This window comes from Lygodium microphyllum, chromosome 12 (genome assembly GCF_053477565.2).
Source record: "Lygodium microphyllum isolate KBCC chromosome 12, Lygodium_microphyllum_v1.1.10, whole genome shotgun sequence".
Classification (NCBI taxonomy): domain Eukaryota; kingdom Viridiplantae; phylum Streptophyta; class Polypodiopsida; order Schizaeales; family Lygodiaceae; genus Lygodium; species Lygodium microphyllum.
Genome location: NC_141146.1, coordinates 79,260,085 through 79,404,263, shown reverse-complemented (window position 1 = coordinate 79,404,263; position 144,179 = coordinate 79,260,085). Strand labels below are relative to the sequence as shown.

The 144,179-nt window shown below is 42.2% G+C and overlaps 1 non-coding gene across 1 annotated transcript; it reads left to right on the top strand.

Moving 5' to 3' along the window:
• Positions 1 to 17,365: 17,365 nt before the first annotated feature.
• On the top strand, positions 17,366 to 17,433 carry LOC148027964 (small nucleolar RNA SNORD36). Its single transcript, XR_015692753.1, has one exon. It is a non-coding gene; the product is annotated as a small nucleolar RNA SNORD36 (small nucleolar RNA).
• The last annotated feature ends 126,746 nt before the right edge of the window (positions 17,434 to 144,179 follow it).

The window sequence follows — 144,179 nt, the reverse complement described above, 5'->3', positions numbered from 1 at the left end:
TCAAATTTTCATCTTATTACCATTCAACAACTCAAAAGGGAGTACAAGAGGCGCTCACAAATATTTGTTTCGCATTTGAATAAAGAGATGCAAGATCAGCCCAATAATTCAACAAACCATCCAGTTTTGACAACTCTTCTTGAGTATAGGGATTTGTTTGAGGTACCTACTTCATTGCCTCCCAAGAGATGTTGAGTGTTGAAATGACTTGTTTTTTGGTTGATTTTTGTTGTTTTTGAGAGCTGAATGGTTGATTTTATGGGATGATTGGTTGATTTGGAAGTGGTTTGAGAGTGTTTTGGATGATATTGATTGTGTTTTGGAAAATCATGATGTTTGTTGATGGTTTTGTGATGTTCTGATAGGTTCTGAATGGTTCTGTATACCTTCTGTTTTGTTCTGTTTTGGTCTGTTTTGTTCTGATTGTCTTCTGTAAGGAGGGATGGAGTATTGATTGATGAAGAATGAGATATTGTGAAAGTTTAGTGAATGGTTTGTGAGAGTTTGGAATGGTTTGAGAGTGAGTTATGAGGTTTTGATGACCTTCTGTAACCTTATGTAGGTCTTCTGTAGAGCTTCTGTTTCTGTTCTGTTTCTGTTCTGCTTCTGTACTGTCTCTGTTCTGGTACTGTTTTGTAGACTGTTCTGTAAGTGTTCTGTGGAATGTATGTGTGATTTTGGGAAAAGTTTTCTAGCCTTGGAAAGAGGTGAATACAAGTGCAAAAGAGCTGAAGGAAGTGGAAGAAGTAGCTGCTGAAGACTCAAGAGAAGACTAGAGTGAAGTGACAGTAGTGAGCTATGAAGAGACACTGTAGTGGCTCTGGTGACCTTTCATATCAGACATACCTCTTGGGAGGGGTATCCACGACCTAAGAGTGATTATTGAGAGTAATTTTTGAGAGATTGTAGTGAGGATATGATGTATTATTGATGGAGTGTGTGAGAGAGAGTCAGAGATAGCCAATTCTATTGAAACAGAGTGATTGTATATGAGAGATTGAGAGAGAAGACTATGAAGATATTGAAGATGAATACTATGTGATGTATTTCCATTCAAAGATGGTGTACTTCTTTGCTTTCTTTGTGATATTGATGGATTTTGTGAAGATATTGAAGAATATGGTTGATTCTATTAAAACCGTGGGAGATTTACATGATGCTGCATGAAGATTTGTTGTGCCTGGTGTTCTTTTCTTCATTGTGATCATATGAAACATGATAAACAAGCTTGTTGATGTTACAAGATAGATTTTCTTGCAAGAGAATTCCCTTTTCCTTGGTGTTCCTCTCGGGGCTCCATGTTTTTGGTGCGTAGCCGGGGAAACTTGCCATCAACAAGCACCAAAAGAGGTTGAAAATGAAGGAAATGGCATTGCCAAGAAGAGAAGAATTCAATGGATGTTTGTAAAGTTCCTTCTTCCACTGAAGAGTTGGAATTTCTCATAATCAAAGCAACTTTCCATAAGAAGTTCATCCCACAATGGCGGAAACACATCACCATCATGATGCATGCTCTATGTGGTGGACAGTTTCCTCTTCCTATTGAAGCAACAGAAACTTGCATCTTGGTGGCAAACTGTTTGGGAACAAACTGAAGAGCAGAAACAGAGAGAATGAACATCTATGGAAGATTTGGCATTCATTGAGAAGTTTCCAGACAACATCAAGTGGGAGATTGTGAAGAAGCTTCAGGAGTCTTGGTCTGTAGAGGTTCACAGGGACAAGAAGGAAAAGAGTTGGAATTTGTTCGTGGACGCTCAACAGCAAGATACATGGGATGCTTGGTGTACTGATAATCTTCTGTTTGTTCAATTAGCAACCCACTGGAAGTTGGTAGACAGAGTGTTTTTCACAACATACACTATTGAAACCATCAGAAGCTGGCATTACTATGATGATGGCACCACCACAATGCTCTGACGTATGCATTTTGACACCTTCAGAACCGAATACCTTCCCCTGTGTAGTGGCATGAAAGCAGAATTCAGGGACGTTGAGAGGAAAGAAGTAGAAGAAATGTTGGCAAGAGAGTCCTCCAGAGACTGAAGCCTTCTGTTAACCCTCTGTGGAGCACTAACAACATAGTGGAGTCAACCCCCTGATGAATGACGCAATAAAAAGGCAAGCGTTGGAACGAGTCCAGAGGTACGTGAGAAGAGAGAAAGCAAGAATCAGAGCCGAGAGCGAGCTCGCAGCAGAAGCCGCCTTGGACGCCCTTGCGGAACTCTTTACAGAAGTCCCAATGGCACATCAAGCCCTTCCTCCTCCTGCTGGAGGTCCACTTCCAAGCCAGATCCGTCCTGGAAATATTGATGACAGACCAGCGAATGTAGTCCCATTGCCAGTTTTTAAGGGAGAGTACAATGAAGACCCCGATCTTCATGTAGCAGAGTTTATGGTAGCGTGTGTGGCTAACAATGCCAGAACCCCTGAGCATTGGTTAGCAATATTCCCCGCCACTTTCAAGGGCGCGGCGTTTCAGTGGTATGAGAGACAAGCAGCAGGAACTTTTGGCACATGGGACGACCTGAAGTTGGCCTTCCTCACTAAATTCAGGCGTGAAGGTTTTGAAGAGCGGATGAGAGAGGAATTTATGAACCTAAGTCAGTCCTCTGGAGAAAGAGTAGAAGCATATGTCTCACGAATGGAATCCATCCTCAAGAGGTGGACTAACCATAATCTAGATGATGGCATTCAGAAGGGAGTGTTTCTCAGAGGATTACAACCAGAAGTCTGTAAGTTTGTGGAGCTGCAAAGACCGGCCACACTGCAAGTTGCAACAGAAGGTGCAAGACTGTACGATGAAGTGGAAGCTAGATTAGCAATGAATACAGGAAGAGGAGTCCTACCTCCTCTGTTGCCAGGAATGATGTACCCACCAAATGCAGTCCCAGGGACTGTTCCCTATCCATACCAACAGATGCCCCCGGTCTCACAATACAGTGCACCAAATCCACAGTGGCCACAATCCATGCCTCAAATGGTGGTTCCACCACAACAACCATGGTCTCAACCAATTTCCTCAATGCAAAATCAGCAGCAACAGTGGAACCCTACCAACTGGAGTCAACAGCCAACAGTTCAAACAGGAGCCCTGAATCAGAACCAGAACAGAGAACCCTCTGTACCAGCCCAACCTGTTTATGCAGTGATTACAGAGACTCCTCAAAACCCTCCTGCCAGTGCCTCAGGAGGAGAAAGCTTGAAGGATTATTTATCCAACTCAGTTGCAAACATCAAAAAGGAGTTGATGGATGTGATTACAGAACAACTACAGACGTTGAAAGTGAACATAACGAGCATATCCAACGTTGCAGGAGCAGGAAGAGATGTGATGCGGTCAAATACTTGGTGTGGTAAGTGTCATCAAGCAGGCCATTTAGCCACTGAATGTACACGAAAACCAACCATTCCTGGAGCTTTCTGTTCCTACTGTTTGCGGAAGAACCATACAGAGGACATTTGCTCTCTGAAGGAGATGCATGATAGGAGAAGGAAGGAAGAAGATGCACGATTCAACTTGCTAGAATCCAAAATGACAACACAAGATATTGGACCCAAGCCTAGAGAGTTTGGTCCTAATTTCGGACCTAGAAGATTTCCTTCTCAAAGTTACAGGGGAAGACAGTCTGGCGGTGGTCAGAGATCAGAAGTGGAATGTTACAGATGCGGAGAAAAGGGACACATTTCACCAAATTGTCCAAATCCCAGAAGGTCAGTGGATTATAAACCCTTATGCAGTCGATGCAAAGGAGAAGGCCACACTGCAAAAGACTGTCCAAGCCCAGCCCCAGTGAAAAACAGTGTTACTGATAGTCCGTCCAAGGCCCAAGAGCCTACCTCCAATTTGGTAGAATTGGAAGTTGCTGCCATCACGCGTGCAAAGCAGAAGGACCCACCTATCCAGAAAGAAAATAACCCTCCTACCAGAACAGTGAAGTTCAATCTTCCACCAGAAGCACAGAACAGAACAGAGCCTAACCGTGCCGTACAGAGCCCTACAGAGCCACATAGAGTTACAGAGACAGTTACAGAGACAGGACCAGAGGTCCAGGATACAGAAGAGGAGGAAGTGCCACAAGTGGCAGAAGAAGTTCCTGTAATTCCTCTGATGGAAGGAAGAGGAAAAATGAAAATAGGTGTTGCCCCATTCCCTAACCGATTAGAGAAGCCAGTGGATCCTATTAAGGAATACGATCTGGTCAGAGATCTAGATACCTTTAAACCAAACCTCACATTCCGACAATTATTGATGTTGTCCCCCAGTTGCCGGAAAAGGTTCAAAAGTATACTGACGAAAAGACGGGGTTTAAGGATTTCTCCCTCAACAGCAACAAAGTCCAACAAGGCTCCAGAGCCTGTAAAAGAAGTGGATGTGGCTAATGCTTTCCTAGATCCAGGTACCCCAGAGACTGGCGTGTGGATAGAAGGCTGCTTCATTGCAAATGCACTGATTGATGGAGGTTCATCAGTGAACATTATGACGGATGTGACGATGAAGGATCTAGGCCTACAAGGTGTGCAACCAACCCAATGGCTCATCAGATTGGCGGATCAGAGTAGAATCAAGCCTTTGGGCATTCTCCCATATGTGAAGACTACAGTGGCTGGAAAAGATTATTGGCTAACCTATTTGGTGGTGAAGCCAAACTCTTATGGTACATCCTATCCTCTGTTACTGGGCAGACCATGGCTTTTTGAAGCTAGAGCAAGGACGGATTGGTTCAAAGGAACCTTGACCTTGGGTAGAGGACCCAACAAAGTGGTGCTGAAACTGTATGGTTCTCAAAAAGGACATGGCTCCACCTCCTTGGAATTATCTTCTGATTCCCCTAACGAGGCTACGGATGGAACATCAACAGACGAAGATGCTGTCAAACAGATCCTTCCTAAGAAAACAGTGGCACATTCCTTAACAGTGGATACAGTAAGCCGACTTCCAAAAGATGCAAAGCCATTATCAATGGGTGAATACTTCCTGCCTGAACCAGGAATGACTTCTGAAATCACTTCTGATAGTGAGATAGAGGCATGGATGTACTGCTCTCCCTGTTACATGGCCACAACAGAAGCAGAAGCAGAAGCCGAGACAGAGGCAGGAGAGGAAACATAGAATCTGTTCTTCTGTTACAGAGCTCCTACAGAGACAGAAGCAGAAGCAGAAACAGAAGCAGAGACAGAAGCAGAAGCAGAAGCAGAAGCAGAAGCAGACGCAGAGACAGAGACAGTAGAGGATGAATATGATATGGACGAAGAGGATTATGCAAGTGAAATGGAAGAATCTATCCCACCTGAAGAGGATACAATTGAAGAAGAAGTTCCAGAAGCATCAGAAGCCGATGAGCTCATGCTATGGGACAGAATGGCAATGGTACCATTTGGTTTGGTAAATGTATCTTCTCATATGCAAAACCATTATAAGAAATGGATAAAGAAGAGCAAGCCGTCTTTTAAGTGTGGCTCCTGCCGTCCTAACCTATCCTCGCCAAGGAAAGATGATGATGATGCACCGTGCCAACCAGCACCAATCCAACTAACCCAACAGGCATCAGAGGGTCCCTGTTATGTGACGTTCCTGGATGTATCTTCAGAAGATGAGTCTTCAAGCCACGAGGTAATTAATTTTGAAACCAAACCCGAAACGGCTCTTATCCCATTTCAACGTCTTAAGGAGCAACCTAAGTCTACACCAAAAGAAGAAGTTGGTTCTAGTGGGACATCAGACGAGGACACCACTCCCTTGAAGGAGTCGGATCTGTATCCAGAAGCAGTCCGTGGAACCTTCATCCGTGAAGTAGAAGGTGAAAGGCAGTTAACCTTTGTGGATGCAGAAGGCACTGAACGCCACTTGAAGGTGGGTAGTAGTCTCCCAGAAGAGGAGTTGTCAACCTTGTACAACTTGTTGAAAGAAAATTTGGACGTGTTTGCATGGTCTTACAAAGACCTAAAGGGGATTGATCCCACAATATGTCAACATCATATTGACTTGGAGCCTGATGCCAAGCTAGTACGGCAACGACATAGGCGAATGAACCCGAATTATTCCACATTGGTGAAAGCGGAGCTGCTGAAGCTTCTGGAAGCCGAGTTCATTTATCCAGTGGCAAACAGTGAATGGGTTTCACCCATCGTGGTTGTACCCAAGAAGAATGGCAAATTGCGAATATGTGTGGATTTTCGAAAGCTTAATTCCAAGACAAAGAAGGATCACTTTCCTATCCCTTTCACAGACCAACTGTTGGACACAGTGGCAGGACATGAGCTTTATTCCCTTCTGGATGGGTTCAGTGGATACAACCAAGTCCAAATCGCAGAAGAAGACCAATCCAAAACAACCTTCACCACAGAATGGGGGACCTACGCTTACCGAGTGATGCCATTTGGGCTCTGCAATGCCCCTGCTACTTTCCAACGAGTCATGATGGCCGCATTTCAAAATCATCTGCACTACTTTATTGAGGTATATTTGGATGACTTCTGTGTCTATAGTTTGATCAGTGAACACTGGGGACACCTGGAGCAATGCTTTGACCGATGCCGGGAGTATGGGATTTCCCTTAACCCCGACAAATGCATCTTTGGGGTCTCTTCCGGAGTTCTGTTGGGCCACATTGTCTCTGCACAAGGGATATCAACAGACCCTGCAAAGATCGAAAAGATCTCAGCTCTGACAGCACCCACCAACCTCAAACAGTTGAGGGGATTCCTAGGCCATGTGGGTTACTACAGAAGGTTCATAGCCCATTTTGCAACAAAGGCAACCTCCTTGCACAAGCTCCTGAGGAAAGATGCAGAGTTTACTTGGACGGAAGAATGTGATAAAGCCTTCCACACTCTGAAGCAGTGTCTGATAGAGGCACCCATTCTGCAACCTCCTGATTGGACGAAAGAGTTCCATGTACACACTGATGCATCAATTGAAGGCTTAGGTGCTGTCCTCTGCCAAAAGGGCTCCTCGAAGTTGGATCAACCGATCTATTATGCAAGCCGAAAAGTCACTGATAGGGAACGAAACTATACAGTGACAGAGCTGGAGTGCTTGGCAATGGTGTTTGCCCTGGAGAAGTTTCGCCATTACCTCCTATCCACCCACTTTAAATTTTATGTGGATCATGAGGCCCTGTCCTTCTTGATGAACAAAGCAGATGTGAAAGGACGAATGATGAGATGGCTCCTTCTATTCCAGGAGTTCGACTTTGAGGTGGTTACTAAGCCTGGTCGTTCCCATGTTCTGGCTGATCATCTGTCGCGTATCCCACAAACTGCAAACGAGGAGCGGGATGATCCAGACCTCCCTGATGCTTCCCTATTCTTGGTGGAAACTGTAACTCCCTGGTATGCAGACATTGCCAATCTGCTGGCAACCCAACAGTACCCTCCTGGTATTTCTAGTCGGGAAAGGAAGAAGCTCATGCTAGAATCAGCCCCATACACCCTGCTAGGCGGTGCACTGTACAAGAAGGGCAAAGATGAAGTGCTCCGAAGATGTGTTGCAGGAGATGAGATTGGGATTGTTTTGAAGGCTTGCCACAACGAGCCATGTGGAGGTCACTTTGCAGGAGAAGCTACAGCCAGGAAGGCTCTGCTAGCAGGATATTGGTGGCCTACCATCCATAAGGATTCCTATGATTACTGTAAAAGATGTGATGCTTGTCAAAGAATGGGGAAACCCACCAAGACAAGTGCCATGCCGTTGCAACCTATCCTTCCGTTGAAGCCGTTTGAGAAGTGGGGCATTGACTTCGTAGGTCCAATCGATCCTCCTACCAGAAGGAAACAGAACCGATACATCCTCGTATGTACGGATTATGTCACAAAGTGGTGTGAAGCTAAAGCCCTCAAGCGAGACGATGGTAACAGCGTGGCCCTGTTCATGTACGAGAATATCATCACCCGTTTTGGTAGTCCCTTAGAGCTGGTAAGTGACAGAGGTACGCATTTCCTTAACAAAGTCATGGAAGAGTTGACAGAGTTGTATAAGATCCGCCATCGCAAGTCCACTCCTTATTACCCCAAAGCCAACGGCCAAGTCGAAGTCACCAATCGCATCCTCTGCTCGATTCTGACAAGAACAATTGCCGCACATCGTCGTGATTGGGACGATCGACTTACAGAGGCCCTCTGGGCATACAGAACCTCCCATAAAGCAGCAACGGGACAAACACCTTTCCAGTTGGTGTATGGTACAGAAGCAGTTTTTCCTGTTGAACTAGAATTACCCTCGTTGAGAGTAGCGATCAAAGAGCGTTTGGGGGATGATGATTCACTGCAATGCCGTCTCTTGCACTTGGAATGTTTGGACGAAATTTGTCGGATGGCTCTACAGTGCATGGAAGCCACGCAAGCTCGACGCAAGGCTTACCATGACAGTTTCATCAAGCACAAAGAGTTCAAAGAAGGTGATTTGGTCCTAGCCTATGATTCACGCTTTGGCAAGTTTCCTGGCAAGCTCCAACAGCGGTGGATGGGCCCCTATAAGGTACTTGCCGTCAACCCTAATGGCTCTGTCCAAATACAGACCGTTGATGCCTCTGATGATCCCTTTCTGATCAACGGATATCGCCTGAAGAAGTACTTCCCTCCTTGGGGATCTTGACAATTACGGATACTTGATCCTTTCCCTCGTTGGCGCGGCGCTGTACTTCTTATGATGCTACTTCTGATAGCCGTTCTTCAATCACTTCTGATGAAGTGGACGCAACCCTCTATCTCCTTAAACCCCCCTTACAGCCTTGATCTCTTAACCTCTATTTTCCACCAGCGACAGTGGCGAGGTGGGTTCTGACAAATGGTAGTTCTGCCATTCCCTTGCTCAATATTGAAAAAAAAAAAGAAGAAAACAAAAAAAAAACAAAAAAAAAACAAAATATATCGGTCATGGGAGAAAAGGACTTAGGTCCCTGTCATGCCGACCTATTCTTCGAGAAAAGGTGGAAACACCCTCGGGAATAGGGGAAAATAAGAATAAGAAAAAGAAAAAGAAAAAACAGAAGAAAACAAAGAAGAAGAAAAAAAAAACAAATCTGTTATGAGAGAAAAGGAAGCAATTCCCTGTCATAGCAGGCCTCGTTCCAAGAAAAGGTGGTAAACACCCTTGGGCGGGAAGCTGGCTGTGGAAAAGGTGGTAACACCCAGCAGTCCAGAAAGCGGATTCATTGATTGATATCCCTCGGATCCAATTCCGAAGCTGCCTCCCTTGGTACGCTGTGTCATGGGTCTTTCTGCAAAGTGACTAACTGTCCTCTAGCAAACGACATATTCCTATCCAACACAACGTTCGAATTTGATGGCTACCTCCCTGGGTACGCCTCTTCAACAACTGATGACGTGATCTTCATCGACAAACAATCGAGTGATGTGAGCTTTCATCCTAACCGGATGGGGAAGTGAGTACGGTTGCCCTCTGTATCTATCAACAGAGAGTGAGACAGAGGGTGGGGTGAGAGACCAGTCTTTTCCCTTCCAATTAAATGAGAGGTGAGAAGTGTGAATGAAGTGTTGCACGCACGGGATGGGCCTCTCAATGCACAAAGCACAATTTGTTTCTGTACATTGCACCATAAGGCTCCCTTGCCTTCCTTCTCGCACCGTATGCCGGCACAGGGCGGGATGCACAGTTGCACCATCAAATGCGCACAAGGCATACAACCTTTGCACAAGTGATTGTGAGGATTACATCAATGGGTTTCAGGAAAAGGCTGCCCTCTTGTATCTATCAACAGAGAGTGAGACAGAGGGTGGGCTGAGTGTGACTGGAGTTTCTTCAATCAAATACCGAGAGGTGAGATTGAGGGACGTTACGACATTTGGAGTCATGTATGTTCCTGTTTCCCTATGCACCCACGGGATGGGTTTTTGCCGTCATCACAAGACACATCACCCTGTTCTGTACACGGCACTGTAAGGCTCCCTTGCCTTCCTCCTTGCACCTATGCCAGACGGGTTAGACACACTAATGCACCATCAATTGTGCACCCTGGCATACTCCTTCTGCACCATTCCCCCCTTGTCGATTCCTCAACCGGGTATGCGATATGGGTTTTAATCATTCTTCCTCAAGTGATATTAGTCATGGGGCGAGTGACTGTGAGTTGAGTGCAATACCCCTCATCATCGACAATGAATTTCCTGCGATTCCTTCCATCAGCTACCTCCCTGGGTGCTGCTGCGTGGTCCCTTCCATGACGAACGTGTGCCGAGAAGCTGCCTTGGTTCCTCCAGCGCCAACAACAACACTGGACGTGCCATCGACACTCAACCTTGATTCTTGACGAAATGGGCCAAGTTTTTCTAACCCTACAACTTCTGTTTCTTCGTGATGTTCATGCTTTAAGTGTGGGGAAGTTAGTGGATGGTCAATGGCATGGTCCTAGGTCCCTAATGTTCGGTTAACCCTATCCGTTAAGGTCTTAAGTGTGGGGACGCGTCCCTGCGCGTCTACAGTGCATACCTTTCTGCATATGCCTTACCCTGTTCATGCATGAATGCATTGCCTTGCTGTTACCCTGATGGGGTCCCTTCCCACCCGCTCGGTTATGTTCCACCCACCCTTGGGGCTGTTCCCTTGCAGTTTTCCTTCATTCCCTGATTTTGAGGTTTTGCCATGTGAATGCATCCTACGTTAACTAAAGTCCAAATCCAACCTTATATCCCTGTTCCTCCCTTTGAACTGATCATTTTTCCTTTTTACCTACCCCTGTTCCGGTGCACGGTTCTTGCGTTATTAATTTTTGAAGCATTTTACGTAATTCAGACGGTTTTCCATGTGAACGCGCTTTTCTTACTTCAAAACGGTAATCTGATGTCATAGCCCTGACCACAGCTTTTCCCCTGACATTTTTCCTTTTTATTCCACATCATTCCGATACACGGTTTGTCCGTTATTAATTTTCCGGTTTTTTAAGACTTTTTCGTGTGTATTTTTGACATTTTTCCATGTGAACTTGCCCTATTTGTATCGGAATTCCAATTTGATTTGACAGCCGTGTCCCCTGTGCCTTCCCCTCCCTTTTTCCTTTTTCCTCTACCCTTTTTCGACTTTTGGATTTTTATTTATTAATTTTTAAATGAGTTTTCGGGAGTATTTTTGGAGTTTTTCACATGTGAACCCCTCCTATTTCCGCCGGAACTGCAGTTTAACGTGATCACCCTGTGCCATTCCTTCCTGCGGACATTTTTTCTTCTTACTACATGTTATTCCGGTAAACGGTTTGTTCGATTTTAATTTCCGATCCCATTTTCGGGTTTGTTTTTTGGGTTTTTTCCATGTGAACGCATCTTACCTCAATCGGAATTATGTTTTGACATGATCGGATTGTCGGGCACATCTTTTTGTACAGCTTTCCTTTTTTTCGCACTTCATTCCGATGCACGGATCTTTCGATATTAATTTTTAAATTGCGTTTTTGGTTCGTTTTTTGTGTTTTTTGCACGTAACTACCCTTTACCCCTCCCGGAACCCCTGTCCCGTATTTTTCCTGTTTCCCCCCTGTCGTCTTGCCCACTTTTTGTTTTTACGATATTTCGTTTTGACATCCGGATTGTGAATTATTAATTTTTCTTTATTTTTCTGTTTTTTCTCGCGCTCGTTTTGCGCGTGAACGCGCCCTTTTTCGATTTAACACGTCTCCACGCTCCCCGGTCGTGTCCGCGTACCCCGTACCGTCATCCCCGCGTCGTTTCAATCCCGTCACGGCAAATTTTTTTACCCCGCCCCGCGCACGTGCGCGGGACGGGGATCCGTCCCCTCTTGACCCCGCCCATCCTCCCTTACCCCTGCCCACCTTTTATTTTTAAAAAAATAATAAATAATAATAATTAATTAATTAATTTAAAAAAAAACAAAAAGAAAAACCCACCCAACGGACACCCTTCCCTCCCCCCCGACTCTCAACCACCTTCTTTCTTGCTCTCTCTCTCTCTCTCTCTGTGCGTCTCTGCGCTTCCTCCATCTCCCTTCCCTCTCCTCCTTCTCCTCCCATTCTTCGCCCTCTCCATCCTCTTCCTCTCTCCTCTCCCTCTTCTCCCTCACCTCCACGACTTCCTCCTCCCCCTGTTTCTCCTGCCGCCTCCTCCTACTCCTCCTTCTCCTCTTCCTCTCTCCTCTCCCTCTTCTCCCTCCCCTCCACGACTTCCTCCTCCCCCTGTTTCTCCTGCCGCCTCCTCCTACTCCTCCTTCTCCTCTGCCTCCCGCCACGCTAGCCCTCGCTGCCCTCCCCCTGCAGACGCCGCCTCCTGGCTGCCACGGTCGCTCCTTCCTCGCTGCAGGCCGCCTTCTCCGCCGTCGCGCTGCCTCCTGGACGCCTCGTCGGCAGCCCCCTTCGCAGCTGACGCCGCCCCACCGTGCCACGATCGCGCCGCGCCTCCCCGCCGTCGTCGTCGCCGACCAGGCCGCCGCCGTTGCCCGGCTCGACTGGCCGCCGCGCCTACCAGCCGTCCGCCGCCGCGCTCGCGCCATCGCCGCCTCGCCAGAGCCGTCGCAGCGCCGTCGCAGTCCGGCCGCCCGCCGCCGGCTCGTCCATCTCCACCTCCCCTCACCTCCACCTCCAAACTCCACCTCCTCCTCAAGTCACTAACCTAACTCACTAAGTTAGAACCTGACCTAAACTAACTTAGTTAGACTTTAGACTTAACTAACTTAGTTAGACTTTAGACTTAACTAACTTAGTTAGACTTTAGACTTAACTAACTTAGGTAGACCTAACTTAACTAACCTAGGTTGACTTACCAGACTAACCTAGGTAGATTTACTTGACTAACATGACTAACCTGACTTAAGTGACTTGTGATTAATGTGATTAATGTGACTTAATTAATCACAACCTTCATTTTTCCCTAAAAAAATTTCTAAAAATTCCTTCTATCTTTTGCCAATTTTTGGACCATTGTCTGCTAGGAATTGCATTTCCTATAATTTTAGAAAAATCCATCTTTCCTAAAATTACCCATAAATTGCCAAAAAATATGGAAAAATCATTTAAAAAATTGTAAAAAATTCTCAAAAATTCTAAAAACATTCAAAAAAATTTCCCTTACCTCCCTTGCTCATTTTCCATTTATTCACCCATAAAAAATTACAACTAAAAATAAAATAAAATAAATAAAAATAAAAAACCAACATCAATCAAATTAACACATCTGCTAAGGTGTTCATTGTTGTTTCATCAGTGCTTTTTGCTTTTCCTTTACTGGGACTCTTCCGTGCACATTCCTGCATTTCATACACACCTTTCCAGGTATTTATTTTCTGTTATTTATTTATTTATTTATTTTTCCCCCTTAATCACAATTAATTGTTAAAATACACCCTTTAATTCACCCACCATGGCACGCGCATTCGCGCTAAACACACATTTTTTTTAATAAAATCAACCAGCCGTTCACTTCGCACGCGCTACGTGCGCTACAGAGGCACTCTAAAATTTTAATAAAATCAACCAGCCGTCACATGAGCACGCGCTGGCAAAAAAGCGCTCCACATCACCTTAATTTATAATCAATGAATTGCATTTAGAGACCCAGTCGGGAATCGAAGTCCGGGAATCGAATAAAAGCACCGGTTTAACCTAATAATTGATAAATAAATTTATAATAAGGAACCGCCGTTTTCTTATTAAGGTTTATCACCTAATAAAAATTCACCCATTTTTAATAATTGATTCAAATCAACCCTTCATTAAATAACTCCCCCCTCACTGCACTTAATCCCCTTTTCAATGAACCGTTTCGTGGGATGGGTATACGCCGTTTTTAATGTTATTTTCCATGGTCCAGTCTTGGTTCTATCATAGATGTCGTACAGATGATATATTGCTATGGTATGGTTTTGGTTTCCTGTTTTAGTTACGGTTACGGTTACGGGTACGGTATGCAGTTTTTTTATTTTTTTGCCTGATCCGGGGTTCAGGGTGTTTGTCTGATGCATCGCATGAAGCTTTCGGTCGCATTTGTCTCGAGGTCATGTCAAATTTTTTCTAGGATGTGGTTTGCCTGGGGTTAGTAGGTCGAGTCACGTTTGATTGGTTATTCTCATCCTTGGTTTTTTTTGTCTGTTGCTTTGCAGGCATTCACCTTGATTGTCTGTGTTTGTGGTGTGTGTGTAACCATCTGAATGGCGCCTTCTCATGCTCCTCCCCCTATCCAGTACGTCCCACTAGTTAGTAGGGATTACTCGTCCCTACTTACTTTTGAGCCCCTCACGAAGGCAGGACTTGCTGCTTTTGTGGCCACTCCTTTTCCATTACTTCCAGAGGATCCGTCCGTATGTGATGCGTTCCTGGCCTCTTACAGGAAGAAGACAGGAGTAGTCCAAGGCATGTCTATGACATTGACGTCTCGCGACTTAGGGAAGGCTCTGTCCTTACCCTCCAAAGGAGAACCTTTTGTGACCACTCGACAGCTCTTCTCTAATGAAGAGATTCTCAAACTGTTGCAGAAGCAGACAAGGGAAGTCCTTGATGTTAAGAAAGTGATAAACTCTTCAGGAGTTTCGTTTTCTATGATCACTGATCCCGTATGGAAGACGATGTGCCAGTTCCTTCAGGACAGGTTCATGCCTGCCAAAACGCCATCACACTATTTGTCCAAAGAGCTTTTCACAGCTTCCAGGATGGTGCTAAAAGGAGTTGCCATTGATTGGAGCACATACCTCCTTACTAAGATGGATCAGCATTTTGTTAAAGTCACGAGGGGTAATGTTACCAATGTTACCTACGGATCCTATTTGTCTGCCTTCTTGACCTATTCAGGTTTACAGAAGACTGTGCCTCCACCTCCAGCATCAGATCCAGTACCTCCTCCTCCACCTTCAGAAGAGTCCGCACCTATTGACATTGAGGATGATGATTCTCCGCCTCCCCTGGTCATCCAGCGCAAACGCTTGAAGAGGGTAGCGGACAAAGCCCCTGCTGTACTTCCCTCAGTGTCTATCCCTGCTACTTCTGGCAGTGAACTCCCTGGGTATCTCACTTGCAATAACCTGTTCAGAGCTCATAGAGAAGGATCCTTGGATATATCAGTTCCTTCCCTGAACAGTCTCGTTTCAGGAGATGCCATTCCTTTCCTCTGCAAGGATATTCAAAGTTCCATTGAGTTGTCAGTGACAGCCTGTGTTCAACAGCTGTACGCATCTTTCTATGAGGAGCTCATGCAGTCCAAAGACCAGTTGCATAAGGCAACCTCTGAGTTAGCTTCTGCTAAGGATACCCTAGCGGATCTATTTAAGCAAATGGAACAACAAACCCAACTGGTTGCCACTCAAAGCGATGAGATTTCTTCATTGAAAAACCAGTTATTCGAGGCTCAGTCGCAGGTTACTAGCCTTTCAGCAGAGAAGGAGAGGATGTCCAGTGAAGCGAAAGAATTCCAAGTTCTTTTAGATGACAAGCTTTCAGCTTTACAAATGGCTAATGACACAGTGGCCAACCAAGCCTCCCAAATCCAGCAGTTGCAAGATCAGCTTGCAAAGTCCCGCTCTGTTCCTCCAAGCCCTCCTGTTCCATTAATTCCTTCTCTTTCACAGCAGGACTTGGCTGCCCTACAGAGACAGGCTACTTTGTGCCCTCTATTCCAAGACAAAGTGGAAAGATTGCAGTCCAGAATGGACTTGTTATGGTCTACCTTTGAACAGTTTCAGGAATATGTCTTACCTGACCATTCTTTCTTTGTCCACTACCATTTACAGAAGCTAGTCTTCTATATGAAGCTTTCCACGATGGATTTACCTTTTCCAGAGGATGACTGGAGTGGGGCTTGGTCTGCTGAGTTGTTGACAGAGGTAGTCCGCATGCTCTTTGAAGATTTTGTCACGCCAGACACCATGCTGATGTCATACATGTATATCCGAGGAGATTTGTTAATTCCAGATGAGGTAGATATGGCATGGTATGTGGGGGATGTGGTCTTACAGGCTGTTCTATATGTCAATCATTTGGAGTTGCATATAGCTGATATGTTCCAGAGTTATTCCTCCAAAGTGGCTGATTGTCAGGATAATTTGTGGCATCCTATGATTGATTCAGTGGTCCTTAATCAAAGACAAAACACAGCTCCTACCTTTGTACAGAGTACTAACCAACTGAGGATGGATCTCTTAACCTATCTTTCCAAACATAATCCATTTGATGCTACTTTCTTTGATGCCTATCATAGACGATCTCTCTTGGGACCTTCTGTTCCTACCCTCCTTTATTACCAACAATTGGCTCACCTTTATGCTATATATTTTTCCCTTTGTCAATCTAATTCCACAGTAATTTTACCCCTTCTTTTCCAACCTTCCAATTTCCCTCAAATTCCTATTTTCACTTACTGTTCCTTTATTGAGGATAGGGTATTTTCCCCTTCTCCACCCTGTCCTTCACCCCTCATAAATGTACCCTCCACATTTCCTATTTATCAATTAACACCTTTCCTTAGTGATTCCTTACAAATTTCTGCCACTCCTTCTTTAACCTTTTCTTCCTTTTATGATTTTTCTTATCCTTCCCTACATCCACTTTCCCTTATTCCATTACCCTCTCCTAACACTTCCATATCTCAACCACCTCAGTTGGTTAGTGACTGTGCCGGTTTTGATACTCAGATTTCCAGACAAAGGGGATGGAGTTCGGATGATTGCCTTACAGGACCGCAGATTAATTGGCCAGTAATTCCAGGGGAATGGACAGTTTCAAGTCAAGCTTATCAAAACTATGTTCATTTTGCCCAACAATATTCACAGTCTGCAGATCCCTCAGTGAGATTAACTGCTCACTTTGCTTGGTACCTGGCGTATATGCATAGGCACTCTCATACTGATTCAAAGCCTATCCCAAAGTTGTGCATGAATGTCAATGTTAGCATTGATTCCCAACAGTTGGAGATATTGTATTTTCATGCCCTCTGTTTGCCTAGCAGATACTTGGTCCTATTGGAAAGGATGTGTTGTCTCCAATTTTTTCAAAATCCTCCTAAAAACTTTGTAGATGAATCCTTATCTATGGATCGATTCAGACAACATCAATCTTTTAAGAGGGATCATCTTCATTGATGCCTTTCCAATGTATGGTGCAAGCTTTTTAATGCCAAACTCTTCTTTTTGAAGAAGTCATTCAGATGGTTGTGTTGTGTATTAGTGTTTGTGTTGTGAGTTTATTTATGTCAAACGAACGTGGTGGTTTCCTATTGGATTTTGTGTACGAGCTCTGTTTTGGAGATTTGTGGAGATGGGGTCGTGGTTGGAGAGTTGAAGAAGATGATGCTGATGAAGAAGAAGCAAACTCTTATATCCTTTACAAATTTGTGATTTTTAGTTTGATAAGAGGTGTTAATTTCAACAGAGTTTTCCTTTCTTTGTATTTTTATATCAGAAACAGGTTATAAGTTGGGGTCGTGGTGGATGGATTCTTTTTGAAAAGATATTGAAGATCAAAGTTGAGCTTTTCAATGAACTTGTATTCCCTTTTTCCTGGGTCGCGAGGACGCTTCCTTATTAAGTGTGGGGATATGTTGAGTGTTGAAATGACTTGTTTTTTGGCTGATTTTTGTTGTTTTTGAGAGCTGAATGGTTGATTTTATGGGATGATTGGTTGATTTGGAAGTGGTTTGAGAGTGTTTTGGATGATATTGATTGTGTTTTGGAAAATCATGATGTTTGTTGATGGTTTTGTGATGTTCTGATAGGTTCTGAATGGTTCTGTATACCTTCTGTTTTGTTCTGTTTTGGTCTGTTTTGTTCTGATTGTCTTCTGTAAGGAGGGATGGAGTATTGATTGATGAAGAATGAGATATTGTGAAAGTTTAGTGAATGGTTTGTGAGAGTTTGGAATGGTTTGAGAGTGAGTTATGAGGTTTTGATGACCTTCTGTAACCTTCTGTAAGTCTTCTGTAGAGCTTCTGTTTCTGTTCTGTTTCTGTTCTGCTTCTGTACTGTCTCTGTTCTGGTACTGTTCTGTAGACTGTTCTGTAAGTGTTCTGTGGAATGTATGTGTGATTTTGGGAAAAGTTTTCTAGCCTTGGAAAGAGGTGAATACAAGTGCAAAAGAGCTGAAGGAAGTGGAAGAAGTAGCTGCTGAAGACTCAAGAGAAGACTAGAGTGAAGTGACAGTAGTGAGCTATGAAGAGACACTGTAGTGGCTCTGGTGACCTTTCATATCAGACATACCTCTTGGGAGGGGTATCCACGACCTAAGAGTGATTATTGAGAGTAATTTTTGAGAGATTGTAGTGAGGATATGATGTATTATTGATGGAGTGTGTGAGAGAGAGTCAGAGATAGCCAATTCTATTGAAACAGAGTGATTGTATATGAGAGATTGAGAGAGAAGACTATGAAGATATTGAAGATGAATACTATGTGATGTATTTCCATTCAAAGATGGTGTACTTCTTTGCTTTCTTTGTGATATTGATGGATTTTGTGAAGATATTGAAGAATATGGTTGATTCTATTAAAACCGTGGGAGATTTACATGATGCTGCATGAAGATTTGTTGTGCCTGGTGTTCTTTTCTTCATTGTGATCATATGAAACATGATAAACAAGCTTGTTGATGTTACAAGATAGATTTTCTTGCAAGAGAATTCCCTTTTCCTTGGTGTTCCTCTCGGGGCTCCAAGAGAGCAGTAGATCACCCCATTGATTCGGAGCCCAACTCAAAGACAATCAATAAGCCACCTTACAAATTATCAAAGTGTGAACGAGAGGAAGTAGCCAAGCAAATCAAGGAGATTCTTGAGATGGGATTCATTGAACCAAGTTCTTCACCTTATGCATCTCCAGTGCTGCTAGTCAAAAAGAAAGATGAATCTTTAAAAATGTGAATTGACTACAAGGATCTTAATAAGATCACAGTGAAGAACAAGTATCCATACCCAAGATTGATGATTTTCTTGCTCAAGGGGGCTCGATTCTTTACGAAGATTGATTTGAGGTCAAGGTATCATCAGATTCGCATGCGAGAGGGTGATGAAGTCAAGACTGCTTTCAGGATTGATCATTGTGGGCTTTATCATTTCTTAGTGATGCCATTTGGGCTTACAAATGCTCCAGCTACCTTCCAAAGCCTGATGAATAAGATTTTATAGACTTTCCTCTTTCAATTTTTCTTGGTGTTCTTTGATGACATTCTAATCTACAGTAAGACTTTACAGGATCACTTGGCACATATGAGGAGGGTTTTTGATGTATTGAGACATCACAGGCTTTTTGCTAAGGAGAAGAAGTGTTCTTTCATGCAGACTGAAGTGGAATACTTGGGACATATTGTTAGTGAAAAATGAATATAGGTTGATCCCAAGAAGGTGCAATGTATAAAAGATTGGCCAACACCTACTACTACTGCCTCTCTTAGAGGATTCCTTGGTTTATCTTCATTCTATCACTGATTCACTAAGCATTATGCAGCCATTGCAGTTCCTTTGACTGATAGGTTGAAGAAGGAGGCTTTCTTTTGGGATGCTCTTGCAGATAGTAGCTTCAACCAGTTAAAGGGACTCCTTATCTCTGCTCCTATCTTAGTATGCCCGGACTTTTCCAAAGAATTTACTATACAATGTGATGCTAGTGGCGGTGGCATTGGGGTTGTTTTGCTACAAGAGCATGGAATGATTGCCTTTGAGAGCCGTAAGCTTACAGATAAAGAAATGGCCATGAATGTTTATGACCAGGAGATGTTGGCTATCTTGCATGCAATTAAGAAGTGGCATCATTACTTGTATGGCATCCGATTCAGAGTACACAGTGATCACAGGGTACTTAAGTATTTCCTTACTCAGTCCAATCTTACTGCTAAGCAGCATTGTTGGGTAGCTACATTATAGAGTTATAATTTTGACATCACTCATACAAGGGGCAAAGATAATATAGTGGCTAATTCTCTTTCTCGTATGTGGGCTTGCAAAGTTTCAGCTATGACAGAATTGCATAATGATTGGATTGAAGAATTACAAGAGGCTTATCTTCTGGATGAAGAATTCAGCCATTATTTTCAAAAATTGCAGCAAGGTCTTATGGAAGAAAACTCACATTACCAGTTCAAAGATGGCCTTATTTGGTTGAAAGGTAAGATTGTTATTCCTTCTACCTCTTCTTTTACATGGAAAATTATGGAGGAACTACATTCTTTGCCTCTAGCTGGACATTTAGGAGTTTTCAAGACCTATGACAGGATCAACAAAAGTTTTTATTGGAAATGACTATGGAAAGATGTCAAGGACTTTGTTATGAAGTGTATGCCTTGTCATTGGAAGGACAACACCCATATGCCAGGAGGTTTGTTACAACCATTACCTATTCCTACAGGTAAATGGACTCATATTACTATGGATTTCATTACTCACCAAGGTAGCCCATTTTATTCCAACCAAGATTCAGTTTACTGCTTCTCAAGTGGCTAGTCAGTTTATGGAGTAGATTTTTTGACTACATGGATTACCGCAGGTGATTGTTCATGATAGAGACTCAAAGTTTATGAGTAACTTCTGGCAGGCAGTATTTACATCTATGGGCACTAAGTTGGCTCCCTCGACGGCCTATCATCCACAAATTGATGGACAGATAGAAAGATTCAATAAATGGTTGGAGACTTATCTTCGCCATTTCTACTATGATGTCCAAACTTCATGGGATTCTTGGTTACACTTGGCTGAGTTTGCTTATAACAATTCTACCCACGCTAGTATTGGCATTTTACCCTTTGAGGCTTTGTATGGTTACAAGGTGCCTTTACCCAGGGTCATCTTTAATGAAAGGATCAATCCTCATGGGAAGAAAGAGTTAGAAAGAATGCAGACCCTTCTTCAGCAATGCAAGATGAATCTTAGGAAAGCTCAAGACCAAATGAAGATGTATGCTAATAAGAAGAGGCGGTCTTTAGAGTTCCAAGAAGGAGAGTTGGTTTTACTGAAGGTGCCCAAGTCCAGGTACTCTACATTAAAAGATGGATCTAGTAATAAGCTTGCCTACAGGTTTTATGCCCTTACCGAATCGTTAAGAAAATTGGAGACTTGGCATACAGATTAGAGCTTCCCTCTTCCACAAAGATTCACAATGTCTTCCATGTTAGTCAGCTCAAGCCCTTTTATGGTGATCCAGTGGATATAGTTGATGAGCTGTCACCTATTGATGAAGAAGGTCTTATTCAGTACATCCTAGAGGCTGTTATAGGTCTTCATGAGAAGAAGCTTCGATCTCGTTCTATCATGGAATATATGATCAAATGGAGAGGTTTACCACTTGAGGAAGCTTCTTGGAGGCCTGATTCTATATTGGATGAGTTTCCTTTCTTAAGGAATACATTGGTGGCTGAAGCCTATTGATTATGGAGCTAGTGATGATGCAGACAGGATCAGGACAGCACCTTGTTTTAGAATAGTTTTTATCGTGCCTAATTTTCAGAATTAAGCCAACTTCATGGGCTTAAAGTACTCTTCAAGAGCTTCATTTTGATATATGGTACGCCTCATTTGGACACTTCTACTAGAAGTTAGGGCAGATTTGGTCTAGCAGGGTTTGTTTACACAGCAAAGCTGTCTACTTTATTTTGAGATTATTTGTTGAAGACTTTATGGCTCCATATACTTCCGAAGTACTCCAGATCATGTATATAGCTAAGGCTTACTCTCGTTCTTCAATTTTAGTCCATATGGTTGCTCATACTTCATTCATTTTCCCATTTATAAAGCAGTAAAGACAGAGTAGTACTCTGTTCTATCCATCCTTTTCTAGTCTTTCAGGTTTGTTTTTTAGGACAAAAACTTTTGGGAAAGGATGGATTATAAGAAGCTGGGAATAAGGTCTTAGTATAAATAATATTGATATTATGCCATGTCACACTGACATTGGTATAAAAGGAGAGGACATGTAAATTTTCATATCTTTTTGACACATTAATACAATTATTGTCCTTCTCTCCCATCTTGCTCACAGCTTCTATGGCTTCTCCCTCTTTCCTGTCTTTCTCTCTCCTCGTCACTCTTCTTCTCCCTCTTCCTGCAGTCTTTCTCTCTCTTCTGCAGTCTTCTCTCTCCTCTTTCTCTCTCCCTAGTTCACTCTCTAACATATCAAGTGCATAATGAGATTCATGTATCCTACTTATGTAAACAGCTTGAGATGGAGCACATTATTGAGGGTGATTAGGTGGATGCCTATATTATACATGTAAATGATATAATGAAGTAGCTTGGAAATATTGATGAGATTCTTACTGATCATTAGGGGAAATATGGACTCAAAAAGGCCTCGTAAGAAATTGATTACGAATTCTAAATCTTGGATTACTTCCTCTTCCATGGTCGTCATCACATACCTTTTTGTCCCTTGGCCCCTCTACATTCATAGGCTCCACCCTACTTTTTGTGGTGGTCCCACTTAGAAAGGAGGGCTTCTTCTCTTCTTTTCATCCTAGTAACAATTCATTTTCATCCTCCAAGATGGGATTCACAATTATTCCAAAAGTGCCATATTATCCCAAAAAATGAATTGTTGAAGTTTTTCATAGAAAAGGGATTTCCTTTTGCCCTAAAAAATAACTTGTTGAAAATTTTAATATAAAATGGATTTCTTTTTGCCAAAAGAGTACCCAATCATTAGCAAGTTGAAATACTCATTTTTTACACACTTTTGTGCATTAAATTGCCTCCAAATTACCCACATTTGTGGTGCATGGGACCTTGCAGAGGTAACTACATATATACTTTATACTGCGTTATTTCTCCTAAGTGCCACATCAGTAAGGTGGGAAAAATTTGACCCCACAAGTGACATTTTTCTCAAAAAATGGTATTTTTCATCCTAACCATATTTTATATTCATCTAAATACTTTTCATATTGTGGTTTTTCCTCTAATATTTCTAAATAAATATTATACCAAAAAAACCAATCTACACCATTTTCTCTCCTATCTCACATCTCCTAATGGATTACTTAGGGATGTAAGTACCCATTAGAGAAAAATGGATTTGTATATTTGTGTGGATGAAGAGTATTCTATTTTAAATGTTCCTTATAAAAAGCATGGCCTAGATGCAACAACTTCTTTCCAATATTGTTTAGAGGAAAAGAAAAATATTGATCTTTAGGTAGATGGTTCCTTGTATCATAATGACCCTATTGCTAGGCTAAATCCACCTTTTTTCTTCATTGCTCCCTTTCGTTGGGAATGGTAAACAAGGTCTATTATGTCATTATAAATATTATGTGGAAATATTCATATGCATCAATATTACCAATCAATATTATATAACACTCACATCAATCTTTGTTACAATCCCAAGGTTATTTAAATATGTTACAAAAGGTCTTGCGAGACTAAGAAAATAAAGTGCAAAAGCTTGAAGAAGAATTGAAGCATTTCAAAGACAAGGAACAAGAGATGGTAAAGAATGCCAAAGAAACTGGACATTGGAGGAGGAGAATGCTTCATTAATCACTTCTAGAGAAAATGGAGAAGGATAAGAACATGGTAGATGCAAACTTACAAAAATGCAAGCAAACTCCCATGGGTCACCCAAGGAAAGAAGTCGTCAACTACTACCAATGTTGTCACTATCCTTGAATGACAAAGCACAAAAAAGACATATGCAAGCATTGAGATTCATAATCTACTATAGCCCTTGATAATATGTCTCTTTTCTAAAGAAACTTTTTTAATGATATCAAAGGCCAAGGTGAGGATTAGCAATTGGAGTTTGTAAAGGCATTCTTAAAATGGAAGCATCTAGTTGCAATTTTGAGAGAATCTCGATACTCCATCTTGCTACTTTGAATGAGGTTCTTATGGAACTTCTTAATAGTTTATCAATGGAAAAAGTTCAAATTACGTGTGATACAACTAGGGTTAGTTGACATGGCTATGAGTCCATATGCAACATAATAGCAAATGCACTAGCTTGCAATAAGATAAAACCTACGGTCTTGCCTTGTCCATTTTGACTTATATCTATGCAATAAACATGAAATGTGTCAATTGGAGGGTCAATAGGACAATACTTTTTTATCAATGACCATATGGAAGTAGAAGGATGCAAACCTAGAACAACTATTACATATGACTATGATGAGTTTAATGCTTTTTTTTACTAAATAAATTATAGTGCACAATAGCTCATTTCTACAAGGTGCAATGCATAGAAGATATTAAATTATTATATCATAATGTTGATAATACAATACAATTATATTCTGATATGTTTATGGTTCAGTCTGTTTATCAAACCATTTATTCAACTTTAGTGCTCATTATGAAGCTTGATGAATGAGACCACTAATGAATTATGCAATGGCCTATGCCAAAGACAAAACATTCAATATGTTTATCAAACTATTGATTCAACTTTAGAGCTCGTTATGAAGCTTGATGAATGAGACCACTAATGAATGTATGCCAAAGACAAAACATTCATTCCTCCATTTTGTGTATGAACAAAAAAGGAAATTTGGTGGCTAGCAATAGCTAAGGTGCCTAAGGAGACGCATAATGTGCTATCATGGATCTTTCAATGAATTCCTTATCTTGACATAATGGCCAGGCAAGATGCTCTATATGAAAGAAGTTAGAGAATTTAATATCAATTGGCACTTAGTTGATAATCTCAAGAGACTTAAGTTTATGTTGTTTTGTGACACTAAGGCGCATTGTTGTCACTATCTTGTCCATATTGTATAAAAACAAACTATTATTACAAGTCCTTGGAACATGTCATGCATAATCAAAGAGCATTGGTATGCAAAAGAAAGATACCACCAATAGGTTTCGTATGGACAAGAATTTCCATATTTTTACATTTAAAAATATTCATTCTATGTATATAATGAAGCCTCCTTGTAGGTGCAAAGTGGTTATGGAGAAATTTGAGTTGTTGAATTCCATATCCATATGTGGCTAGGTTAAGATCTAAAAGTACTAAAAGATATCAAAGCTAACTCATGATGTAGTCCACAAGACATCTATGAATGACACAAAGGCCAAATATTCTTAAGTAACATGATCGGTAAGTCATCAAAGCCGAAGTGGGAACTTTGGAAAGATCTATGAAAATTTAGGATAGACTTGGAAAGAAATCCAAAAATTAAGAATTGTTATACCAAAGTTTGGCTTGAGAATATTGTATCCATAAAGTTGAAATACTCAATAAATCCTTTAACCAGATCTAAATTCAATCAAGTAGTTGAAGTTTTAACAAAATTAGCTATCAATGCATGGGGAGACAATGAATGGTATGGGTGGAAATAAACTTCACATATGACATTATACTATATTGACTTCACTTCCTCTACTTCATTTTGTGTGTGTAATTTAGTATTGCAATCTAATGCCAATATTTTATATTTTCATAGTGTATATTGTACATCCACCGATCATACTTGTAGAAATATAGATCCTTGAAAATGTGAACTACACAATGTATGGATGGAGAAGTCACCTTGCTCTTGATGCATATCTTGAGAGTACTTGCTATGGATGAGGTTATCAGAAAAGGAGCTACCTTGTTGAAATATTCAATTGGTTTTATAGATGCACCTTTGGTCATTCAATCATATTGAAAAATGCAAGGGCTATTGCTCTAGCAAAATTTATGAGAAATAAAATATGAGCTCACAATAGTGAAAGATGGTAGACTAATGTAGTAAATACACATGCTATATAATGTAGCAATAGATGAATCCAAGGCTTTAAATGGGCTTCTACCTAGACCCCATGAAATCCCCCTCTCACTTTTCTCCCTTCCCATACAAGCTTGCAGTAGTGAAAGATGGCAAACTAGTAATGTAGTAGATATACATGCCACATGTGTAGCAATAGAGGATGCTAAGGCTCAAAAATGATATTCCATATAAACCCCATGAAATCTTCCCCTCACTTTCTTTTTTATGCCCCCCCTCGGTGCACACATGACCCCTCCCCTCCCCTTTGTACTCACTTACCCTTTGACAATAAAGTACATGGCTCATTTTCATACTTCACTCTTGTTCATCTATAGGGCTTCATAGAAATGGCTTATCTAAAGCAAATTGTGTGCCCCCATCCTCTTCCTAGGACACATCCAAAGCTCCCACCATATCAAGGATAAAGTTTCCCAAATTTCTTATGCCATGTCTATTAGGCTCCCCTTCTTGTGTCTATTGTATGCTTAGGAGGCATTATCTAGTCTTATCACTTGTCATTTTCCTTCTTTGACATTGCTCTAAGGTTCACTACCAAATGGTTATAGGTCAAGGGGATTTTGCGTCTTGGCTTGTATTTATAGTGACTATACAAGAGGTTTACTATTAAAAACCCCACATATCACATGCACTATTCCACAAGAATTGTCAACTCCGAGAAATGCAAAAAATGAGGAGAGATACAAGGCTCATTGGTATGATTTATAGGATATTAGAAGTGTAGCTCACCATGTGAAGGTGATTACAAGGGTCCCATTGTAGAGACTTGTGCATGAGATTTATGGAACATTAATATTTGTATGTGTTAGATTACATTCATGCACATACTCCTATGCAAAGCCTATGAGAACTAATTGATTAAGTTTCTAAAGAACCATATTTCCTTGATTCTGTGCTTCCCATTTGACCATAATACATCACAACTTTGACACCTTTCACCATTTGTGACACAACATGATCCTATCTTCCAAACCATATCCTCAGATGAAGAACCTTCTCACATTGCCACTACTTCATTCACATGTCTGCAAGTGAAAATTTAAGTTCACAATCATAGGGAAATCATATGTAAGAACAAGTGCATCAAACAATTGCCCACATCACACCAAGAGGCTCAAGGTAGATCTAGAATTCATGAAAGGGGCACATGTAGAGAAAGAGGAATGTCATGCATGAATAAGTGAGGCTCACCAACATGCCTAGCCTACTACCCAAGAAGGTGAGGCTTCACAATATCCCTAGCCTATTGTCCAAGAATATTTCTAGCTTATTCCACAAAAAGATGGGTCTTTGCTACATCAGCCCAATGCCCAATAATCTCCCTAGTCTATTGCTCAAGAATGTGATGCTCTACCATCCCCGCAACTTGGTGCACAAAAAATCTCTCATATGAGAATAACATGGAACCCAACATGATGCCCATCAATTGCGATGTTTGATCATCAAGTCTCTTAGGAGGGATACCCAATTTGATGTGCAAGTTATTTGATAGCCTAGTGTAAATGTGAGCCAAGGGGGAAAAGAAGAAGCCTAGTTAGATGTGGCTAGTCCTTGTTACCATATTTCAGTAATTATGTTTGTGAAAAAACTTGGGACCATAGGGGCACTTCTTTCCCCTCCTTAGGAGTCCCACACCCCCAACCCCCAAAACCTTATATATATTCCTACTTACTTTATGGAATACTTAGTCCTTTAAATATTCCCTATTGATATCCCTCAATACTCTTGTATCATTTGATCTCAAGTTTCTTGTTCTCCAAGCTATATGAGTGCATTTCTACAACCCTAAAATGAACAATTGGTATTAGAGTAGGCCTTGACCTCTTGGGAAAAGTCCTCAAATGTGGAAAATTAGAGTTTGCAACAAGAAGAATGTGCACAAGAGGGAGATGAGAGCTCAAAGTACAAGAACAAAATCTTGCTTACTAAGTTGCTCAAAGTACAACTTGGGTACACTCTATGTCTCATGATAGTGACCCATAGGCTATTTATATAGCCTCTCCCAAGTGAGGCTTAGGGTTTCCCCTACCCCTTAAAGTCCATTCACATCCATCTTCCCTCATAGACCCTTGCTTAGGGTGAATTCCCATGCCTATACTATAACACCCCCCCTTAATTCCAGGGTAGTATTGCATCAAAAGACATGTTAAATCCCCCCCCCCCCCCCCCCCCCCCCCCCCAATCAAATGGGATGCCTTTATAAATCAGGCTACAAGGATAATCATAGGTAGAGGATGTTATAAGACTCAAAAGAGTCAGTCATCTATGGATTGGGAGGAAAATTCGGCCTCCAATTCCTTATATACTGGTGGAACACTGGGACACTTACTGGTGATATACCCGGTCTTTTTTGCACTTTTTGTACTTCATTTTGTCAGGGTATTTCTTCCAAAAATTCCTTACAATATGCCATTTTTTGTGACAGAAGGAGCACTTAGTAGAAGTGGTATGGACTAACACTTGCTCACGGGAAGTGACTGCTAAAGTTCCTTCAGTATGGTTTCTCTTCTCTTCATCTAGGCAAGAGTGGATGGTACTTGCCAAGGTTGGGTTCGGGATATTAGTTAAGGTAGTCACAAGGGTTGGAAAAACCTTCTTCACAAACTTGAGTAGGATGGAAATGGCATCTTCATCACGGATGGGTGCTTGAACGAAGGCAAGATGTGCCATAAGCCCCTTCATATGTAAAATAAACTTGCTTAGAACTTCTCTCTGTTTGTATTCCAAGCTAAAAAACTCAACCTTGAGAAATATCTTGGAGTTCTTCCCAGTAGCACCATAGAGCCTTTCAAGCTCATCCCACTTTTCCTTGGTAGTGGAGAGTTGGTCAATATGATGAATTAAAGATTCATCTAAATGAAGCATGATGATGGCCTAAGCCTGTTCATCTTCTTCTACATCAAGGGGATTGTTTGTGTTCCTCCCACTGATGTGCCTTTTCTTCCATGTCTTTCTTACCTCTCTCCATCTCCTATAACAACATCATTACCACCTATTGCGGCTCGCTCTAGATTTCCATCATCTGGATCTTCTCCTTATCCTGGAGGTTTAGCTACTCCTCAACAATCCTCCAACCTTGCTCAGCCACAAAGTACTATTGGTAGGCTTTTGCAAACCGCTCTGATAGATCTTCAGTAGTTTGCGCACAACTTTCAAGCTTTGCCTAGTGCAGCTTTCTTTTGGTCATGGCCATGCCCATTAGTGCCTCCACCTCCTCCCACGCATTCTTAGGTCGTCTTTAGGCTTCCTATGGCTTTGTCGATGGCCTCGTCCCTCATTTCTGACACAGCTTCTATTTCTCTCTCCAGCCTTTCTTGCTCTTCCATTGCCATCCATAGCTAGAATACCAGGGCATCCTCCTGTTCCTGGCGCTGTTCTTTTGGTACCTGGTCTCCTTCTTGCAAGCTTCCCTATAGTTTTGCATGCATAGCTTCCACCTGTGCCATTCACTATTGGAGCTCAGCATATTGCTAGATGAGCCACTTGTGGTCCCGCTGCTCTGCCACCAAGTCTTCGACTTCATCCTCTAGTCTTTGCCTTAGGCGATCTTCATTTTCTTGAGCATTCTTTTCTTGGGCATTGAGTTTCTCTTTCAAGCTCTGAATTTCTTTTTGATGCTCAAAGGCTTGCCATGTCATCTCTATTCGTAGGGCTTCCACAACCTCTCTTTCGGTCTGCAGCTCCATAGCAACGGCCTTCTTCTCTTCCTTGGCCCTCTCTAGTTGGGCTAGGAATTCAGCCACATAGGTGTCATAGTCCATGGCTGAGGCATTGTTGGCAGTCTTGTGGTGGACGCTTCTAGCTTTTGCCACTTTGGGTCTTGCTTGGACTCGACGTCTGCCGCCACAGACAACCTTTTATCCCTAGTGCCATCTCTCATACTTTTGTGACCAGGAACTGCATCATGGACATGAGCTGAGTGGTGTCCATGGCAGATGCTGGCTCCTGTGTGGTGGAGGTGGTGGTGGTGGTTTGAGGCATGAGAGTGAAAGGGAGGGGGTGCAATGAGGCCTTGCCCTTTCCCACGATGATTGGGGCTACTTCAGTGCTGCCGCTTGGTTTGCCTTCATGCCATGGGCTCAAGATGGCCATTCCTCTAGAACCGTAGGCCTCCTCCATAGACCTGTGCATGGCCTCCACCATGGCTTCATCCTCCTTTCTTTTTAGCTCTTTTGCCTCTTCTCTTTCTCTCATCTTTGGCCCTCTTGGACTCTTTTTGGGCCTTCCTCAACTCAGCCCATTCCTCCCTTGTCATCATTTCTTTTGTCTCCTTCTGTAGGTTTGATGGGGCTCCCTTCGTTTGTGCCTTTGGCTCTCCTTGGCCAGACTGTGTCTCCTACTCTTCCTTATCATTTATAGTCATTTCACTTGACTGCACCTGTTCATGTTGAGACAGTCAATCAGGGGTTTCCCTTACTCCCTCTCCACCTTCCTCTATGTCCTTCAAGGCCTCTTGGATGATGGTTGTAGGATCCCACTAAACCTGATGGTTGATGCTTTGGAGGAGGACTTCTTTTGAGCTAATCTTGCTATGGAGGTTGGGGATGCTCCTCTTGCTACCATTCTACCAATGGTCAAAGCTTTTGCTAAGCTTTCAATAGTTTTGCACACGAAGGTGTTCCAATCTATTTTGTTTGGGGATCCTGTTGCAATGCTCTCCAACAATAGCACCCCGATTTTGTTCATAAGGGCATTGTAGCTTTGACTGGAGAAGAGAGTGTGGACCATTTTTGCATGTAGCAACTTGATCTTAAGATTTAGGATATTCACTAAACTTATCCCATCCACTGTGCCTACGACAGCCTTGTTCATCCCTAGCATGCTGTACACATTCCTTTTTGGGTGTCGCTCGGTCCTGCTAGTTAAGCATAGGGCCTTCTCCACCACCTCATGGCTCAATTCCACCTCTAATTGGTGGGCTTCTTCCCCTTTCCTAATTGTCACTATGACACAGTTCCTTTTGGCATTGAAGCTCCTTAGAAACTCTATGCATTTTTCATAGTTGACCCCTTGCCCAACCTTTTCTACATACTTCTGCAGGCTGCACTGGTCCACGAGTCATTTTATGGGTGGCTCTTCCATGATGATGTCCTCTAGGTTCAGGGCATGCTTGAATGTGAATTGGCTGTAGCCCCTCGTTTCTATCGTCAAGCCATACTTAGCTTGCTCTTCCTCCGTGAATGGAAGCTTGCTGCCTTTATCTTGCCTTGCCATTGTAAGTTCCTATTATATATCATGGTTCACCATTAGTATTCCTAAGACATTTTCTTGCTGGAAAATAAATAGGAATTGATCATGCTTTTATGGCAAGAAGAACCTGTCTTAAGCAACAAAAAAGAATTTCCCCTTGAGTAGTTCTATTCATTTCCAAGATCTTATGACACTTTTCCTTGATTTCACCTTTCTTCACCTTTACCTCCTCCCCCCTTGGGAATGAGAAGAACCCTTCCGTGGATTGGACATGGGAGAGGCAAGACATTTGAGCACCGTAGGGTGCTATTTACTTGGTCATCGGCCAATTATAGAAATCAAGGTTTTATTCCAATTGGGCATGATGATCGAGATTATGAGGGCTAATGCATACTTGGGTAATGTAAGTCAAGACATCAATTAGAAAGTCACCCGAGTTGATGCAGCTAGCCACATGTAGCTCTTCTTCCGTAAGGATACGATCAATGTAAGGATGGGCCAAGACATGGTTGTCTAGGTGTTTGGATCGAGTGGTGGTGAAGATCCTAAACGAGGTTGGTGCTATGTAAGTCGGGTCATGCTCACTTGTCTTGATGGCATGTCACTGCTCACTATTAGTCATTATTTGGCAACCCCGTTTCTCCCATTGGAGACGTAGGTTGCCCCATTTTTGTGGGAATGAGGAGTTAGAGTCAACGACGTAAGTAAGTTCCTCAATCTTCACGGTTGATGCAGGCCTTTGGGGCTTGCTGTAGGATGTTATTAATCGTCTTATGAATGCGTGCTCTTTTGAGATTTCACCATTATCGATCAACTCCTTTGAGACTTTGGGGGATGTTATGGTTATAAACTCGTATTCTTCCCGAGTGCAAGATAAGGAATGAACCTCGGCCGTAAGGGGTTCATCAAGCAAGCCAAGGTCAAGTCTTTTGTAGTTCCTAGCAAATGTGGTGAAGGTGGTATCTAAGAGCTTGATACAAGTTACCAAGTCATCTCCCGTATTCTCGGCAAGATCCTTGGTGATTGATAGAAATGAACGTCGCTCATAGGAAGGATTAAGCCAGTAGCTGTTGGTGGTTGAGGTGGAAGGAAGCCAGCAAACTGTTGGTGGTTGAGGTGGTTGAGGTGGAAGGGAGCTAGACACGAATGGTTCGAGGGGGAATGACGTGACAGTGGTATGTCTATAGGTAGTTCCTTAGCTTGGTTGGTGGGACCAATGCTGCTTTGGGGTACAGAGGGTGGCGTCAGGGGCATGGATGCTGCTTTGCCCACCTCATGTGTAGCCACTAGGGAACCAACCTCTCCAACCTTAGATGATTCCGGGACGTCACGCGCCTGTGTGGTTTGATAGGTTGGTTGGGGTTTTTTGACCGTAGCCATCGCGGGTTCTATAGTCTTGGCCGCTCGGGTTTTCTAGTTGTTCACTGCATTAGCAGGATCATGGCTTCTTGGAGATGGGGGGCGCATGATGGGCATGGTTGGACTGTGCTTCTAGCATGTTTCTTCTTGGGCACCCATATCTAGGTGTTGCCTTTGTAGTATCCTTGAGCTTGCAACGGATCTTTGGGGATCCATCATGGCTTGACTCTGTGCCTATGTCAATAGCATCGGGTCGGTTGTTTAGGGTTTGAATGATGGTTGTGAGTTTTGTGGGGCTATGGGTGATGGCTATGGGGAAGTCATTTTTGGTGCTTTGGCACCCATTTAAGCGTGGGCTCTGGGACTAGGGGGGATGGCCTTAGTTGGCAGCAGTTTTGTAGTCTGGGTGGGTTGTGGTGGCACTGCGCCTCTTTCTTAAAGGTGCATCCTAATAACGATTCTTTACCTACACCCTTTGTATTTGGCAATACATAGAAGATGACGGATAGGCTCTCAGACTTGATAGAGATTGCAATATTGCATTTCCCTAGGAGTGCATATGACTTGCCCCCAAATGGGCTAAGTTTAGAGTTGGTGGCTTGTAACTGTGGCTAACTAATGAGGATCCAATGTGCATGAGTCAAGACGTTACATTCTACTCCCTCTTCAATCAAGACATCAAAAGTATGCATGCGTCGAGCGGTAGCCGTGATGCATAGGTATGCTGGTGCTACTACCTCTTCATCCTCGTCCTCTAGTTTGGTGATGGTGGCTACATGGACATTGACAGGGGCTTCTAGCATGGGGGGCTCATGCAATGGGTGTGCATGAGGGTAGCACTTCTTTATACGACTGCCATTAAAGAAGCATATGCCCTCACCTTCAAGGGTTTCAAGCTCCACATTGCCCGTCCTACTAATGGTGCACACTCAAAAGGGTTCCAATCCTCGAAATTCCTTTTTTCGCTTGTGGGCTTTTATCGAGTAGAGCAAAAAAAGGTCTCCCTGCTCAAAGTCGCATTGTTTGGCATGCTTGTCGAACCACATCTTTTGTCGTGCTTTCTCACAAATTAGGGTGTGGGTAGCTAGGATCTACCCACACCCTAATTAGGGTGTGGGTAGCTAGGAGCTAAGTCTCAGTGAGTCATTCCAATTCCATGAGGCGGTTGGTCCAAGATTTCCTCCCCTCCCATCTCTCGCTACTAGAGTAGCAGTCCTCATACTCATCATCAGAATCAGCTCCTCCTGTCCGATCGTCATCCTCTAGAGTCTCGTCTCTACCCTGTCCTCCTTTGTCAGTATAACTAAGGCCCAATTGTACATTAATTTCGGGTTGTGCACCTTAGTCCATCTCCACTTAGGAGCGTTCATGAGGTCTCTGAGGGGCTAGAGATTAGCAATAGGATTGCTAGTCAATCTACCCGCCAAATACTCGAGGGTCTCGTGCAGCTCTAGCTTGTTGCTAGGACATGGGAGGGGATAGGTCTAGGTCAGTTGCTTGAGCTCCTGGCCATCATACAGAGTGGCACCATGGGCTCCCTCCTTGAGACACTTGGGGTTTTTGTAGCCTATTTGTACGTCTCCTTCTCGTCTGAGAATGGGAGATCGATGGTTGCGAGTATGTGCATCCAATCTCACTCTTTGTTAGGACAAGGGATGTATTTGGTCAAGGGTCCATGAGACTTCCTTATTGGTGTGTCACCCTTAAGCATGGTAGAGATGGCATCCAGGTCAATAGGGGTTGTCTTCCAAGTTTCCATCTCAATCTTTACCGCTTCTATTCAGCTCCCTTGGAACATTAGACCATCGCCCCAATCTTCAATAACTCGAGAGTTCCTCATCTAGGGTTGTCCTAGCAGAATGTCGTAGTCCACTCCCTTCATAACAATGAAGTTCACATAGAACTAGACACCTGCAATCTTCACTAGCCAATTTTTTAAGACTCCAAATGGCTTACTTTCATTCCGTTAGCTAGAGTGACATCGAAGGTTTCCCCAAGCTTGGAGCACAGTATGGCTCAACACACTCACTCCCGCCTCGATATCGACGATTCCTTTCCAAGTGACATCTTCTAGGGCTAGGATAGGCAAGACTGTGTGTGTTTCAGTGCCTTCCCAAAAGGCATTAACGTGTAGTGACTTTGGCATTGAGTCCAATGTCAAGCTTCTGCGTGACTGCATCATGATCCTGCAAGTCATTAGCAACAGGCTCCATTCGTTCTTCCACCACCCAATGTTTCAACTCCTACCATAGCATGGGGTGTTGTCTAAGGAGGTCTTCCAAACTCAAGGTCAGTGGGGTAGTCACTAATATCGTGAGGAGGTTGTTGGTTGCTTGCCTCTCTCCTAGGTTTGTGTACCTTGGCCACAGGTCTTGACTGACCGGCCAGCCCATGGCATTCAAACTTGCTTAGGTGGTGCCGCTTGTGGGATGGGTGCTTCTCTCAACCTTGGTTGTGCAAGTGAGACTGGTGTGCTTACACTAGAGAGGTCCTCGATCTCGTTATCCAAGATAGGTTCAGCATCCTTAAGGTGCTCCTGGGCTTCTTTTACCCACTCCTTGACTTTGGCTATTGCCTCGAGGATGGGGATACTCCCCTACCTTGGCAGTCCCTTTCTCTGCCATCTTTGGAGCAATAGCTTCTACCTCTGCATCCGTGACCTTCTGGCCAGTCACTAGCATTGTCGCACCCTCAATTTTAAGAGTGATTCTTACATTAGTATTTTTCCTCCTTCTCCGTCAGCTCTTTTTTCCTATTGAGGCTGCATCTACATTGCTGGGCCCTTGCAATGATATTCCCACCTACTTTGTTTGTGCTCTAGTCATGACACACAGTGGGATGGGTGTGTCCTCACTATCAAATGTCTCGACTCTGAATAGCCCCAAGGGCACTGAGGGCACATTCGCTAGTTAGGGGATGGCTTCTATCTAGGGCAATCAGCAAAGAGGTGAGTGATGCCGCACTTGACACATCTGAGGTTAACTTTTTCCTTATTAAGTTTTTCTCTCTTAGGACAGCATGATGATATGTGGCCCGGGTGACCGCAAGTCCAACACGAGATCAAATCTTGGGTCTTGGGTCAACCCTGTGAATCCCTTTCCCCTACCTCTGCCTAATGCCATCACCGATATACTGGTCGATATTCCATTAGGACTGGATTTCCCTCTTTGTCATACGAGACGTAAGGGTTTATATAGGCTTTGTCTACATTAGGCTCCTCCATGTAATGGATTGAAGCATCACTCGATGGGTGGGTCACATAGGGTCTTGGTGGTTGGGGTATGCCTGTCAGGTTGATCTCTATCTTAGGGATGATGGGCTCTGCATCATTTGGTGTTGGAAGTGCTAGCTGGGCTCCTCTTCCAAGGAAATTTGGGAGCCTATTCCCTAGGTACGCTGGGTTGTATTGCTGGACATAGGGGAATCTCCTAGGCAACCTACAATGCATGGTATCATGGCCAAATCTACCAAATTTGTGCAAGGCCTAAACCTAGGATCCTAGCACTTTGTCAGGAGCTGGTTGCCTCCACAATGCATGCATTGGACGTGTGGTTGTGTTGGTTTCCTCACCAATTCCTGCAGTTGTGGTAACTCCATCTTCACCTCAGCTAGCTCCTGGTCTTGGTCTTTGTACCCTTCCCCCTGTCCTGCATGCTAGGAGTTGATTCCTTGCTGGAGGCGGTGGTCCCCTCTAAGGTCCTCTGATTGGAGTTATCACGGTTTGAATTTTGAGAGCTCCTCTCTCTCAACTAGTCATCCATCCTAATTGCTTCATCGAATACCTTTGCCAATGCATCCCACTACTACAAGCTAGAGTTACTTGCCAAAGCCTTGTACAACTCCTCACTACGAATTTCATTCATGAACATGGTGGAGACTACTCTTTTGTTTGGCTGCTCATTCGTGGGTATTCTCTTGAAGAGGCTGTGCACATGAGTGACGTAGTCTCTTATGGCCTCCTTGTCCCTTTGACTGACATTCATTAGTCATACTATGAGGTTATCAGAGTATCTCGCTTCCAAGAATCTCTTAATGAAGAGATATTTTAGTCGAGCAAAGTTTGCCCCCTCTACCATGTCTAAGTTGGTGTACCATGTCCTACCTTTATCGCTTAAGCAGAGTCCAAATTCTTGGGATCATTGTGAGAGGTCCATGAGATCGTTGGTCTCACAAACTTGCTCAAACTACTCAACAAAATTGTACGGGTCACTTGTCCACTTGCTTAGCTATCGCAAGGATTTTTGATTGGCTCTTTGCCCCCTAAGTAATTCCTAGGCCTGAGAGTAGCAAGGTTGCTAATGCTACCGTACTCTATTTAGCAGTCGTGTTGTCGATAAGGCGCTTGATCACAAGCTCCCTCAGTGTGAGGTCTGCCTCTAGTGCTTTCTCTTTCTCTACTGTTGGTCCTTCCTTATTTTTGTCGACTAAGGCTAGCACGCGTCAAGCCTTGTGCACATCTATGTCTTGTTGCATCTTCCTAGTTCTCTGCTCACGATTGTAGGAAGCTATATGCCATGCAGTGCTCTCCTAATCGCTTTCCTCTCTTCCTCCAGGCTTGCCACTACCTCCTCTACTGGCCTACCATGGACTATTGTCCTAGTTAGCATGTCGTATTTGTTAACCATGTCTTGGACTGTGACTAGGAATTCACCCAAGTCTAATGGGTCCTCTCCCTAGTTTGTGTTTGTTCCTGACATCATTCCTGCTTCCTGCTCCACAAGGTTATCAATCAGTCTTAGCAGCTCTGGTAGCACTTTGCCCTCAATCTCGTTGTCCTTTTGGTCCCACTGCAATTTTCGAAGGTCTTATTGATGGTGCTCCAAAGCATCTGACTACGTTATGGGGTCTCCTCCTATTGGTGTGTTCCTTGAGTTATTAAGTCTAACTACATTCCTTGTTATTGAAAGAAATCCTCAACTTATGTACACTCAGTGTTGGATGTCCTGTTGTGCACAGTGCAAAATCAGGGTTTCTATCCTTTTCTAGTGCACTTTTGTGGAAGCATTTATTGTGTGGGGTGCATCAATGAAACGATCATGCAATTCTAGCTATCCCCCCTTTGTGTTTATGACCTAGTACAGTTCTACGCGCGGTCTTTGGTCTCTCTTGAGGGTAGTATGGGAATTATGATGCTCTCTCTACGCTCTATCAAGGTTGGGTCACAGTCAAGAGGTCAATCCTTGGGCTACAAGCCTAGTCAGCTATGCCACCAAGCTCCTAGAGTCTACCTCTAAGTGGCACAATCACGGTTTCCTCAAGTTCTTGGATTTGGCAAGCCAGGGTGGATTTCTTGAGGTGTTCGAGAATGTGTCCCAATAGTTCATGCCCTAGGGGTTGGTCCTACTCCTAGTTCTTTTGTCTTCTACCCAACTGGTCCGATTCCCAAAATCAGACGGGTCCATCCAACTCTCAGAGTTGGACCATCCGACTAGTCTGGTCTGACCTCGAATGGTGGTACCAACTGTTTGGTCCGATTGTAGTTTTTGGTTTGATCGGATCACATGGTCTGACTAAAGGGCTGTTGAGATATCGAGCTCCACTCGTGATATGCCAGGGTGACCATTGTGCATTTATATCACCGACTTGTTAGCTGCAGATGCGGTTGGTACACCGCCCATGAATAATAGCTAGATGACAGCTATGCTTATCTACTCTAGTTCGTGGCTCAGTTAGTATGCCACCTTAGTTAGTTGAGTTTGGTTTGAGACCCATATATAGGGTTCTTCTATTTCTTTGTACTAGAGTTCTTTTTTTCTTACACAACTAAGAAGAGGAAAATTGTTTTCAGCCTCCACCTGTGTGTGTATTCCCCCATTGTGCAAGCAAGAAAGCTACAAGTGAGACTCCTTCCTTCTCTCCCACAATCTTGACATGGTATTATGGTAAGGAGCTCAAGAAAGCAAACCAAGTTCGCGGTGTTCTGGTAAGAGGACTAGTGTTGCTTTCATTTTTTGAGTTTGGGAGCAAGTCTCTGCAGGTAGCATAGCCGGAAAATGCAAGAGTGCATTGTCTCAGATTGAGAGACCCTTCGAGGTGTTGCCCTATTTTTTTGATTTGAGGCCATTTCTGTGCCTGTTTTGGAGGCGGAAGTTTTCCGCACGCACTCAGGAAAAGGCCATTTTTTTGCTATGTGACCACTGTTCTACAGGTCGGTGAAAAGTTACTATAGAAATTGCATCGTATGCCTGTGCGCAGAGACATTGGGAGTTACAGAATCATCCTTCTTGCATGTTGATGCAAAATCGTCACTAGGAAGTGACTGTGTGGTCAAATACCACTTTCGTCAATTTTGCAGATTTGCCCTTGTGAGGCTGAAGCTGTGCTTTTTGCAATGACAGAATTTTTTGCAGTGTTCTGTAATGGCGTCTGATTCTCTTTCACAGATTGTCACTGAAAAGCTTGACAAGAACAACTTCCAAGCATGGAAGTTTAGAATGACGAATTTCCTTATGGGAAAAGGATATTGGGAATTTGTTGCAGGAAATGAAGAAGAACCAGTTCTTCCTGATGTTCCTAATCAACAGCAAATGCAAGCATTTAAAGGATGGCATGAGAGAGCCAGGAAAGTTATGTATTGGCTGTTTATCAGCATTTCAGACTCTATGATTGTGCATATTCAGGATGCAAGTACGCCAAAGGAGGCATGGGATACTTTGTCAAAAATGTATAGCACAAATACACAAGCCAGGAAAATGCAGCTCAAGCAAGAGTTGCACAATGTGCAAAGAGAACGTATGAGCATCAATGACTACCACATGAAGGTGAAGAAGATTGCAGATGCACTTGCTTCCATTGTGTCGCCAGTGGAAGATGATGATTTAGTTTTTGTGACCTTGAATGGTCTAGGAAAGGATTATGCATAGTTCCGAACATCGATTTCCGTCCATGAAAGATTTCCTGATTTTGAGGAGTTGATTGCTCTTCTAATTTCTGAGGAGCAAAGAAATGGTGGTGCATCTTCTTCAGGAGGAACTTCAAAAGAAGCTGTCTTCTACTCAAATGCTGGAAGAGGTAGAGGCAGAGGTAGAGGAGGCCGATCTGGAGGCCGTGATAGAAATCAAAATATGCAGCAAACTCAAGAAAACGAGTCCTATGGAGGAGGATGTGGTAACTCTAGAGGCAGGGGGAGCCAAAGAGGTCGTGGTGGATGGCAAAGAGACCAAAATGCAAACAACAATGTTGAATGCTACTACTATGGTAAAATGGGTCATATGGCTAAAGACTGCTATAAAAAGCAGAATGACATCATGAATGGAAAATTGCAACAAGGGAATTATGCATCTTCTAGTAGACAGGGTGATGACAGAAATGAGCATTTGTTTATGGTGCAGCACATGACCAATTCTGTCACAAGTGCAGAAGAAAGCAAGGATGTGTGGTATGTTGACTCAGGTGCATCAAACCACATGACAGGTCATACAGAATAGATGCAGGATGCAAGGAAAATGGAAAAACCACGATTTGTGGAGACTGGTGATGATACTGCACATCCTCCTTTGTCTATGCAGGATGGGAAAAAGAAATACCTGTCGGATGTATTTCATGTCCCGAATATCACCAAGAACCTGGTTTCTGTTGGTCAAATGGTTGAGCAGGGCTTGCAGGTCAGATTTAATTCTCATGGATGCTTTGTTGAGGATATGAAAAATAAAGGTCGCTTGATAGCAAAAGGAAAGAAGAAGGGCATAATGTTTACGTTGGATGCAGACATGCCTGAATTGAGTGCAGCAATGTTTGCACATGGGACGAGTGTAGTTGCAAATATTGATATCTGGCATAAACGCATTGGTCATGTTAATGTACAACGACTTAAATCAATGCAAGCCCAAAATATTGTTGCAGGATTGACTAAATTCAAGGTTGTAGAAATGCATAAGGTATGTGAAGCCTGTCAATTTGGAAAACATGCAAGGAAACCATTTCAAGAGAGTAAGAAGCCATTGGAATTAATCCACTCTAATGTGTAGACTACTAAAGCTGCATCTATTGGAGGCTGTCATTATTTTGTCACTTTTATTGATGACTATAGCAGAAAAGTTTGGGTGTATTTTATGAAAAAGAAAAGTGAAGTGTTTGGGCATTTCAAAACTCTTAAAGCTATGGTTGAAAAAGAAACAGGTCTGCAAATAAAATGCCTAAGGTCAGATGGAGGGGGAGAGTACCTCTCAAATGAGTTTGCAAGGTTCCTGCAGCAATGTTTGCACATGGGACCGGTGTAGTTGCAGATATTGATATCTGGCATAAACGCATTGGTCATGTTAATGTACATCGACTTAAATCAATGCAGGCCCAAAATATTGTTGCAGGATTGCCTAAATTCAAGGTTGCAGAAATGCATAAGGTATGTGAAGCCTGTCAGTTTGGAAAACAGGCAAGGAAACCATTTCCTAGACATGTTCAAGAGAGTAAGAAGCCATTGGAATTAATCCACTCTGATGTGTGGACTACTAAAGCTGCATCTCTTGGAGGCTGTCATTATTTTCACTTTTATTGATGACTATAGCAGAAAAGTTTGGGTGTATTTTATGAAAAAGAAAAGTGAAGTTTTTGGGCATTTCAAAACTCTTAAAGCTATGGTTGAAAAAGAAACAGGTCTGCAAATAAAATGCCTAAGGTCAGATGGAGGGGGAGAGTACCTCTCAAATGAGTTTGCAAGGTTCCTGCAGGAGCATGGTATAAAGCAGCAATATTCATGCAGTCATACCCCACAACAAAATGGAATTGCAGAAAGGAAAAACGGGCATATTGGAGAGGTATCTCGTGCTATACTCAACGAAAAAGACTTGCCAGATTTTTGCTGGGCTGAAGCAGTTGCTACAGTAGTCTACATAATTAACAGGACTCCCACTGCAGCAATACATGGGATGACTCTAGAGGAGAGATATACTGGTAGGAAACCATATATTTCTCATTTGAAGATTTTTGGTTGCATTGCCTATGTTCATGTGCCAGATGAGTTGAGATCCAAAAGCTGAGAAGTGCATCTTTATTGGTTATTCTCTGCAGCAAAAAGGGTATAGATACTATAACCCTTCTACTCGTAAGTTTACAGTGAGCAGAGATGTTGTTTTTGATGAGGTGAGTAGCTGGTACAAACCAGTAAATGTGATTGATAATGTAGATGCATAAAATGGTAATGCTGCACAGAATTCACAGCAGCAGTCACAAGATATTAGTGGACCTAGAGCGTCCTCTAGCAGTGGTTTACATTCTTCGCCATGGACAGGCAGATTGAGATCAGGAGAATCTTCTCAAAGCAATGCAGATAGTGGTATGGAGGTATCACGAAAAGGAAAAGAGAAGGTAGATCAGCCCATGTTTGATGTGAATGCAGGTCACTCTTATGTGGATGGTGAATCCAGTGGCTCAGAACAGAGCATTGATGATGAGTTGGGTATTCCTTCTATTGTTACATCGGGAGTAAGGAAGACCAGGGATGTTTTGAGAGCACCTGGGGGTGAACCTACTTTGCACAGGTCTACCAGAGCTAGGTATCCTGTGGATAGGCTGAAATATGATGGATTTACAGCCATTCACTATGCCTATATGGTCAAAGTGATACAGGAACCAGAACCTACTTCTTTTGAGCAAGCCATGGGAAAAGAAAAATGGGACAAAGCCATGGATGAAGAAATGGATGCCTTGGAAGCAAATGCTACATGGGAATTGGTACATTTTCCTAAAGATAAGAATGCAATTGGTTGTAAGTGGGTTTATAAGGTGAAACACGATACAGATGGTTTTGTGAATAGATACAAGGCAAGATTAGTAGTCAAGGGGTATGCACAAACATATGGAATTGATTATGAAGAAACATTCAGTCCGGTTGCAAGGATGGCAACCGTAAGAGCAGTCATTGCTATGGCTACATCAAAGGGATGGTCTTTACATCAGATGGATGTAAAGAATGCCTTCTTGCATGGTGATTTGCAAGAAGAGGTCTATATGGAGCAACCACCAACTTATGTGCATGCTATTCATCCTGAGTTTGTTTGCAGGTTGAAGAAAGCCTTGTATGGCTTGAAGCAAGCACCTAGAGCATGGTTTGACAAGATAGGACAGTATCTTGTCACTATTAGATTTCAGATTTCCAAGGCAGATTTCTCACTTTATGTGAGAAAAACAGAGAAAGGTATTATGCTACTTGTCATTTATGTTGATGATTTGATTATGACAGGTGACAGTGATGAAGATATCCTTCATGTGAAAATGCTATTGAAGCAGAAGTTTGAGATGAAGGATTTGGGATAGCTGCGTTATTTCTTGGGCATTGAGGTGATTAGATCATCAAGTGGGATACGGCTCTTGCAGAGGTAGTATGGATTGGACATGCTGTCCAAATATGGGATGACAAGCTGTAAGTTCCTTTGGAGCAAAATGTGAAGCTGAGCGCAGATGCAGGTGAGCTTCTGGAAGACCCTACTATGTATAGACGCATAGTAGGAAGTTTGATTTATATGACTATTACCAGGCCAGATTTGAGCTATGCTATTGGATTGGTAAGTCAATTTATGCAGGCTCCAAGGAAATCGCATTTGGATGCGGCTAGACGCATACTCAGGTATGTGAAGTCCACATTGCAGTATGGACTAATTTATGAGACTGGGGTCTAGATACAGTTGCATGGATACACTGATGCTGATTGGGCTGGTAGTATTTCTGATAGACGATCTACCAGTGGATATGTGTTCTCTTTTGGGAGTGTTGTAGTCACTTGGAGCAGCAAGAAATAGCCTACAGTTGCCTTGTCGAGCACAGAGGCTAAGTACAGGGGCGCAGCAATGGCTGCATGTGAGGTAGCTTGGTTGCATAAGCTACTTTATGATATGCATCAGCCTACAGATGGGCCAGTTGTCATTTATTATGATAACATGAGTAGTATACACTTGGCAAATAACCCAGTCTATCATGCTAGAACAAAGCACATTGAGGTGCATTATCACTATGTGCGGGAGAGGGTTTTGCCAGGTCTTATTGATCTAGTTTATGTCAGCACAGAGGATCAGGTAGCTGACATATTTACGAAGGCATTGGGCGCAGAGAGAGCTGCGCAAGTTCAGAGGCCTACTTGGTGTGTAGGAATTGGGATTGAGCTCGAGGGGGAGTGTTGAGATATCAAGCTCCACTCGTTATATGCCAGGGTGACTGTTGTGCATTTATGTCACCGACTTGTTAGCTGCAGATGCGGTTGGTACACCACCCATGAATAATAGCTAGATGACAGCTATCCTTATCTACTCTAGTTCATGGCTCAGTTAGTATGCCACCTTAGTTAGTTGAGTTTGGTTTGAGACCCATATATAGGGTTCTTCTATTTCTTTGTACTAGAGTTCTTTTTGGCTTACACAACTAAGAAGAGAAAAACTGTTTTCAGCCTCCACCTGTTTGTGTATTCTCCCATTGTGCAAGCAAGAAAGCTACAAGTGAGACTCCTTCCTTCTCTCCCACAATCTTGACAAGGGCTTGGTCCAACTGTCAAAGAGTATCCGATTGGATGGGTGTGTTAGATATGATCAATGCCCCACCCTCATTAGGTGCTACCAACGATCCATGGTGCTCAAAGTTGTAAGGCCCCCATTATGAGGAGAAGCCAAATGTGAGCCCGGACATTGGTTGAGTCTTGACTTGTATATCAGATGAGGTCTATGTGACCGGATGGCAAAAAGGTGACCATTGTGGGTCTAATCTTTGGGTTAGACGGAGTGGTTAAGTTGGTAGCAACTCGAGGCGCATTGCATCGAGTTGTGGTGTAAGGGAGTTAAAAGAGGCCCCTATTGTGGGGTCTGGGGGCCCCGGAAGCAGCCTCTGGCTTGGGGGATCCCAGGGGGGCCAGCGGCCCCCCTGGCGGGGGTCTGGGGGCAGCGCCCCCAGCTCGATGGTAAAGGGAATATTCCCTGGAATATTCCCTGTCCGACTAGTGGAGGCTCATATGGTAGGTCAGTCAGGCCGACCTAATAGCCTTCGCGGGCTATAAAAGCTAAACCCCTTCACAGCCGTCTATCACTCATCTTTCACCCAATCAGAGTTGTTGTTCCAGCTAGCCTTAAGCTCTTCACCTATCTTCTGTCTAGATTGCTATCTAAGCTTCACACAGTGGAAGCGCACTGGTGGACAGAGCCATCTTTGTATCAGTTGTTTGGAGTTAAAGAATTTACTGATTCTTCTCTTATCTGTTGTGTACTCTCTATCTCTTTCTTAGATTCTGTTTGTTGCACCGTGTAATATTTTACATGGTATCAGAGCGTAGGGGGCTCTAGACATCGAAGAGTGTGCAAGAGGCAAAGGCTTCAACAGCAAGGAGAAACTATGTCGACTTTCGGAAGCAGTTCTGGCGCATCAAGAAGTGGTACAGGAGGTGGTGCTACTATACCAACTATTCAAACACTGAGGATTTGTCCACCAACCTTCAGCAAAGGCAAGTTAGATGGTAAAAGTACACCTTGTGGAAGTTCAAAATTACAACTATCCTTGATTCTTATGAGCTTCTGGACACTGTGCTGGGGACTAACGCAGAACCACAGCCTACCCCTGACCCATCAAATACTAGTGTGATGATTCCTCCGAATGCAGATCTTCTACGAGCTTGGAAACGAAGGAATACAGATGCATTGTGTGCCTTAGTTACAAGCTGTTCTGACAGTGTTCTGACTTTGATTCAGGATACAATCAAAGCGTTAGAGGCTTGGAATGTACTAAGGAGTCAGTATGAAACATGAAACCAAAAAAGGATTCAAAACTTGGAGAATCAACTAGTAGCGGAGAAGTTGCTGAAGGAGAGACGGTTGAAGCATTCATCATTCGAATTAAGAATTTGTGCGACCAGATGGCTGGCGTTGGGATACAAAAGACTAGCGAAGAGCTAGCTCCGAGGTGTCTTCAGATTTGTCCACAAAAGTTTGATGGACTAGTAACTGCCCTTAATACTCAGGTGAGACCTCAAGCTTTGACTTTTGAGGAGTTTTGTGAATTATTAATGGAGGAGGAGTTGAGGCTGAAAGCCCGAGAAGGAAGCAACAATGGAGATGCTACATTCTCTGCCAATGCAAAAGGCAAAGGTGGTTCCTCCACCAAAAATGATGGTGACAAAAAGAAGAAGGGTGACAAGAAGAAGTTTCAAGGAGAGTGCTTCTACTGTAAGAAGAAAGGACATGCAATTGCAGATTGTCGTGTCAAGAAGGCAGATGAAAAGAATGGTACCCTTAAAAGCAAAGGGAAAGAGACAGTCAATATGGCTGAAGCAGAGTTGGAATTATTCATGGCGACCATTGAGGAAGTGTGCTCCTCAGCGCAAGAAGAATCTACCCTGACTCATGGGTGTTGGATAGTGGGGCCTCCCGCCAACAAGAAAGGTCTATATAGTTCTATGCAGCCTCTACAAGAATCCATCACTGTGACGGTTGGAAATGATGTTAAATGCCCTGCTACGGGCACACGTACTATGTTTTTTGTTGCTACAAATGGTGAAGTCAAAAAGCTTTCAAATGTGTTGTATGTTCCCGAAATCAGGAGAAATCTGTTCAAGACACGCAACCAATACTGTCCATCCCTCTCAGGAGCGAACTCTCTACGGAAGGCCATGAAGAATTGGTCAGTGCTAGTTATGGTTCCGGCATCTAGACCGTGATACCATACTGCTATCCTTCCTTTTAACGTCATATTAAAGAACATCATCAGGTGTCCTTTGTCTTGGATTCGATAGTTGAACATGAGCATTTGAAACTCCTTAATATAGAGTTCTCCATCTTCTTCTACCAACCCATAGAAAATGGACAAAGGTGCTCCTAATGCCGGTAAATCTAGTGTCCCTACTGGAATTGCGATCGGTTGTGCCATGGCTACAACCGGATTGACAACAGGAGTTTGTGTAGGTAAAACCATACCCCCACTTGAAGTGGGTTAATTCACTCAAAGAGGGGAAGTACTAAGACTTCCATTTGTGCTTAAAGGGATACTTGTGACACTTAGGTTATTAGAACCACTGCCACTTATGTGTAGTAGGCTGCTTCTTTGAGGGGAATAATGCCTTATAATCTCCAACCACCGTCTAGCCCTCTCAGCACGTTCCGCTTTTTGTATTTCGGCTTGATGGTTATTGTTAGAGAACATAAACCAACTATTTGGTTCCTAGAAACCCTAGATTCAAAACCACCACTTATTGGCAGCTCCCAGCAAATGCACCACTGATGGGACCTAAAATGGGCTAGCACTGGCTATGGCACTAGCTGGGACCTCATGCACATAAAAAACACCACACGGCCTCGCAGGCCAAGAGCGTCTGTAATACACTGATGTACACTAGATAGACTTAATTATGCATTTATAGCTGATATGTAGTTCAATTTTTACCTTTCCTTCTCCTTAGAGGGAAATCCCATAACATATAGGCATAGTGCCTCATAACACAAATATCAGGAAGCTCCCCTCAGCTGATTGCTGCGGCTCCACTATGACTCTCCTACACCTCGAGGATTGGCCCCAAGATGTGTCACTCCAACATATAAAACATAACGCACAGACTCTTTTCTTGTTTTGTATGATCTAGGAATATATAGATACTCAACAAACAATCCCAATGAAAGCATACAACTGTCCTACAACAAAGGCTCCTTTTCACTCAACGTATAAGTCATGTCCTAGAAAGACAATTGATATGCAATCCAGGACTGATACCACGTCATGCATCATGCATAGTGCATATGATCCTAGTGCACAAACAATATTCATCAAATCAGCACTTTGTGATGTGGAAAAAACAACCCTTTCATGATTTTCACCAAACCTATGCTTCGATGTTTGGAGACTATCACCGATTCCTCATGCTACTAGCCCCTTAAATTGAAATATTGCAATTCTAAATGGAGTGCACAATCAAATATCTTAAAGGTTCAAAACCCTCTCAATCTCTTAACCACACCCTTTCCCTCTAACGTTTAGGTTATGATGTGTTGTTGCATAGGTGTAGGGTATTACTTTGTATGTATTTTTCGCATAAAACGGAAAAAACATGAACTATGACACATAAAAAAAGCCAAACTAAAGTCAAACTTCATGCCTCAATTTTGTTATACAATCACAACCACAAAACATAATTTTCTAGATTTTTATAACACGAAAATCTTTTTTTTCTATTTTTAGCTATTTTTATCTATTTATTTATGCATAAAATAGATTTTTTTAAATTTATGATTAATGAGTGATTATGATAGCTAAAAGATGTTTTACCTCAGAATTTTATCCCATGCACATCTATTTTCTCCATCTTGAGCCAATAAAACCTTCATTTTTACACTAAAAATGTGATTTTCAGGCTGTAATTTAATTATTGCGACTATTTATTATTACGGATCTATATTTTTTTTAATACATTGTCCTCAATCATAATGCAAAAAAATTCCAAACAAATTTTTATTCCATATGAATTCCATTTCAACCATCAACCATAAAAAAGAAGCAAATTTCTTTGTAAAAATGACACATATCGCTTACTTGCGTGTTATGGGGTTTTTGATTAAATTTTCTGGACTTACAATGGATCAACCAGCAACAAATCTTCAATGCACAAAAGTTTTCATTATCACTTACTACACAAAAGATATAGCATCACACCTTGAAGATTGCGCCAGGAAGATTGGACTAATGAAGAGTTCGAGAGAATCAGGAGAAAGGCTTATGGCTTCTTTCTCAAAGATGAGTACCTTTGGAGGAATGCAAAGAAGAAAGGAGGAGTGCATGTTCGTGTCCTAGGAGTCAAGAAGACTCAAAGACAGGTCATGCAAGAATTTCATGAAAGCCTATTGGCTAACCATAGAGGCATATGGGGCACTTTTGCCAAAATAAAATATAAATTTTGGTGGCAAAACATGTATAAAGACATTGAGAATTTTGTTGAGACTTGTCATGTTTGTCAAATGTACTCTATGGTTAAGCATAGAGATGGGCTTCAGCCTACCTTTCCTTTATCTATTCATCACAGATGGGTTGCTGATTTAGTAACCATGCCTATAGGAATTTGGAACATGAGATATCTAGTGCTTGCTAGAGAAGATCTCACAAATCAGGTGGAAGGAAAAGCCTTGACAACAAAGTCCACTCAAGCTGTTTGTAGATTTTTACTTGAAAAAGTGTTTTGTAGGTATGGTTGTGTTGCCAAAGTAACAGCCGATAGAGGAGAATTGGATGCCGATGAGGCTCACCATTTCTTTGCTCAATTGGGAATCAAGCTATCTCTTACATCAGCCTACAATCCTGAAGGCAATGGTAAGAGTGAAAGAGGTCATCAACCAATTCTCAAAGCTTTGGCAAATTCTTGCAGAGGGAAGATGAGAGAATGGCCTAAAATGCTTCCATTCACGTTATGGACTGATAGAACTACCCGTAGTGTAGTAACAGGTTATATGCCGGTTGAACTAATATATGGGCAGCCACCTATTATGCCTATTGAGGAGTCTATTATCACATGGAGTATCCTACCTTGGAATGAAGGCATAAATAGAGAAGAGCTACTGATTTTGCACATAAGGCAGCTTGAAAGAAGGCCAGAGGATGTCAAGTCTGCCATTAAAAGGCTAAAGGTAGTAAGGTTGAAGAATAAGAAGAGGTTTGACAAGTGTCATCGACTCCATCCAAGAGCTATCCAAGAAAATGATTGGGTACTTGTCTATTACAGTAGCCTGGAAAATCAGTATAGTGCTCATAGGAAGCTAGCCAAGCGATGGTTTGGACCATATATGGTGAAGGTGGTACATGATAATGCTACTTACACTTTGGCTGAAATGGATGGGACCATGATCAAGATACCAATAGCTGGCAAACGAATCAAGCTCTTCAAATGAAGAGAGTCTTCTACTTATGAGCTTGATGACTTGGATGTGAGCCATCTACTTGAAGACAAGGAAGAAGAAGAAGACTTAGAGGATGAAGATGAAGATATGTCAGAAGAAGAGCCTCCTTAACCTGCAATTTCATGAAGTGGCACATGCCGGAGGATGTGCAGGTTAGGAGGGGGTGAATGTCAAAGATTTTTCTGTTCATGGCATAAATCATGGAGTTCTTATGTTTGCAGAAGAACTTCATTAGGATTCACATGGGAAACTTTCATACATAATTCAGTCATTATTTCCCAACATTTGACCTAGATACCATTTAATCTCATAAGTTCCTTTGTAACTTGACATGCAATTTTCAGTTTGTATCATGTAAATTGACAAAAATTAAGTTTATAGGGACTATCTACTTGATCAACAGGAGGTAATTGATAATTTACAGGTTATGTCACATTGGTTCATGAGGTGTATTTGCTTGGAAATCAAGAAGAGTGCCCAAAAGTCCACTTGGTTTGTATGGGACGTGAAGTAATGGACTTGTGTGACTTGTAAGTGACCTATATGGTCTACTTTTGTGTGGAAGCAGAAGAGAAGTGCAGCCCGCATTTTTTGGCGCAATTTTTGGGCCTGCACACCTGTGTGGCAGATAGAGGGAGAGCTGATCATAGTGCTCAAGAATTGGCCTATTTTTAGCCAATCATCTGCATAATATTCTTTCTTCAAATGAGAACAAACTAAAACAAAACATTGAGCATGCTGTCTTTCAGCTGGCCACTGTCCTTCCATGGTTGTTTCTTCTTTCTTTGCTGCTATAAATTCTGTTACAGCAGTTGTACCTACTGTACTTTGCCATAATTAACAATGTACCTGCATTTATGACAGTTGTAATATCATTAAGAACAGTTGTACTTGCTGTTTTCATATTTGAATATGCAATTACAACATCATTTTCAGCAAATATAGACTCTATTTCTTCCTCATCCATCATCTCTTCTTCATCTTTATATCTGGCACACGAAAGCATGTCAGCAACTAGATTATCTCTTCCTGCAATATGTTTCAAATCAGGATTTAAGGATTTAATATAGGCTATCCATCTTAGCATAGCTATGTTGGGAGTGGAACAGTTGGCAATCATGCCCAAGAGTGGAAGACAATCTATTTCAACTACTACATGTGTGCCCATGAAGTACTCCCGATCACACTTCAATGCAGTTACAACTCCCCAAAGTTCTCTTTTAATTTGAGCATACCTTCTTTGACGTTCATTAAGAACCTTCGCTCCAAAGCGGATTGCATATTTGTTGCCCTCAAGATCATCTTGACCGATAGCCCATCCTATCCCAATAGGACTTGTGTCAACCATGAGTATGATAGGCTGTCCATTAGAGTAATTAGTCCTCTTCAAGGTGGGGGCTGAAATCAGCAATTTCTTCAATTTTCGAACAGCTTGAGTATGCTCTTTTTCCCACATAAACCTTTGGCCTTTTCTTAACAATTGATAAAGATTTTCAGCAACATGAGCGAAGTGTGGGATCCAAATAAGATAGAAAACACACGCTCCAAGAAATCTTCTCACCTTCGAAATATTTGTGCATATTTCCTACATTTTGCTGATTACATCAATCTTGATTGGAGAAGGCTTTTGGCCATATGGGCCACACATATGCCCAACCACAAGAACTTCTTCAACTCCAAAAACAGATTTAGCTCCCGAAAGAGTAAGATGGACTTCTTCCAGTCAAGATTTGAGCACAATCATTAATATGATCTGAAACAAACTTGCGGCATCCAAGCTCATTGAACTCTTCATTCTTCTCATGAATTTCACATTCTTTGATCGGTACATCATCAAGGAAAGGAAGAGTCAGTTGGGGAATATAATCTCTCAATACTTTATGCATGGCATTCATCATGTGAGGCACTGAATTTGTAGCTCCTTGGGGTAGAGTACACATGCGGACTAAACCAAGAGGCATCTTCATTGTGGTATTGTCTCGGCTCTCCAAAGCAAGCTGAAATTGATCATAGCCCGAATATAAATCACCCATGGAATAAATTTCTCTACCTACAAAAGCCTCAGCAAATTCATCAACAATTGGCACCGAACCAACATTTTTAATAGTGACTTTATTGACAAGCTGTAAATCTTGAATGAATCGCAAAGATCCATTCTTCTTAGGCACGGTAAACCATCGATTAGAATACGGAGGTGAAGATGGCTCCAATATTCGCATCTTTATCTTTTCATTTAAAAGCTCTAGTAACTTAGGCAAATGAGCCATTGGTACTGGAATTGGTTTAAGATTCCAAGGGATGTGTGGGACCGTAAAAATCACCATTGGTGTGTTGAGATGACAAGCTCAACACATGCGGATATTGATGATGGACCACCTGGTTAGATAGGTCCACACGTCTACACTAGCACGTCGGTGGTCATTATGACTCACACATGGCCATTGACTCATTACTTATTATATTCAGTTTGTTACACCTATTTACAGCTGGCATAGTTATAGCGTCAGTTGACTAGTGTAGTCGGTTATGCATTGTTTGACTTAGTAGGCCACTTTCCTTTATGTTGTATCTTATCTATACTTTGTGTACATTGTAAAGAGTGTGGAAGAAGAAGAAGAAACCAGCAAGAAAACGTTTTGGCCTCCATCTCTCTTCTTGTCTCTTGAGTGAGCTTCTCCTTGTGCATTCTGTGTGTGTTCGGCGCAGCATCTTGAGCAACTCCCTGTTGAGATATCGAGCTCCACTCGTGATATGCCAGGGTGACCGTTGTGCATTTATGTCACCGACGTGTCAGTTGTAGATGCGGTTGGTACACCGCCCATGAATAATAGCTAGATGACAGCTATCCTTATCTACTCTAGTTCGTGGCTCAGTTAGTATGCCACCTTAGTTATTTGAGTTTGGTTTGAGACCCATATATAGGGTTCTTCTATTTCTTTGTAAGTGAGTTCTTTTGGCTTACATAACTAAGAAGAGGAAAACTGTTTTCAGCCTCCACCTCTGTGTGTATTCCCCCATTGTGCAAGCAAGAAAGCTACAAGTGAGACTCCTTCCTTCTCTCCCACAATCTTGACATGGTATTAGAGCCTTGTTCATGGTAAGGAGCTCAAGAAAGCAAGCCAAGATCGTGGTGTTATGGTAAGAGGAGCAGTGTTGCTTTCATTTTCTGTTTTGGGAGCAGATCTCTGCAGGCAGCACAGTCGGAAATTGCAAGAGTGCATTGTCTCAGGTTGAGACGCCCTTCGCGGTGAAGCAAGAGGGCAGTATATATTGCGGGTAAGGGCTTTAGCCCTTGGGGACCCTGTTTTTTTTATTTGAGGCCATTTCGGGGCCTGTTTTGGAGGCGGAAGTTTTCTGCACGCACTCAGGAAAAAGCCCTGTTTTATGCTGTGCGACCACTGTTCTACAGGTCGGTGAAAAGTTACTGTAGAAATTACATTGTATGCTTGTGCGCAGAGACATTGGGAGTTTCAGAATCATCCTTGGTTCCTGTTTATGAAAAATCATCACTAGGAAGTGACTGTGTGGTCAAATACCACTTTCGCCATTTTTGCAGATTTGCCCTTGTGAGGGTGAAGCTGTGTTTTTTGCAGTGACAGAATTTTTTGCAGTGTTCTGTAATGGCGTCTGATTCTCTTTCACAGATTGTAACTGAAAAGCTTGACAAGAACAACTTCCAAGCATGGAAGTTTAGAATGACGAATTTCCTTATGGGAAAAGGATATTGGGAATTTGTTGCAGGAAATGAAGAAGAACCAATTCTTCGTGATGTCCCTAATCAATAGCAAATGCAAGCATTTAAAGGATGGCATGAGAGAGCCAGGAAAGTTATGTATTGGCTGTCTATCAGTATTTCAGACTCTATGATTGTGCATATTCAGGATGCAAGTACGCCAAAGGAGGCATGGGATACTTTGTCAAAAATGTATAGCACAAATACGCAAGCCAGGAAAATGCAGCTCAAGCAAGAGTTGCATAATGTGCAAAGAGAAAGTATGAGCATCAATGACTACCACATGAAGGTGAAGAAGATTGCAGATGCACTTGCTTCCATTGGGTCGCCAGTGGAAGATGACGATTTAGTTTCTGTGACCTTGAATGGTCTAGGAAAGGATTATGCACAGTTTCGAACATCCATTTCAGTTCATGAAAGATTTCCTGATTTTGAGGAGTTGATTGCTCTTCTAATTTCTGAGGAGCAAAGAAATGGTGGTGCATCTTCTTCAGAAGGAACTTCAAAAGAAACTGTCTTCTACTCAAATGCTGGAAGAGATAGAGGCAGAGGTAGAGGAGGCCGATTTGGAGGCCGTGGTAGAAATCAGAATATGCAGCAAACTCAAGAAAACTAGTCCTATGGAGGAGGACGTGGTAACTCTAGAGGCAGGGGGAGCCAAAGAGGTCATGGTGGATGGCAAAGAGGCCAAAATGCAAACAACAATGTTGAATGCTACTACTGTGGTAAAATGGGTCATATGGCTAAAGACTGCTATAAAAAGCAGAATGACATCATGAATGGAAAACTGCAACAAGGGAATTATGCATCTTCTAGTAGACAGGGTGATGACAGAAATGAGCATTTGTTTATGGTGCAGCACATGAATAATTCTGTGACAAGTGCAGAAGAAAGCAATGATGTATGGTATGTTGACTCAGGTGCATCAAACCACATGACAGGTCATGCAGAATGGATGGAGGATGCAAGGAAAATGGTAAAACCAGGATTTGTGGAGACTGGTGATGATACTGCACATCCTATTGTGCAGATTGGAAAAATTCCTTTTTCTATGCAGGATGGGAAAAAGAAATACCTGTCCGATGTATTTCATGTCCCGAATATCACCAAGAATCTGGTTTCTGTTGGTCAAATGGTTGAGCAGGGCTTGTAGGTCAGATTTGATTCTCATGGATGCTTTGTTGAGGATATGAAAAATAAAGGTCGCTTGATAGCAAAAGGAAAGAAGAAGGGCAGAATGTTTACGTTGGATGCAGACATGTCTGAATTGAGTGCAGCAATGTTTGCACATGGGACCGGTGTAGTTGCAGATATTGATATCTGGCATAAACGCATTGGTCATGTTAATGTATATCGACTTAAATCAATGCAGGCCCAAAATATTGTTGCAGGATTGACTAAATTCAAGGTTGCAGAAATGCATAAGGTATGTGAAGCCTGTCAGTTTGGAAAACAGGCAAGGAAACCATTTCCTAGACATGTTCAAGAGAGTAAGAAGCCATTGGAATTAATCCACTCTGATGTGTGGACTACTAAAGCTGCATCTCTTGGAGGTTGTCATTATTTTCACTTTTATTGATGACTATAGCAGAAAAGTTTGGGTGTATTTTATGAAAAAGAAAAGTGAAGTTTTTGGGCATTTCAAAACTCTTAAAGCTATGGTTGAAAAAGAAACAGGTCTGCAAATAAAATGCCTAAGGTCAGATGGAGGGGGAGAGTACCTCTCAAATGAGTTTGCAAGGTTCTTGCAGGAGCATGGCATAAAGCAGCAATATTCATGCAGTCATACTCCACAACAAAATGGAATTGCAGAAAGGAAAAACAGGCATATTGGAGAGGTATCTCGTGCCATGCTCAACGAAAAAGACTTGCCAGATTTTTACTGGGCTGAAGCAGTTGCTACAACAGTCTATATAATGAACAGGACTCCCACTGCAGCAATACATGGGATGACTCCAGAGGAGAGGTATACTGGTAGGAAACCAGATATTTCTCATTTGAAAATTTTTGGTTGCATTGCCTATGTACATGTGCCAGATGAGTTGAGATCCAAGTTGGATCTAAAAGCTGAGAAGTGCATCTTTATTGGTTACTCTCTACAGTAGAAAGGGTATAGATGCTATAACCCTTCTACTCGTAAGTTTACAGTGAGCAGAGATGTTGTTTTTGATGAGATGAGTAGCTGGTATAAACCAGTAAATGTGATTGATGATGTAGATGCACAAAGTGGTAATGCTGCACAGAATTCACAGCAGCAGTCACAAAATATTAGTGGACCTAGAGCGTCCTCTAGCAGTGGTTCACATTCTTCGCCATGGACAGGCAGATTGAGATCAGGAGAATCTTCTCAAAGCAATGCAGATAGTGGTATGCAGGTATCACGAAAAGGAAAAGAGAAGGTAGATCAGCCCATGTTTGATGTGAATGCAGGTCACTCTTATGTGGATGGTGAATCCAGTGGCTCAGAACAGAGCATTGATAATGAGTTGGGTATTCCTTCTATTGTTACACCTGGAGTAAGGAAGACCAGGGATGTTTTGAGAGCACATGGGAGTGAACCTACTTTGCACAGGTCTATGAGAGCTAAATATCCTGTGGATAGGCTGAAATATGATGGATTTACAGCCATTCACTATGCATACATGGTCAAAGTGATACAGGAACCAGAACCCACTTCTTTTGAGCAAGCCATGGGAAAAGAAAAATGGGAGAAAGCCGTGGATGAAGAAATGGATGCCTTGGAAGCAAATGCTACATGGGAGTTGGTACCTTTGCCTAAAGGTAAGAATGCAATTGGCTGTAAGTGGGTTTAAAAGGTGAAGCACAATGCAGATGGTTCTCTGAACAGATACAAGGCAAGATTAGTAGTCAAGGTGTATGCACAAACATATGGCATTGACTATGAAGAAACATTCAGTCCGGTTGCAAGGATGGCAACCGTAAGAGCAGTTATTGCTATGGCTGCATCAAAGGAATGGTCTTTACATCAGATGGATGTAAAGAATGCCTTCTTGCATTGTGATTTGCAAGAAGAGGTCTATATGGAGCAGCCACCAGGTTATGTGCATGCTGTTCATCCTGAGTTTGTTTGCAGGTTGAAGAAAGCCTTGTATGGCTTGAAGCAAGCACCTAGAGCATGGTCTGACAAGATAGGACAGTATCTTGTCACTATTGGCTTTCAGATTTCCAAGGCAGATTTCTCACTTTATGTGAGAAAAACAGAGAAAGGTATTATGCTTCTTGTCATTTATGTTGATGATTTGATTATGACAGGTGACAGTGATGAAGATATCCTTCATGTGAAAATGCTATTGAAGCAGAAGTTTGAGATGAAGGATTTGGGAGAGCTGCGTTATTTCTTGGGCATTGAGGTGATTAGATCACCAAGTTGGATACAGCTCTTGCAGAGGCAGTATGGATTGGACATGCTGTCCAAATATGGGATGACAGGCTGTAAGCCTATTTCAGTTCCTTTGGAGCAGAATGTGAAGCTGAGCGTAGATGCAGGTGAGCTTCTGGAAGACCCTATTATGTACAGACGCATAGTAGGAAGCTTGATTTATATGACTATTACGAGGCCAGATTTGAGCTATGCTATTGGATTGGTAAGTCAATTTATGCAGGCTCCAAGGAAATGGCATTTGGATGCGGCTAGACGCATACTCAGGTATGTGAAGTCCACATTGCAGTATGGATTATTTTATGAGACTAGGGTTCAGATACAATTGCATGGATACACTGATGCTGATTGGGCTGGTAGTATTTCTGATAGACGATCTACCAATGGGTATGTGTTCTCTTTTGGGAGTGCTGCAGTCACTTGGAGCAGCAAGAAACAGCCTACAGTTGCCTTGTCGAGTACAGAGGCTGAGTACAGGGGTGCAGCAATGGCTGCATGTGAGGTAGCTTGGTTGCATAAGCTACTTTATGATATGCATCAGTCTACAGATGGGCCAGTTGTCATTTATTGTGACAACATGAGTAGTATACACTTGGCAAATAACCCAGTCTATCATGCTAGAACAAAACACATTGAGGTGCATTATCACTATGTGCGGGAGAGGGTTTTACTAGGTCTTATTGATCTAGTTTATGTCAGCACAGAGGATCAGGTAGCTGACATATTCACGAAGGCATTGGGCGTAGAGAAGCTGCGCAAGTTCAGAGACCTGCTTGGTGTGCAGGAATTGGGATTGAGCTTGAGGGGGAGTATTGAGATATCGAGCTCCACTCGTGATATGCCAGGGTGACCGTCGTGCATTTATGTCACTGACGTGTCAGTTGTAGATGCGGTTGGTACACCGCCCATGAATAATAGCTAGATGACAGCTATCCTTATTAACTCTAGTTCGTGGCTCAGTTAGTATGCCACCTTAGTTATTTGAGTTTGGTTTGAGACCCATATATAGGGTTCTTCTATTTCTTTGTAAGTGAGTTCTTTTGGCTTACACAACTAAGAAGAGGAAAACTGTTTTCAGCCTCCACCTCTGTGTGTATTCCCCCATTGTGCAAGCAAGAAAGCTACAAGTGAGACTCCTTCCTTCTCTCCCACAATCTTGACACTCCCCCCACCACGCGATTCTTGACATGGTATCAAAGCCGTGCCACTAAGAGAGGCTGATTTCGAAGGCTGAAGTGAAGGAGAAGAAGCAAGGTTCGAGCAAGCAAGCCACGAGTAAGAATCTCTCCCATTCTTCCACTCCTTCTCTTGGATAGTGCCTGTGGAGGCACCGGAAGCAGGGCAGAGCAAAAATCTCAGATTGCAGTGAGATTTGGTGTGCGCAAAGAGCTCTGTGTATTCTACGAGTAAGCCCTTTAGGGCTTAGCCGCATTTATTTTGGGCATCTGAGGCCGTTTCAGGGCCCATTTTAGAGCCGCAAGGTTACGGACAGTAGTTTCAGGGTACACTGTGACTTCGACTGTATTGACCGAACGTGGATGCGCAGGTTACAAATTTCAGATCTGTACGTTCAAAAGGTGTTTACCAGTGAGTAAACACAATGTTTATCTGCAAATAGGTTATAGATTGCATGTATTGTTGAGCAGACAGTGAAAAAGACTGTCTAGTGTATTGCTGTGCACAACACGTCGAGGGTTGCAGAAGATTTGCTTGCTGTTGGTATTAATTTTGTTATAATGGCAGAGAACAGTGGAAGCCCCATCATTGAGAAGCTCGACAAGAACAACTACCCATCATGGAAGTTTCGTATCACGAACTTCCTTATTGGAAAAGGCCTTTACGAGTTTGTTTCAAGTGAAGAAAAGGAGCCAGAGGTGAGTGATCCTTCAACTGCAGAAGAGACAAAGGCATGAAAGGAATGGAATGCAAAAGACAAGAAGGTCATGTATTGGTTGTCTACAGTAATTGACAATAATATGCTGGGACACATTAGAAATGCAGAGAATGCATATGCAGCTTGGACTATACTTGAAAGTATGTTTTCTGTAAATACAAAGGCACGAAAGATTCAACTCAAGCAAGAGTTGAATACATTGAAGAAAGGGAAGATCTCTATCAATGAGTATGTATTGAAGGTAAGGAGCATTGCAGATGCATTGGCAGTGATTGATGCAATGCCCGATGATGATGATTTGGTGTCGTCAACCTTGGGTGGACTTAATAATGAAAAGGCTTGGAAGTCTTTTGTAACTTCCATATATGTTAGAAAGCCATTCCCAGATTTCGATGAGTTGGTCTCTCTAATGATCACTGAAGAAATCAACATGCAGAGTGAGACATCTGAAAGAAGTGGTGAACAGGTCCAGGCTTTCTACTCTAGTTCAGGAAGGGGACGTGGCAGGTTCTCTTCAAGAGGCCGTGGTACAGGACGTGGTAGTGACAACCAGCAAAACAAATTGAATCAGCAATTTGGCGATATGCAGGTTTTAGGAGGTCATGGTAACTTTAGAGGCAGGGGGAGCTTTAGAGGAAGAGGTGGATAGCATAACAGAGGTTCTAACAACTCTGGTATTGTGTGCCACTACTATGGCAAAACAAGTCATATTGCAGCCCAATGTTATGCTAAGAAGGATGATATCCGCAGTAGTAAGTTGCAGCAAGGAAACTATGCATTGTCTTCACGACAGAATGAAGACAAAAATGAACATTTGTTCGTTATGCAGCATATGTTGAATGCTGTTACAGGAAAGGGAACACATGAAGATGTTTGGTATGTTGATTCAGGTGCATCCAATCATATGACCAGCCATGCAGAATGGTTTGGAGAGATACAGGATTTGCAGAATGCAGGTTATGTGCAGACGGGTGATGACTCATGCCACCCAATTTCATACATTGGAAAAGTTCCCTTGTCCTTGCATGATGGTAAGACAAAGAGTCTTTCAGATGTATTACATGTGCCATCTATTACAAAGAACTTGGTGTCAGTCGGTCAAATGGTAGAGCAAGGGCTGCAAGTCAGATTTAATGCAAAGGGCTGCTTTGTAGAAGACTTCAATGACAAGTGCAGGTTGGTAGCAAAGGGAAGTAGAGTTGGACGTATGTTTGCTCTGGATGCTGGAATTCCTACTATGAATTCCTACTATGAATGCTGCTATGTATGCCAAAGGAAAAGGTGTTGTTGCAGACATTGAAATTTGGCACAAACTCATTGAACATGCAAATGTACAAAGGCTGAAATTAATGCAGTCCAAAGGGTTGGTTATAGGTTTGCCTACATTTAAAGTTGCAGAATTTCATAAGGTATGCGAAACATGTCAGTTTGGTAAGCAGGCAAGACAACCCTTTTCACATGACAAAGATGTAAGCAGAAATATCCTTGACGTTGTACATACGGACATTTGGGGGCCTACACAAAATGTATCTCTTGGAGGCAGTTCATACTTTGTCACATTCATTGATGATTGTTCTAGAAAGCTATGGGTATATTTTATGAAGGAAAAGAGTGAAGCGTTTGAGCACTTTCGAACCTTCAAGGCTGCAGTTGAAAGAGAAACAGGCTTGAAAGTAAAGTGCTTGAGGTCAGATGGGGGGGAGAGTACCTCTCAAATGAGTTCAGTGATTTTCTGAGGTCTCATGGGATAAAGAGACAGTTCACATGCAAGTATGCCCCAGAGCAAAATGGGGTTGCAGAAAGGAAAAATAGGCATATTGTAGAAGTTGCACATGCCTTTATGGCTGAAAAGAATATGCCTAAGCATTTTTTGTCTGAGGCTGTTCATACTGCTGTTTATATTATGAACAGAACTCCCACAGCTGCAGTTCATGATATGAACCCCGAAGAATGTTTTATAGGTAAGAAGCCTGATGTTTCACACTTGAAAGTGTTTGGCTGCATTGCGTATGTTCATGTACCATATGAGTTGCGAAAGAAACTGGATCCAAAGGCTAAAAAGTGTGTCATTATTGGATACTCTTTAGAGCAGAAAGGGTATCGCTGGTATAACCCTGCCACATGTAAGTTCAGAGTGAGCAGGGATGTCATCTTTGATGAAATGAGCAATTGGTATGCATCTAGTGGTGATGCATTGGATGATGATGATGATCATGACACTCAAGTGCAGGCTGAAAAGCAAGAATCACGGACTCTTAGTGGACCAGAGACATCATCTAGTAGTCCTTGGTCTGGGAGACTAAGGAGTACCTCTACATCTTCGGGTGCATCTATGTCTTTTGTCAAACCGTTTCTTGTTCTGTATCCTTGCTACTTTTAACTTTGTAGTTACTGCCTCTATGTCTTTTGACTTTCTTTCCAACTATCTAATGCATAAGGCCAACAACTCCTCTTGATTCAACTCCTCCTCCCAAGGTAACACACTCCATGTGACTGTCATCTCTTCTATCAGCATGATAGGTTTTTGACCATACATCAATTCTGCAGGCATATATCTTGTAATAGCACTATGAGTTGTTCTGTCAGCCCACAAAGCATAAGGGAGCAATCGTGGCCACTCTTTTATCTTCTCTCCACATGCTTTTGCCAATGCCTTCACAATAGGTGGATGACCTCTTTTACTTTTGCCATTTCCTTCAGGGTTATAGGCTGAAGTTAAAGCAAGCTTTATCCCCAACCGTGCAAAGAAATCATGAGCTTCATCTATATCCAACTCACCCCTATCTATTGTAATTTTTCCCACACAGCCATATCGACAAAAGTTCTCTTCTAAGAGAAAAGTACATATGGCATTTGTCGTCTTAGTACGTAGAGCTCTCCCTTCCACTTGATTAGTCAAGTCTTCACAAGCAAGCACAAGATACCTCATTTGCCAAAGACCTATAGGCATTGTGACCAAATCCATCACCCACTTAAAATGAAGAGACAATGGATATGTGGGTTGCAATCCATCCCGATGTCTCACAGTTGAATACATTTGACATGTCGTACATGTTTTCACAAAGTGAGCAACATCCTTATACATACCCTGCCACCAATATCTTTCTTTGATCTTTGTAAAAGTACCCCAAACACCTCTATGACTAGCCCACAAGCTTTCATGAAATTCTTGCATTACTTTTACTTGTGAAGCTCTGTCACCCAAAACTCGCAATGGCATACCTTGTTTCTTTTTAGCATGTTTTCATAAGTATCCATCTTTTAAGAAAAATCCTTAGGCTTTCCTCTTGATCTTCTTAAACTCCTCATCTAACCATTCATCTCTCTTTGTTAATGTACTGAGGTATTGACCAATTCTCAGCCACTCTCTTGCATATTTGTCTTCCAGAAACACTTCTACACAAGATGCAAAACATCTAAAGTGTCTTCTCTTTGTTGTCCAAGATTCTGTTAATGCTATAGCAAAACCTCGCATTGCTAAATTCACTCTTGCAACATCATTTTCAGCCATAAGAATGTCATCTTCTTCCTCCTCATCCATCATACCATCTTCATTCTCATAGCGTGCTTGAGATAACATGTCTGCCACTGGGTTATCTCTTCCTGCAATATGCTGAAATTCAGGGTTCAAAGATTTGATGTATGCAATCCACCAGAGCATAGCAATGTCCGGGGTAGCACAACTAGTAATCATACCCAATACCGGCAAACAATCAGTCTCAATGACTACATGAGCACCCATAAAATACTCCTTATTACATTTAAGGGCTGTCACAATTCCCCATAATTCTCTTTTTGCCTGTGGATATCTTCTCTATCATTCAGTCAATACTTTTGCACCAAAGCGTATTGCATACCTTTCCCCTTCCTCATCATCTTGCCCAATTGCCCATCCAATCTCGATTGGGCTTGTATCAACAGTAATAATGATAGGCTTTCCATGTGAATAGTCAGCCTTTCTCAACGTAGGAGCAGATTTTAAGAGTTGCTTCAATTTCTTCATTGCTTTCTGATGCTTTCTTTCCCAATGAAATTTTTGACATTTCCTTAGAAGCTGATAAAGAACATCGGCTACATGTGCAAAGTGAGGAATCCATGTCAAATAGAACACACATGCACCCAAGAATCTACGCACCTCTGATACATTCGTGCATACATCTTGCATTCTATCAATCCCATCTATTTTTGCTGTTGATGGCCTTCGCCGATAAGGCCCACACATATGCAATCAAAACCTCTTCAACTCCAAAGACAGACTTTTGTCCAAAAAGAGTTAAATGCACCTCTTCTAGACGTGTCACAATCCACAATATGGTTTGTAACAAACTTTCTGCATCCATGAGTATCCATCTCTTCATTCTTTTCATCCACTGCACACCCTTTGATTGGAACATCATCCAAGAAGGGCATAGTCAATTGTGGTATAAAATCCTTGAGTACCCTATTCATAGCATTTGTCATGTGTGCCACTGAGTTTGTTGCACCCTATGGGAGAGTACACATCCGTACTAATCCCAAAGGAGTCTTCATGGTTGTGATATCCTTGCTTTCAATTGCAAGCTAAAACTGATCATACCCCGAGTAAAGATCACCCAAAGAATAGATCACTCTGCCTGCAAAAGCCTCTGCAAATTCATCAACCACAGGACCTGCACCCACATTTCTTATGGTCACTTTATTGACTGGTTGCATGTCTTGAATAAATCTCAAAGCCCCATTCTTTTTGGGCACACTAAACCAACGATTTGAGTACGGGTCTGAAGAAGGCTCCAAGATCTTCATGCGAATCTTTTCATTTAGCAAATCCATCAGGTTTGGCAAGTAAGCTTTAGGAACTGGAATAGACCTCAAGTTCCATGGCACATGTGGCACAGTAAATATGACCATAGGAGAGACAACATTTGGATCCACACAACCTATTTCACTTGGTTGAAATGCAAATGCCTCCCCATGTCTAGCCAACATCTGCATAAAACAGTTTCTCTCAGTAGGCAAAAGAAACCCTTCTGCACCAACTTTCAATTCCTGTAATGTTTCAGATGTAAACTGATGACCTATATCTTTAGGATCCCATAAGCTTGGCTGCCTTGACACTTTTTCATACATACCCTCACTCTCTGGTGGAAGTGGCAAAGCAATTGGTTTCACCTTTTTGTCAACTATCTTATACTTTGTCTCCACAAGTGCTGCAGCCCATTGCAATCCTTCCTACTGAGCAAACAATGCTATAACATCATACATATCCAGAGAACATACTGACAACACTCTGTTTTCAGCCTCATTTTCTGCATGTATAGTTGCTGAAATTTTAGCTATAGTGTCAGTAATATTCAGCCCATAAAAGATTCCTGAAATGCCATCATTTTCAGCTAACAGCCCCAATGATCTCAGTTTCTTAATAGCCCGTTTCATAGATATGCGTTCAGCCCTACACATAGCTTCCATAGGCTTAAACCAACATGAGTTGTTTGCTGTAAACTGAGAATTACCAATAGTAAATGCATGCTTCATTTCATCAAGAGGTGAGCACACCCTCTGAACAGCACTACTGTAGCTCCGCATTACAACAATGCTTAATGAAAATCCAGGTCTTTGAATTCCCTTGCATTTGGAACCAAAGGAGACTCTCGAAGCATATCACGGTTTCTAGGATGATTAACACAAACAATAAGAAATTGGACTACTTTCCTCCCATCTTTGCTTCTACCTCTTGCATAAGCAGAACCATCATCAAGTACCTTTGTTTCCATATGCACTCCCGTAATATAGGGATGTCCCAAAATCACTACATATGAGGAATTATCTTGCACAAAGAAGTGTTGCTCTTCCTGTACATCACCAATTGTCACTTTTACATTAGGACATGCAGCATAGAGCTCCCCTGAAGAATTATTTGCAACCCTCATACGCCAACCATGATCAATGTCCACAGGCCATGCACCATTTTCATACAATCCCCACTCAATGACATTTATCTCAGACCCATGGTCAAGTAAAGCAACACAAGGAGTTTCACGCTCCCCTATTTTCACTACCGTTTCAGTGGTAGCTCTAGCCCAATGATTTCTTGTGTAGTGACTTCGAGGAATAAATTCTAGAGTCTCTTCTCCATATTGTTACATTTTCCTTACTCCACCATGCATATTTCTACAAGACAATGTATTCTCAGCCACTTTCTTCTCTTTTCCACATGCTGTCCCCACTGATTAGTAGCATCCTGCATAGATAATCCAGTACTTACTTCATGCTCATATTTAGCCCGAATACCCAACAAGCCAGTTTCATCTTCAAATTGCAGCAATGCACTAGTGGTATCACCAAGAAACTGATGCTTCCTTTTAATTATATCAATGATCTCATCATGAAATTCTTGCTTGGCAATGCCAAGCATCTCTCCCAAGGTAAATTCCACCCGACTGTTTACGATCCGTTCTTATGGAACCTTCTTAAGATTTGTGGCTGTCTCAATGTCAGATTGCAACTTATATCCTGGCTGCTTGCCCTTCTTTTTGCCCTCTTGTTTGTTATCATGTTTTTGCTCCTAACTGACCTCTTCCATAACATGCTCGGGAGGTGGTTGATTTGCAGCTTTAGGCTGATCCACACTTCTTCTTGTCATTCTTTTAGATGTCCCTGCAATATCTTCATCTCTTTTTTGTTTTTCTTCCATAAGTACATCCGTTTTTTGTACCTTTGCTAAATATGCATACACTGAATATGTATCTACCGGTGATTCCCAACCAGTTATGCCACGAATGTCTTGCCCTGCATGAGACATTTCATTATCAGTGACCTTTCTCTTTTCAGTTGCATGTAAAGCATGTGTCCATATTTCATCCTTTGGACCAACCATCACTTGGCCATGCATTCTATCCAACTATAGACCAAAAGTAGAAGCATGTACCGCAGCATAAGCATTTTGGACAACCAAGTCTTCCAACAACTTCTGCATACCTCCATTTCCAAAATTCAAAGCAAGAGGCAATCCCGTTTCTTGTGCATGGATCTTGCCATCTTTCCAAAAGATAAGTTGTCGTGCCAAGGCCTCCTGATAGGCAGCACAATCCTTTCTCTCGTGCTGCAAACTGTCACACCACATACATCTTTTTCCAGGCTTAGGGGCTATTGCCCGCCCCTTTCCTCTTGTCCTCGTTCATCCAATTTTGTAACCTTCAATTTAAGATCTTGCATCCCTTTGACCAATTCATCTAAGGAATCTTCCCTTAACAGAGGAAACAATAGCAGGTACAGCCATAGGGTTAGCCACAGAAGTAGGTGGCTTACTGGATAGATCAACTGTCTTGCCCCTAACAGTGGGCAAGCTAGAGACATGCAATCTTTCTCTTCTTCTATGCTTCTTCACAAGTGCAGTAACATCTTCCTTGACATGTCTCCACTCTGTCTTCAAACTTGTCTCTGTAGTCTGATCCTCCAACAAATCATCAAGCTTCTCTTGAAGCTCAGGATCAGCTGCCTGTAGAAACAATTCAATTTTTTGACTTGCAAGAGCTTTCTGTTCTGCAAGATCCAACTTCTCAAATCTACTTTCAAATTCTCTTAAAAATTCTATAGCCACCACAAGACCCTTATTGGGTTTTATAACCCACTGCTGAAAAGTCTTGCACATAATCAAACTGGTGTCCTCAATGTAAAATTCTTCCCTGAGTGTCTTCTTGAAGGCTACCTAGTCTACATCCTGTAAGTATAATTCAGTAATTCGTGCTTTTAGTTCATGAATAGTAACACGTAAAAAATACTACCAGCTCCATGCAGATTGAGCCACTCTAAAGAATTCCATCTTCTGAGCATAGGTATGTACATATGTAGATACATTCCTACCACCATTGAATAACTTCACCTCACGCTCAACTGCTTGCAAAGCATTCATCACAACACTTTGTGTTTGAGATGAAGCTTGCATCACCTGTTGTTCTTGTTGTACCTGCATAAGCATATTCATATTTTGCACCAACTATCGCAAAACATCACTAAAGATTATATTCAAAGGTTCTCCCATATTATCTTTCCTTCTTTTGTGACGACCTTTCACGTTGGGTTCACCAATGTCCGAGGAGTTTTTGTCAAAATGTCAAATCCACCGGGGATCAGAAGTAGAAGGAAGTAGAGACAGGGGATGGAAGAGAAGATAGAGAATACCCAAGTGGTAAACACGACAAAAACAAATCACAATGAATTGAATCAATATGTATTGAAAGAACCTGGAATCTTTGCACTACTCAAAAGCAATCTCCAGGCATTAGTTCTCCTGGAGCTCCTTCGTAGACCAAAAACGTGGATTAGAAAAATCAGCTCTTTCTCTACTATCCAGAACCCAAATCTGATGGCTCCGTTGACTCCGAAAGGGGGGTAAAATTGCAAGTCACTTGCTCACGGATTTCCCAAATCACTCCTTCTTTCAATTCAATCTGCAGTTTTCAGCCTGTTTACAACAATCGTGATGCGCAAGATTTCGTCAATCTGTCTTTTTTTATGAAAAATCTCCTAACTGGCTGAAAAAGCCACTAGCTTTTTGCATGCCATCCTAATCTAGAAGCTTTTTCTAAATTTTTTGGATTTTTATAGTAAATAATATTCAAAATAGACTAAGATTATCCAAAAATCTAGTATTTTTGGATAATCCATGCAACTCACACTAGCACTAATGACTCAGATCACATTGACTCTCTAGATCAATAGAGAAGTCAGATGATGATGCATTCCATACTTTTTCACACTGTGTCCTCATAACATCACGACAATGTCCCCACACTTAAGACATGACCGTCACTGAGAAACAGAAGGTGTAGGGTTAGAAAAACTTGGCCCATATTGCTGAGGAGTAATGTCGACTATCGAGGTGGCGTCTTGTGTTGTTGTTGGCGGTTGTAGGAGGTACCAAGGTGTCTTCATAGCTCACATCCTTCATGGCAGGGACCATGCGATAGCACCTAGGGAGGTAGCTGGTTGAAGGAATCGCAAGAAATTCGTCGATGATGAGGGATATTGCACACAACTCACGATCACTCAAATGGAATGAAAGAGCAGTCACTTGCCTCATTACTAACATCACTCGAGTAAATAATGATGAAACCCAAAGCTCACACCCGGTTTAGAAATCAACAAGGAAATGGTGTAGAGAGAGTATGCTAGGGTGCACAGTTAATGGTACAGGAGTGTGTCCAACCCTGTCTGGCATAAGTGCAAGCAGGAAGGCCAGGGAGCCTTGCAGTGCAGTGTACAGAACGGAGTGACGTGTCCTATGTTGATGGCAGAGAGAGACCCATATCATGGGTGCATAGGGAAACAAAAATGTACCTAACTCCAATGGTCGTAACGTCCCTCAATCTTCACCTCTCAATAATTGATTGAAGAAACATCTGTCACACTCAGCCCACCCTCTGTCTCACACTCTGTTGAAAGACACAGAGGGTAGCCCCTTCCTGAAACCCATTAGCATAATCCTCACTGTCACTTGTGCAGAGCTTGTATACCTTGTGCGCATTTGATGGTGCAGTAGTGCATCCCACCCTGTGTTGGCATACAGTGTAAGAAGAAAGGCCAAGGAGCCTTATGGTGCAGTGCACAGGAACAGACCGTGTGTTGTGCATTGAGCGGCCCAACCCGTGTGTGCAACACTCCGTTCACATATCTCACCTCTCATTTGATTTGAAGGGAAAGACTGGTCACTCAGCCCACCCTCTGTCTCACTCTCTGATAGATACAAAGGGCAGCCCATACTCACGTTCCCATCCTGTTAGGATGAAAGCTCACATCACTCAAGGAGTTGGTGATGAAGATCATGTGGGCTATTGTCATCAGTATATTGAAGACGTGGTGTACCCAGGGAGGCAGCCTACAAATCTCATACTTCAATGATTTGTAAGAAAGATCGTCTGTTAGTAGGAAGGACACACGGACTGATATTGCAGAGATAGCGACCAAGGGAGGTGGCTTCAAATGACTTGCTAAAAAGGTGCGACTGGTGAGTCAGCTATCCTAAACTACGGGGCGTTACCACCTTTTCCACAGTCAGCTTCCCGCCCAAGGGTGTTTCCACCTTTTCTTGGAACGAGGCCTGTCAACGACAGAAAATTTCTTCCTCTTCTCCCATAACAGTTTTGTTTTGTTTTTTTCTTTCTTTCTCTCTTTTTTTTGGTTTTTTTTTTCGTTATTAAAGAGAATGGCAGAAATACCATGGGTCAAGACCGACCTCGCCATCGTTGTTAGATCAGACAAGAAGAGAACAAAGTCGGGTTGAGAGGTATCTGTGAGGGGCTAGCAAAACGAGACCGTCTCATGAGGAGAATCATAAGGGCTATTAGAAGCACAAAGAAAAAGACAGTGCAACTCCCAAAAGGGGAAGGGTAGGTCGACTGTGATTGTCAAGTTCCCCAGGGAGGGAAGTACTTCTTCAGATGATAGCCGTTGATCAGGAAAGGATCATCAGAGGCATCAACGATCTGCACCTGAACAGAGCCATTAGGATTGACAGAAGTACCTTGTACAAGCCCATCCACCATTGTTGAAGCTTGCCAAGAAACTTGCCAAATCTCGAATCATAGGCTAGGACAAGATCACCTTTGTTGAACTCCTTGTGCTTGATGAAACTGTCATGATAAGCCTTGCGTCGCGCTTGAGTGGTTTCCATACACTATTGGGCCATCCGTCATATCTCATCCAAGCATTCCAAGTGTAGGAGGCGGTGTTGTAGTGACTCATCATCTCCCAAGCGTTCTTTAAGTGCCACTCACAAAGAGGGCAATTCCAGTTCAACAAGAAAGACGGCTTCAGTACCATACACTAGCTGGAAAGGGGTCTCTCCTGTAGCTACCTTATGGGAGGTTCTGTATGCCCAGAGGGCCTCTGTAAGTTGATCATCCTAGTTGAAACGATGTGCGGCAATCATTCTTGTCAGAATCGAGCAAAGGATGCGATTGGTGACTTCGACTTGGCCATTGGCTCTGGGGTAATAGGGAGTAGACTTGCGATGACAGATTGTATTCAACTCTGTCAGCTCCTCCATGATTTTTTTAAGGAAATGAGTACCTCTATCACTTACCAGCTCGAGGGGACTACCAAAACGGGTGATAATATTCTCGTACATGAACAGGGCTATGTTGTTACCATCATCCCGCTTCAAACTTTAGCTTCACACCACTTTGTGACATAATCCGTACATACTAAGATGTATATGTTCTACTTCCATCTGGTGGGTGGATCAATGGGACCCACAAAATCAATCCCCCACTTCTCAAACGGATTTAGGGGAAGAATGGGTTGCAGTGGCATGTCACTTGTTTTGGTGGGTTTCCCCATTCGCTGACAAGCATCACATCTCTTGCAGTAGTCATGTGCATCCTTGTGGAGGATCGGCCACTAGTATCCTGTTAACAAAGCCTTCCTGGCTGTCACTTCTCCTGCGAAGTGTCCACCACATGGTTCTTCATGGCATGCTTTCAGTACTATGTCAATTTCGTCTCCTGCAATACATCTTCACAGCACTTCATCTTTGCCTCTCTTGTACAGTGCACCACCTAGCAAAGTGTAGGGGGCTGATTCTAACAAAAGCTTCTTCTTCTCACGGCTTGAGATTCCAGAAGGATATTGTTGAGTTGCCAGGAGGTTGGGTATGTCTACATACTAGGGAGTAACTATTTCAACTAGAAACAAGGAAGCATCAGGAAGGTCTGGATCATCATGTTCCTCTTCTGCAGCTTGAGGGATCCGTGATAGATGATCGGCTAGGACATGGGAATGACCAAGCTTAGTGACCACTTCAAAATTGAACTCCTGGAATAGGAGCAACCATCTCATCAGCCGTCCTTTAACATCTGCTTCGTTCATTAAGAAGGACAATTCTTCATGATCCACGTAGAACTTGAAATGTGTTGACAGTAGATAGTGTCTAAACTTCTCTAGTGCAGACACCATTGCTAAGCACTCAAGCTCTATCATTGTGTAGTTCCGTTCCCTATCAATGACCTTCCGATTTGCATAATATATTGGTTGATCTAATTTAGAGGGGCCCTTTTGACATAGGACAGCACCGAGACCTTCAACTGATGCATCTGTGTGCACATGAAACTCCTTCATCCCAGTCAGGAGGCTGTAAGATAGGTGCTTGGATAAGGCACTGTTTCAGGGTATTAAAGGCTTCTTCATAGTCATCAATCCAAAGAAAATCCACATATTTCCTTAGGAGCTTATGTAGAGGGGCTGCCTTGGTTGCAAAATGTGCAATAAATCTTCTATAGTGGCCCATATGGCCAAAAAATCCTCTCAATTGCTTGAGGTTTATTGGTGCTGTCAAGGCGGCAATCTTTTCAATCTTTTCCGAGTCTATTGTAATCCCTTGTGCAGAGACAATATGACCCAAAAGAACTCCTGATGAGATGCCAAAGACACATTTTTCGGGGTTGAGAGAAATGCCATACTTTCGGCATCTGTCAAAACATTGCTCTAGGTGTCCCCAATGCACACGAATCAAACTATAGACACAAAAGTCATCAAGATACACCTCAATGAAATCATGAAGATGATTCTGGAAGGCAGCCATCATTATTCGTCAGAAGGTGGCAGGAGCATTACAGAGCCCAAATGGCATTATTCTATAGGCATAGATCCCCCATTCTGTGGTGAAGGTTGTTTTGGAGGATTAGTCCTCTTCTGCAATTTGGACTTGGTTATATTCGTTGAATCCATCCAAGAGGGAATACAACTCATGGCCTGCCAATGTGTCCAACAGTTGGTCTGTAAAAGGGATAGGGAAATGATCCTTCTTCGTCTTCGAGTTCAGCTTCCAAAAGTCCACACATGTTCGAAGTTTCCCGTTCTTCTTGGGTACTACCACAATGGACGAAACCCATTTATTGTTAGCCATGGGATAAATGAAGCCTTCACCAGAGCAGAATAATTATGATTCATATGCCTTTGTCTTTACCTTACAGGTTTGGCATCAAGCTCTAAGTCAATGTGATGTTGGCATACTATGGGATCAATCCCCTTTAGATCTTTATATGACGAAGCAAACATGTCTAAGTTCTCCTTTAATAAGTCTTACAGGATCACGAGTTCTTCTTCTAGAAGATTGAGGCCCACTTTTAGGTGACATTCAGTACCATCACTATCCAAGAACGTTAATTGTCTTTCACCTTCCACTTCGCAGATGAATGTCCCATGGATTGCTTCTGGATAGAAGTCTGACTCTTTCAAGGGAGTAGTATCATCGTCTGAGTTCCACTAGAACCAGTGTCCTCCTTCTGAACAGATGACTCATTTGTCTATTGAGGTTGCTGGAAGGCTTTGCTTCTGTGTGAGTGGTGATTTATTTTGGATTTAGGGATTCATCTTCAGAGGATGTGTCCAGGAATGTCACATAGCACGGACCTTCTAGAAGCTGTGGCTTTGATGGCTCTAGCTTATGTGGCAGGGGGCATCATCATCCTCTTTTCTCTGGACTGAATGGTTAGGGTGACAGGAGCCATTGGTGAACTTAATTTTTATGCTTTTAATCCATTGCTTATACAGATTTCGCATACTTTGTGGTCCTGTGGTCAACCCAAATGGAACCATGGTCATTCCATCCAACACCCTGAGATCTTTGGTCTCTGAGGTCTCCGTAGGGACATCGACAAGATCATCCACTATCAAAGGATCTTCTTCAACTGCACTTTTATATCTTGGTTCGTTTTCTTCCTCATCATTTTCATCCTCTTCCTCGAGAGGTTCTGTCTCTACTTCTGTAGAGACTCTGTAGGAGAAGAATAGATCTTCTGCCTCTGTGTCTGTTTCTACTTCTGCTTCTATCTGTGGCTCTATCTCTGCTCTATATCTGCTTTGTCTCTGTTACTATCTCTGTGGCTGTCTCTACAACTGCCATATTGTAACATTCCCATGTTTTTCCCCCCACATAGGAACTCCCCCCCCTTAAATTCAAAAATATATATATATTGTTAGTTCAAATTTTTTTAACTCCCCCTCTCTCTCCCCACCGACAGCACATCGGGGAGAGAGAGAGAGGGAGTGATGTGGTGGTAATGGGGGGCATGCATCCCCCTAGGTGGGAGGGGTGGCCATGCCACCCACCTCCTCCCCCCTCCTATAAAAGGAGCACCCTCCCCCCTCCCTCATCGACAGTAGAGAGAGCGCCCCCCTCCATGCTACGTCACCTTTCCCCCCCTCCGTGCGGCAACAACGCCCCTCTTGGGGGCTTCCGTCAGAGAACTCCACCACCTCCCTCCTCGTTTGCGCCAGTACCCCCCATGATTCATCACCCTCCATGCTACAGCAGCGGCCCTAGGTTTGTGCCAGTACTCCCCATGATTCGTCACCCTCCATGCTACAGCAACGGCCCTAGGTTTCCGCTAGTACCCCCCCCCCCCAGTGAAGCTAGAGAGAGAGAGAGAGAGATAGAGAGAGAGAGAGAGAGAGAGAGAGAAGAGAGAGGGAGAGAAGAAGTGAAGAGAGAGAGAGAGGGACGAAGAAGAAGGAGTAGAAGAATAAGAGGAGAGAAGAGAGAAGGAGAAGAGGGAAAGAAGAAGAAGAGGTGGAAGGAGAGAAGAGAGAAGGAGAAGAGGGAAAGAAGAAGGAGAGGAAGAGAAGAGGAGAGAAGAAGTGAAGGGAGAGAGAGAGGGAAGAAGAAGAAGAAGTAGAAGAAGACGAGGTGGAAGGAGAGAAGAGAGAAGGAGAAGAGGGAAAGAAGAAGAAGAGGTGGAAGGAGAGAAGAGAGAAGGAGAAGAGGGAAAGAAGAAGGAGAGGAAGAGAAGAGGAGAGAAGAAGTGAAGGGAGAGAGAGGGAAGAAGAAGAAGAAGACGTAGAAGGAGAGAAGAGAGAAGAGGTAGAAGGAGAGAAGAGAGAGGCAGAAGGAGAGGAAGAAAAGAGGGAGAGAAGAAGTGAAGGGAGAGAGAGAGGGAAGAAGAAGAAGAAGTAGAAAAGGTAGAAGGAGAGAAGAGAGAAGAAGAAGAGGTAGAAGGAGAGAAGAGAGAAGGAGAAGAGGGAAAGAAGAAGGAGAGGAAGAAAAGAGGGAGAGAAGAAGGGAGGGAGAGAGAGAAGAAGAGAAAAGAAGAAGAAGATGGAGAGAGAGAAAGAGAAGAAGAGAAGGAGAGGGAGAGAGAGTAGGAGAAGAAGAAGAAGAAGAGGAAGAGAGAGAATAGGAGAAGGAGAGAAGAGAAGGAGCAGAGAAGAAGAAGTAGTAGAGAGAGAGAGAGAGAGGGAGAGAGTCGGTGAGAGGTGAAGGTTCGAGGAACCACACTCAAGCCACCCCCCCATTGGCAAAGGACCCCTTCCCACGACCTTTCCCTCCTGAGCCGGTCATCTTGAAGGCTGTTAAGGCCCGAACTATCCAAACTCTGATTAGAAATGTCTCCCAAGAAGAAATTCGTGGGAAGCGTAGGTGCCAAAGTTACCATGGGTACCGGTAATGCGGGAGAGGCAAGCGGAGCGACCAACGTAACGAATGCCCCTACGATCACAAATCAAACCCAGGTTCTTTAAGCTTTGTAATTAATTATGTATTTTTTATCGTGGAAGAAATGAAGGGGTTAGCTACGTGCTTGGAATAAGAACGAGTCTTAGGATTTTTGTTTACTCTAAGCACTAGGTTGCATGCGTGAAATGGTAGAGTATGGAAGTTTGCATAAGTTTATATGCATGAAATGATAGCTTTGCCCACATAGAATGATAAGGTTTTCACATTATTTCACATAAAATAATAGCTTTTAAACAAGTTCAGTGCATGAATAGGCGTTTAGAATTCATGCTTCGTAATCATGATTAAAAGAAACACATGAAATGTTAGTTTCCATTCGTAAGATGCATTTGCACCGTTGGGAAGAAACCTAGACCTCCATACACGCAAGTCGCATGTAGTCCAGTGCATTAGGAAAAAGTATTCGTTGCCAGGTATGAGGTGACTTGAAGGTCGTTTAGGATGTATGAATATACTAAACGTAGCATGTACATGATGGGTAAGGATGATTAGAAAACTGTGCATAATACCACTCTAAGAGTGATGGAAGGGACACATGCTTCTAGACTGTATCTTCAAGGCCTAGATGAAGAGCCTTATGTTGCCAAGTGTGTTAACTGAACTTGGTTAGAACTAGAAGGATAAAGGACCCTTGGTTGGGTTGTGAATAAGGCATGTCCATTGCCTTGACTAACTAGTTAATGCTTTGGGTTAGGGCTAAGATACCATATGGTAAAACCTAAGGGAAAGATCAAGTCAAAATAAGCTAACTTACCAAGAACATTTGCTTGCATAATCTTTTTTGAGATTATTGGAATCTCGCCAAGTCCCGAACGATCCAGGATCGGATGCTGGGAGCATCCGGGAAAAAGACCCAGGATCGGATGCTGGGAGCATTCGGATAAAAGGAGTCACACCTTAGCAGTTGGTCGTACAAACGGCCTTCGAAATGTTTGTACTTCTACACTTAGGTACATTATTTGATCTCCTTTGCTCAAGGAATTAATCCAAGGAAAAACATTTAATGCTTTAGGTTAAAAGCCTGGAGGGAGAGACAAGAACAATTACCTCCTACTGTCTGCCTGGCCCTATCCAAGGGGGTTGTTAGCCGCACCGGGTATATGGACCTAACCCGCTGCGAGAGGTCTCTCTGTGGGTGCGACTTAGATCGGGAGGATGCTTGGGTGCTAGAGGAGGCTCTGGCTGTAAATTCCTTGCCTCTGGATCCCGCACAAGAGGCCGACATGACTCGAGATGGGACTATATATCCTTATGGCAAAGAGGTAGAGCTTCGCATCCCTCTCATTTCCCATTCTCCATGAACCAAGTGTGGCATGAATCCACTTCGACTCTATTGTTCCTATGCAAGTGGTTCATCAGGAGCTCGATGCTAGCTTCTTCCTAGAGACTTTGCTGATAGGAAAGGATGTCAAGATTGTGGGAGAGAAGGAAGGAGGCTCACTTGTAGCTTTCTCACTTACACAATGGGGGAATACACACAAAGATGGAGGCTGAAAACAGTTTTCCTCTTCTTAGTTGTGTAAGCCAAAAGAACTCTAGTACAGAGAAATAGAAGAACCCTATATATGGGTCTCAAACCAAACTCAACTAACTAAGGTGGCATACTAACTGAGCCACGAACTAGAGTAGATAAGGATAGCTGTCATCTAGCTATTATTCATGGGCGGTGTACCAACTGCATCTACAGCTAACAAGTCGGTGACATAAATGCACAATGGTCACCCTGGCATATCACAAGTGGAGCTCGATATCTCAATACTCCCCCTCGAGCTCAATCCCAATTCCTGCACTCCAAGCAGGTCTCTGAACTTGCGCAGCTTCTCTATGCCCAATGCCTTCATGAATATGTCAACTATCTGATCCTCTGTGCTGACATAAACTAGATCAATAAGACCTAGTAAAACCCTCTCCCGCACATAGTGATAATGCACCTCAATGTGCTTTGTTCTAGCATGATAGACTGGGTTATTTGCCAAGTGTATACTGCTCATGTTGTCACAATAAATGACAACTCGCCCATTTGTAGGCTGATGCATATCATAAAGTAGCTTATGCAACCAAGCTACCTCACATGCAGCCATTGATGCACCCCTGTACTCAGCCTCTGTGCTCGACAAGGCAACTGTAGGCTGTTTCTTGCTGCTCCAAGTGACTGCATCACTCCCAAAAGAGAACACATATCCACTGGTAGATCGCCTATTAGAAATACTACCAGCCCAATCAACATCAATGTATCCATGCAACTATATCTGAATCCCAGTCTCATAAAATAGTCCATACTACAATGTGGACTTCACATACTTGAGTATGCATCTAGCCGCATCCAAATGCGGTTTCCTTGCATAAACTGACTTACCAATCCAACATTATAGCTCAAATCTGGCCTGGTAATAGTCATATAAATCAAACTTCCTACTATGCATCTGTACATAGTAAGGTCTTCCAGAAGCTCACCTGCATCTGCGCTCAGCTTTACATTCTGCTCCAAAGGAACTGAAATAGGCTTACAGCCTGTCATCCCATATTTGGACATCATGTCCAATCCATACTGCCTCTGCAAGATCTATATCCCACTTGGTGATCTAATCACCTCAATGCCCAAGAAATAACGCAGCTCTCCCAAATCCTTCATCTCAAACTTCTGCTTCAATAGCATTTTCACATGAAGGATATCTTCATCACTATCACCTGCCATAATCAAATCATCAACATAAATGACAAGTAGCATAATACCTTTCTCTATTTTTCTCACATAAAGTGAGAAATCTGCCTTGGAAATCTAAAAGACAATAGTGACAAGATACTGTCCTATCTTGTCAGACCATGCTCTAGGTGCTTGCTTCAAGCCATACAAGGCTTTCTTCAACCTGCAAACAAACTCAGGATGAACAGCATGCACATAACCTAGTGGCTGCTCCATATAGAGCTCTTCTTGCAAATCACCATGCAAGAAGGCATTCTTTACATCCATTTGATGTAAAGACCATCCCTTTGATGCAGTCGTAGCAATGACTGCTCTTACGATTGCCATCCTTGCAACCGTATTGAATGTTTCTTCATAATCAATGCCATATGTTTGTGCATACCCCTTTACTAATCTTGCCTTGTATCTATTCACAGAACCATCTGCATTGTGTTTCACCTTATAAACCCACTTATAACCAATTGCATTCTTATCTTTAGGCAAAGGTACCAATTTCCATGTAGCATTTGCTTCCAAGGCATCCATTTCTTCATCCATGGCTTTCTCTCATTTTTCTTTTCCCATGGCTTGCTCAAAAGAAGTGGGTTCTGGTTCCTGTATCACTTTGACCATATAGGCATAGTGAATGGCTGTAAATCCATCATATTTTAGCCTATCCACAGGATACCTAGCTCTGGTAGACCTGCGCAAAGTAGGTTCACTCCCAGGTGCTCTCAAAACATCCCTGGTCTTCCTTACTCCAGGTGTAACAATAGAAGGAATACCCAACTCATCATCAATACTCTGTTCTGAGCCACTGGATTCACCATCCACATAAGAGTGACCTGCATTCACATCAAACATGGGCTGATCTACCTTCTCTTTTCCTTTTCGTGAAACCTGCATACCACTATCTACATTGTTTTGAGGAGATTCACCTGATCTCAATCTGCCTGTCCATGGCAAAGAATGTGAACCACTGCTAGAGGACACTCCAGGTCCACTAATATTTTGTGACTGCTGTTGTGAATTCTGTGCAGCATTACCATTTTGTGCATCTACATCATCAATCACATTTACTGGTTTATACTAGCTACTCATCTCATCAAAAACAACATCTATGCTCACTGTAAACTTACAAGTAGAAGGGTTATAGCATCTATACCCTTTCTGCCTGGCTGCAAAGAGTAACCAATAAAGATGCACTTCTCATCTTTTGGATCCAACTTGGATCTCAACTCATCTGGCACATAAACATAGGCAATGCAACCAAAAATCTTCAAATGAGAAATATCTAGTTTCCTACCAGTATACCTCTCCTCTAGAGTCATCCCATGTATTGATGCAGTGGGATTCCTGTTCATTATGTAGACTGCTATAGCAACTGCTTCAGCCCAATAAAAATCTGGCAAGTCTTTTTCATTGAGCATGGCATGAGATATCTCTCCAATATGCATGTTTTTCCTTTCTATAATTCCATTTTGTTGTGGGATATGACTGCATGAATATTGCTGCTTTATGCCATGCTCCTGCAAAAACCTTGCAAACTCATTTGAGAGGTACTCTCCCCCTCCATCTGACCTTAGGCATCTTATTTGCAGACATGTTTCTTTTTCAACCATAGCTTTAAGAGTTTTGAAATGCCCAAACACTTCACTTTTCTTTTTCATAAAATACGCCGAAACTTTTCTGCTATAGTCATCAATAAAAGTGACAAAATAATAACAGCCTCCAATAGATGCAGCTTTAGTAGTCCACACATCAGAGTGGATTAATTCCAATGGCTTCTTACTCTCTTGAACATGTCTAGGAAATGGTTTCCTTGCCTATTTTCCGAATTGACAGGCTTCACATACCTTATGCATTTCTGCAACCGTGAATTTAGGCAATCCTGCAACAATATTTTCGGCTTGCATTGATTTAAGTCACTGTACATTAACATGACCAATGCGTTTATGGCCAGATATCAATATCTGCAACTACACTAGTCCCATGTGCAAACATTGCTGCACTCAATTCAGGCATGTCTGCATCCAACGTAAACATTTTGCCCTTCTTCTTTCCTTTTGTTATCAAGCGACCTTTATTTTTCATATCCTCAACAAAGCATCCATGAGAATTAAATCTGACCTGCAAGCCCTGCTCAACCATTTGACCAACAAAAACCAGGTTCTTGGTGATATTCGGGACATGAAATACATCCGACAGGTATTTCTTTTTCCCATCTTGCATAGACAAATGAATATTTCCAATCTGCACAATAGGATGTGCAGTATCATCACCAGTCTCCACAAATCCTGGTTTTTCCATTTTCCTTGCATCTTGCATCCATTTTGCATGACCTGTCATGTGGTTTGATGCACCTGAGTCAACATACCACACATCATTGCTTTCTTCTGCACTTGTCATAGAATTGGTCATGTGCTGCACCATAAACAAATGCTCATTTCTGTCATCACCCTGTCTACTAGAAGATGCATAATTCCCTTGTTGTAATTATTCATTCATGATGTCATTCTACTTTTTATAGCAGTCTTTAGCCATATGACCCATTTTACCACAGTAGTAGCATTCAACATTGTTGCTTGCATTTTGGCCTCTTTGCCATCCACCACGACCTCTTTGGCTCCCCTTGCCTCCAGAGTTACCACGTCCTCCTCCATAGGACTGGTTTTCTTAAGTTTGCTACATATTCTGATTTCTACCACGGCCTCCAGATCGGCCTCCTCTACCTCTGCCTGTACCTCTTCTAGCATTTGAGTAGAAGACAGCTTCTTTTGAAGTTCCTCCTGAAGAAGATGCACCACCATTTCTCTGCTCCTCAGAAATTAGAAGAGCAATCAACTCCTCAAAATCAGGAAATCTTTCACGGATGGAAATCGATGTTTAGAATTGTGCATAATCCTTTCCTAGACCATTCAAGGTCACAGAAACTAAATCATCATCTTCCACTGGCGACCCAATGAAAGCAAGTGCGTCTGCAATCTTCTTCACCTTCATGTGGTAGTCATTGATGCTCATACTTTCTCTTTGCATATTATGCAACTCTTGCTTGAGCTGCATTTTCTTGGCTTGCGTACTTGTGCTATACAATTTTGACAAAGTATCCCATGCCTCCTTTGGCATACTTGCAACCTGAATATGCACAATCATAGACTCTGAAATAGTGATAGACAGCTAGTACATAACTTTTCTGGCTCTCTCATGCCATCCTTTAAATGCCTGCATTTGTTGTTGATTGGGAACATCAGGAAGAAGTGGTTCTTCTTCGTTTCTTGCAACGAATTCCCAATATCCTTTTCCCATAAGGAAGTTTGTCATTCTAAACTTCCATGCTTGGAAGTTATTCTTGTCAAGCTTTTTAGTGACAATCTATGAAAGAGAATCAGACGCCATTACAGAACACTGCAAAAAATTCTGTCACTGCAAAAAACACAGCTTTAGCCTCACAAGGGCAAATCTGCAAAACCGAGGAAAGTGGTATTTGACCACACAGTCACTTCCTAGTGATGATTTTGCATCAACAGGCAACAAGGCTGATTTTGTAACTCCCAATGTCTCTGCGCACAGGCATATGATGCAATTTCTGCGGAAACTTTTCACCGACCTGTAGAATAGTGGTCGCACAGCAAAAAATAGGGCCTTTTCCTGAGTGAGTGCGGAAAACTTCCGCCTCCAAAACAGGCCCCGAAATGGCCTCGAATAAAAAAAACAGGGCAACTTAGGGCTAAAGCCTTGTCCCGCAGCATATACTGCCCTCTTGCTACACCACGAAGGGTGTCTCAATCCGAGACAATGCAATCTCCACTTTCTAGCTGTGCTACCTGCAGAGACTTGTTCCCAAACTCGAAAAATGAAAGCAATACTGGTCCTCTTACCAGAATGCTGCGAACTTGGTTTGCTTTCTTGAGCTCCTTATCAATAACCAGGCTCTGATACCATGTCAAGATTGTGGGAGAGAAGGAAGGAGTCTCACTTGTAGCTTTCTCACTTACACAATGGGGGAATACACACAAAGGTGGAGGCTGAAAACAGTTTTCCTCTTCTTAGTTATGTAAGCCAAAAGAACTCTAGTACAGAGAAATAGAAGAACCCTATATATGGGTCTCAAACCAAACTCAACTAACTAAGGTGGCATACTAACTGAGCCACGAACTAGAGTAGATAAGGATAGTTGTCATCTAGCTATTATTCATGGGTGGTGCAGCAACCGCATCTGCAACAAGTCGATGACATAAATGCACAACGGTCACCCTGGCATATCACGAGTGGAGCTCGATATCTCAACAAAGGAACCCTAACCTCAGGTCGATCCTAAGTGGGAACGGCCGGACACTTCCACTCGGGGCAGACCTGGAAAGGCCTGGATCGCAAACCCTGTGACATTCCTTGCGAGTGCTAGGTGGCACTTTCTAGACTCTCTTCCCGATGGGTTGCTAAGACGTGCCCTTTAAGCGGAAGGGGGGACACATTACAATTGCTATCAAAGCAAACCAATGGGATCTAAGATTACAAGGGAACTTAATGGAGGAAAATAAAGGGAATAAGGGGACAGTCAGGGGAAGGTGAGTGGAATAGAGTAGTGTTTTTTGTTGAAAACATTTCTTTACTCACTTATGGATGTTGGGCTGCAGAGTCATGAAGCATGGAGCAAGTTCTTGGTGTTCCAGGTCATGTTCGTGACTGCAATGCATGCTTTGGATTGTTGTCAAAGGCTAGGCATGATGAATGTTCTGGACCGCATCTATAATCCTTCACCCTTGTATGCGGAACAGAGATGGACGGGAGAATAAGGAATATACTACATAGCAGCCCACCGACTCGCGTACCTTTAGAAAAACTTGAAGAGAATCAAGTGGATGGAGGATTTAAAGATCATGAAGCTGTTCATCTTTGTCGAAGCTCACGCAAACGCAACTTTGCATGTTGGCAGTCGGTAAGTCAAGTAGAACAAGTATGTCTATGAAGAAGTGACCCGGGTGATCTCTGCCGGATAGGATCAAAGTGTTAGGGCGCAATGTGAAGAACGGGTATCAAAGGAAGGGATACCCCAAGCTTCCTATGACTTATCGTTTCTTGAAAATCCATGACCCCACTCCATATTATTATTCTGTCCTTGTAGCTGATTGTAACACAATCCTATTTTTCCCAAACTGATATTCAGTCAACTGTCTTACGTTTCCAAAATAAAATGTACACAAAGGGTTGTGCCCTCATGAATGAATAAGACTCTATTTTTTTTCTATTGTCTATCTTGATCGTAAATGTTAGCAAAGGTGTTAAGTGATTAAGTCACTTGGCTAAAAGCTATGCAAGTCATGTTAATGTGATATGGGGAACGATTGATAAGATATTAACATAAAGAATATTATTGTCCAGACTCAACTCCAAGCGCAGGTTCCAAGTCCACGACTCCTGCACTAAGCTCAGCTGTGATTCAAGACAAGAAGTTCCTTCTCAAACAAATTAAGCCACCCGAGTTTGATGGCAAGGGAAGGTATGTTCAAGCTTATGCTAATATCTGGATTGAGTCCATGGAGGACTATTTTGAGGCAGCAAGAACTGCACCTGCTAACCAAGCCATGCTCACCAAACTTAAGCTTAAAGGTGAGGTGAGGCTTTGTTGGAAACAGTGGTGCAGAGACCAAGCGATCTCGGAAGGGACAGTCACTTGGGAGAAGCTTAAGGAATCTGTGTGAGGGAGGTATCTACCACTTGCTTACCGCACACAAAAGATGAACGAATTCTATGACTTGAAGCAGCTAGGACTATCCCTTGATGCATATTATTCAAAGTTCGTTTCACTCCTAAAGTACACGCCTCCAACCAATGGATATGACACAATAGGTGTCAAAATTCTGTGCTGGGTTGAATCCACCTATAAACATTCGATTGGAATCAATGTGCCCAACGGACCTACAAGATGCACTCATTCGAGTTACTCCATTAATACAAGAAGTGCAGACCAAACCAAGGAACAACAGGACTTGGCCTTACAGAGATCAGAATAAGGGTATGTCTAGGGCTCAAACTAAGAGAGCGCAGGGTCAGAATTAGGGCCAAAGGAAGAAAGCTAGGGCCAATGCTGTCAACAACTTTGTTCCTACACAAGGTAATGACCGCAACCCATGTTGCTTCCATTGCAATGAGCTCGGACACTTCAAGAGGCAGTGTCCCAAGCTTAGCAGAGGAGATCGCCAAGGGCAATTCTAAGGAGCCGACCATGGCCAAGGAACCACCGTCATGGCCAGAGGGAGAACCTCTAGTGTTTCCAACAAAGAGCTGGACGATGAAGAAGATCCATCCATGGATGCTGACATTGAGAGGGCAACGGTTCACGCCGTTCTTCACAAGAAGGGTCCGAATCGCCAATTCTTGGTGATTCAAACTCCATCAGATTATGAAGGTAAAAGCTTCAAAACCCTGATTGATTGTGGCAGTACACATTCCTTCATTTCTCCGATCTGTGCAAAAAGATTAGGGATAGCCACAATAGATGCACCTACTTTACTTGTGGAGTTAGCAAATAGTCGTGAGGTCTCTTGTACTAGGAAAACTGCTAAGGTGAAATTCCTACTAGGTGGGAAGTCAACTTCCGGGTAATGAACCTAGGCGTCCACGAATGTTTACTCGGAATGGATTGGCTAGTACCCAATGATGCCCACATCCACTGTGGGAAGGGCCAAGTCTCCTTCCGAAATTCTGAAGGGGAACTAGTCACGACTCAAGGAGAGGCTGATAAGCCAAAAATAAAGCTAGCAAAAGCAACACGGATAATAAAAGGTGTTAGAAAGGGCCTACCTGTCTACCTGATTAAACTGAATAAGCTAGATCAAGATCAGGAATCTAGGGAAGAACCTTCATGGTTAAAGGAATACGCAGACGTATTTCCTGAAGATTTGACAGAACTTCCTCCTCAAAGGGAAATTGACCACGAAATCAAATTGGTGCCAGGAGCTGCGCCAGTCACAAAGAGACCGTATAAGATGTCCATCCCGGAAGCTATCGAACTGAAAGAGCAACTCAAGCAACTATTAGACCAAGGCTACATCCATCCTAGCAGTTCACCATGGGGAGCTCCAGTGTTGTTCCAAAAGAAGAAAGATGGAACGCTTCGTATATGCATCGACTACCGAGGGTTGAATCAATCAACCATAAAAAATAAATACCCCATTCCAAGAATAGATGAATTACTTGATCGTCTTCAAGGAGCAAAGATCTTCTCCAAGATAGATCTCAGATCTGGATATTATCAGATAAGGATCAAGGAAGAAGATATCCGGAAGACTACATTCAACACAAGGAATGGACACTTTGAATTCCTAGTGATGTCATTCGGGCTGACGAATGCTCCTGCTACCTTCAACAAGTTAATGCAGGATATCTTTAGGCCCTATCTTGATGACTTTGTACTTATCTTTTTAGATGATACCCTAGTCTACTCTAAACAGAAAAAAGATCATGAACCCCAGCTTCGTATTGTTCTTGAAACAATGAGAGCACACAAGCTTTATGCCAAGAAGAAGAAGTGTGCATTTTTCAAGCGACAAATTGAATATCTGGGATTCATTGTATCAGCAGAAGGAATTTCAGTAGATCCAGCTAAGGTCAGAGACGTTCTGGAATGGCCAACACCAACTTCTATCAAAGAAATACCTAGCTTTCTTGGATTGACAAAATGGTACAGGATTTTCATCAAAGATTATGCTTTGATTGCAGCACCTCTGAATGATCTACTAAAGAAGCAAGTAGCAATTATATGGTCACCTGCTGAACAGACCAGCTTTGACAGACTAAAGCAAAGCATAGTATCAGCACCCAACCTCAAACTTCCTTATCTTAGTAAGGAGTTTGAAGTGGTAACTGATGCTAGCGCACTTGCTTTAGGATGTGTGCTTATGCAAGAAGGTCATCTTGTAGCATATTTTTCAAGGAAATTGAAGAGCCGTGAAAGGAATTATGCTACCCACGATCTGGAGCTATTGGCTGTCGTCCATGCCCTCAAAATTTGAAGGCATTACTTGCTAGGTAACAAATTTTCCTTAGTGACGGACCACAAGAGTCTTAAATGGATCTTCATCCAGAATGATCTCAATATGAGGCAATGTCAATGGATCAAAGTGCTGGAAGAATATGATTTTGAAATCAAATACAGGCTTGTAAAAGAGAATGTAGTCGTCGATGCACTCAGTCGCAAGGCATCTCTAAACTCTTTTATTTTGCAAGTTCCATCAACAACAAGATCTCTAGCCATAAAGGTATCAATGCCAAACAACCCAATTCTTGAGCTAGCTAAAGAAGAGGCATAGCATGACCCAGTCTATCAAAAAATGCTAAGGAAGATCCCCATCAAGGATCAAGACCCGAAGCTAAAGACAAAGTATCAGGAATTCTCTGTCAATAGTGGACTTGTCTACTTTAGGACAAGATTATGCATCCCTGCAAGCCAAACTCTCAAGTAGAAGATACTTTGGGAAGCCCATGGCTCCCCTTTCTCAGGACATCTTGGTTATGCCAAGATTCTTAATGCGGCTAGAAAGAGCTATTATTGGGATAGGCCGAAGGGTGATGTTCTCAAATATGTCACGGAATGTTTGTCTTGTCAATGAATTAAGGCAAAACATGTCAAAATGCCGGGGAAATTGCAACCACTTGACATTCCCCAAATGAAATGGGAATTCATTAGTATGGACTTCATTGTTGGCCTACCCCAATTTCAGGGAGGATACAACTCTATCATGGTTGTGGTAGATATACTCACCAAGGTCGCACATCTCATCCTTGTCAAGACAAACTATAAAGCTTCAGACATCGCAAGATTATTCATCAAGGAAATATTCAAACTACATAGGTTACCCGAAAGAATCATTAGTGATTATGACTCTCTATTCACATCACACTTCTGGAGGGATATCTTTGAGGCTATTGGGACTCAACTCTGTTTCAGTACAGCTTGCCATCCCCAAACTGATGGTCAAACAGAACAAGCCAACCAAGTCATTGAAGATATGCTTAGGGCATACTGCTGTCGCGAACCCAAAGAGTGGATTCAATATTTGCCCCACTGGTTGAGTTTGCCTACAATGCTTCTTACCAACAGAGTATTCAGATGACCCCTTTTCAAGCATTGTATGGGCACTATTGTCGTACCCCTTTGAGCTTCTTGGATCCAACTTTGAGGGTAGAAGCTTCAAGCCAGATGTTGGAAGACATGGATGATCAAATCAAATCAATAAGACAAGACATTCAAGCTGCCAAGGATAGACAGAAGGCTTATGCTGACTTGAAATGGCAAGACAGATCCTTCATTGAAGGTGATATGCTCTTCATCCGCGTACGCCCTGAAAAGAGTTCACTGTCCTTGGGGGAATACAAGAAGCTAAGTCCGAGGTATTGTGGACCTCATAACATCACTAAGTTCCTAGGACCTAATGCTTACAGACTACAGTTGCCCGCAACCCAAAAGATTCATAATGTATTCCACATTAGCCTATTGAAAAAGTATCTATCTAATCTGAATCATGTACTTGATGATCAACAAATTGTAATGCCTAGCCAAGGATTCCTTGAGCTACGACCTGATAGAGTCCTAGATGTCAGGGAGAGGCATTTGAGGTCAAGGACCTTGAGAGAATACCTCATCCAGTGGAAATATTATCCCGAAGCGGATGTCACCTGGGTGGATGAAGATACTCTCAACCAACAATACTCCCAGGTCCTCTCGAGATGAGGACATCTCGATTCCTCTAAGAGGGAGAGGATGTAACATTCCTGTGTTTCCCACCCCATAGCAACTCCCCCCCCTTTAAATTCAAAAAAAATAAAATATTGTTAGTTCAAATTTTTTTAACTCCCCCTCTCTCTCCCCGCCGACAGCACGTTGGGGAGAGAGAGAGAGGGAGTGATGTGGTGGTAATGGGGGGCATGCAGCTCCCCAGGTGGAAGGGGTGGCCATGCCAGCCACCTCCTCCCCCCTTCTATAAAAGGAGCACCCTCCCCCCTCCCTCGTTGACAGAGAGAGCGCCCCCCTCCCCGCAGCGTCACCTTTCCCCCTCTCTGTGCAACAGTAGCGCCCCCCTTGGGGGCTTCCGTCAGAGAACTCCAACACCCCCCTCCTCTTTCCGCAAGTACCCCCTCGTGATTCGTCACCCTCCGTGCAGCAACAGTGAACCCTGGGTTTCCGCAATACCCCCCCCCCCCCCCCCCCCTTCAATTGCCAGATGGCTGTGTGCCCCCCCTATGAAACAGAAGAGAGAGAGGTTGAAGGAGAGAAGAAAGAAGTAGAAGAGGGAAAGAAGAAGGAGAGGAAGAGAAGAGAAGAGAAGAAGTGAAGAGAGAGAGAGAGGGAAGAAGAAGAAGGAGTAGAAGAAGAAGAGGAGAGAAGAGACAAGGAGAAGAGGGAAAGAAGAAGAAGAGGTGGAAGGAGAGAAGAGACAAGGAGAAGAGGGAAAGAAGAAGGAGAGGAAGATAAGAGGAGAGAAGAAGTGAAGGGAGAGAGAGAGGGAAGAAGAAGTAGTAGTAGAAGAAGAAGAGGTAGAAGGAGAGAAGAGAGAGGTAGAAGAAGGAGAGGAAGAAAAGAGGGAGAGAAGAAGTGAAGGGAGAGAGAGAGGGAAGAAGAAGAAGAAGAAGTAGAAGAGGTAGAAGGAGAGAAGAGAGAAGAAGAAGAGGTAGAAGGAGAGAAGAGAGAAGGAGAAAAGGGAAAGAAGAAGGAGAGGAAGAAAAGAGGGAGAGAAGAAGGGAAGGAGAGAGAGAGAGAGAGAGAGAGAGAGAGAGAGAGTAGGAGAAGAAGAGAAAAGAAGAAGAAGAGGAAGGAGAGGGAGAAAGAGAAGAAGAGAAGGAGAGGGAGAGAGAGTAGGAGAAGAAGAAGAAGAAGAGGAAGAGAAAGAGTAGGAGAAGGAGAGAAGAGAAGAAGAAGAAGAGGGAGAGAGAGAGAGAAGGAGAAGAGAAGAAGAAGTAGAGAGAGAGAGAGGGAGAGAGAGAGAGAGTCGGTGAGAGGTGAAGGTTCGAGGAGCCACACTCAAGCCACCCCCCCTCATCGGCAAAGGACCCCTTCCCACGACCTTTCCCTCCCAAGCCGATCATCTTGAAGGCCGTTAAGGCTCGGACTATCCAAACTCCGATTAGAAATGGCTCCCAAGAAGAAATTCGCGGGAAGCGTAGGTGCCAAAGTTACCATGGGTAACAGTAATGCGGGAGAGGCAAGCGGAGCGACCAACGTAACGAATGCCCCTACGATCACAAATCAAACCCAGGTTCTTTAAGCTTTATAATTAATTATGTATTGTTTCTCGTGGAAGAAATGAAGGGGTTAGCTACGTGCTTGGAACAAGAATGAGTCTTAGGATTTTTGTTTACTCTAAGCGCTAGGTTGCATTCGTGAAATGGTAGAGTATGGAAGTTCGCATAAGTTTATATGCATGAAATGATAGCTTTGCCCACATAGAATGATAAGGTTTTCGCATTATTTCACATAAAATAATAGCTTTTAAACCAATTTAGTGCATGAATAGTCGTTTAGAATTCATGCTTCATAATCATGATTAAAAGAAAAACATGAAATGTTAGTTTCCATTCGTAAGATGCATTTGCACCGTTGGGAAGAAACCTAGACTTCCATACACGCAAGTCACATGTAATCCAGTGCATTAGGAATAAGTATTCATTGCCAGGTATGAGGTGAGTTAAAGGTCGTTTAGGATGTACAAATATACTAAACGCAGCATGTGCATGATGGGTAAGGATGATTGGAAAACCCTACATAGTACCACTCTAAGAGAGATGGAAGGGACGCATGCTTCTAGACTGTATCTTCAAGGCCTAGATGAAGAGCCCTATGTTACCAAGTGTGTTAACTGAACTTGGTTAGAACTGGAAGGATAAAGAACCCTTGGTTGGGTTGCAAATAAGGCATGTCCATTGCCTTGATTGACCAGTTAATGCTTTGGGTTAGGGTTAAGATACCATAAGGTAAAACCCAAGGGAAAGAGCAAGTCAAAATAAGTTAACTTACCAAGAACATTTGCTTACATAATCTTGTTTGAGATTATTGGGATCTTGCCAAGTCGCGAATGATCCAGGATCGGATGTGGGAGCATCTGGGAGAAAGACCCAGGATAGGATGCTGGGAGCATCCGGATAAAAGGAGTCACACCTTAGTAGTTGGTCATACAAATGGCCTTTGAAATGTTTGTGCTTGTACACTAAGGTACATTATTTGATCTCCTTTGCTCAAGGAATTAATCCAATGAAAAAAATTTAATGCTTCAGGTTAAAAGCCTGGAGGGAGAGGCAAGAACAATTGCCTCCAACTGTCTGCCAGACCCTATCCAAGGGGGTTGTTAGCTGCGCCGAGTATATCAAACTAACTCGCCGCGAGAGGTCTCTCTGTGGGTGCTGCTTGGAGCAGGAGGACGGTTGGGTGCCAAGGGAGGCTCTGGCCATAAATTTCTTGCCTCCGGATCCTGCACAAGAGGTTGACGTGACTCAAGATGGGATCTCAAGGCCCGAGTACTAGTCAACGGGCAGAACTTGGAGCAGCAATCCTATAGATTACTAGGATAGCCTTCGGGCATGATATTGGATGTATTCCAGAATTATGATGAATAAAGAGCAGATAATTAGAAAAAGGAACTTTCCTGACATTGTTTTTGTGTCAGTGCCTAAGTTACGTGAAGGAACCAGTGGTTAAGTTGATTAATTAAGGAAGCTGCTTTTGCATGTCAGAACGTAATGTGGTAGGTAATTAGATAACTAAAGCAAACTGAGGAAAGTGCGGTGGACGTGACTTAGGTCATTCCTAAGAAAGGGTGGTCCCGATTAGCTCGAAACTTTCCTCAAATAATGAGATATCAAGACTATGAGGACCTAGTACCAGTAGAGTTAGAATCCCCAATTTATGTTGTTTTCGGGAAAAGGAATGGGACTATGCCTTATGGCAGAGAGGTTGAGCTTCGCATCCCTCTCATTTTCCATTCTCCATGAACCAAGTGCGGCATAAATCCACTTCGACTATGTTGTTCCTACGCAAGTGGTTCATTAGGAGCTCGATGCTAGCTTCTTCCTAGAGACTTTGCTGATAGGAATGGAACCCTGGAACCCTGACTTCAGGTCGATCCTAAGTGGGAATGGCCGGACACTTCCACTCGGGGCAGACCCGAGAAGGCTTAGATCACAAACCCTGTGACATTCCTTGCGAGTGCCAGGCGGCGCTTTCTAGACTCTCTTCCCAATGGGCTGCTAAGACGTGTCCTTTTGCGCCCCATTTTTTCCCCCAATCGTCATGATTTTCTGATCAGTGGAGGCAGGAGGAATCCTCGTGGCCTTGAGATGCTTCTATCCTTCACCCTCCATCGTCATAAACGGATCAAGAAATGATGCACTGAGTAAAGAGATAAAAAAACAGTCTTTCTCTCTCCTCCCTCTCTCTCCTACATAGAGGCAATTCATGTGCAAGAAATCAAGAAGAAGAGGGGTTGAAGAATGCTTGTCCGGATGTGATCGGATTGCTTCAAGATGAAGAGGAGGCTGAGAAAAGAGGTTCAGCACTAAAGAATGGTTGTTGGTTGGTCTGTGGGCTGCCCAAAATAATTATTAAAAAACCCGCAACACGCAAGACACGCGGTATGCTCCAATTTTATGAAGAAAGTTGATTGTTTTTGTTGTTTCATGGTCCAAATGTTGTTCATATGCAATGAATTTTTGTTTGCATCTTGTTTGCATCATGTTTGAGAGGGTGTAACTATAGAAACAGAGAACCCATAATGATTTAGAGCCGTTATTAATTCTTTAAAGCTCGCAAAATGTCATTTTTAATGAAAATTAGTGGTTTTTTTTCGATTTTAAGTTGGGAAAAAGGAGTGGAAATGGGATAAACTCAAAGAAAATGTTAATTTTTAGTCAAAATAGTAAGCCAATACAAATAAATTAGAAAATACCTATTTACCATTAATAATAAATAGAAAAAATAGTGAAAAATTGAGAACATTGGGGTTTTCGTGCTAAAAAATTATGGAAAAATAAGATTTATGTGCGTGAATTTTTGGCGAGGTTAAAGCATGAGTTAAAGCCTCAGTTTGGCCTCGTCCTTTGTGTTATAGTATGTGTTTATTGTTTTTTATATATAAAAATGATACAAAACAACCATTTACACCTATGCACCGCAGCAACACCTAAACGGTGAGGGGGGGATGAAGTTCTTGCGACGATCTAATTGCTGGAAAGATACAAATTCTGATTTCCATTTTTGTTGCATAACAGTTAGGGATCGTTCCATTATTAAATATAGGGGACTAGTAGCACAGAAGTTCCGGTGCTAGTCCCTAAAGCAGCGCAGCACGTAACGCTTAGTTAAAATTCATGAAATGGTTTTTTTCCGCACCTCACATGGATCATTTTTTTAAACCATGAAATGGTTGCACACAATCGTCATAAACCTTGCATCAAGCATGTCATGTGATATCTCCTGGAATGCATTGCAATTGATTGATAAACTTTGACCAACGCAACGAGGACAGGAAACCTAAGTTGTAGGTTTAGACGGGAGCTTCTGTTGAGGAAAGTTTTGTGAGCCAAATCAAAATCTCTTGAAACGATGAATTATGAAAGAATGGAGTTTGTGCGAATGTTGTATGTGTTAGCGACGCATCTTGGGGCCAATCCTCGAGGTGTAGGAGAGTCGTAGTGGAGCCCCAGCAATTAGCCAAGAGGTGCTTCCCTATATGTGTATTAGGAGGCATTATGCATATATGTTATGGGATCTCCCTCTGAGGAGAAGGGTCGGTGAACGTTGGACTACATATTGGATATAAACGCAAAATCGCCATAAGCATTTAGTGCAAAGTGAGTTTTAGACGCTCTTGGCCCGCGAGGCCGTGTGGTGGGGTTGTCTGTCATATGCATGAGGTCCGGCGAGTGCCATAGCCAATGCCGGCCCATTTTAGGTCCCATCAGTGGTATGTCTACCGAGAGCTGCCTATAAGTGGTGGTTTCCGAATCTTGGTCTTATAAGGGACATGTTAGCTTTATTATATAGTTGATAGCCGCCTTGAAGTGGTGGATGCTAAAATAGGTGGATTAAAGTTGCAGCCATGAGCACGATGATGAGACCAAGGAATGCCCGTAACCCTAAAGATACCTTGTCCATTCTAAATGGTTTAGTGGGATCTTTGGCTAGAAATGTGGCCAATTACTTTACCCTTTGCCCTGAAAGTGACACCATGCTGGAGTTTGGGTCACTATGGGGAAATACACATGGAGTAATCATGAGAGATAGTCCATGGGAGCTAGAGAAAAGATTAGGGGGTAAAAGTGATGTTAGGATGGCACAGTCATTTGTGATCATCAAAAGTGATAAGTTTTTGAAGGAAAAAACCGTGATGCCATTAGTCAAAGTAATATATGCCTATGAGCAGGAGATACCTCTGATGCTAGGGCCTGATGCAATTGGGTTCCAAAGCACAATTTTGCAGATCCATAAAGCATTGGACGATATCTACATATGTGGAAAACCCTTATCAGAAAGGAAGGTTCTATTAGGACCTACCTTCGATTCTAGGGAAACAATAGCAAATGAGGATAGAATTACTAAAACACCAACATCAAGTGATGGAGTAGACTCCTTAGTGTGTAGCATAGGACTCCCTAGACCACTCTGTGAGTTGGCAGAAAGGGATAGCAAGGATGATATTAACCTTCCTACACCAGTAAAGGTGGAAATATATGGAAGAGGTTGGAGACCCCAAGACACTAGAGTTAAGTCATGAATATGAGGATTTTAATGGCCTAGTGCTGATCCCGAAGGAAAGGACTAAATGCCCTCCTCCTTATAGGGATCTCCCAGTGATTCATGGGCTGGTTAATGAGGACCCGATGGTGCATTTACGAGAATATGGCCTAACTTTCCTTGCAAGTGGGTTCAATGATATTCATCGGATGCTCGTATTCTCAAGTACCCTAAAGGGAGAGGCTAGAAAATGGTACTGGAGCCTCCCAAGGGGGTCTATTAAATCCTTTGAGGAGTTGAGTAATCGATTTTTAGATGAATATGAAAAGAATGTGCCTATGACCCAAGTTTTAGGGCAGCTAATGCAGATTAGGAAAGAGTCCTATCCTTCTGTTAAAGAATATGCTAGAGCCTTTGATGATATTCTAAGGCTTTGGCCAAGAAGAGCTACTACATTGCCAGGTGATGTGCTATGTGAGTTTTTTTTTAGTGGCTTAGAGATTAACATGCAAATCCAAGTGGGATTGTGGAATCCTAAGTCATTAAGGGAAGCAAAGATGCATGCCATTGATTATGAGGGACATATTCAGAGATGTTGGAAAAACTTTTGGAGTTTTCCCCGCTCGGTACAAGTGCATCCTAGCTTCCAACCATTTCCACAAAGAGACAGCTCACTTGTTGATACCAAGGTAGCCTATGAGAGGAACCTTGGTAGCCAAAATCTCCAAGCAAAAAATGGCAATAGTAGGGATAATATACCCTCTGGGGATAAAAAGATTCCAAGCCCAGTAAGTCCCATCAAGGCTTGCAACACTTCCATGAGAGGTAGTTGTGACGGTGGAATTGATAGAACCATTAGGTCTACAAGCTTAGATGAGCGTTCTATGAGTGGTTCTAGTTGTGTTCCTAGTAAGGCTCTTGAGAGACGTTTCCAATTTATAGATGAATCATGCTTTCGAGTAGATGCTATTCCTTTTAGTAAAATCATGGTTCCTATGGCTAAGTAGTTGTTGCAGAGTGGACAAAGGCAAGTAAAGACATCTCGTGTAGAGAAGATGCGGCATGCCGCCAAAGGTCCACCTATACTAAATAGAAGCCATAAGGATGTGAGGCCATCTGGTAATGGTGATAAATCCACAGTGAGTCCATTGGATCAATGTGGGCAGATGAGGCAGTCCAAGAATATGAAAAGGAATATGAGATGGGTTTGGAGGCCCAAAACCCCTAAAAATACTGTTGGTGTGTCAGATGAAGGGCCAAGAATTTCATGTGGATATGCTTTGATGGATTCCCAAGAGGATGTGACTAAAGGCCATAATGTGACATCTGACAATAGGGACCACTGCCTTGAGATGCATCTGTGTGATGGGTCTAGGCTTGAAGCTCTATCTAGTTTGGATCGTATCATTGACATATGTAATGGTCCAATTAGAGAAGAGTTGAATGATCATAAATCCATGATTCTCCCTATAGGAGGAGTTACTGGAAAGTTGGGACAAGCGATCCGTTTGAATGACGACAAAGGGGATGAGATATATCAACCTAATGATGTCATTCATTCAACTCATAGTACCCAAGAAGAGATGGCCATTATTACTGAGATATTAGTAGGAAGGCTTGGGCTAGTGGATCTACAAAGAGCATAGATCAAGCTTTTAGCTGACTCGCATGAGTAGCATGAGGCTAGTCCTCCTATTTTATGCTATTCTGATTAGTTTGATAGGATGTGTTGTATATGCCAAGGAGATCATATATTGCATGGATTAGAATGAACTATCCATTTTAGGCCAAGAGGGCCAGTTAGTTTGCAGTGAAATTCTTTATTTCTTTACGCCAAGAGGGCTAGTTGTCTGTTTAGTACGGGTGCAGTTAATGGTTTCTTGTTTTAGTTCTGTGTTAGACAGGTTCAAAGAAGAGAGTGGACGGAGCCTTTGTCACGTGGAAGCTTCTCGTGGTCCTATCCAGGTGATATCTCTCCTTTACGAGTACCTGTTCTTTCACATTATATGTATCTGTGTACTTGAAGGGGGCTTTCTTTCTTGTTGGGGACCTGCAATCAAGGCATGAAGTCCCAGGCTTAGGTTCTGTATGTCTAGGGGAGGTCTGAGTAGTCCTGCAAGGCATTGTCAGGCATTGAAAGACCTATTTTAGATGGGAGTTCTAGTGACCCTGTTCTACTAACCTGGTAGGTGGCCATTCTAGGAGTTCGTGTTAGTTGTGAGGCAGTTAGAGAAGCCTGCTAAAACAATGATGGAAAGAGACAAAACCCTAAAGATCTAAAAGACAATATATGAATATACGAAGGTGTGTAAAAAGAGGTTCTAACCCCTATAAAAATAGAAAAGGAAAGAAAGAAAAATCTTTGAGCTGTTGTTTATCGCCTTGTGAAGGCTTGGTAGGTCCTAGGGATGAGATAAGATCCGGGGCCGATGCCTTGCAGCGCAGCACATAACACTTAGTTAAAATTTATGAAAGGGCTGTTTTTCACACCTCACATGGCTGGTTTTTTTTTAATCATGAAATGATTGTGCACAATCGTCATACACCTTGCATCAAGAATGTCATGTGGTATCTCCTGGAATGCATTACAATTGATTGATAAACTTTGACCAACATTGAGAGGACAGGAAACCTAAGCTGTAGGTTTAGATGGGAGCTTTCGTTGGGGAAAGTTTTGTGAGGAAAATAAAAATCTCCTAGAATGCTGAATTATGAAAGAGTGGAGTTTGTGCAAATGTTATATGTGTTAGCGACACATCTTGGGGCCAATCCTCAAGGTATAGGAGAGCCACAATGGAGCCGCGGTAATTAGCCGAGAGGTGCTTCCCTATGTGTGTATTACAAGGCATTATGCCCATATGTTATGGATCTCCCTCTGAGGAGAAGGAAAGGTGAACGTTGGACTACATATTGGATACAAATGTAAAATCATCATAAGCATTTAGTGCAAAGTGAGTTTTAGATGCTCCTGGCCTGTGATGCTGTGTGGTGGGGTTGTCTGTCGTATGCATGAGGTCCGGCTAGTGCCATAGCCAGTGCCGGCTCATTTTAGGCACCATCATCTGGACTCGTTCTAACACTTGCCTCTTGATTGCGTCATTCATCAGGGAGTTGGCTCCAACCAGTTGGTCTTTACTCAACAAGATAGTATCAGAGAGGGATTCAGTCTCTCTTGGGGATTCTCTGGCCAACATCTCCTGTACTTCCTTCTTTTCAATCTGAATTCGGCTTTCAAACCACTACAGAGGGGGAGATATTTCGTTTTGAAAGTATCAAAACTCATTCTTCTTAGGATCATTTTTGTGCCATTATAATAATGCCAGCTTTTAAGGGTTTCAATAGTGTATGTTGTGAAAAACACTTTGTCTACCAACTTCCAATGGGTTGCTAATTGGACAAACTGAAGATTGTTAGTGCACCAAGCATCCCACGTATCTTGCTGTTGAGCATCCACTAACAAAGTCCAACTATTTTCCTTCTTGTTTTCGTGAACCTCCATAGACCATGACTCCTGGAGCTTCATCACGATCTCCCACTTGATAATGTCTGGAAACTTCTCAATGAATGCCAAATCTTCCATGGATAGTCATTCTCTCTGCTTCTATTCTTTAGTTTGTTCCCAAACAATTTGCCACCAAGATGTAAGTTTTTGCTGCTTCAACAGGAAGAGAAAACAGTCCACCACATAGAGCATGCATCATGATGGTAATATGTTTCTGCCATTGTGGGATGAAATTATTGTGGAAAGCGGCTGTGATAATGAGAATATCCAACTCTTCAGTGGAAGAAGGAACTTTGCAAACATCCATTGAATTCTCCTCTTCTTGGCAATGCCATTTCCTTCATTTTTAGCCTCTTCTGATGCTTGTTGATGGCAAGTTTCCTCGGCTACACACCAAAAACATGGAGACCCAAGAGGAACACCAAGGAAAAGGGGATTCTACTGTAAGAAAATCTATCTTGTAACATTAACAAGCTTTTATTTCATTCTTTTGATGACCAAAACAAAGAAAACAGCAAATCTTCACACATCATCATAGTAGATATCTCCCACGGATTTGATAGAATCAACCATAATCTTCAATATCTTCATAAAATCCATCAATAGAATAAGGAATATAAAAAGAATACATCATTTTTTAATGGAAATCAATTACATAGTATTCATCTTCAATTTCTTCATAGCTCTCTCTCAATCTCTCATATACATATACACTGTTTTGATAGAATTGGCTATCTATGTCTCTCTCTCTCTCTCTCTCTCTCTCTCTCTCTCTCTCTCTCTCTCTCTCTCTCTCTCTCTCTCTCTCTCTCTCTCTCTCTCTCAATAGTACATCATATCCTCACTACAATAATCAATAATAACTCTCAATAATCCTTCTTAGGTCGTGGTTGCACCTCCCAAGCGGTATGTCTGATGTGAAGAGGCATCAAAACCACTACAGTGCCTCTTCATAGCTCACTACTGTCACTGTCACTTTAGTCTTCTCTTCAGTATTTAGCAACTGCTTCTTCCATTTGTTTTAGCTCTTTTGAACTTAGATTCATCATTTCCAAAAGTTAGAAAACTTTCCCAAAGTCACACATACATTCTACAGAACACTTATAGAAGATCTATAGAATAACACAAAACAGGACCAGAGCAGAGACAAAACAGATACAGAGAGATACAGAGGCTCTACAGAAGGTAAAGAGGGTTACAGAAGGTCATCGGAGAACATCAAATCCTCATAACTCATACTAAAAACATTCCAAACTATCGAAAGCTATTCAATAAGCTTTCAAAATATTTCAACCTTCATCAATTATCAATCCATACTTTATACAGAAGAAAATTAGAACAAAACAGAAGCTATACAGAAGGTATCAGAACCAATCAAAACTTCAACAGAACCTATCAAAACATCACAGAGCTTCATATTTCCACCAGAAATCATCATGAACTTCCAAAACATAATCAATATCATCCAAAACACTCTTAAACACTTCCATTAACAACCATACATCACTCTAAATCCATCAAAAATCAATCATTCAGACCTCAAAAACAATAAAAATCAGCCAAAAATTCGGTCATTTTCCACTCTCAACATCGAGGAGTTACAGAAATTACGAATAGTGGGTTTTATCTTCCCTATGTAGCACACTAAATGGTGTTCACTAGTTGTGATCAAGAAGAAGAAAAATAATCAAATCCAACCGTGTGTAGACTTTCAACAATTGAATAAGCAAATAGTTGAGGATTATTAATCAATGTCCTTTATCGACTAGATTCTTTATCAATTGGCGGGTAGGGAGATATATTCCTTCATGGACTATTTTGCAAGCTATAATCAGATGGCAATTGCAGAAGAGGATAAGCTCAAAACAACGTTCATAACAATCTTCGGGACCTTTTCATATCATGTGATGGCATTTGGTCTATGCAATGCGCTCGTTCTTGGTAAAGAACTACCGATAAGACCTTTGGTGACATTTCCCCTAAGGAGGTGAAGGTATTTATTGATGATTTAGGGAAAGCCACCGTGAGAGAAAGGCAGTTGATTATTTTATGGAAATGTTTTGAGCGATGCAGACAATTTTGCATAGCTCTCAATCCGAGGAAGTGCGTTTTTGGTATACCTTATGGGCTTCTGTTGGGCCATGTAGTTAGCTCAATAGGGATTGCGATGGATCCTGGAAAAATCAAAGCTATAGTTGCCATGAGTTTGCCACATACCCCCAAAGAAGTCCACAGCTTTCTGTCATCAGTTGATATTATCGACGGTTCATAAACTCATTGGCAAAAAGAATGTTGCCATTGACAAATCTATTATCCTTTAATTGTTTGTTTATGTGGAGTGACCCTTGTAAGGTGGCTTTTGAGGATGTCAAGCAGGAACTCGTAAGAGCACCTGTGCTGAAAGCACCAAAGAGGGGCAAAATTTTTCATATCTTTTCAGCAGCCACCATGCATAGCATTGGTTGCTGTTTAGCGTAGATGTGGGAAGAGAAGTGGTATCACTCGATTGCTTTTGCTAGTCGAAAGCTGGGTGTATCCAAAGTTAATTATACTTATATGGAAAAGTTGTGCCTTGCGATGGTCTTTGTGACTAAAAATTTCAGGCACTACATCCTTTATGAGAAGGTTGTCATTTATATGAAGGCAGAAGGGCTACGACTATTAATGAATAAGCTACAACTGCTCGACCATTTAGCAAAGTGGTTAATCACTTTGTAGGAGTTTGATTAAGAGGTTAAGAGCAAGCCACCCAGGTTGCAAGGTATCGTAGAGTGCCTTGTGGACTTTGGGGAGCCAAAGGAAGCTCTGGCTGAAGGTAGTGACTAGGACTCATTGTTCAAGATTGACATGTCATCTATCCCCTCCTGATATGCGGCGATAACACATTATTTGTTGACGAGAGAGACTAGAGCTAGTCTATCAAAGTCAAAAAAGTGAAAGATTAAGCATCAAGATTTACAATTCACAATAATTGCAGGCACATTGTATCGGCAAGGGGTAGATGATATCTATTGCCGATGCGTAATGCTTGATGAGGTCCCTTTCATCTTAGAAGAATGCCATGACTCTACTTGCAGAGGTCATTTTTTTGGGCAACTAACTGCGCAAAAAGCTTTGAGGGCAGGATATTGGTGTCCAGCCATTTTCGAGGATGCATTCAAGTATGTTGAAAGATGCGACATTTGTCAACGACATGATAACCAAGAGAATAGGAAGCGACCACTCACTCATATTATGGAGATCCTTCTATTCAAGAAGTGGGGGATCAACTTTGTGGACCCTATTACTCTCTTGTCCACTGCACAGAAAATATATATTATTGTAGTGATTGATTATTTTACTAAGTGGTTGGAAGCACGTGCAACATGGAAAGACGATGCAAAGGAAACCACCAATTTCCTGTTGGAGAAAATCGTATGTCAATTCGGTCCGCCAAAAGAAATAGTATCAGACAGTGGAACCCATTTTTTGAACAAGGTGATTAAAATCCTAACGGAAGCATGGAAAATCAAGCATAATAAAACGACCCCCTATAATCCGCAAGCAAATGGACAAGTTGAAAGTACCAATAAGTAGCTGGTGGGTATCCTATCAAAGATAGTCTCAAAAAAGAAACGGGACTGGGATACCAAATTGTATGTGGAAGTATTGGTGTATAATAAAACGACCCCCTATAATCCACAAGCAAATGAACAAGTTGAAAGTACCAATAAGCAGTTGGTGGGTATCCTATCAAAGATAGTCTCCAGGACTGGGATACCAAATTGTATGTGGCAGTATGGGTGTATAATACAACGTTCAAACGAGCAACTGGTCACACCCCATTCAAGCTAGTATATGGAGAGGAGTGTGTCCTACCTCTAGAGATCAAGTTGCTGACGATAAGATTTGCAATTAATCATTCCTTGGGTGATGGGGATCTCCTCTTAGAGCACTTTACGACTCTGGCGCACCTCGATGAGATTAGATTGTAGAGCTTGCTACATCAAGAGGTGACCAACCATTGGATGAAGCAGCTCCATGACCTAAAAGCAAAGAAATATACTTTTAGAAAGGACAGCTAGTGTTGTACTATGATGCGCGTAGAGAATTATTTCCAGGAAAGATGGAGCCCAAATGGGATGGTCATTATAAGATTGTCAAGATCAGGAATAATAAATCCACATCATTAGTGCCTTGCAGGTCTATGCGTGATTGATCAGACATTTGCAAGGAAACAACGATAGAGGTTGATGGGTCGACTGATTCCTTATTTGGAGCACCCATATCTAGAGCAGCGATATCATCAAGGAAAGCTCATCTGGTGGAGTAAAGGCTATAAAGTGATTGAGCAAGACAACGAGACATTCGTTTGGTAGATTATGGTCTTCTGTCACTCACTGTTTGCAAATTTTGAAGAGCGTCCTTGTAGTCTTTAATGATGAAGGTGGGATGGAGCCGTCACTTCATCCTCTCAATATGTTGAATTTTGACTATCATAATTACAAATAGGGGAGTTCTAGATGGTTAGCTGTGTAAATCCATTGTGGACGTACACATTATATTTTGATGGGGCATCTAGGGGCCCTAATAAAAAAGGGAATGTTGGAGTAGTTATCTGAGATCCCCGATGTAGAGTTATAATGAAATTAGCTGCTTATCTCGGGGTAGGATTCACTAACAACATGGTGGAGTATAAAGCCTTGATTATGGGTCTGAATATTGCCAAGAAAGGTGGTATTCAATAGTTGTTAGTAAAAGGGGATTCCCAGCTGATCTTAAATCAACTCAATGGGACATATACAGTCCGGAATCCCATCCTTCGTATGTATCATCAAACTACTATAACCCTACTTGATGAATTGGAAAGCATCTCTCTTCAGCTAATTCCACGTTATTGGAATCAGTTTGCGGATTCACTAGCCAATTTTGCTTATGAAGAGGGCCTTTTCTTCAACTGTGGTCCTAGTCTGGATGTTGTTATTTATAATGAGATCAGACTTGGTCGCTTGTGGGGAATGTTATCAGACCAGGCATTATATGGCAGACGATGGTTGATATGGGTAATGTGAAGAGTAGCCGAGATCCATCTGCCACTATTATCCTAGACCCATAGGTTGGTCAGACGACATGTTATGTGTACGCCTCTTGCTATATATGTAGGAGGTATGGGTCACAACATGATGCATTTAGTTTAGGGTTGCGAGCCCTATTTTTTCCCTTGGAATAGAGCGTATTTTTGTATATATGCCTTCTTCCAAGGAGGGATCTATATGAGCTAGTTTGATTAATTTCTTTTGGCTAAGAGGGCTAGTTATTTAATAAAATCTATATTTCTATTGTTCTAAGAATTAAGAGCCACAACTCTGAAAATATATCAATTTTTAATCGGAAAAATAGAGGAAAATAGAGAAAAATGAGAGAAAATAAGAGGAAAAATAGGAATATGGCTTAGAAAAATACGAAAAAATATAATAAGTGATTGCGGATGTATGGCGTGGCAAAGCATGAGGTTTGGTCTTAGTTTTCCCTATCATTTTTTTAGAGTGTGTGATTTATTGCTCTTTATACACTAAATCATGACAAAACAACCTCTATACACCTATGCAACGAAGTAAAACTTAAACGGTGAGGAAGAGTAGCATTTTGTACAATAGTTTGAGGGCTAAATAATATAAATTTTGATTGTTTTTTCTATGCATAGCATTCAAAAAATGGTTTATCTGGAAATTAGGAATCTAGTAGCATAAGGTTCGCCTTGGTGCTAGATTCTTGCAACGAAGCATATACGCATATTAGTTGAAATTCATGGAAAGATTGTTTGCGTACTAGCACATAGACTAATTTCAAAACATAATTGTTTGTGCACGATGAGACATCCACTATTGCATTAATCATATGTGTGGTATCAACTCCTAGAAATGCATAGCAATTTTTTGAATTATAGTTGACCCATGCTTGAGAGGGTGATATTCCCCTTGTCGTAGGTTAGTCATTTCTTGGGGAAAATTATTGGTAAGAAGCATGGTATCGTCTGGATCTTGCTAACAAAGAGAGGAGTCTTGTGCGAAGGTGTTTATATGTAAAAGCAACACATCTAGGGGCCAATCCCCAAGATGTAGAAGAGCTGTAGTGGGGTCATGGCAATCAGCTGATGGGGTGCCTCCTATGTCTATGATACATGGCACTTATTGCCAATATGTGTGGGATACCCCCTTTGAGGGGTTTTGAGGAAGGTACCGTTGGACTTTTATCCAGCTACAAATGCAATATTAGATGTATCTAGTGTGCATTTAGTTATTACATACGCTCCTTGGACCGCGAGGCCATGTGGTGGTGGAGGTGTTTATTATGTGCTTGAGGTTCGGCTAGTGCCATAGCCAGTGCTGGCCCATTTTTGGGTCCCATCACTCTCTCCTCAAATAAGAGACGAATTTCATAATGAAGAGAATGGCCCATACTACTTAATTCTCCCCCCTTTATATAGGCTTAAGGCTTCCCAATGTTCAAGGCTTTCCTTAAGCTTTCTAAAGCTTTTGTAGTTTATAAACTTGACAAGCCTAAAAGCTTTCAAATATTTAATCTTTTCTTTAAAAGATTTTCTTCAATTTTGGGTGTATGCTTATGTTTTCCTTCTTTAATCCAAAAAAGTAACAAAAAAGATAATTACAAAATGTCACATAGCTGCACTTGTGAAAAGATTTGTTAATCAAGCATGAACTTAGCAGCCTAGTTAAGCAAGTGGCGAGACGGTGGAAGTAAGCATGAAGAAGCTATGTAATGTGCAAAGCTTCAAGGGTGTTAGCAATGCGGGATCTAGAGCATGACATAACCGGAAGCTATGGAGGATGGAAGGAGAAGTGTAGACTCATGATGGAATGGACACTGTTTGTTACACAAGTGAATTAGGTTCCAAGATTGAGACTTGGACTCATAAACACAATCTTGTGTATGTGGACAATGACATTGACACTTTACTGAAATGAAAAGAGTACTATCATTGCATTAAGAAAGGAAGCAAGTACAATGCTTTATAGAAAAGTAGGAAACTGCAGTAGGCACTATTGTGCATATGGGATAAGTTAGCCTGCATATCCTTGACCCTGAGATTCCATACAAAGAGGCTGTTTGAGTGTGATTGCTGATTCTCAACACCCCTCCTCAATCACAACTAGGAAAGGCACAAAGTGTGTAGAGGCTGTAATGAGAACCACCTGCAAAGTGTGGGCATACCACAGACATGGCAGAACACCAGAGGCTGTTGCAGAAAAAGCTAAGTGTGGATACCATAAACATGGTGGACATCCAGAGGCTGTAACAGGGGCCTCACAAAGTGTACAGGGACTGTAATGCCAAGTTACATAAGGAGTTTACAAAGCTTATGGCAGGAAACATTAGGGCAAGGAAAATACAAGGCTATTAAAACGGTCTATCAGAATTATGAGAGTACAAGGACTGATGAGTCTTGTCCTTCCGATCCTGGTGGTCTTCATCTTCATCTTCCTTTGCTTCATTTTCTTCTTCTTCTTTGACTGCGACTAGATAGGCCTTTTGGGATCTCTTTCTTGCGTGGCAGAACTTCTCGGTGTGTCCGGTCCTTTTGCAGAAGTCACAAAAGAGCTGATCTTTCTTGCCTTTGTACCTGTTGCCAACATATAATGCATGCTCATCTCTAGAGGTACTTGGTTCTTCTTTAGTTTTTAGCTTCTTTTCTTCTTCTAACAGTGATGCCTGGATATCAACAAGTTCAGGATTTGGCATGTTGATTAAAGTTGTTGATACGTTATTATATTCAGGAGGCAAGCTCTTAAGTAGAACACCGATGCAAACATCTTCATCCATTTTAATGTTGATTCCTGCAAGTTGGGTTAGGAGTCCTTCCATGTAATTAAGATGTGTGGCAAGTGATGTGCTGGACTTCATTTCAAGCCTAAAGAATTCAATTAGGAGACCATACTTTGATGATTTAGATTGTGCACCGAACAGGGTGTCAAGTCTTTTCCATGTATCCTGTGAGGTCTCACAGTTATCCACGTGATGGATATAACTGTCATCTAGCTCCAATTTGATAATGGCCTGGGCTCTGTCATCATTCTTTTGCCAAGTAGTTGCAAGGTCCGCGTCCCGAGGTTTCTTCTCTTTGCCATTTGTGATGGCCCAGAGACCCTTCTTCATCAGGATGAGCTTGATGCGGGTTTGCCAAGTGTGGAATCCGACTCCTTTGAATCGAGCATTTGGCGAGTCTTTGCCCATGTTAGATTTACGGGAACAGTAGCAAATCAACTTCAGACTTTATTAGATTTGAGCAACAGAAGAATTGATTGAGAGACACAAGTGCTAAAAAGCACTAACTGAGTGTCAATGGATATCAAATCTGCAAAAGTCTTTTACTCCAAGTGATCTTCCCCTTCTTGATTTGATGCTGATGTCATCAGATCTGAGTGACAGTACTTTAACGAACTTCAGAGAGTATTGCTCAGTGATTAAAATCACTGTTGATAACTTCAGTGAGAGAAACAGTGAAAAATGTCAAGATTTTGAAGCTTTTGGCTATGGTGGATTTAGGGTTTCTGAGACAGGGGCCTGGTTTTTTGCTTATTGCAGGAGCTACAGTGCATCATTTTTAAAACTTTTTACGTATCTAGGAAGCTTATGTCATGGGCTACCAAAGCCCCATGAAGATTGTGCAGATCGTGGTCAGTATAAGGCACGCAGGTGCCGCGAACAGATTCGGCGCAGATCTGGACAGCGTGGTCGAATTTCTGCAATGCTGGAGCCAGGGAGCATCAATGTCATTGATTGTTGTGCCAAGATGAAACGCCTTGAGCAGAGGAACAACTCTCCAGAAGAAATCGTGGGCTGAAATGGCCTGGTTGAAGAGTTATGGAAGCTCCAAGCAAGGTAGGTCCTGTCTGGCTATGGCAGACACAGAACAGAGATTTGGGATTTTCACAATGCTGAGCTCCAGATGGTCCAATGTCCTGGATTGATGTGATACAGAGAAGCTTTATGAGTTGGGGAATACTTTTCCAGAAGGAAGCTGCAAGAGATTTGTCCTGTGGAGTGAGATATAAGCAGTTCAATCTGATAGGGTGCTGCTGGCTATGGCTGCCATGGAAGCTTCAGTGAGAGTAGAGTTGGGAGATGAAGTCATGAGCTGACATTGAGCTGGATGGAGGTTCAGAAGAATCAAGAGAGGCTAGAGAAGCAATGCCATGCCCAACTGGGCTCTGATACCATGTTAGCAATGCGGGATCTAGAGCATGACATAACCGGAAGCTATGGAGGATAGAAGGAGAAGTGTAGACTCATGATGGAATGGACACTGTTTGTTACACAAGTGAATTAGGTTCCAAGATTGAGACTTGGACTCATAAACACAATCTTGTGTATGTGGACAATGACATTGACACTTTACTGAAATGAAAAGAGTATTATCATTGCATTAAGAAAGGAAGCAAGTACAATGCTTTATAGGAAAGTAGGAAACTGCAGTAGGCACTATTGTGCATATGGGATAAGTTAGCTTGCATATCCTTGACCCTGAGATTCCATACAAAGAGGTTGTTTGAGTGTGATTGTTGATTCTCAACAAAGGGAAGATTACATAATATTATTCCCAACAAACATAGATTGCCAACAGTAGTGGCCAAGTTCAAGACTCAACAAAAACTGAGATAATGGCAACTTGTGAGCAAAGTGGCAAGTTGAAAAAAGATATGGCACTGATACCATTGTTAGCATGGATTATAGTGTACTTCTTTTTCAGTTGATTTTAGGGGTATTCACCTTAGCTAAGATTATTTTCTAGTCCACTATATTTCTTTTTCAATGTGGTAGGATACTATGTTTACACTGGCTGATGAGGGAGATAGTTGGTTATTTTGGTGGCAATCGATATTTTAAGATTATTGTATTATTGGTTGTGTAATCAACCAGCACTTATGGCACTCCTAGATAGTAGTTGATTAATTTTTTCCTCTTCTACTCTCACATGATTTCTTTCATTATAATCTTTCTCTTCCCTTGTCCGTTTTTGTTTGTTTTCCTCTTTTGTTGTGCAATCTCACTTAATTCTCTTAAATTGAGTAGTCCTTTATGATCCACTTGATTCTTGGATTGACGCATACAAATTGGACTACTTCAAGGGATTGACATATACAAATTGGACTACTTCAAGGGATTGATGCAATCAAATACGGGAAAATGGCCTCCCCATGCACTTGAGGGCACTATCAACCTCTCTAATTAGAAATTTTTATTACTTTTCTTAAATTGCTCACTCAAAAGAGAAATCATTGAATCCTTCTGATCCAATATCCCTTTTCTCCACATAAAATGCATTTTTATCTTTAGAATGTGTGTAGGTATCATCTACATGATATGTTGATTGGCAATATATATTGCTTACTTGTATGTCTCAAAATCAAATAGATGGAACTCAAAATTAGACATCATGAATCAATTGGCTGAGGACCACTAAGTTTGAGGCACTAACGAAATTGAGGTGATGGATAGCATACCAGTGTGTGGTTATATATATATATATATATATATATATATATATATATATATATATCTCTCTCTCTCTCTCTCTCTCTCTCTCTCTCTCTCTCTCTCTCCAAATCGAGGGATAAGCTAATATGTATGGATTCTTGAATGAGTACATTGATAACCTTTACAAAACTAGGCTAACATGTGCATCTAGGTTTAAATTAGCTAGTTGGTAGGGCAATGGCCCTCCAAGGTGATGATCAATAGTAGGTGGTTTGAGAGAATGATCAACAACACTGTGACCGAGACATTACTCAAACTCCTATAGGAGGTAGTAGCAGGGAATCTTTTGCAATGGACAAAAACCTAATGGAGTAACATTGCATGGAGGTAGAAGGCCCATAGGTCATAAACTCATTTTATTGAAGAAGAAGTTGTTGAGAATCAAGCTCTACCAACTCTTTAGTATAGTTGTATCTTAGTTGTATAGTTGTCATCATTACCATTCTGTGTGATACAATAAGTGAGTCAGTGACTCAACCATACTTAGTTAGTATGGTCCGTTAGTGATCTATCTCTCCTATTTGTTGTGTGCGACTAAGTTAGTGTATAGTACACTATATGATATGGAATCATGGGAGACAATGAGGGTTCTCTACTCTCTCTCAATGGATGGTTGATCACTATGTCATTTTTTCTCCCTCTCTTTCAATATGGTATCATGTCAAAGTAGGTATCCATACACACCTTCAAAACATTGTACCATGACTTGATGTCGATGCAACTGATTGCAAGCATGTCTTTGTCAAATTGTCCATGTTGTGATTCTAGAATGTGATTCTAATGCTAGCAATGCTTCTAATTGACATGGAAGCTCCTACACTTCAGCTATGAGCCTTTGGCAATTTGATTTTGAGCCACATTGGAATCCTCTGTATACATGCTTCTTGACTGTGAGCTATTGCAATATCTTGTCTATAAGTCAGAAACGAATTGCCAATACATGTTTGAACCTATGAATGATAAGCAACACAAGAAAAGGGTGATAAGGAAATTTGAAGATGTATCATCATCGATCATCAATATAGGCTTTGGTTTTCACATGACACAAAAAACTCATTCGAGCATGGAAAAGTGGATAAAGCTTAACAATCATGTTTCTTTGTCCCTATTGTATAATGCAAACTGGCAAGGGGTCTAATAAACACCAGCATGAGATTAGGTTTGAATCTTTGTGTAGCTGGCACTATTAGCTCAAGTCCCACCTATGCTACTTCTAGTACAAATGCAAAGTCATTGAGGGTAGAAAGTGTAGATATTGCTTTGATTGATGTAGTGGTCAAAACCTCTAGTATGAAAAAATGTTACCAATGGGTTCTTCATTGATATGACCACCAAGCTATCATGCCATACCAATGGGACCCATGGGATTCTATATTCTTTGGGAATATTACGATTGCTTCTTGATATGCTCAATGTAAGCTTGGATTGCAAAAGATGTTCATAATTGATTTTGATGTTCACCATGGAACTAGTACAAAAGATGCCTATATGAATATGGTTTGACTCCCAAATGATATGGTAGACGTTCTCAGATTTTTTGAGAAATTCTTGAGCTAAAATACCTTGGTTATTGCATGGATACTACTAGTGTTCATTGTAGGATTGAAACTGTCCTATTTGGCAAGGTGCATAACTATGCTACTTGACTGAAATCTTTTAAAGGACTCTAATTGAAGTATTGATATATATTATTTCACTCAACTGAGCTGAACTGAACTAGATGCAAAGTAGTTGGTTAATGTACATGCATTATTTGAATGTTATGTAGGCATTTTGTCAGGGAAAAGGCATCTTGGTGTGTAGGGAGTCATGCATTAAGAGCTCAAACAACTTGGATATTGTAGTAAATACTTATAGTTACAAACATGGCACATGTAGGAGGGTCAAACAACATCACTCAGATTGTCAACTTGTCAATAATAACTATGCAACATAGAAATTTTGCATGGAGAATTTCTTGATTGGAAAAGGATACTGGGATCTTGTTATAGTTGATGACGTTGAACCAAAGCTTCCAGAAAGAAATCCTACTCCTAAGCAATAGAGAGCACATCATACTTGGCTCAAATGAGCTCACCGAGTCTTGCATTGGACCTCACTATGTAGTTTAGATGCAATGATTGTTCTATTCATGAAATGCAAGTCATAAAATATGCATGGGACATCTTGATTTCATTATTATGGTACTACCACTAGTGCACAAAAAATTCAATTGAAACAAAAGTTTAATTCCATGGATAGAAAACTAAGGTCAATAGAGGACTATGTCATGGAAATCAAGACCATTGCTAATCAATTAGCTTCTATTGGAGCTGAGGTATAGGATGAGGACTTGGTTACAGTTACTCTGAATGGTCTTGGACCTAATATAAGTCATTTGATACATCTATATCAATGTGGCAAGATATGGTGGATTTCAATGAGTTGATGTCATTGCTTATTCATGAAAAGGTCAAGCTTGGATTAGCTGCTAGCTCGAATAGCTCAAAGGGTAGAGATGCAGATTTCTATTTAAATTAAAGAGGCTATGATAGCCATAGTAGAGGGTTCTCTCATGGTCAGGCGACTAATCGAAATGAATATCAAAAAATGTGAATAATTAGCATGTTTAGAATACTAGAGGTGGGGGATACTTCTGAGAAAGGGGGAGAGCCAACTTTAGAGGTAGAGGTTCATGGCAATCTCAGAATATAAATTAGCACTCCAATAAGGACAATGACTATTACCATTATGGTAAATATAGGCAGATTGCTAAAAGGATTTTTGGAAGAAACAAGAAAATTAGAAAACTAGAGCCAAGCAATAGGGTCATTATCCTTCATCTAGCCATGTTGATGATGATAGTACTAACATATTGTTTGCTATGACCTATATTCACAACAATACCACTAAGGTCCATAAGTTAGATTATGTATGGTACATTGACTCAAGGGCCTCCAATCACATGATTCCGCATGGAGAATGGTTAATTGAGATTATTCATGATAAACATGGTTATGCCTATATAGGTGATGATACACAACATAATATTAAGCATAAGGGTGTAGTTCCTTTGGTTATACATGATGCTCATCCATGTTGCAAGTTCAATTCAAAAAAACATGGCTGGTTTATTGAGATTGGAAATGATTGTAAGTTAATAGCTAGAGGAAAAAGATATGGTCATATGTTTACTCTAGATACTAGTATTCCACAGCTTGAAATTAGCTATGTTTTCACATGAACAAGGTACAATTAGATATCTTGAGATCTGGCATAAGTGCATTGGACATGTCAATGCCCAAAGGCTACATACTATGCAAAAGAAGCAACTGGTTATTGGCTTGCCAATGTTTCCTACTCAGAGTTAGGTCATGTTTGTGATGCATATAGATTTGGCTAGTCTCAGTTTTTGTTCATGAAACATGTTCAAAATAGCTCTAGACCATTGTATTTGGTTCATTAAAATGTTTGGGGGCCAACCTATAATGCATCTCTTATTGGATCCCAATATTGTGTCACATTCATTGATGATTTCAATAGATATACATCGGTGTATATCTTGAAGATGAAGGATGAAGTATTGACTATTTTTAAATATTTCAAGCAGTAGGTTGAAAAGGAATTTTACTATTAAATCTATTTTTTGAGATCTAATAGTGGAGGTGAGTATGTCTCCAACAATGAGTTTGATAGATTCTTGGCAAAGAATGGCATTGGTAGATAACTTACTTGCAGTTATACTCCACATCAAAATGGAGTGGAAATAAGGAAAAATTAGGTTCTTATGGAGACTGCTAGAGTGATGTTAAATGAGAAGCATGTGCCACTTTATGTATGTGCCGAATTGCACTCCTATGGTAGGGATTCATGAGACATGCCACCTTATTAGAAATTGTATGGATATAACCCGAATAATAGCCATATTAAAGTCTTTGCTTGCATTCCATATGTACACATTCCAAATGAGAAGAGAAAAAAGTCAGAACCTAAGACACAAGAATGTGTATTTATTTGCTATGCTCAAGGGCAAAAATCTTACAAATGTTTTGAGCTATCTACACGAGAAACTATGATGAGCAGAGATGTCATCTTTGATGAGTTGGCTTTGTGGTATGATTCCTCTACTATTGTTCCCAATGATCATTCTTTAGATCATGTATCTAGTGCTATTCCATAGCATAGTACTACTATGACTGAACTTATAAGTGACATATCTTTGAGTGTTTCTCTTTGGATTGGCAAGTTATGTAGTCATGCATCACCATCCACGCATCCACTAACATTGCTAGGTTAGTGAGGGGGAGAAATGAAGCAAAAGGAAAAGATTAAGAGAAAGTTCTTGATGATGCTCCTAGGATGTTGACTTTAGGATAGGACTTAGCTAATATCTTCGTAGTGAATTTAGAATTCCATCAGTTTATACTCCTAGAGCTAAGCAGAGTAGATATGTATCGCCTCATGAGAGAGGGGAGTCAAGAAGTTTAGCTCAATTTAGAAGGTCACAAGGTGTGAGATAACCTATTGATAGGCTTACATATAGTGGATTTTCAGAAAAGCATTATGCATGTATGACAAAATCCATGGAACACAAAGATCTTGCTATATTAAGTAAAGCTATTATGGAAAAAAATTGATGTAAGGTAATGGATGAGGAGATGGATGCATTAGCTGAAAATTAGACTTGGAAATTAGTGGCATTGTCTAATCGTAAGAAATCAATAGACTATAAATGGGTCTATAAGGTTAAGTATAAGTCATATGGCACCATTGAAAGGTATAAAGATAGGTTATGGCAAAAGGATATGCACAACAATATAGACTAGATTATAAAGAGACATTCAACCCCATTGCCAAAATAAAAACCATTAGGATAATTATTGCATTGGCTATAGCAAAGGGCTAGAAATGATAGCAAATGGATGCTAAGAATGCATTTTCAAATCGAGACTTCGTAGAAGAGGTGTTTATGGATCAACTGGAAGGGCATTGTGGGAGCTTTCACTCTACTGCCAAGACCCACAGATTGCTTATTGTTTCAAGTGTTCCAAGTCGAGCACTAATGGCTATCTCTCACCTAGCCGATGTGCTGTCGATCCTATGAGTGCAGTGAGCTTACTTTGATGCCGATATGAGTTTCCTCCTCTCTCCCACACACTAGTAGCTCCACAATCCTAGATGTTAGCTCAAGCCTCCTCCATCTCCAAGCTCCATCCACCATAGCCATGCGTGCAAGAGAAGAGAAGAGAAGAGAAGAGATGAAGAGAAGAGGAGATGGTGAAGCACTTCACCCTCTTGATCCCTCACTCCCACACACTCACTCTCTCACACTCTCACACTCCCTCTCTCAAGAGCACACACAAGCAAGGAGAAGAGAAGAAGAGAAGAAGAAGAGCACTCTTGTTAACCACACACCAAAGAATGAGCTTCCATTCACTTTTTGAACTTTATATACAAGCCCTAAAATTCCATGGGCACCCATCCCTTTTTTTACATGACCGGCCATTGTGGCAAGGTCCTTTCTCTATTTTCCTCTTCTAGCCTTATGCCTAGCCTACACCCGTCTAATACTTTACAATTAGCACAGGAGGGAGCTTGGTGCTCTTTTACACGAGTTTTTGGAGTTTTTTGAGGCGCCTTTCATTTAAAATTATGCCTTTGTCCCCAGCTTAGCTTTAGAGGCCGCCTGCATGTCTTTGCTCTTTTTCCATCCTCTTCCACTTTTTCATTCATTTTTCCGCCTTCTTGACTTGGGGTTAACATTACCCCCCTCCGAGACAGGTGCCAATCCCATGGCACTTTTGGATACTATTGGGGTTTAATAGGTAGTTGGCAAAGTAGTTGTGTGAGGGTAGGGCCATGTGTAAACTCAGGTGCTTGTGGAAGCTTGGTAAGGAGGTTTGTTGGAGAAGCCAAATGGATAGCAAGTGGATGATGAGGGCCTCCAAAGTTGGTGGTTTGTCACCTTTGTGATGCTTGAAAGGAAAAGTTGCGGTGCTCTATCTAAGGGGGGGTCTACCTTATTGCGTATTGCATTGTGCTCGTGCTGGTGGAATGGGGAGTTGGGTCTAACCACAGGCTAGCCTGGGTGATGTCCCACACTTGAGGACCCCATTTTTGCAAAGGGAGGTGCGATGCAAGTAGCTTTGGGTGGCAGGTCTAACCATAGGCAAGTGTTACCTCCCTAGGTATGTCCTGCCCTTGATGGGCCCTAAGCGTGAAGTGAGGGAGCAAAAAGGGCTAGGGGATTAGGAGCAGAGCTAGCTGACCAAATCCATCGGGCACGCCTAACTTGAGGACCCCTAGGTGCAGTGACCATGCTTTATGTGGTGCTAAGTGCTTCTACAAGTGAATTGTTTTGTCCATTCCATATGTAATGTTCTTCTTGCTTTTCCTTTCATGCTTTTTCTCTCTCTTTTTTTAAAAAGTATTACACTAGTAGAATGATAGCCATTGCCTAATTCTCCTCATCTAATTTAGGCGGAGAAGGGGGTCGGATGGATTTTCTCAAAAATTGATAGCTTTGCATGTATCGTTTCATATTCATGCGGACATGGAGGGAGGTGGTGGAGAGGAAAGGATGATTGCATCTAGTGAATTGGCTATCATTCATATCTTCTAGGAGAGCTAGGCAAAAAGAGTGGGAGGAGGCTAGCCCTCATCATCAGATGCGCCATGGCACAACTATCGATGGTGTTAGGGTCAAAAAAGAGGGGAGGCAGGCCACTTTCTTGTGGAGTCGAGTCCTGCTTAAGTAATAACTTAAGTAACCTAAGATAATTACATGTAGTTACAAAGGTTGGATTGGGGCATGAAGAGAAATCCAGGAGGAAACGCATCATGTGTCAAGATTGTGGGAGAGAAGGAAGGAGTCTCACTTGAAGCTTTCTTGCTTGCACAATGGGGGAATACACACAGAGGTGGAGGTTGAAAACAGTTTTCCTCTTCTTAGTTGTGTAAGCCAAAAAGAACTCACATACAAAGAAATAGAAGAACCCTATATATGGGTCTCAAACCAAACACAACTAACTAAGGTGGCATACTAACTGAGCCACAAACTAGAGTAGATAAGGATAGCTGTCATGTAGCTATTATTCATGGGCGGTGTACCAACCGCATCTGCAACTGACAAGTCGGTGACATAAATACACAACGGTCACCCTGGCGTATCACGAGTGGAGCTCGATATCTCAACACTCCCCCTCGAGCTCAATCCCAATTCCTGCACACCAAGCAGGTCTCTGAACTTGCGCAGCTTCTCTGCACCCAATGCCTTTGTGAATATGTCAGCTACCTAATCCTCTGTGCTGACATAAACTAGATCAATAAGACCTAGTAAAACCCTCTCCCGCACATAGTGATAATGTACCTCAATGTGCTTTGTTCTAGCATGATAGACTGGGTTATTTTCCAAGTGTATACTACTCATGTTGTCACAATAAATGACAACTGGCCCATCTGTAGGCTGATGCATATCATAAAGTAGCTTATGCAACCAAGCTACCTCACATGCAGCCATTGATGTGCCCCTGTACTCAGCCTTTGTGCTCGACAAGGCAACTGTAGGCTGTTTCTTGCTGCTCCAAGTGACTGTAGCACTCCCAAAAGAGAACACATATCCACTAGTAGATCGTCTATCAGAAATACTACCAGCCCAATAAGCATCAGTGTATCCATGCAACTGTATCTAAACCCCAGTCTCATAAAGTAGTCCATACTGCAATGTGGACTTCACATACCTGAGTATGCGTCTAGCCGCATCCAAATGCTGTTTCCTTGGAGCCTGCATAAACTGACTTACCAATCCAACAACATAGCTCAAATCTGGCCTGGTAATAGTCATATAAATCAAGCTTCCTACCATGCGTCTGTACATAGTAGGGTCTTCCAGAAGCTCACCTGCATCTACGCTCAGCTTCACATTCTGCTCCAAAGGAACTGAAATAGGCTTACATATTTGGACAGCATGTCCAATCCATACTGCCTCTGCAAGAGATATATCCCACTTGGTGCTCTAATCACCTCAATGCCCAAGAAATAACGTAGCTCTCCCAAATCCTTCATCTCAAACTTTTGCTTCAATAGCATTTTCACATGAAGGATATCTTCATCACTGTCACCTGTCATAATCAAATCATCAACATAAATGACAAGTAGCATAATACCTTTCTCTGTTTTTCTCACATAAAGTGAGAAGTCTGCCTTGGAAATCTGAAAGCCAATAGTGACAAGATATTGTCATATCTTGTCAGACCATGCTCTAGGTGCTTGCTTCAAGCCATATAATGCTTTCTTCAACCTGCAAACAAACTCAGGATGAACAGCATGCACATAACCTGGTGGCTGCTCCATATAGACCTCTTCTTACAAATCACCATGCAAGAAGGCATTCTTTACATCCATCTGATGTAAAGACCATCCCTTTGATGCAACCACAGCAATGACTGCTCTTACAGTTGCCATCCTTGCAACCGGACTGAATGTTTCTTCATAGTCAATGCCATATGTTTGTGCATACCCCTTGACTACTAATCTTGCCTTGTATCTGTTCACAGAACCATCTGCATTGTGATTCACCTTATAAACCCACTTACAGCCAATTGCATTCTTACCTTTAGGCAAAGGTACCAATTCCCATGTAGCATTTGCTTCCAAGGCATCCATTTCTTCATCCATGGCTTTCTCCCATTTTTCTTTTCCCATGGCTTGCTCAAAAGAAGTGGGTTCTGGTTCCTGTATCACTTTGACCATATATGCATAGTGAATGGCTTTAAATCCATCATATTTCAGCCTATCCACAGGATACCTAACTCCCGTAGACCTGCGCAAAGTAGGTTCACTCCTAGGTTCTCTCAAAACATCCCTTGTCTTCCTTACTCCAGGTGTAACAATAGAAGGAATATCCAACTCATCATCAATGCTCTGTTCTGAGCCACTGGATTCACCATCCACATAAGAGTGACCTGCATTCACATCAAACATGGGCTGATCAACCTTCTCTTTTCCATTTCGTGATACCTGCATACCACTATCTACATTGCTTTGAGAAGATTCTCCTTATCTCAATCTGCCTGTCCATGACGAAGAATGTGAACTACTCCTAGAGGACGCTCCAGGTCCACTAATATTTTGTGACTGCTGCTGTGAATTCTGTGCAGCATTACCATTTTGTGCATCTACATCATCAATCACATTTACTGGTTTATACGAGCTACTCATCTCATCAAAAACATCTCTGCTCACTGTAAACTTACGAGTAGAAGGGTTATAGCATCTATACCCTTTTTGCTGCAGAGAGTAACCAATAAAGATGCACTTCTCAGCTTTTGGATCCAACTTGGATCTCAACTCATCTGGCACATGTACATAGGCAATGTAACCAAAATTTTTCAAATGAGAAATATCTGGTTTCCTACCAGTATACCTCTCCTCTGGAGTCATCCCATGTATTGCTGCAGTAGGAGTTCTGTTCATTATGTAGACTGTTGTAGCAACTGCCTCAGCCCAGTAAAAATCTGGAAAGTCTTTTTCGTTGAGCATGGCACGAGATACCTCTCCAATATGCCTATTTTTCCTTTCTGCAATTCCATTTTGTTGTGGGGTATGATGTACTCTCCCCCTCCATCTGACCTTAGGCATTTTATTTGCAGGCCTGTTTCTTTTTCAACCATAGCTTTAAGAGTTTTGAAATGCCCAAAAACTTCACTTTTCTTTTTCATAAAATACACCCAAACTTTTCTGCTATAGTCATCAATAAAAGTGACAAAATAATGACAGCCTCCAAGAGATGCAGCTTTAGTAGTCCACACATCAGAGTGGATTAATTCCAATGGCTTCTTACTCTCTTGAACATATCTAGGAAATGGTTTCCTTGCCTGTTTTCCAAACTGACAGGCTTCACATACCTTATGCATTTCTGCAACCTTTAATTTAGGCAATCGTGCAACAATATTTTGGGCCTGCATTGATTTAAGTCGATGTACATTAACATGACCAATGCGTTTATCCCAAATATCAATATCTGCAACTACACCGGTCCCATGTGCAAACATTGCTGCACTCAGTTCAGGCATGTCTGCATCCAATGTAAACATTCTGCCCTTCTTCTTTCCTTTTGCTATCAAGCGACCTTTATTTTTCATATCCTCAACAAAGCATCCATGAGGATTAAATCTAACCTGCAAGCCCTGCTCGACCATTTGACTAACAGAAACTAGATTCTTGGTGATATTGGGGACATGAAATACATCGGACAGGTATTTCTTTTTCCCATCCTGCATAGACAAAGGAATTTTTCCAATCTGCACAATAGGATGTGTAGTATCATCACCAGTCTCCGCAAATCCTGGTTTTTCCATTTTTCTTGCATCCTCCATCCATTCTGCATGACCTGTCATGTGGTTTGATGCACCTGAGTCAACATACCATACATCGTTTCTTTCTTCTGCACTTGTTACAGAATTATTCATGTGCTGCACCATTAACAAATACTCATTTCTATCATCACCCTATCTACTAGAAGATGCATAATTCCCTTGTTGTAATTTTCCATTCATGATGTCATTCTGCTTTTTATAGCAGTCTTTAGCCATATGACCCATTTTACCACAGTAGTAGCATTCAACATTGCTGTTTGCATTTTGGCCTCTTTCCCATCCACCACGACCTCTTTGGCTCCCCCTGCCTCTAGAGTTACCACGTCCTCCTCCATAGGACTGGTTTTCTTGAGTTTACTGCATATTCTGATTTCTACCACGGCCTCCAAATCGGCCTCCTCTACCTCTGCCTCTACCTCTTCCAGCATTTGAGTAGAAGACAGCTTCTTTTGAAGTTCCTCCTGAAGAAGAGCACCACCATTTCTCTGCTCCTCAGAAATTAGAAGAGCAATCAACTCCTCAAAATCAGGAAATCTTTCACGGATGGAAATGGATGTTCGGAACTGTGCATAATCCTTTCCTAGACCATTCAAGGTCACAGAAACTAAATCATCATCTTCCACTGGCGACCCAATGCTCATACTTTCTCTTTGCATATTGTGCAACTCTTGCTTGAGCTGCATTTTCTTGGCTTGCATATTTGTGCTATACAATTTTGAAAAGTATCCCATGCCTCCTTTGGCATACTTGCATCCTGAATATGCACAATCATAGAGTCTGAAATGCTGATAGACAGGCAGTACATAACTTTCCTGGCTCTCTCATGCCATGCTTTAAATGCCCGCATTTGCTGTTGATTGGGAACATCAGGAAGAACTGGTTCTTCTTCATTTCCTACAACAAATTCCCAATATCCTTTTCCCATAAGGAAACTCGTCATTCTAAACTTCCATGCTTGGAAGTTGTTATTGTCAAGCTTTTCAGTGACAATCTGTGAAAGAGAATCAGATGCCATTACAGAACACTGCAAAAAATTCTGTCACTGCAAAGAACACAACTTCGGCCTCACAAGGGCTAATCTGCAAAACTGACGAAACTGGTATTTGACCACACAGTCACTTCCTAATGATGATTTTGCATCAACAAGCAACAGGGATGATTCTATAACTCCCAATGTCTCTGCACACGAGCATACGATGCAATATCTGTGGTAACTTTTCACCGACCTGTAGAACAGTGGTCACACAGCATAAAACAGGGCTTTTTCCTGAGTGCGTGCAGAAAACTTCCGCCTCCAAAACAGGCCCCGAAATGTTCTCAAATCAAAAAAACAGGGTCGCCAAGGGCTAAAGCCCTTACCCGCAGCATATACTGCCCTCTTGCTTCACCGTGAAGGGCGCCTCAACTTGAGACAATGCACTCTTGCAATTTCCGACTGTGCTACCTGCAGAGATCTGCTCCCAAAACAGAAAATGAAAGCAACATTGCTCCTCTTACCAGAACATCACGAGCTTGGCTTTGCTTTCTTGAGCTCCTTACCACGAACAAGGCTCTAATACCATGTCAAGATTGTGGGAGAGAAGGAAGGAGTCTCACTTGAAGCTTTCTTGCTTGCATAATGGGGGAATACACATAGAGGTGGAGGCTGAAAACAGTTTTCCTCTTCTTAGTTGTGTAAGCCAAAAAGAACTCACATACAAAGAAATAGAAGAACCCTATATATGGGTCTCAAACCAAACTCAACTAACTAAGGTGGCATACTAACTGAGCCACAAACTAGAGTAGATAAGGATAGCTGTCATGTAGCTATTATTCATGGGCGGTGTACCAACCGCATCTGCAACTGACAAGTCGGTGACATAAATACACAATGGTCACCCTGGCGTATCACGAGTGGAGCTCGATATCTCAACATCATGGAGGAGTGATCCAGGCTTCCCGAGTCGAAGAGGAGGGCATGTTCGAAGGAGGCAGCATTAGAGTTGTAGATGATAGGAAAATCGTAACGCCCATGGAGGGTGGCAACAAAATCCACACCTAGCCTACGAGGGTACGCCATGAACATGGGGTTGTTCCTCTCATAGGGTAGGGTGTTGCAAAAAGCCATCCAAGCGAGCATGCTAATGTCGCACACCCGCCTCCTCCATAAGGGTTGGCAATTATATCCCTGTACGGTATTATGTGGTACTTCAAACACCTTTTTTTACCAAAACTCAGCTTCTTCATTTCCCAGAAAGTGGGGGTCTTCTCCCTTTCCTCCAGCCATTTCTGTTCTAGTCGACTGCTATTCGTGATCACCTCCTCTATCACCTTGAGCGGTAAGACCCTCCGCAGGCTGTTGGGCATGAGGAAGCTGAAGGTGAATGGGCCTTTTTCTCTTTCCTACTGCTCCCAAATTACCAGCTCTGCGTGGAATCCACTGGGGATGTCATCAGGGCACGGTGGGAGGGGTGCGGATGACTGCACGATTGGTTTGACCCTTAGTTGCTTCCTAGTTTCTTCGACTAACTTTCTCCGTCTTTTCCTGAGAGTGGCTTGTCTCTCCGCAGATGGATCAACTTATTGTTGCTCTTGGGGATGCAGCAAGGGGGGTTGTGGGATCACCTCGTCTTTGAATCTCCCCATATCGAATTCAAGCTTAGCCTCCTCCCCTTGCCAGTCTCCTTGTTGTGCTCCTTCTTCAAAGCCCATTACATCAATTTCCTGGGGGGTTAGGCCGGCCAGTAGCAGGTACTTTCGTTGCTCTTCTAGGCTCAGCCTAACCTCCACAGGTTGGGGTGGCATCTACAACCCTGTGTGCAGAGCTCTACGTGCGATGCTGAGTTTTTTCTATACCACCTCCAATGGCTCCTTTTCCTCTAGGCGGGTGGTGTCCATTAGTGTGTTAATGAAGGCCTTTTGCTGAGCAGTGAAGGTTGTCTGGGCGGCTTCTACTTTACTCTGTGTGATGATCTTTTCTTTCTCTACCAAAGCGAGGCGCCATGCTAATATCTTCACCCTTTTTTCGTTCTGCACTACCCATTCCTCTACTCTCTTGTTCATTTCTTCCATGCTCTCTCCCTGCTTCTGTACCAGGGTTACAAGATTCTGCTCTTGGTCTTTCAATTCCCTACTCATGTTCTCTTGCTCTTTCTTTTCCAAGTGTAGCTGATCGGCGATCTCCTTTTGTTGCTGCTCCATCTCTTACTTTCTCTCTTCTTCTTTGGCATTTAATTCCTCCATCATTTGCTCGATGTTGGCAGTTTTCACCTCCAATTCCCCATGTTGCATCAGGAGGAGCTTATGCTCTCTCTGCATCTACACCAATTCTTGATTTTCATCCTCTAGCCCCGCTGCTTATAGCTCTCCTCCATGTCCTCCTTGGCCTTCAATTCCTGTTTGAGATCAACGATCTCTCTTTGCTATATAGCTATTGTGCAGGTCTTTTCGAGCTGGAATGCAACTACCGACTCCTTTTCTACCACCAACTCATCCATAGCCATCTTCTATTCCTCCTTAGTCTTCTCCAATTGGGAGAGCAACTCAGTGATGTACTCATCGTAATTGGCTGGTGGCGTCACTGTTGTGTGGATTGAAGTGGTCGAGGCCTCCACTTTCTGATGTTTCTGGTCCTATCTTGACTTAGCATCTGCGGCTGGTCTCTTTTGCCCCGTGTCCGTGGTCTCCATGCTCTTTCCTTGGGCCATTTCTTTATTAATAAAATACTGCATCCATGCCACAAAATTTGAGACCTCTGCACTGGTGGGGATGCTAGGGGTGAGGGTGGTTGGTTCGGTGGGAGGCACAATGAGGGTAGGGATAGGGTGGATAAGAGCCTTGCCTTTGCCTTCAAGGACAGCGGGCGGTGTGATTTCTGGTACTTGCGTGCTGGAACTAGCCCCTTCTTCCCTCAATGGGCTCCAAGCTCCCAGATCATCGACCCTGCTCTACTGCTCAATTGGCCGAAGTGTAGCTTCGGCCAAGTCCTCCTCCTCCTTCCTTCTCAGTTCCTCTTCTTCCTCAGTAGATCTTCTTTGCCTTTCTTCTTCAGTTTTCCTGCACTCTTCCTCCAATTTCTATTTTTCTTCCTGTTATTTCCTTTTCCTCTTCTTGGCCTCCTGTTTTGACACCTTTTTAGCCTTGTTGACTTCTTCCTTTTCCTTTTCTTCTTCATGTTTCTTCTTCTTCTCCCTCTCCTCAGCCTCCTTGAGGGATTCTCTTTTTGCCTTCTCCAAATCCTTTTCTCCTTCTTGTGGCCTTCATCCTGCTTCTTGCTTTTTGCCTGATTATTCTTCTTGTTCCTGCCCTTTCTTATCACTCTTGGTCCTATCACTAGACCTCTCTTGGTCTTGGTGAGGGGGTGACCTGTCAGGCGTTTCTCCTTCTCCTTCTTCTGCACCTTGTGTCTCCTTCACTGCCTCCTGGATGAGCACAGTCAAAATGCTTCCATAGGCAATGAATGAGACCTCGGATGAGGCCTTCTTTCATTTTGTGGCCTTGGAAGCTGGGGACTCCCCACCTGCTATAGTGTACTTCCTAAAGCTAGTGCTTTAGCCGCCTGGTCAATGGTTTTGCATACATATCCGTTCCAGTCAACTTCATGCAAGGTGTGAGCTGCTACATTCTCCAACACAGGCATGCTGATTTGATGCATTAAGGATTTGTAGTGCCGGTGGTGGCTGGAGAAGAGTGTGTGCACTAGCTTTGCTTGTAGTCTAGCTTCCATATTAGGAATGTCATGGATGCTGATGCCATCATTAGTTAGCACATCCTCCTTTTTCATTTTCAACATGGCATACACATCCCTCTTCTACTTTTTCTCTATCTTCAGCTCCAATCCCAACGCCTTCTCCACCAAGGCTGGGTTTAAGTGAACCTGCACCTGTTTAGCATTTTCTCCCCTTCCCACCGTCACGGTGCCGTACTCATGGTCAGGGTCATATGTCCTGAGAAACTCCACACACTTTGTGTGGTCAGGCTCTTGCACAAATTTCTCGAGGTACTTGGTGAGGTTGCACTGCTCGATGACTCTCTTGGCCACTTCCTCCTTGGCCACCACATCCTCTACGTTATGAATGGTTCTGAACTTGAGCTAGTTGTAGGCGTGGCTTTCAAGGGTGATGCGGTATTGTGTTCTTTCCTCCTCTGTGATTGAACGGAAGTCAGTGGGCACGGTCTTGTTGTGACATCTTTTGTTCCTGTCATGATCCCAAGTTTCCATTAGTGCTTTCAAAATAATAATTTGCTGGAAAAATCATAATTAAAAAGAAAGTCTCTATATGTTTATTGAATGAAAGCATTAAAATCCAATCCAATGTAGAATCTTCCCTTCAGACTTTAACTTTTTGCCCTTTATTTCAAAGTTCTTGTGCCATTTTTCCTACCTCGCTCGTTGTTTACGTGTTTATGCATTTTTCTTGAATTTCCTTGGTTTTAATTTGATTCACTTCACCCCCCTCCCCTTCCATCTCGAGAAGAATCCTTCCTAGGATTGAAGGGTAGGAGGTCGAGGGCATTCTGCGATGGGTCTAGGAGTTACCAACGTAGGAACCAAGTGTAGAAATCGGGGTTGTACTCCAACTGAGCTTTGTGGTCTAGATCAAAAGGTTGAATGCCCATGTATGTGATGTAAGTGAGAACATCTGTTAAAAAATCACCAGAAGTGATGCGGCTAGCAATATGTAACTCTTCCTTAGTCAATAGGTGATTGAGGTAAGGGTGTCCTTTGATGTGCTCTTCCATGGGTCGACCCCGAAGAGTGGTTAACACTCTACACGAGGTTGGCACGATGTAAGTGGGATATACTCCGATGTTTTGATGGCGCAGAGCTACTCAGCGTTTGTCATGACTTGGCACCCTTCAACTGCCCATTGCAACCTAAGAGTGTACCAGTGCCTCAAGAACGGGGATTCAATATCAGCAAGTTTTGATAATTCTGTAATTTCTTGGTCAGTGATGGTAGAAGTGGTTCGTTGATCGTATGATGTGATGAGGCACTGTTTGAGGGCTTGCTCTTTAGAGATCTCGCTGTTGAGCAATTCAGTAGCGGAGTTAGTTGCTTTTGTGAAGGCAAGTTCAAACGTCTCCCAAGAACAACGCATCGTACAAACTTTGGTTGTAAAGGGTTTGGGCAACAGGCCTAAGTCCAAGCGATCGTAGCTTAGAGCTAGCTCTCTGAAAGTGGCATCTAGTCATCTAATGCAATCAACCATGTCATCCCCCGTATCTTCGGCTAGATCTGAGGCCAATGTCAAAAATGATTTTCGATCATAGGAGGGTTAAGACGTGCTGGTGGTTAGGGTTTGATGGCACTAGAGGCTTTAACAATGAATAGTTGTGGTTGCGGGTGTTCTTGAGATTGCAATTGGACCTGTTGGATCAGTAGCAGCGATGTCCGATGGACTACTGCCTTCAGAATGGATCAGGGTAGTTGGATTGGTTGTAGCGGGTGATGACTCCTGTGACGATGTCTATTGTTTGGGCCGATAGGCTTGTTTGACTCTCTTGGGCATGGGCGTGGATGAGCTTGATGGATGTCTAGAAAGTGATGTGGCTTATGGTTTTGAGATTCTATGGGACTTGGGGTGATCAAACTTGAGGGTGGCGTACAAGTGGTGCCTTTGGCCATGTGGGCGTTAGGGATCCATATCCAAGAATTTCCCTCATAGTAGCCTTGCATGTGCAAGAGGGCTTTAGGGACCCATCTTTGCTTGATCATGCGTCAATTTCTATGACTGCCCCTTGGTTTCCTAGGTTTAGAGTTTCGAGTCTTATGAGGATGTGTGCGTTGACTTCCAGGCGGCAGTTGCAATTGCTTAGGCTTCCATTGAAACCTAGGCTATTGGGCCTTAGCTTTTGCTATTATGAGCAGCGGTTCTTGAGAATTGGTGGGTGGTGGCCGAGCACTGCCCCCCTCCTTAGATTTGACTGCTAATACTTCTACCAGTGGCCTTGCGGATTGTGATAAGGTCGCGCAGCCCTTGCTGAAAGCTATAACAATGCGAACGTTGCCTGTGGCAAGGTGGATGCACTGCAACTCATAATCGACGTTGCAATGAGTTTGCTTTTTGAAGGTTCGCCCTAGTAACAACTCTGTGCCTGTGTCTTTGGTGTTTGGCAACACGTAGAAGATCATTGGTAGAGTCTCAGACTCGATAGAAACGGTGGCTTTGCACTTGCTGAGAAGTGCGTATGAGCGACCGCCATATGGGCTTACTTTGGCATTAGTGGGCTGTAATGGTGGTTTGCGAAGTTGGGTCCAATGATCATGACTCAAGACATTGAAGTCTGCTCCCTCATCGATCAAGGCACTGAAGGCGCATGTTCGCTTGGCAGTGACCATGATGTGCAGGTATGCAGGTTCTATGCCTTCCTCATCCTCCTCATCGATTTCAATGATTGTGGCTACTCATACTTTGACAGGCGAATCCAACATTGGTGGCTCATGCAAAGGATGCGTGGGAGGGTAGTAATTCTTGACACGACTGCCATTGAAGAAACCTATTCCCTTCTCGTTTAGAGTCTCAAGCTCAATGTTGCCCGTTCTCAACTAATTGCACAAACTTTGAAAGGTCCAAGACCTCTAAACTTCATTTTTTTCTTATGCCCCTTAATTGAGTATAGGAGCACTAAGTCGCCCTATTCGAAGTCACGCTGCTTGACGCGCTTGTCAAACCAACTTTTGCATCATGCCTTCTCACATATGAGCGCATGAGTGGCTAGAAGGCAAGTCTCCGAAAGGCGGTCAAGTTCAACGAGGCGTTGCATCCATGCCTCCTTTCCTTCCCATTGCTCCTGAAGTGCGATTCTCAGGCAAGGCACGAAGAATTCTATAGGGAGAATTGCTTTGGTTCCATAGGTCAACCTAAAGGGGGTCTGGCCGATAGTCGTTTTATAAGCTGTGCGGTAAACCCACAAGGCTGCTATCAGCTTGTTATCCCAATCGCTACTGCACGAGGTAGAGACTACCTTGGTTAGGACGTTGACAAGAATCTTATTCGTGGATTCTGCCTGGCCGTTTGCTTAAGGGTAGTACGCAGAGGATTTTTGATGGATAATTAGGAAGGTGGATAGGAGATGCGCTATCACTTCATTGATGAAGTGTGTGCCCTAGTCACTAACTAGTTTGATGGGGTAGCCGATGTCAAGATTATGGGAGAGAAGGAAGAAGTCTCACTTGTAGCTTTCATGCTTGCACAATGGGGGAATACACACAAGGGTGGAGGCTGAAAACAGTTTTCCTCTTCTTAGTTGTGTAAGCCAAAAGAACTCAAGTACAAAGAAATAGAAGAACCCTATATATGGGTCTCAAACCAAACTCAACTAACTAAGGTGGCATACTAACTGAGCCACGAACTAGAGTAGATAAGGATAGCTGTCATGTAGCTATTATTCATGGGCGGTGTACCAACTGCATCTGCAACTGACTCCTCGGTGACATAAATGCACAACGGTCACCCTCGCATATCACGAGTGGAGCTCGATATCTCAACACTCCCCCTCGAGCTCAATCCCAATTCCTGCACACCAAGCAGGTCTCTGAACTTGCGCAGCTTCTCTGCACCCAATGCCTTCGTGAATATGTCAGCTACCTGATCCTCTGTGCTGACATAAACTAGATCAATAAGACCTAGTAAAACCCTCTCTCGCACATAGTGATAATGCACCTCAATGTGTTTTGTTCTAGCATGATAGACTGGGTTATTTGCCAAGTGTATACTACTCATGTTGTCACAATAAATGACAACTGGCCCATCTGTAGACTAATGCATATCATAAAGTAGCTTATGCAACCAAGCTACCTCACATGCAGCCATTGCTACACCCCTGTACTTAGCCTCTGTGCTCGACAAGGCAACTGTAGGCTGTTTCTTGCTGCTCCAAGTGACTGCAGCACTCCCAAAAGAGAACACATATCCACTAGTAGATCGTCTATCAGAAATGCTACTAGCCCAATTAGCATCAGTGTATCCATGCAACTGTATCTGAACCCCAGTCTCATAAAATAGTCCATACTGCAATGTGGACTTCACATACCTGAGTATGCGTCTAGCCACATCCAAATGTGGTTTCCTTGGAGCCTGCATAAACTGACTTACCAATCCAACAGCATAGCTCAAATCTGGCCTGGTAATAGTCATATAAATCAAACTTCCTACTATGCGTCTGTACATAGTAGGGTCTTCTAGAAGCTCACCTGCATCTGTGCTCGGCTTCACATTCTGCTCCAAAGGAACTGAAATAGGCTTACAGCCTGTCATCCCATATTTGGACAGCATGTCCAATCCATACTGCCTCTGCAAGAGCTGTATCCCACTTGGTGATCTAATCACCTCAATGCCCAAGAAATAATGCAGCTCTCCCAAATCCTTCATCTCAAACTTTTGCTTCAATAGCATTTTCACATGAAGGATATCTTCATCACTGTCACCTGTCATAATCAAATCATCAACATAAATGACAAGTAGCATAATACCTTTCTCTGTTTTTCTCACATAAAGTGAGAAATCTGCCTTGGAAATCTAAAAGCCAATAGTGACAAGATACTGTCCTATCTTGTCAGACCATGCTCTAGGTGCTTCCTTCAAGCCATACAATGCTTTCTTCAACTTGCAAACAAACTCAGGATGAACAGCATGCACATAACCTGGTGGCTACTCCATATATATCTCTTCTTGCAAATGACCATGCAAGAAGGCATTCTTTACATCCATCTGATGTAAAGACCATACCTTTGATGCAGCCATAGCAATGACTGCTCTTACGGTTGCCATCCTTGCAACCGGACTGAATGTTTCTTCATAATCAATGCCATATGTTTGTGCATACCCCTTGTCTACTAATCTTGCCTTGTATCTATTCACAGAACCATCTGCATTGTGCTTCACCTTATAAACCCACTTACAGCCAATTGCATTCTTACCTTTAGGCAAAGGTACCAATTCCCATGTAGCATTTGCTTCCAAGGCATCCATTTCTTCATCCATGGCTTTCTCCCATTTTTCTTTTCCCATGGCTTGCTCAAAAGAAGTGGGTTCTGGCTCCTGTATCACTTTGATCATATATGCATAGTGAATGGCTATAAATCCATCATATTTCAGCCTATCCACAGGATACCTAGCTCTCTAGACCTGCGCAAAGTAGGTTCACTCCCAGGTGCTCTCAAAACATCCATGGTCTTCCTTACTCCAGGTGTAACAATAGAAGGAATACCCAACTCATCATCAATGCTCTGTTCTGAGCCACTGGATTCACCATCCACATAAGAGTGACCTGCATTCACATCAAACATGGGCTGATCAACCTTCTCTTTTCCTTTTCCTGATACCTGCATACCACTATCTGCATTGCTTTGAGAAGATTCTCCTTATCTCAATCTGCCTGTCCATGGCGAAGAATGTGAACCACTGCTAGAGGACGCTCCAGGTCCACTAATATTTTGTGACTGCTGCTATGAATTCTGTGCAGCATTACCATTTTGTGCATCTACATCATCAATCACATTTACTGGTTTATACCAGCTACTCATCTCATCAAAAACAACATCTCTACTCACTATAAACTTACGAGTAGAAGGGTTATAGCATCTATACCCTTTTTGCTGCAGAGAGTAACCAATAAAGATGCACTTCTCAGCTTTTGGATCCAACTTGGATCTCAACTCATCTGGCACATGTACATAGGCAATGCAACCAAAAATTTTCAAATGAGAAATATCTGGTTTCCTACCAGTATACCTCTCCTCTGGATTCATCCCATGTATTGCTGCAGTGGGAGTCCTATTCATTATGTAGACTGCTGTAGCAACTGCTTCAGCCCAGTAAAAATCTGGCAAGTCTTTTTCATTGAGCATGGCACGAGATACCTCTCCAATATGCCTGTTTTTCCTTTCTGCAATTCCATTTTGTTGTGGGGTATGACTGCATGAATATTGCTGCTTTATGCCATGCTCCTGCAGGAACCTTGCAAACTCATTTGAGAGGTACTCTCCCCCTCCATCTGACCTTAGGCATTTTATTTGCAAGCCTGTTTCTTTTTCAACCATAGCTTTAAGAGTTTTGAAATGCCCAAAAACTTCACTTTTCTTTTTCATAAAATACACCCAAACTTTTCTGCTATAGTCATCAATAAAAGTGACAAAATAATGACAGCCTCCAAGAGATGCAGCTTTAGTAGTCCACACATCAGAGTGGATTAATTCCAATGGCTTCTCACTCTCTTGAACATGTCTAGGAAATGGTTTCCTTGCCTGTTTTCCAAATTGGCAAGCTTCACATACCTTATGCATTTCTGCAACCTTGAATTTAGGCAAACCTGCAACAATATTTTGGGCTTGCATTGATTTAAGTCGATGTACATTAACATGACCAATGCGTTTATGCCAGATATCAATATCTGCAACTATACCGGTCCCATGTGCAAACATTGCTGCACTCAATTCAGGCATGTCTGCATCCAACGTAAACATTCTTCCCTTCTTCTTCCCTTTCGCTATCAAGCGACCTTTATTTTTCATATCCTCAACAAAGCATCCATGAGGATTAAATCTGACCTACAAGCCCTGCTCAACCATTTGACCAACAGAAACCAGATTCTTGGTGATATTCGGGACATGAAATACATCGGACAGGTATTTCTTTTTCCCACCCTGCATAGACAAAGAAATTTTTCCAATCTGCATAATAGGATGTGCAGTATCATCACCAGCCTCCACAAATCCTGGTTTTTCCATTTTTCTTGCATCCTCCATCCATTCTGCATGACCTGTCATGTGGTTTGATGCACCTGAGTCAACATACCATACATCATTGCTTTCTTCTGCACTTGTCACAGAATTATTCATGTGCTGCACCATAAACAAATGCTCATTTCTGTCATCACCCTGTCTACTAGAAGATGCATAATTCCCTTGTTGCAGTTTTCCATTCATGTTGTCATTCTGCTTTTTATAGCAGTCTTTAGCCATATGACCCATTTTACCACAGTAGTAGCATTCAACATTACTGTTTGCATTTTGGCCTCTTTGCCATCCACCACGACCTCTTTGGCTCCCCCTGCCTCTAGAGTTACCACGTCCTCCTCCATAGGACTGGTTTTCTTGAGTTTGCTGCATATTCTGATTTCTACCACGGCCTCCAAATCGGCCTCCTCTACCTCTGCCTCTACCTCTTCCAGCATTTGAGTAGAAGATAGTTTCTTTTGAAGTCCCTCCTGAAGAAGGTGCACCACCATTTTTCTGCTCCTCAGAAATTAGAAGAGCAATCAACTCCTCAAAATCAGGAAATCTTTCACGAACTGAAATGGATGTCCGAAACTGTGCATAATCCTTTCCTAGACCATTCAAGGTCACAGAAACTAAATCATCATCTTCCACTGGTGACCCAATGGAAGCAAGTGCATCTGCAATCTTCTTCACCTTCATGTGGTAGTCATTGATGCTCATACTTTCTCTTTGCACATTATGCAACTCTTGCTTAAGCTGCATTTTCCTGTCTTGCGTATTTATGCTATACATTTTTAACAAAGTATCCCATGCCTCCTTTGGCGTACTTGCATCCTGAATATGCACAATCATAGAGTTTGAAATACTGATAGACAGCCAGTACATAACTTTCCTGGCTCTCTCATGCCATGCTTTAAATTCCAGCATTTGCTGTTGATTGGGAACATCAGGAAGAACTGGTTCTTCTTCATTTCCTGCAACAAATTCCCAATATCCTTTTCCCATAAGGAAATTCGTCATTCTAAACTTCCATGCTTGGAAGTTGTTCTTGTCAAGCTTTTCAGTGACAATCTGTGAAAGAGAATCAGACGCCATTACAGAACACTGCAAAAAATTCTGTCACTGCAAAGAACACAACTTCGGCCTCACAAGGGCTAATCTACAAAACTGACGAAAGTGGTATTTGACCACACAGTCACTTCCTAGTGACGATTTTGCATCAACAGGCAACAGGGATGATTCTATAACTCCCAATGTCTCTGCGCACAGGTATACGATGCAATTTCTACAGTAACTTTTCACCGACCTGGAGAACAGTGGTCGCACAGCATAAAACTAGGCCTTTTCCTGAGTGCATGCAGAAAACTTCCGCCTCCAAATTAGGCCCTGAAATGGCCTCAAATCAGAAAAACAGAGTCACCGAGGGCTAAAGCCCCGACCCGCAACATATACTGCCCTCTTGCTTCACCGCGAAGGGCGTCTCAACCTAAGACAATGCACTCTTGCAATTTCCGGCTGTGGTGCCTGTAGAGATCTGCTCCCAAAATAGAAAATGAAAGCAACACTGCTCCTCTTACCAGAACACCGCGAGCTTGGCTTGCTTTCTTGAGCTCCTTACCACGAACAAGGCTCTGATACCATGTCAAGATTATGGGAGAGAAGGAATGAGTCTCACTTGTAGCTTTCTTGCTTGCACAATGGGGGAATACACACAAGGGTGGAGGCTAAAAACAGTTTTCCTCTTCTTAGTTGTGTAAGCCAAAAGAACTCAAGTACAAAGAAATAGAAGAACCCTATATATGGGTCTCAAACCAAACTCAACTAACTAAGGTGGCATACTAACTGAGCCACAAACTAGAGTAGATAAGGATAGCTATCATGTAGCTATTATTCATGGGCGGTGTACCAACGGCATCTGCAACTGACTCGTCGGTGACATAAATGCACAACAGTCACCCTGGCATATCACGAGTGGAGCTCGATATCTCAACAGCCGAATCGCGAGGTTACTTGCTCCCACAAGAACTTGGCAGTCATTTGAGCATTGTTCTTTCATGTTACTCTTGCCTCTACCCATTTCGTTAGGTAGTCTATGGTGGCCACAATGATGTATTTGGCCTGCGAATACTGTGCACTGGGGTTGATGGATCCTATGAAGCATCAGCATCGGACTCATTAAAAAAATAGTATCTATTGATACTTATCAAGTGTTATTTGACACTAATCTTCTTGTATCCTTTGATACACTTAAGTACAACACTCTTACGATTTGAAGCTGATTCTTGGTCATATCAATGACAATCAAGAAGACTTCTATGTGGATACACTTCATGAAGAGCAACATGACTTGTATTGCTTATTTACATGATATAGAAGATGTTCTTACTCTACCTGCAGAAGGAAATGGAGCTGCCTACACCAAAGAGAAATCAATGAATCCATTTGAAGATTCTGAAGACATGTCTACCACTTTGCTTGAGGGGGACAACTGGAAGAGCAAACTCAAAAATGCTGCAAGAAACTCGAAGAGCAAACTCAAAAATGCTGCAAGCAAAGTCAATAAAGGATTAGACCAAGAAGATCATGAAGAAGAGAAGAAAGACAAGAAGATTTTCCATGTTGACAAAGAAATAGCAGATGCTGAAAAAGACCACAAGGGCCTATCGGTCCTTGTCTCTCATTTTCTGTTTTAAAAGCATTGTACCTGCCTTAATGTTCCTTTCATAATCTTGTAAAAACTCCTCATGTAGCCTTGTACTACAACCTCTGTACACTTTGTGAGGCCCCTGTTACAACCTCTGGATGTCCACCATGTTTATGGTACCCACACTTAGCCTTTTCTGCAACAGCCTCTGGTGTTTTGCCATGTTTGTGGTATGCCCACACTTTGCAGGTGTTGCTCTCACTAAAGCCTCTATACACTTTGTACTTTCAGGTTGTGATTGAGGAGGGGTGTTGAGAATCTGCCAATCACACCCTATGTATGCCCCTTTGTATGGAACAGCTAGGCTAGGAAGATGCAGTCCATTGTAAGAAGAGAGACAAAATCCCATATGCACAGTGGATGTTAAGTGCTACCAAAGAACTCTATATAATTATTTACTTGAATTATCACTTACACATGAGATGAATACAATATCATGATGCTTTCCTCTTTCAGTTAGTATCATTGTCATTGTTTGTCTAATACACAAGAATGTGTTTATGAGTTCAAGTCCCAATCTTGAAACCTAATTCACTTGTGTAATAGTCTTGTCTTCTTTGTCTATGTCATCATGAGGTTTATCTCTACCTTCCAACCTCCATAGCTTTTTCCATGCTCTAGATCCCATGTTTCTCAACAACAATATGCACTTGAGATATTGAAGAAATATGATATGATAGATTACAAACCTTTGGATACTCCACTCAATCAGAATACTAAGTTGGATGTTAACATTGGCACTAAAATTTTAGATATTACTATGTATAGGTGGATGGTAGGAAGTCTCATCTATGTTACCATTACTAGGTCTGATCTCAGCTACTCAATTGGACTTATTAGTCAATTCATGCAAAAACCTAGAAAACCTCACTTAGATGCAATGAGAAGTGTTATGTGCTATGTCAAGGCTACAACAAACTATAGACTCTTCTATGAGAGTGATAAGCACTTAAAGCTCATGGGGTATACTGATGTAGATTGGGAAGTTGTCCATATAATAAAAGGTCTACTAGTGGATATCCTTTTCGCAATGGCAATGGTATGATCAGTTGATGAGTTAGTGATTCAAACATAGTTAGTTAGTATGGTCAATTGGTGACATATCTCTCCTATCTATTGTGTGTGGCTAGGTTAATATGCTACATTGAATGATACGGAATAATGGGAGAAAATGAGGGTTCTCTACTCTCTCTCAATCGATGGTTAATCACTATGTCATTCTCTCTCTCTCTTTCTCTTTCAATAGAAAAAATGATGGTATCTGAATAATAAGCATTAGCTAACTCTGTGCTAGTAGTCATGGTATCAAATAACTCTATGCTGGTAGCCATGATAAGGATAGAGGATATAAGTGTTATCTAGAATGGTTGGGCATAAGGAATATAGTAGGGGTAGTGGGAATTTCTAATGGAGTAATGAAAATGCATAGAGATCAAAAGAACCAAAGGTGAAGGCACTCTTGTGGACCAACATTAACACAAAGATATAAAATCTAGGGAAGGAAATACAATTAGATACCCTAGTAGTCCTAGCCATAAACAATAGATATTAGGCATTGTACGTATTGACCCTTGCAATGCTATAGCTAACATCTTAGATATCCCACATGGAAAGTACATTTGCAAGAATGAAACTAAAAGAAAAAGGAATTTGATGGGGACTCTCAAAGAGGTGGACCATGTGATTTAATTCAACACAAATAACCTTACCAGGGCTTAACATATTGCAAATCCTTTTGAAAAGGAGTATATTTGGAAAAATGGATGCAAGTGATGCATGGACATTGTCAATTCGTTCCATATGGTTTTGGGTTAAGATTTGGAATATGCACAACCCTTGTGTTAAATTTTCCATTACTCAAATTGAAACCCTAAACAAACTACCAATGATAAGCCAAAGGAAGGTGGGGATGACATCAAGTTAGCATGCCCCTCACACTTTAGGTGGCACACATGCTACAATGGCTAGGACAAAGTGCTACCCTATGAGGGCACACTAACCTTAGAAACTCAGCTATAATTCACCTATTTGAAGCCAAAATCACTAGTAATACCAATCATGGTGAATCCATTCTCAAGCCTTGTACACATTACCCCCCATCGCACTATAGGAGTTTACAATGCCCAAATTCATTACCTTAATTGTTGCAAGGATGGGGTTGTTAAAGACAAGTCTAGTGAGTAGAGTGAAGTTGCCATGCCCAAAGTCATTTCCTCAATCGTGAAGAGGGGGATGTTGAAGACAAGGCTAATGAATAGAGTGAAGTCATAACAATGTATCTATACTATTATTTTCAAAGGTTAGCTATTATCTATTATGATCATGCATGCAAACTCATCTTGATTGGCTCTTTGCAATGCATGTTCATTAGCAATGGCAAGGCTCAACTATCATTAGTGGGACTTTGAGGTTCCTTTTTGGCCTTTTAGCATCAACCAAAGTGGAGTAGCCTTGGCAGTGTCATTGCTAGTTGGGCTTGGAGTCACCCCAAATACGAGGAGCTAAACAAAGGTATCTATAGTTGCAAAGAAACTTGACAAGTAGCAAGTAGAAAATGACCCCTACAACTTTTTCCAACAGTTTGAGCAGGTGTGTGAGACTAACAACCTCATGGACCCCACTCAATAGACACAAGCATTTGTTCTTTGCTAAGGAGACAAGGGACAAACTTGGTTTACTAGTCTAGATAAAGGTGAATGCAATAATTTCAACAATCTAATGAATCTCTTCAACAAGAGTTTCTCGAAGGTAAGATAGTCTAACAACCTCATCACTCATTAAGCTAATGAATGTCACCCGAAAAGATAAAGAGGACATATGAAGCTACATCACTCACATGAGGAGTCTCTACAAGAAGATACATATAGTTGAGCAACCCAATGAGAGAGCGGTCTCCACCATATTCATCAATGGAATCTACAAACGAAGAACTCTATAAGGCCTTATCGAGCAACTCAAACCCACAAAGAGATGTACTTGCGAGAGTCTTTGAGGAGGAGGCTGTACAAGTGGATGACTTGCTCAAAGAGAGAAGCTCTAGGACTATGTAACAAGATAATAACACATTTATAAATTCCAAGAGAATCATAGAACTTAGCAAAAAATCAGCCCCTAGCAAGTAAGATAAAGGAAAGAATATTGACCAGACCAAAGTGATAGTTGATCTAAAGTCAGGATCTAAAGTCAGAGAACTGACCAAACTACAAGAGCCATCACAAAGGCCAATGCAGCCTCACATGAAGTGTGTGCATTGTGGAGGGAACCACCTATCATTTGAGTGCCCCAATCCTAGGTCCTGTTAAGGTTACGGGATCTAGAGCATGGCAGTTGGTTATGGTGGATGGAAAGAGAAGAGTGAACTCATGATGAAGAAGACCAAGACACTGTTTGTTACACAAGTGAATTAGGTTCCAAGATTGAGACTTGGACTCATAAACACAATCTTGTGTATGTGGACAATGACACTGACACTTCACTGAAAAGAAAAGAGTACTATCATTGCATTAATAAAAGGAAGCAAGTACAATGCTTTATAGGAAAGTAGGAAACTGCAGTAGGCACCACTGTGCATATGGGATAGGTAAGCCTACATGTCCTTAACCCTGAAGCTCCATACAAAGAGGCTGTTTAGTGAGTGTGATTGCTGATTCTCAACACCCCTCCTCAATCACAACTAGAAAGGCACAAACTGTGTAGAGGCTGTAATGAGAACCACCTGCAAAGTGTGGGCACACCACAAACATGGTAGACACCAAAGGCTGTTGCAAAAAAGGCTAAGTGTGGGCACCAAAACATGATGGACATCCAGAGGCTGTAACAGGGGCCTCACAAAGTGTATAGGGACTGTAATGCCAAGTTACATAAGGAGTTTACAAAGCTTATGGCAGGAAGCATTAGGGCAAGGAAGTACAAGGCTTTTAAAACAGTCTATCAAAGTTATGAGAGTAGAAGGAATGATGAGTCTTGTCCTTCCGATCCTGGTGGTCTTCATCTTTATCTTCTTCTTCATCTTTTGGTCCATGATCTTCTTCTTCTTTCACAGCTGCAAGATAGGCCTTTTGGGACCTTTTCCTAGCACGACAAAACTTCTCAGTATGTCCGGTCCTTTTGTGTTGAGATGACAAGCTCAACACATGCGGACATTGATGATGGACCGCCTGGTTAGATGGGTCCACACTTCTACACTTAGCACGTCGGTGGTCATTATGACTCTCACATGGCCACTGACTCATTACTTATTATATTCAAGTTGTTACACCTATTTACAGCTGGCATAGTTATAGCGCCAGTCGACTAGTGTAGTCGGTTATGCATTGTTTGACTTAGTAGGCCACTTTCATTTTATGTTGTATCTTATCTATACTTTGTGTATATTGTAAGGTGTGTGGAAGAAGAAGAAGAAATCAGCAAGTTTTGGCCTCTATCTCTCTTCTTGTCTCTTGAGTGAGCTTCTCCTTGTGCATTCTGTGTGTGTTCGGCGCAACATCTTAAGCAACCCCCCCCACCACGCGATTCTTGACATGGTATCAGAGCCGCGCCATTGAGAGAGGCTGATTTCTAAGGTTGAAGCAAAGGAGAAGAAGCAAGGTTTGAGCAAGCAAGCCAGGGTAAGAAGCTCTCCCATCCTTCAACTCTTTCTCTTGGATAGTGCCTGTGGAGGCACCGGAAGCAGGGCAGAGCAAAAATCTCAGATTGTAGTGAGATTTGGTGTGCACGAAGAGCGCTGTGTATTGTGAAAATAAGCCCTTTAGGTTTTTTTCCCGCAGTTATGTTGGGCATCTAAGGCCGTTTCAGGGTCCGTTTTAGAGCCGCAAGGTTGCGGACAGCAGTTTCAGGGTACACTGTGACTTCGACTGTATCGACCGAACGTGGGTGCGTAGCTTACAAATTTCAGATCTGTAAGTTCAAAGGTGTTTACCAGTGAGTAAACACAAGATTTATCTGCAAACTGATTGCAGATTGCATGTATTGTTGAGCAGACAGTGAAAAAGGCTGTCTGGTGTATCGCTGTGCACTACAAGTCCAGCATTGCAGAAGATTTGCTTGCTGTTGGTATTAATTTTGTGATAATGGCAGAGAACAGTGGAAGCCCCATCATTGAGAAGCTCAACAAGAACAACTACCCTTCATGGAAGTTCCGTGTCACGAACTTTCTTATTGGAAAAGGCCTCTACGAGTTCGTTTCAGGTGAAGAAAAGGAGCCGGAGATGAGTGATCCTCCAACTACAGAAGAGACAAAGGCATGGAAAGAATGGAATGCAAAGGATAAGAAGGTCATGTATTGGTTGTCTACAGTAATTGACAATAATATGCTGGGACACATTAGAAATGCAAAGAATTCATATGCAGCTTGGACCATACTTGAAAGTATGTTTTCTGTAAATACAAAGGCACGAAAGATTCAACTCAAGCAAGAGTTGAATACATTAAAGAAAGGGAAAATGTCTATCAATGAGTATGCACTGAAGGTAAGAAGCATTGCAGATGCATTGGCAGCGATTGATGCAATGCCTGATGATGATGATTTGGTGTCGTCTACCTTGGGTGGACTTAACAATGAAAAGGCTTGGAAGTCTTTTGTAACTTTCGTATATGTTAGAAAGCCATTTCCAGATTTTGATGAATTGGTCTCCCTTATGATCACTGAAGAGATCCACATGCAGAGTGAGACATCTGAAAGAAGTGGTGAACAGGTCCAAGCTTTCTACTCCAGTTCTGGAAGGGGACGTGGTAGGTTCTCTTCAAGAGGCCGTGGTACAGGACGTGGTAGTGACAACCAGCAAAACAGATTGAATCAGCAATTTGGCGATATGCAGGTTTCAGGAGGTCGTGGTAACTTTAAAGGCAGGGGGAGCTTTAGAGGAAGAGGTGGATGGCAGAACAGAGGTTCTAACAACTCTGGTATTGTGTGCCACTACTGTGGCAAAACAGGTCATATTGCAGCCCAATGTTATGCTAAGAGAGATGATATCCGCAGTGGTAAGTTGCAGCAAGGAAACTGTGCATCGTCTTCACGACAGAATGAAGACAAAAATGAACATTTATTAGTTATGCAGCATATGCTAAATGCTATTACAGGAAAGGGAACACGTGAAGATGTTTGGTATGTTGATTCAGGTGCATCCAATCATATGACCAGCCATGCAGAATGGTTTGGAGAGATGCAAGATTTGGAGAATGCAGGTTATGTGCAGACGGATGATGACTCATGCCACCCAATTTCACACATTGGAAAAGTTCCCTTGTCCTTGCATGATGGTAAGACAAAGAGTCTTTTAGATGTATTACATGTGCCATCTATTACAAAGAACTTGGTGTCAGTCGCTCAAATGGTAGAGCAAGGGCTGCAAGTCAGATTTAATGCAAAGGGCTGCTTTGTAGAAGACTTCAATGACAAGTGCAGATTGGTAGCAAAGGGAAGTAGAGTTGGACGTATGTTCACTCTAGATGTTGGAATTCCTACTATGAATGCTGCTATGTATGCCAAAGGAAAAGATGTTGTTGCAGACATTGAAATTTGGCACAAACGCATTGGACATGCAAATGTACAAAGGCTGAAATTAATGCAGTCCAAAGGGTTGGTTACAGGTTTGCCTACATTTAAAGTTGCAGAATTTCAGAAGGTATGTGAAGCATGTCAGTTTGGCAAGCAGGCAAGACAACCCTTTTCACATGACAGAGATGTAAGCATAAATATCCTTGATGTTGTGCATACAGACATTTGGGGGCCTACACAAAATGTATCTCTTGGAGGTAGTTCATACTTCGTCACATTCATTGAGGATTGTTCTAGAAAGCTGTGGGTATATTTTATGAAGGAAAAGAGTGAAGCTTTTGAGCACTTTAGAACTTTCAAGGCTGCAGTTGAAAGAGAAATAGGCTTGAAAGTAAAGTGCTTGAGGTCAGATGGAGGGGGAGAGTACCTCTCAAATGAGTTCAGTGATTTTCTGAGGTCTCATGGGATAAAGAGACAGTTCACATGCAGGTATACCCCACAACAAAATGGGGTTGCAAAAAGGAAAAACAGGCATATTGCAGAAGTTGCACGCACCTTGATGGCTGAAAAGAATATGCCTAAGCATTTTTGGTCTGAGGCTGTTCATACTGCTGTTTATATTATGAACAGAACTCCCACAGCTGCAGTTCATGGTATGACCCCCGAAGAATGTTTTACAGGTAAGAAGCCTGATGTTTCACACTTGAAAGTGTTTGGTTGCATTGCGTATGTTCATGTGCCAGATGAGTTGCAGAAGAAACTGGATCCAAAGGCTGAAAAGTGTGTCTTTATTGGATACTCTTTAGAGCAGAAAGGGTATCGTTGTTACAACCCTGTCACATGTAAGTTCAGAGTGAGCAGGGATGTCATCTTTGATGAAATGAGCAGTTGGTATGCATCTAGTGGTGATGCATTGGATGATGATGATGATCATGACACTTATGTACAGGCTGAAAAGCAAGAATCACGAACTCTTAGTGGACTAGAGACATCATTTGGTAGTCCTTGGTCTGGGAGACTAAGGAGTACCTCTACATCTTCGGGGGCATCTAGTAGCACTACAGGTAAAGACAAAGGAAAGAATAAAGTGTCAGAAGGCATTGATGCAGTTCTTGATGGAGACTCCAGTAGCTCAGAGAGCTTGGATGATGAGCTTGGCATTCCTTCAGTGAGGAGTCCAGGTGTGCAGAGAGCACGCGTTAATGCAAAGACTCCATTGAGTGATCCAGTGGTACGCAGGTCTAATAGGGTGAGATACCCTGTTAAAAGATTTGGTTTTGAAGGTTATGCAGCTCACCATTATGCTTATATGGTGAAACTAGTTGAGGATGTTGAGCCCACATGTTTTGAGGAGGCTGTTGGTCATGCTCATTGGGATGCAGCAATGGATGAGGAGATGGCTGCATTAGAGGCCAATAAGACTTGGGATCTAGTATCATTGCCGAAGGGAAAGAAAGCTATTGGATGTAAGTGGGTTTATAAGATTAAGCACAATGCAGATGGTTCTATTAGCAGGCACAAAGCTAGGCTGGTTGCAAAAGGCTATGCCCAGACATATGGCATAGATTATGATGAAACCTTCAGTCCAGTTGCTAGGATGGCAACTGTCAGATGTGTGATTGCTTTGGCAGCAGAGCCAAAGGTTGGAGGTTGCAGCAAATGGATGTAAAGAATGCCTTCTTACATGGTGATTTGCAGGAAGAAGTGTATATGGATCAGCCAGCAGGTTATGAAGATTTAGAGCATCCCACGTATGTGTGCAGGTTGAAGAAGGCACTCTATGGGCTCAAGCAAGCACCTAGAGCATGGTCTGACAAGATTAGAGAGTATCTTGTCAATATTTGCTTTTATATTTCTGATGCTGATCACTCACTTTATGTGAGAAAGGGAGATGCAGGTTTGGTCATCATAGTCATCTATGTGGATGACTTGATTATTACAGGTGATAGTGATAGTGGGATTGCTGAAGTCAAGGGTTGTTTGAAGATGAAGTTTGAGATGAAGGATTTAGGTGAGCTAAGGTACTTCCTTGGCATTGAGGTGATCAGATGCGATGATGGTATATGGCTGTCTCAAAGACAGTATGGCTTGGATATGTTGTCCAAGTATGGTATGACTGCATGCAAACCACTTTCAGTCCCGTTGGAGCAGAATGTAAAGCTGAGTGCTGATGTTGGGGATGAGATAGAAGACCCTACTATGTTCAGGAGGATAGTGGGGAGTTTGATCTACATGACCATTACAAGGCCAGACTTGAGCTACGCTGTTGGTCTTGTGAGTCAGTTTATGCAAGTACCTAGAAAGCCACATTTGGATGCAGTCAGATGCATATTGAGATATGTGAAGTCCACATTACATTATGGAATTTTCTATGAGGTAGGTACAGATGTACAGGTGTTTGGATACACAGATGCAGATTGGGCTGGTAGTATGTCTGATAGAAGATCTACCAGCGGATACATGTTCTCTCTTGGTAGTGCAGCAGTTGCATGGAGCAGCAAAAAGCAATCTACAGTTGCTTTGTCAAGTACAAAGGCTGAGTATAGAGGTGCTGTTGTTGCAGCATGTGAGGTAGTATGGTTACAAAAGTTATTGGCTGATTTGGATGTGCAGGTGGAAGGTCCAGTTGTCATTTATTGTGACAACATAAGCAGTATATAGTTGGCTAGGAACCCTGTGTTCCATGCCAGGACAAAACATATTGAGGTACACTACCACTTTGTGAGAGAGAAGGTACTAGCAGGTGAGATTGACTTGGTGTATGTCAGCACACAGGATCAGATAGCTGATATCTTCACGAAGGCATTGGGTATAGAGAAGCTTCAAAAGTTTCGAAGCTTACTTGGAGTTGCAGAGATGCAGTTGAGCTTGAGGGGCAGTGTTGAGATGACAAGCTCAACACATGCGGACATTGATGATGGACCGCCTGGTTAGATGGGTCCACACTTCTACACTTAGCACGTCGGTGGTCATTATGACTCTCACATGGCCACTGACTCATTACTTATTATATTCAAGTTGTTACACCTATTAACAGCTGGCATAGTTATAGCGCCAGTCAACTAGTGTAGTCGGTTATGCATTGTTTGACTTAGTAGGCCACTTTCCTTTTATGTTGTATCTTATCTATACTTTGTGTATATTGTAAGGTGTGTGGAAGAAGAAGAAGAAATCAGCAAGTTTTGGCCTCCATCTCTCTTCTTGTCTCTTGAGTGAGCTTCTCCTTGTGCATTCTGTGTGTGTTCAGCGCAGCATCTTGAGCAACCCCCCCACCATGCGATTCTTGACATTTTGCAAAAGTCACAGAAGAGCGGTTCCTTTTTACCTTTGTATCTGTTGTTTACATATAACATTTTTTCATCCTTTGAAGTGCTGGGCTCTTCTTTGCTTTTAAGTTTCTTTTCTTCTTCTAACAGAGAGGCTTTAATATCAACAAGTTGAGGATCAGGCATATTGGTTAGAGTGGTTGATACATTATCATAGGCAGGAGGCAAACTTTTTAACAAGACACCAATACAAACATCTTCATCCATTTTTAGCTTTATTCCTGCAAGTTGAGTAAGCAGGCTTTCCATGTAGTTCAGATGGGATGCCAGGGATGTATGAGGCTTCATATCAAGTCGGAAAAATTCAATTAATAGACCATATTTAGACGACTTTGACTGTGCACCAAATAGGGTATCCAATTTATCCCAAGTGTCATGGGACGTGTCGCAGGCATCCACATGATGGATGTAGCTATTGTCTAATTCCAGTTTGATGATGGCTTGTGCCTTGTCATCATTCTTCTGCCAAGTAACTGCAAGGTCCGCATCTCGAGGTTTCTTCTCTTTGCCATTTGTGATGGCCCAAAGACCCTTCTTCATCAGGATGAGCTTGATGCGGGTTTGCCAAGTGTGGAACCCGACTCCTTTGAATCGAGCATTTGGAGAGTCTTTTTCCATGTTGAGGTTGCAAGATTAGCAGCAAATCAACACCAAAATTCTGAGATTTTATCAGTAGAAGAGCAGATTGCAATGTGTCAAGAGACACAGTTAATGACAGTGTGAAAACACACTACGTCAATGTTGATGTTGAGCTTGATTCTTCTTGTTCGATCGTTCTTCAATCTTCTCAGGTCCTTCCCCTCCTTGATTTGATGCTGGGTCAATGGATTAGAGTGGGCTTTAGCTTGGTTTAGTGTCAGGAGTGAGAAAAATGAGGAAAAAAAGAATCTTGAGAGATTTTGGCTATGGCTGACAGTTTAGGGTTTCAGAGAGAGGCCTGGTTTTTTGCAGATTGCAGGAGCTATGGTTGATCATTTCCAAAACTTTTTTTATGGAAATGTAGCTCTTTCCAAGGCCTATCAAAGCCCTATGATCTTTGTCAGCATCGCGATGTGTGCAAGTGGAATATGATGTACGAATCAGCAGCAGCGCAGTCTGGACAGCGACGACAAATTTTCGCAATGCTGGATCTGTAGCTCACCAATGTTGATGTTTGAAGTGATAGGATGTAGCGCCCTAAGTCAAGGAACATTTCTCCAGAAGAAAGCAAGTGAAGATATGCCCTGTAAGTGGAGATCCAGCTCCTCCAACAAAGGTAGGTTGCAGGTTGGCTATGGCTGCCAAGGGGTAGAGAGTGAAAATGGAGTTGGAGATGAAGTCAAACACTTGAGCTGAGCTAGATAGAGATTGTGAGAAACTGAGAGAGCAGAGAGAGGACCTGAACCATGCTAAGCCATGCTCAGCAGCGCTCTGATACCATGTTAAGGTTACGGGATCTAGAGCATGGCAGTTGGTTATGGTGGATGGAAAGAGAAGAGTGAACTCATGATGGAGAAGACCAAGACACTGTTTGTTACACAAGTGAATTAGGTTCCAAGATTGAGACTTGGACTCATAAACACAATCTTGTGTATGTGGACAATGACACTGACACTTCATTGAAAAGAAAAGAGTACTATCATTGCATTAAGAAAAGGAAGCAAGTACAATGCTTTATAGGAAAGTAGGAAACTGCAGTAGGCACCACTGTGCATATGGGATAGGTAAGCCTGCATGTCCTTAACCTTGAAGCTCCATACAAAGAGGCTATTTAGTGAGTGTGATTGCTGATTCTCAACAGGTCCTGACCTTGTGTTAACTACAAAAGATTCATACATGATGCTATGCACTACCGATTTCCAAGACGATTGTCATACCAACAACCTATGCTCAACCATACTATCCAGGAGTTAGGTAGCCTAGCCTTTGGAATAGGAGCCCCTTTGGCTCTACCTGCACCTAATGATTCAAAGCCAGTCAATCCAAGTATCAATATCAACCCATCAAGAATCTCTAGTCCACATGACCTATAATGATCCATCCACCAAGTGATGCTCCAGTGCACTTTGTAATAGAGGAACCACTGAAGAAAAACTCATAAGTGATTCATTATGTCTCTTATGATGAGGAGGGTAATCTCATATTGATGGAATTTAGTTCTATGTTGTTCACAGCTTTAGGCAAAGGGAGAGGTAGATGCCTACGAGGAGGTCAAAACCATGAGTCCATAGCATGTTGGAATCCACATCATATCTCATCCCATTGCCCTAAAAAGGAGCAAGCAAATAGAGAGAAGGTCGACTTTGTTGAAAATCATGGATCTAGAACATGGCTATGGAGGATGGAAGATAAAGACAAGACTCATGAAGACATAGACTTAGAGATACTGATGTTGAAAAGCATGGATCTAGAGCATGGGTATGGAGGAGGATAGAAGATAAAGACAAGACTCAAGACATAGACTTAGAGGAGACTAATTGTTACACAAGTGAATTAGGTTCCAAGATTGAAGCTTGGACTCATAAACACAATCTTGTGTAAGTAAACAATGACACTTGAATGAAAGGACAAAAGTGTTATTGCATTGCATTCAAATGATAGGCAAGTACAATGGTTTATACTCTTTTGGAAAGGTTGCACTTTCCACAAATGTGCTTATGGGATTCAGTCCATTCTCCTAGATTGCTTGCATTTCCCTTGCCTACTTCTTTATATAAAGAAGCTACAATGGGTGTGATTACCTGAATTCTCAACATCCCTCCTCAATCACAACCAAAAAGCCACAAACTATGTAGAGGCTTTAGTGAGCAACCACCTACAAAGTGTGGGCACACCACAAACATGGTAATCATCCAGACGTTGTCACAAACAAAGCTAAGTGTGGGTACCAAAAACGTGGTGGAGATCCAGAGGCTATAATAGATGCCTCACAAAGTGTAAAAAGGCTGTAGTGCCAAGTTACATGAGGAATTTACAAGCTTATGAAAGGAACATCAGTGCAAGGTTATACAAGGCTTCAAAAAAGTGTATAAGAGTAGTTTGAATAGAAGGACTGGTGAGGCTTGTCCTTCTACTCCTGATGGTCTTCTTTTTCTTCTACTTCTTGATGTCCATGGTCTTCTTCTTCCTTCATTGTTGGAAGATAGGCCTTTTGATGCATCTTTCTGGAATGACAAACTTTTCACTATGTCTGATTCTTTTGCAAAAGTTACAAATTACTGGTCCTTTTTGCCTTTGTATTTATTACTAACATACAACATTTGTTCATCCTTAGAAGTACTTGGCTCTTCTTCATTTTTTTTCTTATTTTCTTCTTCTAAAAAAGAGGCCTGAATAAAAACAAATTTAGGATTTGGCATGTTGATTATAGTAGTGGAGACATTATCATAATTTGGAGGAATAATTTTTAACAAAACACCAATGCATGCATTTTATTCATTTTAATGTTGATCCCTGCAAGCTGGGATAAGAAACTTTCCATGTAATTCAGATGTGTTGCAAGAGATGTGTTAGGTTTCATGTCTAGTCTTAAAAATTCAAGTAATAAACCATACTTTGAAGACTTTGATCGTACACCAAACAAAGTATCCAATCTTTTTCAAGTGTCATGGGACATGCCACATGCATCC